The 144,179-nt window shown below is 35.8% G+C and overlaps 1 protein-coding gene and 1 long non-coding RNA gene across 2 annotated transcripts; one reads left to right on the top strand and one right to left on the bottom strand.

Moving 5' to 3' along the window:
• Positions 1–23,054: 23,054 nt before the first annotated feature.
• LOC149787256 (uncharacterized) lies at positions 23,055–27,473 on the bottom strand. Its single transcript, XR_016425273.1, has 3 exons — positions 27,335–27,473; positions 24,552–24,624; positions 23,055–23,565 (listed from the first exon to the last, which is right to left on the bottom strand). It is a non-coding gene; the product is annotated as an uncharacterized LOC149787256 (long non-coding RNA).
• Positions 27,474–46,191: 18,718 nt separating this feature from the next.
• Positions 46,192–137,430, top strand: LOC149787255 (uncharacterized). The gene is made up of 15 exons (XM_089976078.1): positions 46,192–46,198; positions 47,997–48,782; positions 51,538–51,798; positions 68,334–68,867; positions 71,334–71,440; positions 85,992–86,252; positions 86,786–86,904; positions 88,797–88,960; positions 98,819–98,946; positions 104,890–105,465; positions 109,197–109,227; positions 116,508–116,579; positions 127,471–127,730; positions 128,719–128,995; positions 133,000–137,430. The coding sequence occupies exons 1-15, from the start codon at positions 46,192–46,194 to the stop codon at positions 133,977–133,979; spliced, it is 4,563 nt and encodes a 1,520-aa protein (XP_089832204.1). The 3' UTR covers positions 133,980–137,430.
• The last annotated feature ends 6,749 nt before the right edge of the window (positions 137,431–144,179 follow it).

The raw sequence follows: 144,179 nt of genomic DNA, 5'->3' as shown, positions 1-144,179 counted from the left end.
ATCGCTGTAGGTAACAACTGTACCCAACTTTGTTCCATTGGACAAGAAAGCTGTTTTGCAGTTCACGTATCTATTTTTTGCCACTGCGTCCTTGATTACGAAATCATATTCTGCGTCATCTATAATCAGCCGTGAGCAATATCGTTTGTAGTCGTGGTTTTTTCCACCTTGTGTGAACTTACCGATTATTCTTCTACCGAGATCTTTTGCCTCGCGGTTTCGTTGGTTGAATATCTTTTTGGACCATTCGATGATATATTCCTCGTCGGCATCAATGTGTTTTCTGGATTCATCAATTATGCTATCTAGACGCTCTGGTTCTGGTAACCAGACTTCAGTCTGCGCCCGGTATGATATAATCGCGTCACTAACAATCAACGAAACTAGCATGCTACAATCAATCATAAACCGTAGCAGCGCTATTGGAAGCCATCTCTTTTCAGCCATGTGTCTACCGATCCAAATATAGCAACAGCGATGGAGTCCTGCCGCGAATTCAAATGATACTATGCGAGCGAATCCGGTTAAATCAAAATCAGGCAGTGGTCCATTAATAGCAACACGAGTCATTTCATGTCTGGGGTGTCCAAATCGTTTGAAATACTCAGCGGCGGATCCATACCCGAGAAAACTCGCTGGATAACAGGCAACCATATCAACGGAAATCATAGCGTCGCGGTTGTATTCAGTGTTCCATAGTCCACCGTGATAATATTCCAAACAACTGGATTGTACATCCGGTAGAAATTCCCTGCGCGTTGGTCTCCACGCATTTTTCCTTGCTGCAACATGAGCTACAACCGATGGAATCGTAAAACAATTTGTTAGCAGTTGTTCATCATGCTCCTCAAATTCCATGGCGGTTTTTTTCATCCTGTTGTGAAATGCTTCAGTGCGATATAATTCGCCGTTTTGTCTTACAAACTGATCAAAGGTATCCGCATCGTTTTCAGCGCTGCGAAGTAACCACACTGATACAGGGTCGTTTTTACACAAACAAGCAATAGCATCAAATAGTTTCCTCTCCGCGAGAAAACCATCCCGGGAGAATTCTTCGGGTATATACTTTACTGTTCTATCCCGTGGAAATATTGTGATCGCGGACGTCCATGCGTGTTCGTTATGATCAATAATTTTGATTGGGGCCCCATTTGATTTATACTTCGATTCGTATAATACTTCACCGGTTATCGTTGTAACGGTTATTGGAAATCTCAGCGATGTTTCTAATCTCGCTATGTCGCTGATGGTTGCTCCACGCTCTTTTACGGTTAGTTCCCACTGGTTGATTTTGCTACGTCGTAAATCAGTCAATTTGTTTCCTCGACATGCATTTGTAAAATGCTCTATTACTCGTTCTGCTACACAATTTATCCTCGTTGACTGTTTCATCGGTTTCAGTTTTCCGATATCAGGTTTCTTATTTAACGGGTATATTCCATAAACAACTGCTGTTTCAGGATACGCTCGTTCATAGTATGGTTTGTCAATTCCGGTTAACAACCCCGGCTTGGAGTCGCGGCTAACAACGACTGTTTTCATGTCGCTGAGAACTGGTTCAAATTTATCACGTATGATCCAATCACCTGATTCCACCCGGACAATAAATTTTACTCTGAAGAAATACTTTTTACCGTCAAGTTGTGATATTATCGTTGCTGCGCGGTTGTCGTTCATGGTAGCATCAACAACACCATCAATTCGAAATGTTGACCAACTATGAGATGCACCATCACGCTTGAATTCATTGATACAGTCGCGTATTTTATTCAACAGGGTTCTATCGTTTATTAACGCTTTTGGTGTGTCCTTGAGGACTCTATCGAGATTAAACCTAATATTTTTCCGGGGCTTAATTGCTGCCAATCTCTCGAACTCATCCATATAATTAAAACAAGTATTTAAATGAAAGAATATAGTATAATGAATCACTGCAAATGGTTGATGATTGGGTCGACAACCCCGTGCAATAAATCATGTAGAGGTGAATTCTGCGGGTACCATTTACAAAGCGTTCGTAATGGTTCTCTTGGCCCCCTCCCGTGCTTGGTTTGCCACGTCGGTTTAAGAGGAAAATCACAGTTATGTATTAATTGTGGCGGAAAGCGATACAGGGAACTAAAACGCTATTATGACAAGCGAATTAAAAACGCCGTCATTGACCCCACCGCCGACTTCGTCATCAAAACCCCCCAAGACTACGTTGAAAGATTTATAATTAAACCAAATAATAAATTAGACAAATAGTATTATTATACAAATGGACCAAGAGTTCAAACCTCACCCCTTGCTCGTCAATTACGAGGCATCTCGCGACGGCGTTGTTAGAAATTGTAGACTGAAGAAGCCGGTTGGTACCGTAAATAATCACGGGTATTTGATGTTTGGTGCCGGGGGAAAAATTTATCTTGTTCACAGGGTGGTATTTGAAGCATTTAACGGATTAATCGAGAATGGGCTTGTGATTGATCATATTAATAATAATAAGACTGATAATTATCTTACAAACCTGCAAGCCATCTCTCGGAGTGAAAACAATAAAAAAGGCCAAACTGGTAAGTGCTCAAAACAAGCAAGGGGTGTTAAATCGTTTGATACATCAACGCACGAAGAAAAAATATTTCAGTCGATGAATGAGGCAGGAAAATATTTCGATATTTGTAGAGCCTCAGTTCGAGATGTTGCAGAGAATATAACTAAAACAGCGATCTCAAAAAAGACGGGTCACAGAATTCGATTTTCATATATAGATACGAAGTCACCGTGACAAGGCCACCGGCGCCTATGGCGCTGACGAAGTCGCCATGACAGTGCGAACGCGTCTGTTCCGGAAGAAAACAAAGTATTCAGTGTTGTTGAACACCTCGGGATTGATACACGGGGTTCATTTTTTTTTATTTAAAAACAAGATGTTTTATAAGAATAATGAATATCGAAGACATCAATAATATATTAGCCGAGATTTCAAAATTAAAAAATCAAGGAATTGAATTATCTGATGGTCTCGACAGCGAAAAAATATTATCCGATTACGAGATTATTAACGAGCAGTCGAAACGGGGGCGTTTTACCCTGGCCCGCGAGTACTTTTTTATAAAACGATTACAACATACGATTAATGAAAACTTGTACCACAATGACGCAAATGCATTCATTGGACTATTCACTGCCGTTGAAATAATACGAAAAAAACTTGGACGTGTTTATGAACGACGCCGGGAGATTTCTAGTAAGATCAAAAACATTAGAAGGATTATAGACGAAAACTCCGGCGAGAAATTAGAAATTGCTTCGCAATTGCAATAATGGTGGGCGAATCACTTACTACTCGGCTAGCCAGAGAGCGGCTAGCAGCGCTTAAAAAGTTCATACCGTTACGAGACAGGGTCCGAGAACAACTTCAAACGCGGCAGCAACTACAAACCGATTTTACTGTTGGAAGCGAACAACTCTTTGCCCCGGTAACTAAAGCGACCAAAGATGTTACGGCGGCAACTGTACCCGTCCTCGATGCGCTTGAAAAGATAGCGGCAGAGACAAAACAAACAAAAAGGTCTTTAGAAACACTCCCTGCGAAAATAGCGGCTGCTACAACATGGAGGCCACCACCACTCGCTATAACGGAACCACAAGAACCTTATGTTACAATGGCCGACGAGGAAGAACTAGGTGCTACTGCGAAAGAACCAGAAGAAGAAATACCGGAAGAAACACCAGAAAAAGAAACACCGGAAGAAAAAAAGAAAGAGGGGAATATACCCCGTAATGTTCTTAAAAAGTCCGCAATAGATCAAATTAGAGACATCGACGACGATGAAGAATTAGTTAATTTTGTTGCTACAACATCAACTAAGAGCATTCGAGATGAGTATATCAATGAAGGTTACAAGAAAAAAATAACCTCGACGGAGAACTGGGCAAGAATAGTGTATTTAGCGAGTAAACATAGAGACGCATTACCACATCGTGGTGATCCCGATTACGATGAATTCCTCGAGAAAGTTAAGAGTAGAACACCAAAAAAAGGAAAAGGATACCCTGTTGGTAAAGAATCCTACGGCGTTACCTGTCCTGGTAGTGTTCTCAGTGATATATCACGGCTGGAAGTACTAATCGGAGGAAAACGAGCCGGAAATAACTCTCCGGAAATAATCAATGAGGCCGCTGATATTTGCAAGCGGTTATTTGCAGGCGGTATTATGGACATTAATGCATATCGAACGCTCATAGACGAACTCGTGGATGATTAAAAAAATTATAAAATTATAAAATTATAAAATTATCGTTTTTGTTAATTTTTAACCGTTTTTTGACTGTTTTTGACCGTTTTTTGACTGTTTTTGGCCATTTTTTGACTGTTTTTGGCCATTTTTTGAGGGCAAAAACCCAAGGAAATCATTTAGAGAAAATCGATGTTTTTCTGAAAAATCGAGAAAAAAACGACTATAGGCAACAAAAAACGACCAAAAATGACTAAAAATCAAGAAAAAACCAGAAAAAAACCAGATTTTTATGGAGGGCAAAAACCCAAGGAAATTTTGATAAAATTTATTCCGGTTTTTGATTCGGTGGGGGGGGGGGTAATCAATCACTGGTGATCACAATCACTAATTGGAAAACTGGTGTTTTTAATAAGGATGATCATACACTACAACCATGATAAACCAGTACTCGTCTACGTGGTAAACTCGCGATTGCCTGTTTACCGCGCGTACTATGGAGATGGTCTCGGTAGCACCATTGCGGGGTTATTTACAAGAATGGCTCCAAAAGTAGCGCCGTTAGCCAAACAATTAGGAATGAAGGCTATTGATGTTATTCGTGATAAGGGTATTAGTGCTATTGGAGATGTTGCCGGAAAGGCGCTTTCAGCCGCGCGGGACAAACTAATGTCGTTGGTGAAATCCAAGAGATTTTCAAGAAAAAAACAGATGCCATCAACGACAGTGATGCCTGCGAATGTCAGTAAAGCAATAAATGACGCCGTGGAAGAAAAACTAGAGTCGTTGGCGACGACTCAGTCGTTGGCGACGACTCCGTCGTTGGCGACTTCGCCATCCGCCGATGCGGCAACCAACGCGCTCATGAACGCGATAGCGGGAAGTGGTCTACGACGAAAAAATCGCAATTGAAAACATCAACATGATAAATAATAGAATGTTTGCGCGTACCGCTGATCCCGCGTTTGATATGGACGCCCCAGTGCGCAGGGATGATTCTGTCCGTGATTATCAATTTTATTCTTATTATGCAGCGCAACCTGACCTACGATCGCGAATTGAACTTCAGGTCCAAGATACCAGTAAATACTTTCTGCCGTGTGAAGCGTTTATCGAAATCGAGGGAGAACTCGTGACAAATGCCGCCGATAATGCACCATATGCAGATGACCATCGTGTTCGAGTTGGCTTCGTCAACAACGGTATCATGGCGTTATTTGAAAGCGCCAGATATCTTATTGACGGGCGAGAAATTGAATCAATAGAACGCGAGGTTGATGTTGCAACGACGATAATTGGGTTAGCGAGATACTCGGATGATTATACAAGATCGGCGGGCCCATCTATGATGTTTGCGAAGGATACCACTAATAACGCTGACCATCTTCAGTACATCAACGTGCTGGCGAAAAAAGATATCGCAGGTGATCAGGCTGAAGCAGCCAATCCAGACCGCAGAGCAAAACCGGACGCTGATTTCACTGTTACAAAAAGTCTTAACGATAATTACAATATGGGATTCGCAACACGAGTAGGGATGTTGCAAGGACCACGCCGACAGTTTTCATGCGCGATTCCACTCCATCACATATTTGGATTCTGCAGAAATGTTAGAAAAGTCATCTATGGGGCTAAGCATACAATTGCCCTGACGCGAAGGGGCGATGATAACAATGCAATATGGCATGCTGCTAGCGTCGCTGCCGGTAAAGTCATTTTAACTAAAATGGCATTGTGGATGCCGGTGCTGACTCCATCAGTTACCACGGAAGCACGATTGTTAGCATTTATGGAACAGGGAGGAAAATCGTTGTTGAGTTGGCTAGCGGTAACAACTGATGCTAAAGAGGATAACGTCGCCGATACGTTTACATGGCACTTGGCATCAAAACAGGGTGTTTCAGCCCCGCGTCATATATTCATAGCGCTACAGAATAGGGAACGATTGGGCAGTCAAGAACGCAGCCATATGATATTTGATCAATTAGGAGTCAGGGATGTTTCGCTGAGAATAAACGGACAACAGGAACCATCCGAGGATATACAGCTTAATTACGGCGACAACCATATCACACGTGTGTATCATCGATTGCTGTCGTATATGGGTCGTGATCAAAACGTCGACACTGGTTTGCAAATATCACAACTTGATTTTAAAAACCTGTATCCGATTTATTATTTTTCGCTGGAACATCTTGATTTAACGAGACAATCCGTCGTTGATATACACTTCCGAGCTCGTATATCCCCGGGTGGTGTTAATTATAGAGCGGTTGCTGTCATTCTCAGCGATAAATCAATGCTGCTAGAAGGTGTTGGTGGACGAATGAGAATCGTTGATGCGCCAGTGGAAAACATGTAATTGAAAGCACAAAACGCGTTTACAATAAATGTCGTATAGTGTCGTCAGTGTAGAGTTGACTGATGGTCAAGTCAAGAAATTACGATCAAAGTCGGCTAAACAATGCGGAACCACAATAACGCTGAAGCCGTCGCAGATGGCGGGTGGTAATCATAAGATATCGTTGACGGCGCGTCAAATAAAACATTTCAATGATGCGATGAAGAATAAAAAGGGCGTTCAAATAGATTTTTCAGCCGCAGCAATTAAAAACATGGAAAAGACCGGTGGGATATTTCCGCTGTTAGCTGCGATTCCGGCATTGATTGCCGCGGCCGCACCAGCAGTGGCTAAGGCGGCGGCGTTAGGAGCCGTTGGTACCGCGGCGGGGATGGCATTGAAGAAGGCAACCGGGAAAGGCTATAAAAAAAAACGATCCGTGGCCGGAAAGGGTCTAAGACTACCGGGGACCCCGTATTCATGGTACTCGGGAAAGGGTCTAAGACTACCGGGAACCGTTTATTAACTCAAGAGTCTATGACTCCAATGTCTAATTTTGATTTAATAGACGCCGCAAACGCGTTAGCGATAAAAAACTTCAGAGGTGTTTTTATGAGGGATCAATTACCGGCGGCACCAAGGAATATTGAAACCGGCATAATTAACCTCGATGGGTCCTCTGGAGCGGGAACTCATTGGGTTGCATACGCGATTGATCCGCGTGCGATCGTCTATTTTGATTCATACGGGTTAGCCCCGCCGAAAGAGTTCATGCGGTATGTCCGGGCGTGTTCAGCCCGGGCGTGTTCAGCCCGGGCTTTTTATTCCACGCTGCCAACACAGAAGTTAAGTGACCCGCCGATATGTGGCCGTGAGGTATTGAACGTACTCGCGGCGATTTCATCATCGCGGAAACCACCTCATGTGGTTGTAAACGAATACACTAGTGGGGTCGTAGAAGCTCAACGGATTTTAGAGAATAACATTTACAATAATAATGATTGATATCTGGGGGCGACCGGTTTCGGCGCTGAAAGAATCCACGAAAACGGCCGCCGCCAACATAAAAAAACTAATTGAGGATGAAATCGCTGATACGTTGAATCTAACAAGTGTTGACCCGGGCGAAATAGTTGTATTTCAAGACCGCCAGGGTAAATTGAAATCCGGTAATGTGTCACTGAATGACGTTTTAATACGACAGCGTGATGCCGCCGAGGACACTATCGCGTTATATACCAGCGACGGACGACTCAAACCGGGTGAAAATATATTGGATGTGATGGATAGGGTAACATTAGCCCGGAACGGTTTTATAAGGTTGAATGGATTGGTGATCGAACTCGACGCGCAGGTGAAAAAATCTGCCACCGAGGTGAAAAAATCTGTCACCAAGGTGAAAAAATCTGTCACCGATGTACAACTCACTACTGCTAGTTTTTTTGGGACCCCGACGGTAACCGAACCAAATCTTGCAACAATAAAAAATACTATTTCGGAGTTTACAACGCTGTCGGGTCAATTTACCTCGTTACGAAAAAATGTTAACAGGATCGATGACAACTTTGACAAATTCCTTGGTAAAAAAAATGCCAAACCGGATGAAATCACAATAACTATAAATGATATCACTGTGTATGGACAGAAAATAGAAACAATCAAAACTGATGTTGCAACGAACAAAAGGAGTGTAGACGCGCATGAACGGGAAATAGAAATAATCGGCGCTAATGTTGCAACGATCATAAATAATGTAGACTCGCATGGACGGAAAATAGAAACAATCAAAACTGATGTTACAACGATCATAAATAATATGGACGCGCATACACAGGAAATAGGAACAATCAAAACTGATATTGAAGCGAACAAAAAGGGTGTGGACGCGCATACACAGGAAATAGGAACAATCAAAACCGATATTGAAGCGAACAAAAAAAATGTAGACGCGTATTGGCGGGAAATAGGATTAATCAAAACTGATGTTGCAGCGAACAAAAAAGGTATAGACGTACATACATATGAAATAGGAACAATCAAACTTGATGTTGCAGCGAACAAAAAAAGTATGACCGAGAATACACGGGAAATAGAAACAATCAAAACTAATGTCGCAACGATCATAAATAATGTAGACGCGCATACAGGGGAAATAATAACGCTCAGAACTGATGTTGCAGCGGTCAAAACTAGTATAGACGTGTATGGAGGGGAAATAATAACGCTCAAAACTTATGTTGAAGCGAACGAAAGAGGTATGAGCGGGCATTGGAGGGAAATAGTTAAACTCGCTGCTAATAATGCAGCGATCAAAACTGATGTTACAGCGATTAAAGACGGTCTACCGAGAGTAGCAGAGCAATTCGAAAAAATAAAAATCCCTCATGAGAACATCATCAACACAGTATACACAATTCGGCATGGATCATTCGATTGGACTCCTACACAGAATACAGTAAATATTACCGCAACTGTTAAGGGTATTTATCGATTGACACTGGTTTCAATGATGCAGTTTAATATATTATCGTCGAGTTCATCCGGGTTTAACAATACAATATCAACAATTATAGACAAGAACGCAACTGAACTGTTTACAATTTATGCCGTTGATAGAAATCTAGCCGAGGCAAACATTACATGGTATGTGGAATTTGTAGCGGATCTAAGTAATTAAAAACACTAGCTCTTTTAAAATAAAAATGACCACCAAGGTAATTGAATCAGTGGTATCACCGACGTCACATCAATATCGATTCGATACCGCAAAAGAATTTTCCGCGAACTTGAAAACGCTTTCCGAACAATACCGTGCAAAAATAAAAAAATACCGTCGTAAAATAACCGCCATCGACGCGGTCGTGTACTCGGTGTCGGGTATAGTAGCTGGCGCCGGTGTTATTTTATCCACGGTGACCACGATAGCCCCGATCGCTGTTCCAATCGCTGTCTCCGCAATGACAACAGTTGCTTGAGTTGCCAACGCAATCACTAGGAAGATATCATCGTGTTTTCAGAAAAAACTCAACGAGTATACAGTAAAACATCAAATAGTATCCGACGCATACTCGAAATTATCCGGGTTGATCTCGTTATCGATTGATAATTTGTTCGTATCCGATGTTGAATTCTCCACGATGGTCCAGTTGTATAGCTCCGCGATGTCAAAAATCGAGGATTTTCAACTGGAAGCCGGAACCACCTGGTTGTTAAAATTAGACACTAAAGACAACGAATAATAATAATGTCGCTGAACCCCGAAGGGTTTTAATTACTTCAGCGGATCGCGGAGAACACCACTCCGGTACAAACAAGTATGATATCGATAACGTCAACGAAGCCAGAATTCAGTGTGAACTTCCCATCACCGGCTCCAGTGAAGGAAATAGCGCTGGCAAAATTGCGAGTATATCACAGTTGGCCTAATATTCGAGCGGACACATTTAACGGACAACAACCTAATAACTCGCTGGTTTTTGCATGGACAAGTAAACCCGATGGAACCCCAGACTGGAAGGAGGTTACAATACCAACTGGGTCATACCAAATAGAACAAATCAATAAAGAATTTCAACGCAGGATAAAATCGATCACAGGAAAGGAATCAAAAATCGCTATTACGGTTCATGAACCGACGTTATCGTCGACGATTGAAATAAGCACACCGGGGTATACGGTTGATATCTATAACAGTTCAATAAGAACCATACTAGGATGGCCTAAGAATCCACCTCATAAAATCACCGCGGACCCCCCCCCCACGAATGCGCAATCGTATCATGAGATTACCCCCGGGTATCAAGATAAATTGTCTGTTATGAAAGGCACGCCATTACTCAGTTGGTTTGCATTTCAAGACAGGAATAACATGCAATGGTATTTTCAGCATGAGGAAACCTCTGAATCATCCGTCGCGATCACAGTTAGTTTAAATGATATCATTGATATGTTTGCCGAGATTAATCGTATTTGCCAATCACAACTAGAACAGCTACGGAAAACAAAAGCACAAAAACACGTTGAGGTGTTAAATCAACTTATATCAGACATGGAATATATCAATGAACAAATCGTCGGGGTAATATCTGCTAACAGAACTGATGATAAACAAAAATTCCTAACCGAGTATAATATCACAGAAGCCGATTTACCCGATTTCAAGTTTCCAGAATACAACGTGCCAGAACTAAGAAAGTCTCTTAATGATTTTTTCGCCCCATCAACTATCCTCGGACACAATAACGGAGATGGTGGTAGGCATATTGCTCCATACAACGTAAATATTGCATCGGTGATAGCAATCAATCTAGTGTGTGATGTTATCGAAGGGAGTTACCAGGTGGATACCAAGCAATCAAATCAGGCTCAACAGGGGTATATCCTTTATTCATTTTCACCAACAGCCCCTCCCGGATTTTTAATCGTTGAGAGTCCGATTAATCCGGTCTATATGCGATGCCATGATCGGTTTTTAACGAGAATTAATTTTAGACTTACCGATCAGTCAAATAACCTAATTGATCTACAAGAGGAGGAGTTAGTGATCACTCTGTTTGTAAGATCATGAGGATCTTCATTGTAAATAACCACTTAGCAGCAGGGGGGGCGATGACATCGACGCGGTCGTCGATGTGCTTACCGGACGCTGACGACGCTGGGATCGGCGCGCAGAAGGTGTTAATTAAACCAAATGACGTTCCGGACAATTGTCGATTTGGCCCCTCGACGATGACAACGACGACGACGTCGTTTTTTTTTTACCAGGCGCTGACGACACCGGATCCGCTGAGTGCAGAAAGTACTAATTAAGCCAAATGACGTTTGGACAAAATGTCGGATTCGCCCCCTCTGCTGCTGAAGGTGTGACTTACCTCAATGGTTTACCGAACTATTGTAATAAAAAACAGGATCAGAAAAGTCACTTTGTCACACTTGAATATTCCTTAATTATTCTTTGTAAATATGTTTATTTCTTCTTTTTGTTTTCTCCACAAATATCCTACCATTGTGGTATTTGCGAGGACTTGACATTTCAGCTCAAGTCACGTTGTATAACACATTTGAGAGAACAACATTCGGAAGTCGTATATAAATGTACCAAGTGTCTGAAAATATTCAGACGGAACGACAATCCACATAATTGTAGGGCCCAAAAAGAGGATTTTTTTATCTCTTTTCACATTCAACTGGGTTAAAAAGGGAGGAAGCAGAGCTAGTAAGTTTCATGAAAAGGGCAATAGCGAAGTTGATAAAAGAAATTCACCTCTCACAAGTCCTACTTTACAACCAATATGAAAGAAAAAAAGACATTACCTATGCCTGTTTCGCAGGAAAGATTAGAAAAAGCAGTATTTCACCCTCTAGGAAATCCATATCTTCTATGTCCTCATCAAACTCTTCAAGTTCATCACTCGACAATTGGACTTCCTCGTTGGAAAATGAAAAATATTTACGGGAAATTGGAGAAAAGGTGGAATTACAAGAAAACAGCAACAACAACAGACTCAAGAATTCCTTTCGAAGATCTAGATGAACCTGATATATACCTCGAAGAACCGTTCAGGAATTTAACCAACACAACCCATAACAAAACTGGAAAAGAAAAAACGGATGAGAAAGAAAAATCATTGGGGAAGGTGGAAAATGTAAACTTGGAGAAGGAAAAAAGAGAAATGATAGAACAAAAATTAACAGATAGTAAAGAGGAAGGAACAAATAAGACACTTGGGAAGAAAGAGAATGTAAAATTGGAAAAGGGAAAAACAAGCAGAAATGGAGAAGATTTAATATAACTTAAATAAAGAAAAAGATAAGTCACTATTATGGGTAGAAATTGGAGATGTGAAGAAAGAGAATGGCAAATTAATAGAGCAAAAACCAACATTCAACAAAGAAAAAGAGAAAGGAAAAGATAAAGGAACAGAGAAGACACTGGAGACGGTATCAAATGATAAATTGGAGAGAAAAAAATTGAAAAGGAAAAAGACTTAAAATTGAATAAAGAGAAAGAGAAAGGAAAAGGAAAGTCACTAGGACAGATAGAAAATGGTAAATTAAAAAAAGAACAAGCAGAAAAAAAGGAGAAAGCAACTCAAAGAAGAGAGAAAGTGGACTTGAAAAGCAATGAAAATGAACCGAAATCCACAACATTAATGGAGAATAATTACACATGTGATCTGATAAACCTAAATGTGGGGGGATCAACATTTTTAACAGCAAGAACAACTCTGAACAAAATAGAAAATACAAGACTAGCATATATAGATGCCAGAAAGGGGGGAAAACAGAATAATATATTTTTTGATCAAGATCCAACTCATTTTAGGGTAATATTAAATTATATGAGAGATGCCCCAGATTTTCCAATGGGTCTTCTCCCAAAAGAAACCAAGGATCTACTAGAAATACTATCAGAAGCCATATTTTATAATGTTACAGCTAGTTAAAAAAGATTGGAGAATATAAGAGAATAGAATCCATATATGCCCATGAACAATTAAATATATATTTATATATATCTATTATTTTTTTTAATAGTTACAGAGTTTTATTAATACAGAATTTCTAACAAATGAAAACAATATTAGTTATATGAATAATTTTATTTTAATTACCAGTTTAATCATGCTACTAACTGCAGACTGAGATTCAACTAGGAATCAGGCGGGTTTGAATCTCATCATGGCCTTAGGCAGTCATGGTCTCTATAGGTCTGAAAACATTTTTTCTTATTAAAATTTTTTTTCATCTGAATTGTTCCAAAAGAAAGGATTGGGAGAAAAGTATTTGAAACTGATTATGAATTAATGATTGATGTGTAATGTTTCCTATGAAGTAAATACTGCTTTGAAAATGATGCCATGAAAATAGATATTGTAATGAAAATTAATCAGATACTTAGTCGGGATATTGTTTATGAAACTGATGTATGACAACAGCTGAAAACATGAAAACTGGTTCCTGTCTTGAAGTTCTCTTTGAACTGTATAGTGTGGACATTCATCAAGAATCTCTTCTTCTTGGGATTAATCCTCTAAAAGTGACATGCATAACTTCTCGGAAGGACAGCAATGGATTCATGGATTGCGTAACTTCAAGTGGAGACAAGTGATTGAAGAACTATGAACTTCTGGAATCAGTGTAACTTTACATAGAACTGTTATTTATTAAGATATAATATTGGCAGTAAGTATTACAGAATGAAAATATATATGTGTTACTGAGATTTGTCATGTTGGTAAGCATGAAATATTGTATCTATAATATAGGTAAAGCATATATTGAATGATTTCAGTATAAACAAAAACCGTGTCCCTAAAAATGTATATGAATACATTTCATATTATTACTGATACAGGTATTTAATAAAAAAATATTTTCCAAAAATTACATGTGTAGAATATACTGTAAGAGACAAGGTGCAATATATAGTTGTGTATTGTTTTTATGAACATTAATTTCCCATTTTTCCAATTTCCCATAATAAATGTAAATGCACATTGAAGATAAAGGTGCATGTCATCCAAACTAGTGAAACTTGTGCTAAATTCAAAGTTCTTTTAAGTTATGGCATTTGAAACCAATGTTTGGATATGTCATATAGAAATGAGAGAGAGAGAGAGAGAGAGAGAGAGAGAGAAATTATTGTCATGCACAAGGCACGGAATATTCAACAGCGTTTTCACATATTGTATTTTGTTTGCTCAATGTTAAGCTGTAAAATATTGTGTAATGCAATATTTAAATTAAACGCCATTAGACTTAAAACCCGATTTAACTGATATTGAAAGAAATCTCGTTATTGTTTACAAAATGAACATTTGGGTAACGTGTATTTCGGCCTTAACTTACCCTATTTGCAAAAAACTTGCTTTCTTGTGATAGCAGAATTGGGGACCAATTCTTAGAAGGTGGGGGTAGTGCTATGCCGCTACTTCATGTATCTTCGAACCAGCTGATTTTAGCCTAGAACTAATATTAGTATCCTTACTCGTATCTCGTGGACTCAATCACAACAAAATCAAGTTGAGGCTACGACATCGTAGCTAATTTTAGCCACAACACGTTGTTGTAGTCGAGCGTGGCCAGTTTGAGATGTCCCCTCGTACATAACAATGCTCGTTACCCGTTCGCGTATTTTGTACAACAATACAAGATTTTAAAATTAAATTATCTGCACGAACTTTCGAAGATGAGAATAATATATTCGGGTAGGTTTGTCATGACTGATCATATTGTCTAATACTATGTTAAATTAAAACTCGGAGTTGTGTGTATTACTGTCGTGAGATCATGTTCCATCAGCATGGTCGATTTGGATTGGCCGATCGATTGCAATACCCACCAATCCATGCTTTGTTTACCAGAATGCTTACACGTGCAAAACTTGTATATAATGAGTGTCTTTGTCCCAAGTCGGTGACAGATAGGGTTAGAAAGATAAGGCAGCAGACGGATAAAGGAAAAGGGCTCGTTGAAATCTAGAACAAAGATTAAGTCAAGAAAAATGAGAGAGGTAATTTTTGGAAAAGGAAAATTTAATGTATTGAAATTTTGAAGAACAATTTGGAACTTAGACTTTAAACTACAAGTTCCCAAAAGCAGACGAATTTTCTACAGACGAATTTCGGAACCCAAATTTTGATTCCGAAATTAAAACTTCTTGCCCACATTATATATCTTTAACACTCAGGCTTAGTTTTTAGTGACTTTGATTGGTTTTAGCTAATCGAAATATATCCATTACGGTTGTATCTACTGGTATAATTCTATAAGTAAAAGTTGAATCTGTCAACTGGTAAAAAGGGTGTAGTTCTGTTTTACAGATGAGAAATGTTGTAATAAATCTGTCCTGGAATTTTAATCTTTCTTTATTGTTGTTTTTATCTCTGTTGCTAAAGTCAGACGAACCTTTGTACCTTCAAGGTCTGAAAAAGAAAGCTAAAATCCCTGAGTAATTTTCCAGACCCATGAATTACAATACATATAGTTTACATGGTATAAAAATATTCTCTTGTAATAGTAAGTAATATAGCCTTGAGATTGCAACATCTCTTGCACATATTTTTGATTTGCTATTAGTGACTTTGATACATGTGACATTTAAAGGTCAAGACAAAATACTTAAGTATTGTATTATGTAGCTGCATATTAGTATTTTAATGTCAAGAAAGAATTCACAATGAAAAGTCAAAGAAACAAATAAATCGGCAATTATAGTTAATTGAAGACATCTTTTATACATATAAGGGAGACAAAGATACATATAATGCAGACCTAAGAAGAAGGAAGTTGCCCTAATGACTGGTATATCACAAGTAAACAATATTTAGGAGACAACTGAGCTGTACAGAGATCTCGGAAACGCTTAATTACGCGTATTCGGACGCCAATTTTTGATCTGGGATGCAGAAAATTACTGAGGCGGGATTCCTACGTACGCATGTAATAGGTGTGCGGCAAAATTCAAAGACTTGTCAGTCCTGCTTCAGCCACCTGCTTTGTGGGAAAATGTGTTGATCAATTAGCTGTGCTGATATTTACAATGACAGAATTCAGTGACTGAAAGACCCCTTGATGTACTTACATATTCCCATACATAAAAAAGAACATGATGCAATAGCTGGGCGGAAAGTTCAAAGTCTTTGACTGGTGGCCGGGTGGGGAAATGTACTCATATTTACAGTGATTGAATCCATAGTCAGAAAGACCCAGAGATGTACATGCGGTCATTTATAAAAGTACATCAAATAAACAAGGTTAGCTTTCGTTATTGTGTTCATTTCCGAATGTATCGGAATAAGTAGTGCACGTAACCTCAGAATCAAAACATGTTGAGACTTAGACAAAATGCCATTCGTAAATTTGGATAAGTATTTTGGGGTTAAGCGGCAAACTTAAGATTGTAACGAGATTCAGAAGAGTGCTAAAACTGCCAGACTTGATAGTTCGGATAGGACAGTAGCTAAATGTAAGAAAGTGTGTGATGCCTAGCTTAGTGTTTCGAATAAGTCCTTACTTTGATTGACAAAATTCAGTATCACTCTGATGGACGAACAAGAGCTATTTAAAAGGTACATCGACTGACCAAACTTTTTTAAAAAGTGCCCCTCGCCTTAGCCCGGTTAGTTCTAGTGTTGTAGCGAAACGTATTTATCAAGACTTCAGTAGCTAGGCCTAGTTTTGATATCAATTACGTTGACAAACAAACTCTTGCCCATTCACAAGCATATGCATTGTTAGCTGATTGACTATTAACCCTTTTCCGAGTAAGGTAGCAACTATCAATTTCCTGCATGATATACTTTGATGATAAAACACACAAACATGTGTTTTAAGATTAGAATCGGTGATCTGGATATATATTAACTGCCTCTTGTACACTATTTCGTCATAAAATTAGTTTGAAACTGTAAGTGAACCAGTAGGCCTAACGGGAAATAATGGCGGACTTCGCTAAGTCTGGGATATACCAGTTTATTAGATTGTCTGTTTTCGTAAATCATCAGGCAAATATCTTTAGAAAAATATACAAATCATTGAAAGCAAAGCCAATGTTGTTGTTGTTGTTCTAGAGTTTAACGCCATTTTTCAGCACAAGATAGGCCATATATGGCGGCCAGTATAACTGGTGGAGGAAGAATCCTGGAAAACCCAGGAAAGAACCACCGACCCACGAGAAGCTACTGGAAGGCTTTCCCACGTACCCACGCAAAGCCAATGTATTATTTTATTAAAGATTTAACTTTAAAATGCAAATTATGTAGGTCAGAAACGTATGGGATAATGCTATTGTGTGGAATTCGCGAGATGTGCTTTAAGATCTAAGCTGTTTTCCAACTTGACACATATTTGCGAAAATACGGGGGGAAAAACAACAAATCAAATACTGTTTAACGATTGCCTAAAATTACTACAAGGACGTAGACAAATAAATAAACCATAAATTTGCAATCCTGTCAATGGACTGTTGTAAAGAAGCTATATTAAAGTGAGTGATTACATTACGAAAACCTCTCCATCAAAAAATAGATGCACTCACATCTGTGTTGATTCTGTAGGAAAGAAGGGACTGCATCTTTTGATGCTGGGACTCCTATTTTTACCAAAATGGGAGACCGGGACTCCTAGCTTTAAAATCCTAGCGAGACCTCTGGCTGTACATTTTGTGCCAAGATATGTCCACTTCATTGGTAGCTTTAGTGTTAATTCCATGGTATATCAAGATGAGAATATGTAGGCTTTGTTCATAACATTAAAAGATGTTAATATTATTGATTATACAGATATTGTCTCTCTAACGATCATAATTTTATAATGTTTCCATCACATGAGAACAAGTGTTATATATCCCAAGTTCTCCAATAAATCAAGCCAAAATCTGTAAAATCTGTTATTTCCATGATAAAATAGATTGTTGTCTTGCAATAGTCATATAATTTTCAGATAGCAACGTATTTATCCATGTTTGGGGAATGTCATGAGTATATTTAAGCTAAAAGTGAACAAACGGGCAAGACAGTACTTAAGTAAAGTAGTATATTGTCTAATACTGGTATAATAATTTCAAAAAAGTATTCATAATGAATAAAGACATAAAAAGCAATCAATTAGCCACATTATAGTATTGAAGACAATGTGCATATTTTATATGCATAAAGGAGACAGACATGTACCATACATTATTACGGAGACCTATAAGGAAGTCACCCTAATATCTCATTAGTAAATAAAAGGGAGACATCATTTATGAGACATTTTTACTATACCTCTTGTTCAAAGATATATCTAGTTCATTACTAGCTTTAGCTTTAATTCAATGGTATATAAAGATGAAAATAAGTAGGCTTTATTTGTAACATTCAAAGTCCAAATGTTATTGATTATACAAAATTGTCCCCCAATTGATCATTATATTTATTATGTCTCCCAAAAGCAGGAACCAGTGTTATATATATATATATATATATATATATATATATATATATATATATATATATACTCCTAAATTCACAAGTTTGTGGCTGCAATAACTACTCCACACGAGTCTCGGATTCAGCCAATGTGGGTATGTGAGAAAGCTTGCCAGTAGCTTCTCGTGGGTCGGTGGTTCTTTCCGGGGTTTACCCGGGTTCTTCCTCCACCATTAATACTGGCCGCCATGTAGAGCCTATCGTGTGCTGAAAAATGGCGTTAAACCCCACAACAACAACTAATACATACTTACCAAACCACTCCGGTGGACCAGTGGTCAGAGCGACAGCCATGGATTCTGGAGGCCTCGGGTTCTAACCCCGGCCACGTCATTGCAAAGGCTTTTAAAAATGGTACTAACAGCTGCCTAGCTAGGCGTTCAGCATTAAGAGGTTAGTGCTTGGATTGGTCGGTCTGGTGTCAGGATAATGTCACTAGGTGGGACATCATGCTACATGTCTGCGGCATTCTGCCTCAGTGCTAGACATCACTATAAAATGCCACACTGCCGACATCGTAGCGATATGACTGATGTTTTTAAAGCTACGTTAAAAATCCATATCGCACACACACACACACAATCCCCCATCAAATAAACAGCCAAATAGACGAGTTGTTCAAGAGGAAATTTAAAGTATATAAGCCAAGCCGATTCTCTCTCTCTCTCTCTCTCTCTCTCTTATATCCTTGTGCTAGGTAACATCGATAACGCCATTAAAGAGAGAAATATTATACAAGTTGAACTCGCTATGTCCATCAACGGGTGTTCAGTTAAGAACAGACAATCAAAAGATATTACCTGGAATTTTTGCTCCTAACAAGTCAACCGGAAAGCAACAGATGCCAGCTTTCAAATGAAATTTGACCTTGATTAATTACTGATCCTTGAATATTGAAGTGACATTTTGTCACTAAAATTTATTTACTACTAAAGGAAAACTACACCTAAAGCGCGGGGTAAGGGGTCGTCCATTAATTATGTCAACAAAATGGGGGGAGGGGGTTTGCAGAAGTTTGAAAATTGTTGACATGGGGGAGGGGGTAATTCAAGATAAATTAACGTCAACAATGTTATTTTTTTCAATAAATTTAATAAATCAAAAAGTAGGAAATTAGTCGGTGCGTTGGTATGGCACACACTCGCTCGCCCGTCAACAACCCACCACTTTAATCCTAAACCGGTTGAGCTCTTGCCAAGGAAGTCATAGTCTTGCATCATCATATTTTGTTTTTATTCAATGTAGATTGTAGACTGTAGACAGATTAACCACATATGGTATTAATCTGAAGAAATTAATGAATCAGCCACTAAGCCCATTATAACAATTGAGGAACATTTGGCTTCCTCATGGGAAGATGATAGAAGCTAGAATATAAAGTCTCGATTTTTTGCATGAATTCAAAGTGTTATAGTCAATTTGAAATCTGTTAAACAAGTAAAAAAACGTATTATAATTTATTTGTAGACCTTTCAATTTCCATAATTCTATTTTTAGCATAAAAGCCAGCCTTATAAAATATTGTTAGTTTGTAGGGGGGTAAAAAAAATATTTGACAATTTTATTCGGGGGGGGGGATCACTGAAAGTTTTGACAGTTGTTGACAAGGGGGAAGGGGGTAAAAAATTGCCTTAAAATTGTTGACATAATTAATGGACGTCCCCTAAGCAGTTTACATGAGGACAAAAGAACGTGTGAGGCACTATTTCCACGAGGACAAAAGAACATGTCAGGACACAGGAAGGTGGGCGTAATTTTTTTCTTTTAAATGTATTGAGTCATACTGTGAAACATTCTTATCGACAGTTGTGGTGTTTATACAATACTTGAACAAGATTCCAGTTCCAATTCAAGTATACTTGGTAATAAAGACTATCGGCAGGGCCGTAGAGAGGGATCACGGGCCCTTGGGTAAGACACACCCGGGCCTCTCCTAGTTCTTCTTCATACAATTTTTTTTTATATAAAATTAAAAAGTGTTGTTCGGCCTGGCCCCCTTACAGGTCCGGGGATATATCCCCGGTTTCCCCGCCTCTTACCGGCCTTGGCTATTGATAACGCGAGTAGACTTAATGGGTAGCTGGGTGTGCTATAGTCAAATATTACGTATCGAACGTATTGGGTGTAAAGTTGTATATTATGAGCACAAAAATCTGTCAAATGTTGATGGACATTCTGTTTTATGGAACATATTTTTACATGAGCTAAAATAGTCCATTTTGATATTGTAATGTACGCACAATAGATAACGGCATGGTTACTGTATTGGATTGTAAATGTCATTTTGCTTGAAGACTAATCAATATGAAACAAGTGCCTAAATATCAGACGAGATCAGATATTGTGCTAAATAGGTGCACAAATGTAGAAATAGTGGAGTTGGAATAACAATATTAATATAATCGCTCTCATTACATCACTGTCACGGAATGGTGTAAATGTTATTCATTAAATACATGTACTCGGGTTTCGTTTATTCGCTGTACAACGATACCCGAGGGTGATTATGTATATGGTCTATTGTATTTCGAAATCGTGAGTACGATTCGTTCAATGCCGCACGTGCAAGGTGCTTTCGATACGGCAAAACGAAAGGTCTAAACGTATAAATACTTTACTGTATGTAAAGGGTCTTTACAATACTAATGGTTTTGTCAGCCAGCGGCCTGCTTAAAGGATTCGCACAACTCCAGCTGTAGGGGTAGGTAATTTTTTGGTCTTAAGTGATAACTAGTGTATGACCATATTTACCTTTGCATGTTTGTTATATAGTTTTCTTTATACAGCATAATGCGTGCATTTTTTTTTATTCTTGTTGCGACGTAGTACAGGATTTATATTGGTAATGTAAAGCTACATTTTTTTTATAGAATTTTTACTATAGTCTTATCGAGCAGGGTTAGGTTTACTATTGAACCTGTCATTTTGTAATTGCCATAATAATATAATCTTTATAACTTACCATGTATGACGTCCTTACGTTATTATGTCTGTATCAAGTTTAGTACACTGTATCGGGTATATTTTCAGCTGTCTGAGGGTAGGAATATCCGGGGTTTCCGGTGTTGTCTGAGGGTAGGAATATCCGGGGTGTCCGGTGTTGTCTGAGGGTAGAAACGTCCGTTTGTCCGGAGCGTTTAAGGTGCCGGAGTGTCTAATGTCTAGTGACTAAGGTGACCCAGCTGTAGAGCCGTCAAAGGACCAGGGTGTCCGGAGGGTCTAATATTTGGAGTGTCCGGAGGGTCTAATGTTCCGAGTGATCATAGTATTCCGAGGGTCCGGAGTCTGTAACAGTTGTGAAATTGATTCGTAGGAGCTGTGGAGCGGATAGGGTGCACGGGTAACGGAGTGTATCTCCGTACATGTATTTTATTAGCTGTAGGCTAGTTTTGGGTTCGTAAGACCCGGTGTATCATTCAGGACTGGAAAGATAGATGGTATATCCGTTCTTGAGTTTAGCAACATAATCTCGCTACCTGAGCGAATACATTTTTACTATGAGTAAAAAGCTTACATCGTTTACTATTTGAGTGAACTATATTCATCTTTCCATTATTGAATCATTTATCCTGTGTTTTTTTGTGTTACTGAACTAATTTATTCGTATTTTTTTCCATCTTTGAATCTGTGCGTTTTATGTTAAATAAATCCAATATGTGGATTATAAATACGCACACATCTTCATAATCTACTGCTCATATAAATCACCACATTAAACCATATATATGTGCCGTCAAAACGTGTTCTGTTGTCAATCCGAAATATCCCATCCGGTTATCTTGTTACAATCAACACTTCAATCATCGTCACCAAGATCGACACCGTCACTACCAACGCCAGTGAACGTCTAAATTAGCACAGTTGTAATAGTCCTCGTTAGGAAACACAACGGGGTCCATGTCTACAACGCTGGCCCACGTTAGAGGACACATTGACTCGCGTTCTACAACTCTATAATGGCCCACGTTAGCAAGCACATTGGCGTAATGACTGCAACGCTGTAATGGCCACACCAGCAAACCGATCGGGGTTATTGTCAATAATGCTGTAACGGCCCTCGTTAAGAAACACAACGGGGTCAATGTCGCCAATGCTGTAATGACTCGCGTTAGCAATGGTATCAAGGTAAATGTCGCGAACATAATGATCCACGTTAGTAAGCACAGCGGGGTGAATATCACCAATGCTGTAATGGCCCAAGTTTGTAAGGACAGCGGGGTTAAATGTCGCCAATGTTGTAATGGCCCACGTTAGTAAGCACAGATGGGTTAATGTCGACAACGCTGTGATGGATCGCGTTAGCAAGCACAGCGGGACTTGGGGCAGGTGGGTAAATTTTATGATTTTGTTTCATACAATTTTGCTGTAAGACCGTCCTGAACATCATAATTTCAAGTGGACTAATAGCTTCGACACAATGTGTCATATGAGCAATGTCAATTTATAGTACATACGATGCTGGTGGTATTTTGAAAGATGATGAAATAAATAAAGCAGATGCAGGAACTCTGGTGATTGTATTGGTGGATTTTATTTTACCTATCAGTAAGAATCTAAAGCAGCTTTGCTGGTGTCAGCAGCAAAAACGGAGAACAAAAACGTAAAAGAAAAAACTGAAACGGTGGCGTTTGTATGAATATCAAGGAGGTGTTAATAGCGACAGCAGACAGAGATTGTATAAAACATAGCATAGTTAATCTAGGAGTAAAAGCAATAAAGACATTATTAACATTAATAGTGTTTCCAATAATACTTTTTGATGACATGATAAATGCTGATTTCATTGTAGTGGGAGAGCAAAGCTATAATCGCAGCATTAGCAGTGTTAGTGGTTCGACCAGATTGGGTGTCCTGACAGTAGTTCTGATAATACTATTTGCTCAGATGCTGAGTGCCGATTGTTGTGGTACCAACAGCGGCACTAATATTTGTGGTAGCTTCAGTAGTACTTGTTACTGTTGTACTCGTGTTCGTGGCGGTGTTGGTAACATTAGTGGAAAAGGAGGATGATTTTACTTCACAGTAGCAGTATCTGGAAAGAAAGAAAGATAGATAGACAGACAGATAGATAGATGCAAATATTCGAGTTACTAAATTAAAAAAAAAACATTTATATGCAAAGGTCGAAGTTTTGTTCTCATTATTTGATACTTGCTCATTATTTCATGCTATTTTATTTTAACTGCCTTTCTTAGTTTGAGCAAAGCACGTGAGCGATACAATTCATATTTATCCAACAAATGTCCTTGAACTAATAATTCCCAACAGCATAACTTAGCCAGGTACGGAGTTCGCTATTCAGTATATAGCTTGCTTGTTGCTGCATGCTTCAGAAATGTTATGCATTGACTAGCGGGTTTGTTTATAGCGTCACAACTTTGCATGGGACGGTACCAAAAAATACATGTCGAAGTTTCAAATTCCAGATGATTCAGGAAGCTTACAGTTTGAGGGATTTATACAAATGTTGTAAGCATCATTTGTTTATATCATTATTATACTACACAAATGCGCATTCACATTATACATGTTCAAAATGGGTGTTGGCCAGTTATCAGCCCGGATAAGTCAAACTACATACAAACTGAGCCATGTTACCCGTCTTCACAATTACGGTAACTTCTATTTAGTCAATGTATTTTGCAAATAATATTCTGACTACATAACTAGGCATTCCTACTACCCGTGTTCACAATTATAGAACCTCATATCCAGTCAGTATATAACATGCTATTGGAATGGCATTACTTTCAAGTGTATTTATTATCCACTATTTACATATATACCTGTCAAGGCCAGGTTCAGACTTTAAACAGATCTATCAACTTATAATCGTTTTGGTAGAGATTGTAGTGGAGGACGGTGGTGATTATAAGAAGCTCTCTGGTGTATACATTTTTTAAAATGACATTAATTTTTAACTTTTTATTTTGGAGGCAAATATTTGGGAAACTGAAACATCTTTGAAATAATAATTTGCAACACAATCAGCCAGGTAGGGTGTAATCTGTACGTTACCTAGCTTGTTCATACATGCTTCAAAAGTTCACTGCAGTGATTGGCGTGATCGTTTAAAACGTCACAACTTTGCCTGGAAAGGTAGAAAAAGACATGATGTCGAATGGGACATGCCAGATATTTCAAGAACCTTACATTTAAGGGATTTATATAAATTTTGTAAGTATCAGTCTTTTTTGTCTGAATACTAAATTACACATATGCACATTCATCTTACCCGTGTTCACAATGGGTGTTGGGCAGTTACCTGCCAGTATCAGTCTAACTGTATACAAACTCGGTCATATTACCCGTATTCAAATTTACGCTAGCTTCTGTCTAGTCAGTGTTATTTTGAAAATATCAGTCAAGGGCCCCGAGTGGCCTAGTGGTATCAAGTGCTCACTGTTCCAGATCACTGCCATCTCACCTATGCGTGTTTTCTAGTGGGTACGTGATAAAGTTTGCCAGTAAATTTTCGTGGGGTCGGTAGTTCTTCCCGGACTTTTCCTAGGTTGTTGTTCCACCAGTAATAATTGCTGTCATGTATGGCCAATCTTGTACCGCAAACTTGAGTTAAACTCCATAACAATGCCAGTATCAGTATACAAGCTCATATTACCCGTATTCATATTTACGGTAACTTCTGTCTAGTCAATGTTATTTTGCAAATATCAGTCGGGGGACCCGATTGGACTAGTGGTCTCAAGTGCTTACTGTTCCAGATCACTGCCATCTCAACTCTGCGTGTTTTCTAGTGGATACGTGATAAGTTTGCCAGTGGATTCTAGTGGGGTCGATAGTTCTTCCCAGACTTTTCCTAGGTTCTTTGTCCACTAGTAATAATTGCCGCCATGTATGGCCTATCTTGTACCGAAAATGTCTGTTAAACCCCATAACAACAACAACAAATATCAGTCTGACTACACGGATACGCATTCATATAGCCAGTGTTCACAATTAAGGAAATATATCAACTATTAATGGAATGATATTACTTTCAGAGGTATTTGTTATCCAGTATTGACATAAATATAATGGTTGAGTTCAGACAACAATCAATAAACTTCAATCGATTTGACAGACTTGAGTGTAGGACGGTAGTGATCCTAATAAGTACTCTGGTTTATGCAACTTTGAAATGCCATTAATTTTGTAAGATTTTATATTGTGGAAACGAAAAGGAGTAACAGACCATGGATAGGAAGTTTTGCAATGTCTTCTAGATTGAAATCGCTAGAGAGTATATTAATTGGTTTTATAACATATACAAGAAATACATAAATAACTAAGCAGTAAAGACTATGATCCATTACATTCATTATGAGTGTTTAACTATAAGGTTTTCTTAAATTATAATGGTTATTGTTTTCAAATATATGAAATGAAATAAAATTCTGACGTACGAAACATTTCATTGGCAGCAGTTTGGTAAAGTTTCTAGTGAATATCGTGTACGACAGATATCATTGATATCAATGTGCTACAGTTTCTAGTCACTATAGTGTACGACACATTTCATCGGCAGTAATACGGTACAGTTTCTAGTAACTATCGTGTACGACACATTTCATCGGCAGCAATACGGTACGGTTTCTAGTGACTATCGTGTACGATACATTTCATCCAGCTGTAATACGGTAAAGTTTCCAGTGACTATCGTGTACGACACATTTCATTGGCAGTAATACGGTACAGTTTCGAGTGAATATCGTGTACGACTACTGGTGACTAGAAGCAGCTGAATATATACGACGGCTTGCTGTAATTATTCATAAAAACAATGACCCGAATATGAGAGACAATTGTGCATGAAAATGTATGTACATAGTAATCTCTTGGTAGGCTTGTCGTTCATTCAGTCTGTACAGAACGCTTATATATTTGTTCGAACATAACGTATTTGTGGGCAGAACCCTATATATTTGTGTGCAGATTTTAAAATCATCGTGGGCAGGTATGACCTTAGTAAACTTTAACAAAGGTCAAAACTGACCGTAATATCTATATAACTGACCACTAACTAAACACACAAATATGACTATATATATATATATATATATATATATATATATATATATATATATATATATATATATATATGAATGACCGCTGACTGCTGACACCGGACGTATAAAATTCCTACTATCACCAAGCATTCTCCTAAAGAATTTAGGTATAGCACTTTCCGTTGCATCTGGTATATAATTAGAATTCTCTCTCTCTCTTGATATATATATATATATATATATATGCATGCATGCATTCATACTCCTAAATGCACATGGTTGTGGCTGCAATAACTAATAAACATACCACCCACCAAATAAACAGCCAAATAGAGAAGTTATTCAAGAGGAAACTTCAGGCATTATAAGTCAAACCGACTCACTCTCTCTTTCTCTCTCTCTCTCTCTCTCTCTGGGGCCCCGAGTGGCCTAGTGGTCTAAAGCGCTCACCGTTACGGATCACTGCCATCTCACCTCTGTCTGCGTGAGTTCGAGTCTCAGGCTCGGCTAACGTGGGTGCGTGAGAAAGCCTGCCAGTAGCTTCTCGTGGGTCGGTGGTTCTTCCCGGGGTTTTCCAGGGTTCTTCCTCCACCAATTATACTGGCCGCCATATATAGCCTATCTTGTGCTGAAAAATGGCGTTAAACCATACAACAACAACTCTCTCTCTCTCTCTCTATCATCGTGCAATGTAATATCGATAACGCCGTTAAAGAGAGAAGTATTATACAGGTCGAACTCACTATGTCCATCATAAGTTTGTTCAGCTAAGAACGGACAATCAAAAGCTATTACCTGGATTTTTCGCTCCTAACAAGTCAACAGGAAAGCAGCACATGCGATCTTTCACACGAAATTTGACATTATTTACTAACTTGTCCTTGAAAATTGAAGTTACATTTTGTCACTAAAATTAATTTACTACTAACCGGAAGCAACGTCTAAAGTGCGGAGTAAGCAGGTTCTGAGGACAAAAGAACGTGTAAGGCACTATTTCCACGAGGACAATATAAATGTGAGGCACTATTTCCACAAGGACAAAAGAACGTGTGAGGCACTATTTTTCTTTTAAATATATTGAGGCATATTGAGATACAGTCTTATGGACACTTGTGGTGTTTATATATTTGAACAAGATTCCAGTTCCAATTCAAGTATACTTCGTAGTATGGGCTATTAGCAGGGACGTAGAGAGCTATCACGGACCCTGGTGTAAAAAAAAACACCCGGGCCTCTCCTAGTTCTTGTTCAAAACAAAATTTGCCTTTTATAAAATTAAAACGTTTTGCTCGGCCCGGCCCCTTTATGGGCCCGGGGATATATCCCTTGTTGCCTCCTCCCGACTTTGTCGGCCCTGGCTATTGATAATGCGAATAGACTTAATGGGTGGTTGGGTGTGACATAGTCAAATATCACTTATAGAACGTAATGAGTACAGTTATATATTATCAACACAAAAATCTGTCATTTAAATGTTCAGGAACAATCTGTTTTATGAAACATAGATTCCATGAGCTAAAATAGGCAATTTGATATTGTAATTTACGCGCAATAGATAACAGCATTTTCATAGTATTGAGGTTTTGGATTGTAGTTATGATAACGGGATTTTTACATTATTGAGATATTGGATTGTAATTATCATTTTACAGTATTGAGATATTGGATTGTAATCATCATTTTACAGTATTTGAGATATTGGATTGTAATCATCATTTTACAGTATTGAGATATTGGATTGTAATCATCATTTTACAGTATTGAGATATTGGATTGTAATCATCATTTTACAGTATTGAGATATTGGATTGTAATCATCATTTTACAGTATTGAGATATTGGATTGTAATCATCATTTTACAGTATTGAGATATTGGATTGTAATCATCATTTTACAGTATTGAGATATTGGATTGTAATCACCATTTTACAGTATTGAGATATTGGATTGTAATCATCTTTTTGCATGAAGACTATGCAAGAAGTGCCTAAATATCAGAATAGAACATATATATTGTGTTAAATAGGTACACAAATGTAGAAATAGTGGAGTTGGAATAACAATATTAATAGAATCGCTTTCATAACATCACCACCACAATCATCATCAGCAAGATCGCCGCCGTCACTACCACAGCCAGTGAACGTCTAAATTGACAACGTTGTAAGACTCCTCGTTAGGAAACACAACGGGATCAATGTCTACAACGCTGGCCCACGTTAACGTACACAGTGAGTCAATCTCAACAACGCTATAATAGCCCACGTTAGCAAACATATTGGCATAATGTGTGCAACGCTGTAATGGCCCACTGCAGCAAACCAAACGGGTCATTGTCGACAATGCTGTAATGGCCCTCGTTAAGAAACAACGGGGTCAATGTCATTAACGCTGTAATGACTCGTGTTAGCAAAGGTAACAAGGTTAATATCGCCAACGCTGTAATGGCCAACGTTAGTAAGCACAGAGGGGTCAATGTCGACAACGCTGTGGTGGATCGTGTTAGCAAGCACATCGGGACTTGAGGCTTATACTCGAGGCAGGCGGCTATATCGAATAATTTTGTTTCATACTACTTTGCTGTAAGACCGCCCTGAACGCCGTAATTTCAAGTGGACTAAGTAATATCTTAGACCCAATGTGTCATATGAGCAATATCTATTTATAATACATATGATGCTTGTCGTATTTTGAAAGAAGATGAATTAAATAAAGCAGATGCATCAATTCTGGTGATTGTAGTGGTGGATTTTATTTTATCGATCAGTAAGAATCTGCAGCAGCTTTGCTGGTGTCAACAATACGAAAAAAGAACAAAAACGTAAAAGAAAAAAAATTGAAACGGTGTCGTTTGTATGAATATCAACGAGGTGTTAATAGCGACAGCGGGCAGAGAGGATGTGTAAAACATAGCATACAGTTATTTTAGGAGTACAAGCAATAAATACATCATTGACAGTAGTAGTGATTCCAATAATATCATTTGATGAGATGATAAGTGCTGATTTCATTGTAGAGGGAGAGTCAAGCTATAATCGCAACACTAGCAGTGTTAGTGGTTCGACCAGATTGGGTGTCCTGACAGTAGTTGTGATAATACTATAAATGCTGAGTGCCGATTGTTGTGGTAGCAACAGCGGCACTAGTAGTAGTGGTAGCTGCAGTATTATGTGTTATTGTTGTAGTCATGGTCGTGGTGGTGGTGGTGACATTAGTAGAGAAGGAAAAGTAAGGAAAAAGAGGAGAATGATTTTAATTCACAGTAGCAGTATCTGGCAGACGGACAACTAGAAAGAAAGAAAGAAAGACAGAAAGGTAGATAGGTAGATAGATAGATAGGTAGGTAGGTAGATGCAAAATATTCGAGTCACTAAATTCAAATCAACAGAAAGACTTGTATGTAAAGGTCGTAGTTTTGTTCTCATAATTTGATCCTCGCTCATTATTTCATGCTATTTACCTTGAATTGCCTTTCTTAGTTTGAACAAAGCACGTGACTGAGCGATACAATTCATTTTTATCCTTCAAATGTCCTTGAACTAATATTTCCCAACAGCATAACTCAGCCAGGTACGGAGTTACCTATTCAGTACCTAGCTAGCTTGTTGCTGCATGCTTCAGAAATTGTATGCATTGACTGGCGGGTTTGTTTACAGCGTCACAACTTTGCCTGGGAAGGTAACAAAAATACATGTCGAAATGTCAACTTCCAGATATTTCAGGAAGCTTACAGTTTGAGGGATTTATACAAATTATGTAAGTATCATTTGTTTATATCATTATTATACCTCACAAATGCGCATTCACATTATACATGTTCAAAATGGGTGTTGGCCAGTTATCAGCCAGGGTAAGTCTAACTGCATACAAACTTAGCCATGTTACCCGTCTTCACAATTACGGTAACTTCTATTTAGTCAATGTATTTTGCAAATAATATTTTGACTACATAAATAGTCATTCCTAATACCCGTGTTCACAATCATGGAACCTCATATCCAGTCAGTGTATAAAATGCTATTGGAATGGCATTACTTTCGAGGGTATTTATTATCCACTATTTACATAGATACATATCATGGCTGAGTTCAGACTTTAAACAGATCTATCAGCTTATAATCGTTTTGGTAGAGATTGTAGTGGAGGACGGTGGTGATTATAAGAAGCTCCCTGGTGTATACATTTTTTAAATCACATTAATTGTTTAAGCTTTCTATTTTGGAGACAAATAATTGGGAGACTGAAACATCTTTGAAATAATAATCTGCAACACAGTCAGCCAGGTAGGGTGTAAACTGTACGTTACCTAGCTTGTTCATACATGCTTCAAACGTTCACTGCAGTGATTGGCGGGTTTGTTTAAAGCGTCACACTTTTGCCTGGGAAGGTAGAAAAAGACATGTCGCCAAATGTGACCCTTACATTTTAAGGGATTTATATAAATTTTGTAAGTATCAGTCTTCTTTGTCTGATTACTAAACTACATAAATGCACATTCATATTACTCGTCTTCACAATGACCGTGGGGCAGTTACCTGCCAGTATCATTCTAAATATATACAAAATCAGTCATATTATCCGTATTCACATTTACGGTAACCTCTGTCTAGTCAATATATTTTGCAAATATCAGTCGCATCCCCCAGTCGCCTAGTGGTCTCAAGCGCTCACTGTTTCTTCTCGTGGAGTGGATAGTTCTTCCAGGAGTTTTCCTGTGTAATATGTCCACCAGTAACATTGGCCACCATGTATGGCCTGTCTTGTACCGATAATGTCTTGTAAACCCCATAACAACAACAACAACAGCAACAGATATCAGTCTGACTACACGGATACGCATTCATAATGTCGTCTTCACAATTAAAGAAATATATCAACTGTTACTGGAATGACATTACTTTCGGAGGTATTTGTTATCCAGTATTGACATAAATATCATGGCTCAGTTCAGACAACGATGAATAAACTTCCAATCTATTTGACAAAGACTGGAGTGTAGGACGGTAATGATTCTAATAAGTGCTCTGGTATATGCAATTTTGAAATGCCATTTATTTTGAAAGTTTTGATAATGTGGAAACGAAAAGGAGTAACACAGTATGGATATGTAATTTTGTACGTTTATTCTAGTTTGAAATTGCTAGATACTATTAATTGGTATTATAATAGAAACAAGAAATACGTAAATAAATAAGCAATAAAGACTATGATCAATCATGCGTGTCTTTAACTAGAAGTTTTTCTTAAATTATACGGTTATTGTTTTCAAATATACGAACTGAATTAAAACTCTGGCGTATGACACATTTCATTCGCAGCAGTGTGGTAGAGTTTCTAGTGAATATCGTGTACGACACATTTCATTGATAGCAATGTGTACATTTTCTAGTGATTATCGTGTACGACACGTTTCGTCGGCAGTAATACGATACAGTTTCGAGTGACTATCATGTACGACTTATGGCGACTAGAAGCAGCTGAAGATATACTACGGCTTGCTGTAATTATTCATACAAATACCCCGGGTATGAGAGAAGATTGTGTATGAAAATGCACGTACATTGTAATCTCTTGGTATGTTTGTCGTTTGTATATAAATTTAGTTTTCTCTGACCGCTCTCACTCCCATCTTAGGAAACTAATTGTCCGATATTTCAGCCGATCTACACCTAGGCTGATAGATAAATAGTCGAGTGCATTGCAATAGACATGACAGAGACATCTATTGGCATTATGAGTTTCTTCCCTTAGTATGCAATGCCAACTAACCAATAGCGTGTAAAAGCTGCGGCCGCAGATGGTGTAGGCAACTGTCTTCAAAGGGATACTTTGTGGGTTTTAATATCGAACGGCTGACTAAATACCAGAAAGAAGCCATTGCATGTGTATTTGAGGAAAAGGATGTATTTGTGCAAACATGGACCAGCAGTAGAAAATCGTTTATTTATGAATCCATTCCAGTCGTGTACACACCTTGTCTTGATAAAGGAGGAATATTATTCAGATTTGAACAACTTTATTTTAACTGGATGCGGTGGCTTGTTATCGCATCCACTGAAATTCACAGATTCGAAGTAATGAAATATCTGATTGATCCGCCAAGGTGCAGATAGGCTAACATATCTGAACCTTGATTATCGAAGTAGATCTCATTCCATGTTGATCTAAAAGTTGTCAAATTACTATGGCTGACTCACCCCATAATAGCAGTAAAAACTAATGTTATCAAACACGGGATCAGAAGAACTCATGCGCCCGATAGGAAATGTCAGTGGAACCCCAACAGGGGAAGGAGATGTCAGAGGAACTCAACCTATGATAAATTGAACTCAACTGCTGATAATCTGCTCAAAATGTCCGAGATGGTATCGGATGCTGTATTCATCGCGTTCACATCAAAATGATTCTGTCTTATAGGGTGGAAGTGTACAGACTCGACTCTAATGTGTTTAGTTGTCTGTGTCCACCAGCAGGACGCCCAGTCTGGTCGCAGTTCGCTCTTCATGTGGTATGCACGAGTCCGTTATACTTGTGGTCAGAACCGTGATCGCACAATGCTATCGCCACGATTAGTTCTATACGAGGGATGCCATTATCCAATGGTGGCTTAGATGTTCTAAAGTTTTCCAGTGGCGTTTTCCTTCTACATCTACTGCCAAAGACAAATAACATGATTATATTTAAAATATTCGAGTAGAAATCGATTGCATAATGTCTGCGTGAGCATATTTAAAGCTTAACTATAATAACTGAAGCGTAAGTGGACGAACGTCTTTGTAGTCGTCTTTAGGTCGGATGTATAGATGAGTCCTGGTAGCACTATGGGTATAGGACTAAACACCATTTACAACGGACTGCAGTATATTTCTATAAAGTGACTAATTATGAAAGTTGATTGGCCGATAGATGTAGATAGATATTTCTAAATACTTATCACCAAACCAATATACTTCACTATAACCAATCCTCGATGAAACCTAATGTGTGGAGAGATTAATATGAGACGCACATTTTAGTTGATCTGCATCTACATGATACATAGAGGATTCATCAAACCCGGATGTAAAACCCGTTCTGACAGGACTTGACATGTATCTCGAAACTGTTATAATCAAACTCAAACGCCTATGAAATATATTTAATCGCGTTAAAAGTATATTCTAACTTCTTAGACGCATGTTTTAAAGAGGTATATGCAAAATATTAAAAAAATGATTGCAACTCTTTTACATTACTGGCCTTTGATTGGTGTGATTTCACATGTATGTTCATATGACTATACTTTGATTGGTGTGACTTCACATGTATGTTTCCATGACTGGCCTTTGATTGGTGTGACTTCACAGGTATGTTTACATGACTGGCTTTTGAAAGAAGAGTGTGACTGCAGCAGTATGTATTTGTGTGACCGGCTTTTAATATACAAGTGTGACTTCAAAGGCATGTGGTTACATGATCGGCCTTTGATAGACTGATGTGACTTCAATCTTGCTGGTTCATATGACCGGCCTCTTGTAGATATAGGTGTGACTTTAAAAAAGCAAGCGATTTTGAATTGAAACCGGCTATTTTAAACTCTTTTGGCTACCCAATTCATTGTCATTAAAATTTTCCAGAGTTACAAACATAAACGAAACAAAATGGAAAGTGTATTAAGTGGATTCTCAAGTGAATGCTTAATATATCTCTAATTCTTTATACCTTGATTTCAGTTCGAAATGACTCTGTAGTTAGATTAGAATTAATTACTAGGTCGACATGCGAGTGTGTCTCCTACGCACTAGTGCATATACCACCGACTTTGTATCATTCTTTTTATTCATGTTTAGTTTTGATGGCGTATGAAATGGTGCGTGCGTTTACCCGTGGACCTGGGATCGAATCTTTGAAGAGTTAAAGAGATAGTATTCTTGCAAAAATTCAAATCTGTTTAAGTGGGTATTCATATCTTACATCTATGTAACGATTCATGATGGAGATTAGTAATTCAGTGGCCTGTATGTAGATTCACATTACAGTTATATAGTGATTCATACTGGGGATTATTAATTCAGTGGTCTGTATGTAGATTCATCTTACAGTTATATAGTGATTCATTCTGGAGATTGACCGGAGCGGTAGCCTAGTGTTTTGAGCGTCCACCTCGGAAGCGGGAGGTCGTGGGTTCGAACCTCGGCCGAGTCATACTAAATACTTACAAATAAGATACTAACGGCTACCTCACTTGTTGCTCAGGGTTAAGAGGTCAGTGTTAGGACTGGTTGGCCTGGTATCAGGATAATGCGACTGGGTGGGACGTCATGCTACATGTCTGCGGCATGATGCCCTAATGCTAGACATCACTATAAACTGCCACACTGCAGACATCGTAGCGATATGACTGAAGTATTGTTAAAAGCTACGTTAAAAATCATAATCACACACGCACACACATAATGGAGATTATTAATATAGTTTGTTCCCTTTTATTGCAGCTGAGTCCTAACATTGGCATGTGTTAGGTTGACAATTCATTTCACCTAGATTCACAGTAAATTAAAACGTCACGATGGCGGCATCAAGATCACAATATGCTGCTTGCAGGTTGGTCGAAGACAGGACTATGAAACTAGAAACGAAAGGTATGTGATAGGTAAACTGAATATAACAACTTTGACACAGATATAACATGATCAACCCTAATCGTTAATCACAGAAAAGTAGCATATAGAAGTATCCTTTTAAATTCACCAGTATAATGTAAATTATATATATTAACCAGCACCTGAACGTAATTTATTCCTTTTCACACGGAACAATTGTGTCAATCTTATTATCAGGTTTGACGCAGCTTATTTCAATGTTATAAATCACTTAATTTACTATATAAATGTTCACGTTTTCTAGAATATTGTTTGATATATTTTATTCTCCTGAATGTTATATTGTAGCACATTTATCATTGACCATACGCTTATCCCATCGAAACTTGTAAACAAATACACATTATCACTTAAAACTCACATTGTTGTTTTTATGTTAAACTCGTAACAAATTTTCATCAGCTACCCCCAAATACATATTTGAATTTTGTAATGAGTCATTATTATAATATGTATATTTTTTCATTTTTTTTTTGTTGATCTTCTAAATGTGAAATGAAGATTTTTATTTAGGTCCAGTAACTGCAATGCAACATTAACATATTTCGGGAACTGCAATCTCCACGGAGCTTCAATGGACAATCCGTTAATTATCAAACTGAAAATGATTGTGCTTGGCACCTTTAAATCAAGTAAAACGTGACTGTGCTCTTGATATATAAATACAGCCACGGTTACATATGTTAGAAAATAAGTCAAGTGTACCTATCAGGTTAAGCATCGTTACGAACGTTTACCTATCAATATTAGCGAAAATATTTGATAAATAAAAAATGTTGATGAATTTAAAATACCATATGTCCAAGATATGATTTATATACAATTTATGATATAAATCCGGTAACGAGAACACATCTTCACGTTTGGTTTATCCGACATTTTCAATGTTTGATATTATACATTTAACTACATGTCATACAATCATTTTTTTCATATCTTAAAATAATATATCATGGCTTCGATTAATTGATATAATAAAAAAGTCAACTGCATTTAAACGAATAAATCTAGATTATAAATAGATTTTACCAGCATGATATTCTTTTAAGTCTCAAACTCGGAATTAAAAACAAGAAAATCTTTTATTTATTTATTTATTATTGAGACTTCGCCTATATCAAAGATTTTTTTATGGCCTCAAGTGTTGTCTTGGAAAGTGAAAGTAACTAAATGACAAGTTCAAGTATACGAGATCAGTTGTAAACTAAAAGAAAAGGTAGATAAACTGCAACTAGCAAAAGTAAATTACTAGATCAATATTCAACGAAATTTATTATATATATATATATATATGAATGACATTGAGTAGAGGTAAAAATCACGCACCCTACGGCAAAAATAAGAAATACTGATACACGTAAAATAGGACACACAACAAAACCCAAAATCAATTTTTCACACAGTTCTAATATTAAAAGGTAGATTGCATACAACTTTAAAACTTCCAGTTATTAGCAAAGTCGTGTATACCACAAATCTTGATAATTATGCGGAAAATTTGAGCATTTTATTTCTGAAATAAAAATAAAACTACATTCTCATGAAAATGAAAAAGTTGAAAAAAGGAACCCGTTTTCGGAACCAAGATCGTGAATTATAGAACATTCTGTAGCCATATAGATTAGACCGTCCTCCTCCATTTCACAAACTAACACAAGTGTACGCAAAAATGGTCTTAAGTTTGAAGCATAAGAAAATATTTCATGTTTCACAAACATATTTCTTCAGAAAATTTCGTACGTCTAAAAAACGAATGAGGATAAGCCCTTCTTTCGTGTGAAGGCTATGGGAATGAGTATGCGGATTTATTTTTAGAATAGGTAAATACTCGGCCACCTTCAATCATAATATGACTGATAGCATGTCCTTGGACATGATACTTTACTCCAACTGTCTCCGTATTACATCTGTCACTGTAGATGGCATTCCAATTATCTACACGCACTCTCCAACCCCCATTCTCGTCAATTCACGATCCGAAACTTTCTTTGTTATCTTCCCATCCTCTTGAAACATGTGTCACAAGATGAAGCCGGGTTGGGACTGGATTAGGAAGACACCAAAAGCAACTGCGTTTACAAGATGTTTATTTACAAACGCAATTTAAATATAACAAATCTGACACCTTTATAATCAAAAGATAAGGAAAATTATAAAGTTTCTAACATGGAACTATCAACAATTAACTCAACGAAGAAAACAAAACTTCACATTTTTAACGAATGGAATTTCAAAACAAACTTGAATTCATATCACTGATCAACAAAATAAAAGTGACCTACACCTCAATATAAAAAGTCTTTAAGGTATCGTTCAAATAACGATTTACAAAAGAATGTAATTATGTATCGTTCAAATAACGATTTAGAAAAGCAGTGTAAATTACTAACCTATCGTTCATAAAACGATATTGAAAAGCGGTACAAATTACGAACCTATCGATCGTAACCAGATATTGAAATAGGAATGAATGAAATGATGAAACCTATCGATCGTTCACACAACGACATTGCAATAGGAATAAACATTATAAACCTATCGATCGTTCACACAACGGCATTGCAATAGGAATGAATAATATTATAAACCTATCGATCGTTCACATAACGATATAGCAATATGTGTAATTACTCTGCTATCGATCGTTCACATAACGATACAACAATACGTGCAATTACTCGCCTATCAATAGTTCATATAACGATATAATAGTATGTGTAATTATGAACGTATCGATCTTTCATATAACAATTTAATAGGGATGAATAACATGAACCTATCGATCGTTCATATAACGACATAGCAATAGGGATGAATGACATTATGAACCTATCGATCGTTCATATAACGACATAACAATAGGAATGAATGACATGATCCTATCGATCGTTCATAAAACGACATAATAGGAATGAATGACAAATGCAATTGTGGAAATAACATGGAACACTACGACTATCTTGGCGCCCATTTGACGAGCAAGATGTTAACTCCGGTTTCACGCGCTCTAGTAAATGGTCAGAGAAGCACCCACGCATGGTCCGCTCCTCTCGGTCTGCTGAAGGATCCCTCACCTCACAGACCCGTTGGTCGCTAAGACCTGATACCTTGCACAGAAGAAAACCAGTCCCCTCTTCCGATCCAACGTCACCAAACACAGCGCATACGTCAGAGTAACCCCCACGGAGTTGTGACTCCACATCAAACGATGTACAAGGCATGGCAGGCATGTATAAAGCAGCTCTACAGCTGGCAACTCCACATCAAACGATGTACACGGCATGGCATTTAGGCAGCTAAAATGATAACTAAACCGTGTAGTACATACGACATGGTTAAGTACTTCTTCAGTCATATGTAGCGCATGCGCGCACATGAATTCATTATCCAATACATTGTTTAATGCAAACATTGTATAATTAAATACAAGTTGTCTGTTCGGTTGCAACAAATAGCTAACTCGAACCAGACCACATTAGTTATAATATAGCGTTGTATAACCTAGGTATTGACTCTCCGTAGAATTTAGAATAAATATATGTTTCCTGCTCGTTAGCTACTGCATTCAATGAATATGTTTGCAGATATGTCTTTCTGAAACATTAAGGTTCTAAAATATCTAAAGTATAAAAACAATTCTGTCATAATAAAAGAATAATAATAAAGAATTTCATTACCTCTACAGCTGGAGATTTGCTCCCGTAAAGGGGTGAGCGTCCTGACAAGACTTGGCGTAATGTGATGTTTTTCGAGAATTTGCTCTATAAGTACACTAGCTGTGACAGATGCGCAGCTAGGTACTTAGTTTCCCCGCTGCAAGCCATTTGTTCGTGCAGCATGTTCTGAGTTTCGCTCAGGATTTCGAAATAACAGCCTAAAAAAATATACCACCCTCTGGTGACGCTGTACGCGGCAACGAAACCCGAGTACATTTTTGACAACATATACATATTGATATTACTCCTACCCAATTCCGTGACAACATGATACACAGTATGATAATTCTCTCATAATCAGTGTAACAATTCCGAATACAAGAACAAAGGAACGACGGACAGACGGAAACGAAGACACTTTATCCCAATTGTTTGAGCATTAAATAACCTACTTGTATTGCTGTGCGTAAAAACACCAAATCAAACTAAACTAAATATCTGGCCAAACGTGCAGATGGTTTTGAAAACATTAAGTTCACTGACCTTTAATTTGCTACACAATATCATTTTCTGGTGGCAAACACATATGATTAAAATGAAGACGAAAGAGAAATGGAACATTGCTTTTCGCACAATTATGTTTGTATATTTTTGAAACAATGGTGCACAAATCATGTATTTTATCATAAAACATCCCTGAAAAACAGTAAAACTGCATAACACAGACAGCGTCAATTAGCCGTTGAAAGCCCCCACCCCTACCCCTCAAACATAAAGAAAACACAGGAAGGATAAGATTAACAACAACAACGTTACAGAAATAATAGAAATAACGATCATCGTACATGACCATATTAACAACGATAACGATAATAAAAATTTGGTGGCAATGATGTAGGTACTGTTATTCTTGTGACGATTATTTTGATAAATAATTTGACAATGATGACAATGACGAGGATGATCGTAACATTTCTTAAAAACGTTCCTCCTCAGTTATTTCAATACCCAACTCGTAAATCTAAAGTTCCAGTTTTTTGTTCTTGTTATAGTTTCGAATCCAGTCTATGAATAAACAGTTAGTGTACGTCACACTTGACAACCCCTTGACCTGGCCTTCAGTTCCATCGAGCATACTTATTACGGTACAGCAGTACTATGAATTATGCAATAAAATGACGCTGGAGAAAATCACACCGTTTGAAAAATGCAGCACAATTAGTATAGATTGCATATGGTGCCTACTGTGGTTTTGATGCAGAATGGTAAGATTTTTCAAAATTCTTTGGTTCATTCAGCGAGTAATTATTTTCTCGCGGCGATGGAACACATGTCTATGTTAAACGGTTGAAGGCCATACGTCAGTATATCCTGATGACGTCACAATGAACAGCACCTGAGCCGACAGGTAGACTGGACCCCTGTCGTACTTTAACAACTGGTAGGAGCATTGATCAGCCTTGACCTTTCCTAAAACATGGTCACGAACACTGTATCTAATGTAAACAAAATGGACGATGCGTGGATGATCCGCAATTTCTATGCCCTGATGCAAACGAAATAAAAATATTGGAGAAAATAATATGTGAACTTTAGATCCAATACTGCATCGTTTTCTGTTTTAACTGTTTTACTAAGGAATATGTTAAATATTGGCGGGAAGCTCTGGAACACAGCAACTGCATTCGGGATGTTACTAAAAAAAAAACGGTTCTGTTATATTTATCTATTGACAATAGCTTGTTTATACGGTTAAAGTGCTATATTTAACCTATTTTTTATTGCAGGACATAAAATGTTTTACGTAACAGTAATTTTCCTTTGTTTTATATATCTACCACGTCCCTTACGCATTCTGTAAACAATGAATATACGTGTTGATTTTTCCGGAGGGATGATGTTAACAATTATTTGGACAGAAGCAAATTATACTGTAAATTATATTGCTTTGATACATTTCATTTGCAAAATGATATGGGAGTGAAATAGTCAGTCTTACTGTTGCTAGGTTTAAATGTGCCCTGTAGGCCTATATCTAAATTATTGTTCTAATATATTGGAATACGATTCGACAGTGAAAATACAGTCTAATACACACACAAAAAAAATCCTTGAAAAATATTTGTTTGGCTCCTGGAAGCCATTGGCACAGATAAAATTTTCTTTCAGTTTCATATATTAAGTTTCAGTATAATTAATTTGAGTGACAAATATGTGAAAACAGATATTAATAAAAATACCAGCAATTGTGCAAACGATGTTGTTGTGTGGCCTATTCTAAACATGATGATATGTGTTCCACTAGATGTATCCATTCATCAAGTTTCCTCAATATCCAAAGTTCAGCGATCTAAAATGAACAGTTTTAACTGTGCAAGTTATTAAAAGTAATTTGTATGAATTATTGTGATGCTGATTTCAATTTGAAGACTTAAACATTTAATTTCATACCTAAATAGAAAAATTATCTGTAAAATAAAGCAACAAGAAAAAAATGGAAATGTAAAATAATCAAAAATTTAGAAAAGGAAGTCCACATGATTAACTTGCTTTTATAGATGTCTCCATCTTTAAACAATGGCCTACCTTAATGAGATGCAGCTATCACCAACATATAGACAAGCATGCCCACACCAAAATTGCAGACCCTATTGATGCTGCAGTTATATTAATAATGAAGGGGGAAGCATGTTACAATGTAACAGCACTCTGTTCAAACCTTGCACAGTCACAGGGGCACAATAAGTCACTGCAAACTTCCGCTTAGGAGTCTTAGTCATAGACCCTAGTGATGGTACAGTTGTATTTCCTGGGAAGGTGGAGTCATAGTCACAGACCCTAGTGCTGGTACTGTTGTATTTCCTGGGAAGGTGGAGTCATAGTCATAGACCCTAGTGATTGTACAGTTGTATTCCCCGTGGAGTCATATACCCTAATGATGGTACATTTTTATTTCCTGGGAAGGTGGAGTCATATTAATAGACCCTAGTGCTGGTACAGTTGTATTTCCTGGGAAGGTGGAGTCATAGTAATATACCCTAGTGATGGTACAGTTGTATACCCTGTGGAGTCATTGACCCTAGTGTTGGTACAGTTGTATTTCCTGGGAAGATGGAGTCATAGTCATAGACCCTAGTGATTGTACAGTTGTATTTCCTGGGAATATGGAGTAACAGTCTTAGACCCTAGTGATGGTACAGTTTTACTGCCTGAGAAGGCTGCATCCTAGACTCTAGTGATGTTACAACTATTTACCCCTAGAGGGTGGCGTGCATTACAATGAATCAGCACTCAGTTCAAATGTAATATAATAGGCTTATAAAACAACAAGGACAAGACATTAAATACACCACAGTATATGGTCCACCTAACCAAAAGATTTACTGTATAATGTCGACAGGATTTGCAACTTTGTATCATTGATTATGTAAACACTGCAGACAAATGCCAAGGAAAGTGCATACATACCATTGCAATGAACCGTATTCTTGCAGAATACTTGGTGTAAGATCAGTTTCAAGGTTTTCATCCAACTCAAAACTTTTTTCTCTCCTACCCCAGGTTACTGCATAGTTTTTCTGTTATGCATTAGAGCAGAGGGTGGGGTGGGGGGTGTAACAGAAAACAGAAAAATGAAATTGTGTACCATATTAAACTTAGAAAACGGGATTATTAACCCTTTTTATCATTGTTTTCATACATCAATAATGATTAATGTGTGGAAATTCATCGTTGATCTAGATTTAATAGGACACTGTTTTACTTACGCGAGAAAGTTTACATATGCGTGTTATTGCACCAGGGGCGGTTCACAATTTGATATACTAATAGTATTGGTATATGAATTTGCTTAAAACCAACACTTTAAATTACATATTATTTATAAAATAAAGATTGTTAAATGACCCAAATCATGGGATGTTTTAGAATACATTCATCTAACACAGCAATGATTTTATAGCCTTACGATTTGGTGAAATTGAAGCAAGTTGTTTTGGAACCAAAAAAAATATATTTCCATGCAAGCCACACAATAATGTCATTCTGCTTTATTGGTACTTAATACATGGAAAGGAAACATTTACCAAGGTGAAGTTAAGGGAATGTTATCAATAGTGTAGCGAACATATGCTGATTTTGCAGCCAAAAGGGAAACATTTTTGTTCCTAGAAAGTAAAATATGTGAAATTTGGTACGATAACATAAAATCTATTGAATTAATCCACCTATGTATACCAGTATATATACCTTGTCTGCATCAAGTAATTGGTTTTAAATGGAGCCAACAGTTATTATCAAAAAAGTCAAATTAAATATTTTACTAAATGCGTACAAATTTGAATGGCATGGAAACCTATTCAGGTCATTCATATATTATAGCAAAATATGCTTATACATGTTATTTGTCTGACATAAGCGATTGCTGATTAACTATGTAAGCACGTTTTCTTGAAATAAACTTCATTAAAAGTTTTAAATAGGTGTGCAAATTAAATGACAAGAAAAGAGTCACCTGAACTTAAACAGATATTAATGCCTACTGAATATATCTAAAATATCTGATATTGCCTGGTTTGATTAAATTTATTTTTTGTTTTTGTTTCTTATTTTTTGTTAATAGATTGCTTACATGTAAATGGAAAACAAGGTTTTGGTATTACAAAAATGTCCAATAATATTTTTATAAAAATGAAATGAATTGCTACAATGAGTTCAATTTCTAATCAGTTTATTTGTATGTTATAAATATGCCTACTAAATTTCATTTTTCTGCTTCAAATGATTTTGACTTAATCTTCATTTCAAAGTTGTGTGCAACAATTCAAAGTCTCAACAGTTTGCAAATGGGTAAAAGATGAAAATTCACCAACAGGGTATACAAGTCTAATCAGGTTATTTCATTTAAGGTTAATATGCCCATCAAATGCCATTTGACAACCAGAAATGATTTTTATTAATGTTGCTTATAATGCTTTTCCAAACATATAAAAAAGAAAAAATGTATGCAAATAATTTAAAAATAAGGTCAGTTACTGGAAGCAAATCAGGTTTTTGAACCCACTCTTAATATATAAATATCCAGTCTGGTTTTTGTCTGACTTAATGTTTGTTTTAAAAAGCATGCTTACAAGTTATAGCCAGAATCACAACTGGAAAGCCCCAAACCAATTTGACTTTTCCTTGGGTAGAGACCTAAATTATGAGTGCAATTTATGTAATGCTTAGTACATATTATATTGAAACATATATAGTTCAATCATACAATTAATTACTGTTGATGCTTTTGTGGCATTAGTAACTACTGTGTATTGCTAGAGATAAACACCAGATTGAGTCATTGCGAATTATGTATGTCAACAGAATGAAATGTCTTCCAAATACCCGCAATGAGAACAGTGGTTACGGAAAAATGATGGAGTAAAACAACTTCCTTGAAAATAGCTACATTAATTAATGTTCTTTGTTTCTTCATAGAAAGGGTTTAGTTGGGCCAAATTCCTCTGAGGTTCCTGTTATTAGTTAAAGTAAAAAATGCATACCCCACCAATAAAATGCCTACAACAAAGATGGTTCTCTCAGCTTACCTTTATTTTCTTAATGGTAATGGTAAATATGACTGCAATTAATATATATGATAAAAATATTATTGTGTGAAATATTTTTTATTGTTTGATTAGGTAATAAAATATTTAGTAACATTAAAGTTCTCTAACAGACCATATGGTCTCCACAAGTGTTAATTGGTAACCTGATTTGTACTAATAAGACTTCTGTACTACTGGGTTTATTTCAAGTTAAAATATCATTTAATTTTAAGGTGAAGACAAATTTATCATCAAAAAAGTACATATACAGTTTTTCCATTCCTCCATGTCAATGTATCAGTATTGGAAAAGTTATCTAACTTCATCACTGCTGATAACAAGCATGTTACATATTTACTGGAATGGAAGGGTGATGATGGTAAGTGATAGTATGTTAAATAGACTTCTTCAATTGGATTGGGAAAAGAGGGGAAAACATTTTATCAACTGTCCAAGAATAATACCAAAAAACTTGCATCAAAGTATTATGTACCAATGATTTGATTAGAATTGGCAATGGAATTTGTATTTAAAACATAGTATCTGACACTAAGGTATTTTTAGAACAGTTTGGAGTGGAGATTGGAGAGGAGATATTCCTTAGAGGGTACTCTTCTTTGCTACAATGTGTGGAAATTCAGTCTCAAACAGTATATAAAATATACAGACTATTAACTTCTCTTTCATGCGATGTTGTGGTTTGAAAGGCATTTTTCAGTACAAGATAGACAATATGTGTTGGCCATTATAACTAGTGCAGGAAGAACTTGGGTAAACTCTGGTAAAACCCACTAACCAACCAAAAGCTACTGGCACGATTTCTCACATACCCACATTAGTCGAGTCAGAGATTCATACCTAAATGGACAGAGATAAGATGGCAGTGATCGGTAATGGAGAGCTATGTAGGTAACTCAGCCACCTGGGGTCATCCCAATGGTCTCCCTTGGTTAAGATTGATACAATTTGCACATGAACTTAAATAAATATGAAAATACTGTTAAGTGATTTCATTTGGGGAAGACTGAAAATTTCTTTGGAATAAAACTTAACGAAGTCAAAGTACAATAATGGTAAGGGTTGTAAAAAGGCACGGGCACTTGATTCCGGGGTAAACTAATGTGTACACTCACCAATTAACTGTTAATTGGTGAGTGTACACATTAGTTTACCCCCGGAATCAAATGCCTGTGTCAAAAAGCACCAATTAGCCACAGGGACTCCAGTTATTATTAGAATACAGTACGTGGTTTTAAGATATTCTCGTAGCTGTGCTCGCCCAAGTCGCTAAAATGTTAAAGGCATTTAATACATGCAAAAACGTCTAAAGGGTATATGAATCTAACCCGTCTTTTTAGTAAGCAAATTTGAAATCGTTGACAACATTCACATGCGCTGCTGCACACTTTATGCTCTTAGTGCAACATAAGCATTCTATACATGAATGTGCAGTTTTATAATTTATAATATAAATGATGAACAATCGAAATCAATTTTTCTATTGAGATGGTATGAACAAACCTGTGCTCGAAGTGTGCTACTAAAGACGATCACCATTTCTGAAAAAGCGTCGATAACTACTGATCATCTGGGAGCGAGGCTAAACCGCCAAATAGTCGGGTTCTTGGTTATGAACCTTTGATGCAATATGATCCAGAGGTTCCAATGACCGTATGTTGTGTATTAATGCGCCGTAAGACGCCCAGTGTTAATGAAGCGCGAGCTACGAGGAACGCGTAGCTGGATTTTGTAGCAGACGACAGGAATCATGGAGAGTACAGAAGTTTACAATGCAAACAGGACTTTTCTTTGAAGTAGTCAGGGTAGTATATACATGTAAAGCTGAACATCATTGGCAAATATTGGAGGATGATATATCCTACATATTTATCGATTATTTTATTTTTATTTTACAAACTATTGTTTTAAATTCCACGGGTAATATTAGGGCTGCGTATTACCGTCAGTAAAAGAAAATATATGGGCTACACCCATTTCCATTATATTAATTTTTAGAAGGAAACGAGTGTTTTCAGTATTTTACTTTCGAAAGAAAAAGTTCACGGGTTTTAAATAATTTTTTTTACGGATAATTAGTTCATCATTCACCTGACATTCTATCCTTCATGTAATTTTTCCCTGGTTCTTTGAAATAGTTTCAATTTACTGTCATACCTTGTGCATAATTTTGTTTGATGATTTGATTTTATTTGGTAATTTTACCTAACAACAATCAACAGCTTGAATTTTGTATATGTTAAACATCTATCATAATCTTAGCTTGTTCCAGTTTTGACAGAAAGCCTGAAAATTGAACCTAATAATGTGTAGGTCTCGATCCTGTGGATAAGAACTGACCTATATGCAAACATTAATTGTGTTTGTCTTTACATGTGTCTTTTATAACCAGCAAGTAACGTTATGCCATTTATATGTGGTTATGAGGTGGGAAATATCTAGAGCTAAGTCTACTGGTGTAAGGGCTATTTCGGTTGCATATTTTAATTTTAATTTTCATGCATTCTGTATGTATATTGTGTGGATCTCAATGGTTTCCAATATGTCATGAAGTCTCTTTATAAGTAGAGATTGACCATAGTTGTAAATGCCGGTTGTACGTGTAAACTTGTCTTTTCGTGCCGAATAAGTGTGTATTATGCGCATAGGGTGGGTTTCTCAATAGTTTCTATGATATGGCCCAGGGGATGATTTTTTTAGGGTGGGGATAGACCCCGGGCTATCACATCATGATGTCTCGCATTGATACTTGGGTCATAAATCACATATGTCAACTTCTCATCCGTTACTTGAAATTTATGTAAATTCACTGCCACCTATTTATCTCTCCTTTACTTTGACCGATGTTATTTTTAAGTTTATTTTATAATCAAGATAATTGTCATATAATATTTACATCTTACTGAAGTAGCAGATATCTTACTCTATTACCGTTTATTTACTACTGTCTTTCTTTCTCAAATAAGCCATTAGGTTTGAGCATCAGATATAAATATTTGCCTGTTGCGAGTGAATAGCGGATATATTTCATCTCGTGGATGAAAAACTTGTTATTTTTTAGATTCGCCGCTGGTGAAAGTACAGAGTTTTTCACACACCATTTGAAAGATATCCGTTATTCACTCGTTTGAAGCAAATATTATCTATCTATTGACTGAAAGTGAGAAGAAAAAAAACCACGTATTTCACTCTACTCAGTAGTGACTTATTAAAGTTATTAACTGAAAAAATCAATTAAGTGTATTCCTTGCAGATACGAACATTTCGGCATTATTATTATTATTATTAGTACTAGTAGTAGTTGTTGTTGTCATTTTTGTTGTTTTAGTTGCAAAACAATATGAAATAGCAACTATGATAATAACAATAATAATACAAATAATACGACTATTACGATAATTGTGGTGGTGGCTAAATTTATGACAGTTGACTACTGTTTTAGGTCAGAAATGAGTGTATAGATATTTACACGTTTATATTGCATTGTTTACTATAAGTATATATGTCTGTATTTTGTGTATTCCGTTTCCTTACGTCTGAAATTTTTAACCACAGGTGGCAGTGAACCCGTCTTCTACAATGGCGTTGTGGTGACAGAAGACATGTTGCTGGTCATAGACTACAATGCGTGGAATCTCCATCTTTACAGACTTCTTGACGGCAAACTGTTTACATCACACGAACTGGAGTCCCGTCCCATGGGTGTCTGTCTTATTAGCAAGACGGAAGTTGCTGTGTGTCTGATAGACAGTACGATTGTAATCATGTCATTGAAATCTATACATGACGTAAAACGGGTCAAAACATTAAATGTAAGGACAGGAATTCGTAGATGTCATTCAGTGGCAAAATTGAATTCAGACAAACTCGTTGTCAGCGGTTGGAATTGGGACGACTTCATGTTGTACTGGTGTGTTGTAAACCTTACAGATGGACGTGTAGACTCAACTCACAAGGTCTGTCAAGGGGACTTTGGTAGTCACTTGGCCGTAAAAGACAACACTGTCTACATCTCGTGTTGGACTTTTGACTACACTACTACTACTGATGGTGTGTATGCATATGATATTTTTAATCAACACACACCAAAGTTTCTGTATCAACATGATGGATTTATACCGTACTCAATAATGGTTGATAGGAGGAATTTCATTTACGTGTGTGACAGGAACTCTAACATCATTCATCAGCTGACAGACAGCGGTCAACTAGTGACCATACACACAGTGTCATCAAGGCCCTATGGAATATTCTATAATGACCAGCATGGAGTTATGTACAACACAAGCAGGTACAGTAATGTGATAACAGTGTACAGACTGGAGTATTCACATCAACCAGGTATGATTGATTTATTTCAAATTAAATCAAATTTTACATAACACGAAAACTAAAACTACATACTTTATTTTTTTTTTAAAGTCATGAAGGATTTCAATTCACATTTGAAAACAATAATATGAATTATATATGTTACACATATAACTTTATTATAAGATAAATATGTTTTAAAGATGTAAAATAAATTAAAAATGAAATAAATTAATTTTTATTGTCATGATTCCAACATAAGTCAGTCGTGATGTTTAGGAATCTTTATTGATTTTAACTATAAATAAAATATTATTCGTTCATTTAAAATTTAATACTAATATACATGTACTCAATTACATTAAGTCCTGATTATTAATGATATGCACCTTGTTTGTCATCACAAAATTTTCATGTAAACATTTTAAATATATACTGGTTGTGTTAATGGCGGCTGGCTAGTACAGTCGTAACTCTGTCATTCTAGAGTAATAAACTTTTCTCCCAGAAGGTGGCGCTTTCATTGATATCTCCTGGCACGCGACCTTGAATCAGGTTTAGACCGGGGCACCATTTAGTGTTATAACGTTCAAAATTCCCACGTATTCTGATCTAGTTTTTTTTTTTAAATTTTTATTTTTTATGTAGCATTCGTGTTTATGGAGCGATTCTATACTGATCTTATAAAGATATTTATCAACTAGAAAAAAAATGTTTAATCGCAATGGAAATTTATGTTTAATCAAATTCTTCAATTTTATAGCGATATGTAGAGTATAACAGGGGAGCAGTCTAATGTTTGCTCTACCATATTTGGATGTTTTACAATACATTATTCAATGCGCGCCATATTTACTAGGATGTGTTTACATTTCCAAAGGATGCAATGACTTTATATGGCACACTGAAAAGACAAGGCTGTAAATGTATGTACTTTTTAATTGGGCGAATATGGTTGATAATTCAAATAGAAAATGTCATATGATGAATATATACGCTACATGTTCATGTCTCGGCACTAAAATTCGGCAATAGTGTTATTAAGAAGACTGGTCTGGCTCCATACCATTATGTATCATGCCCCATCACCGGTCTTCAGAAGTATTTACATGGCATAGTTATCAACAAAATGATGATTGTTTTATCTCCTGAAACCTTAGAAACCATGTTACCTTCTGCATTTTTGTTTTAATTTGTGAAAAAAGAAACTCGTTAATGGCATGAAAAAAAATAAGTTACTTTAGATGTACTTAATGCACAAACATTTGAAATGTGTAATTATGAATTTTACCATAATATTATGCATCTGTTTTTATTCAGCAAGCATTATTTTGGATTATTTAGCTTGTACTTTAACAAATAAAGTATTTTATTTAAGATTTCATTTTTATGATTTAGAGAATTTTCTTACTGTGATTTGAGTTTCATACACTATTTTGGTTATGCTTGTTATAACAGCTGGTATATTGTATGTTGAATACATCAGTCCGACAGTCCTTTGTCCCATAAATCAAACCGCCAAATCTGTACTGGTACTGATGGATGTGTTGTGGATTCATTCAGTTTATCAATATAGGTGTGTGATCATGCACTTGTGATGTAATGTATATAAAAATAGCCTTTTTCCTTTAAGGACAATGATAAGAGCCCCAGTGGAACTTGGGCACTAATATCAGTAACAAACACCACATGGGCTTGTATAGTTGCATATAATTTACCCATAAATTATACATGCACTATATACAGTACTACTATAATAGTATAGTACATGTATGATTTATAGGTAAACTTTAAGCAACGATACAAGTTCCTATGGTACCTAAACATAAATCATTTGATAAACGTTTAATATAAATGTAACGGTTTATCAGTTGGGAATACAGAGTTCAGAAATAGCTGGGGAGTATCCACATTTTTTGACTTTCATTTAACAGTTGAATTCTCAAAAATGTAGTTTTTTTCTATCGCATGATACAACTAGGCCTATTTCAGTAATGCAGTCTTCTTAACTCTGTGCTTAAGAAAAAAATGTAAAGTTTCTAATTAGTGTGAATGGATAGAATATTTTATGAGTTGCTAAGTTGCTTTAGCTCAGTGTTACAGCTCAAGTTTTTTTTTTTGTACTGATCTAAATGACATTGATATGAGGCCGTATTCTAGTGACTTTTTGATTAGCCAATCAGATTACTGCTATTACTTATATTGAAGTGAAAATAAAACTAAATGTCTGGCAGACCAGGAACCTTTGTTGGTGCCTCTCAGGTTACTAATAACATATAAATGGACCTGGAATACCAAAGTTGACAGAAACAGGAACCTTTAGGTTGGGCTATGCAGTTTTGTAACTTGTTTTGGATTTAATTTTTCAAGAAAAAAATAACCATTGCTGTTGAAAACCAGACACTAGGTATATGTAGGAATTATTAAAATAAATTTAAATTCTCTTTATTTTTTGGTGTATGAGTGTGATGGGTATAATTTGTTTTTGACAAGATAAGATATGTCTTGCTTTAGATGTGTCCTTTCAAACAACTGCTAGCTCTGCTTTGCCATTTTTATTTCCCGAACTTCAGAGATAACACGGAAATAAAAAGATCATAGCTTTGTTTTTAAAACAGTTTTTATAATCTTATTTTTCATTGTACTTTTAGAAGCTGGTACTGCCTACTCAGGTAAAAATCAATTCTCCTATTTTAAAATAACTTAAGTTTGTGAATTTTGGACTAACTGAAGCTACTGCTGCAATGTTGGAACTATTTATGTAACTTATCAATTATTTGCACAGGTATTCCAGTAGAAATTTTAAACATGGATGACAGATCCATCCAAGTTTTTGAAGAGGCTCTAAAAGATGGAAGGGAGGCAGTATACAGCATACGAATTATGGTTGTCGGACACAGTGGTGTAGGCAAGACCACCCTGGTCAAGCGACTTCTTGGGGAGGAAGTAAACATTTCTGACAGATGTAGTACAGAGGGCATAGATGTCTATGTCAACTGCTGTGATGTTTCTTTATCGACCGGGGAATGGACAAGACGAACACAAGGTATATGCATATACACAATCATAAAAGATCCTATGTTATGTATTTATACGTAGGCTATGAAGTGAAATTTAGCATGTTATACTGTTGTCTGTCCATTCTAGTGTCAAAGTTATGTGTTGTGTGATTTTACATCATGCTAACTCATGTATAGGAAGTTGTTTGTGCACAAGTTACATATTTGCTTTTAAGTACAATTGCCTTACAGTATAACACTGCATTGTTTCATACTTTTAAGGATTATACATGTTAGAAAATCTTGAGAGTGTATGACTGTGCTTATATTAGCAGCATCAGAGTAAATGCCTTTCACAAAAGCTACAAGCCATGTTTGATTATGTTTGATGCCTTCCTGATTCAATTTATTAATTTATAAATATACCAGCTGGCTGCTCAGCCATGATTATTATCTAGATGTGTAAAAAAAGCTTGCTTAAGTACTCTGAAACTATCTCTACAAGTATAAAAATGGATTAGGCATAGTATATTTCCAAGTTTTATTTTTGTGCCTTGTAATTCAATCGGAAAGGACATAAGATGAGAAAAAGAGCATAAATTATAAAATAAAGCTTGAAAATGAAAACGTTATTAAATAACTCAGTTTAATATTAAATAAGTAAATGCTGGGGCACAAATCACATGGTTCATACCAGTCCTTACAAATTGGAAGTATGCTTACTTTTTATTAAATCATAGTAAGACCAGAAGAAGTGCTTACTTTGGAAAAAAGGACAACTCATCAAAAAGTCCATAGTTTTTATTTCTCTAATTTTTTCATCATTAAGATCAGCTTTATCATGACAGTTACTTTGATATATTTGTGTATCTCATGATGAACAAAGAACTCATTGGAAGCAGGAAATATAAGTCAGTATACCAAACAGTGTACCTCAAAAGAATCCGTAGACCCTTTCAGAATAGAGGTAATAAATCGACCAAGTTTTGATGATGTTTGGATCTTACATTCAAGACATGTTTCATTACAAATTTCTTACCCTGGACCTGTATTTTGATAAAATGGCTTGTGCCATGAAGTCAGGATTTGTTTACAGAAATTACGTGGGAGGTGAATCTGTCCATTGTTTGTTGGAGTATATTGTTCATAACGTAAACTTGCTACAAGGAGATGGTGAAGTCAGTGTTGCATCATGACCTGATTGACTCTCTCTACATAAATTTCTATTTGTTATACAGAAATGGAATGCTGATTTTCTTGAGGGTTAGTTGGTATCCATTGACCCTTTATTTTTCTAGGGCCTGTGTGGGCAACCTATTTTTCAATGTAGCCACAGGTATGGTAAATGAGAAGTGAAAATTAGCCACACCATGCAAGAACTGAGCCAACCTTTCTTGTCCAACTTGCCACTTGGCAACAGGGTTTGCCCACACTGGCTCAAAGGGTCAGTTGTAAGTTTTGAAGAGAAGTCATTTCTACATACAGGCCCAAGTACTATGAAAGTAATTAACATCAATTAGTCATTATAATTTTTTAATGATTTAATTCTTTTTACGATATTTAACTAAATTGTAATGTATCACTTTATCATTGAAAATGTTATAGTCTTGAAAACAGTGAATATGTAATAAATGCATATAAATATCAGAAGGTTTATAACTATTGCAAATAAACCAAGTTTGTTAAGTAGTTAATTTTCTGATAGGATATTCCATTGAACCGTCAACCCCAAGATTGATTGGCTTTTTCTTTATTCCTAGTGCAAGCCATTCACAAGAAGTTGGCCAGCTCTGTTAGACAAAATTACAATTTACTGAGGAAACCATTTTTCTTCCTTTAGTCAGTGACTTTTACTTTGGACAGTGTTAGTGATGTAGAACTAATGTTTATTTTTTATTGTACAAAAAACATTTTAAAAATTGTTTCAGTCAGTAAATGTTGGAAAAGTCCACTTATTATGTGGAAACTGTTTGATTTTCAGTGGCCCTGACATTAGCTTTTGAGCCCAAAAATGAGCCCAAAAATGATTTCTTTCCAATCACAAGTACTAGCCATCCACACAGTGTTGGTACTGTATATTGTAGAGAACTTGAGTTACTAGCAGAAACCAGCTTTCTTCCATCATATGACAGAAACCAACTTTCTTCTGTCATATGACAGAAACCAGCTTTCTTCCGTCATATGACAGAAACCAACTTTCTTCTGTCATATGACAGAAACCAGCTTTCTTCCATCATATGACAGAAACCAACTTTCTTCCATCCATCATATGACAAAAACCAACTTTCTTCCGTCATATGACGGTGACTTTTTATAACCATAAATCAATATAATTCTGATATTCACCTTTGACTGCATTGTATGTTTGTAACACACTTATCTGATGTTTGTTTGTATTTTATCTTTTAGTGTGCTTTTTCCTTTGATGTACATAAATGTATAGGCTGCTTTCATCGTGTATGCACCTTTTGGCTTTTAATCACCCTCTGTTGCATGCTAGCCTGCTTTGTAACATAGCTATATGGTGAGTGGTATCTGTACTAACACCATATAAGCCATTAACCAGGCAACTTTATCTACAGAAAGACCTGGGGGTTCAGGTTAGAAGAATTGCACTGAATGGTTTTTGTGTGAACATCAGTATTTTTGTTTTATGATTGTTAGCTTACTTAAACACCAAGAAATATATTTCTTCCTGAATAGATTTTATTAAACACAATTTAGATATTAAATCTTTAGTCCAATCTAGACTCTCCCTCCCCATCTAAGGTTTGGAGCTACCACAACTTTTGAAGTATCCTTATACACAATTAACACTAGATTCTTCATCTTGGGAATGTGATGAATAAAGGGCATTCATTCAAACGTGAAAATACCCCTCATCCATTACATTGCAAGGAATGCTGGTATGAGGGATCCATCATTTTCTTTGCCAGCAAAGCTGTTAGAGTAAATTTAGCATACTTCAAAGTGATCCACTTTTTACTTAGTTATCTATCAGTGTCTGACACCTCTTAAAGTACTCATCATTTTCTTCATCTTGTAAATAGTACAAAGGCATAGGGTTCTTATTTAGTAAGTTTTTTCACAGCAATGACAAAGGTTTTCAAACTATCACAACAATTATTTTGGTTGTCGAGAGATACATTTCGGGTAAAAATATGAATATACAGTTTTTGTCTTTCTCAAGTTATATAAGTTCTGATTCCACTCTTTTCAAATACCTCATATGGGATTTAAATATCAAGTCATTTGAAATTTTTTAGTCATTCACTGCTTGTCCCATCTGAACCAAATAACTAATGTCCAAGCTTGGTTATATTAATACTACATCAGAATATGACCACATGGATGAGTATGTTTCCTTTCTAATGACTAACAGAAAACTCTGGATTTCATTACAACCACAATATAAATTACTCATGCATTAATATAGACATCAATAAATATGCAGAGCATAACCTTAAAGGCCTTTACTTAATACGATGGCCTGAGTGTTATCATAGTTTATGTAATGGTGTTTCTTTGTCATACCGAGCTGGCCTGAACATATAGATGTACTAGGCAGTTGCCTGGAGATCCAGGTATAAGTGGTGCTAAATTAAATGGAAGTGATTTTTATTTCTTGGAGTGATATGTTGGTTGCCAAAAAACCCTCGGGCCATCCCTGAGGTCACAATTAATAATAGCACCATATTATTAATCATTTATGTTAAAAAATTAACACCCTTACATGGGTTGAGTTAGGACTGTCATAGGTTGGGTCAGGACTATGTCAAAGGCCCTAATTCTGCCTGGCCTTAACACTGACAATGTTTGCACTTGTGTATTGTTGTTGGCAAGGGGGGTGTGAGTATGTGTTTGTGATTTGGGTTTTTAACATAGCTGTAACAATTTTCTAGTCATATTGCTACAATATTGGCAGTGTGGCAGTTCATAGTGCTGTCTAGCACTGGGGCATCATTGCTGCAGACATGTAGCATGTCCCATCCAGTCACATTATCCTGACACCAGACCAGCTATCCTAACACTAACCTGTTAATGCTGAATGCCAACAGATGCAACTGCTATTACCAATTTTTAATTAGTCTTTGGTATGACTCGGGGGTGGGTGTTTTTTTTTTGTTCGAACCCAAGAACGTCTGCATGTGAGGCAGATACTCTGATCGCCACTGGAACGGTCAGTAGGGTAGTGTCCAGTATTGTCAAGTTCTGCCAGTGGTCACCCTGCTTAGACCATGTAACTCAGTTCTTACAGAAAGTGAAATAACAATCTTTAGTTTGCTCCAGGTTTTACAAGAATTAGAATTTATGTACCGTATATCCTCACATATAAGCCGAATAATTTAGGAATCCATAAAGGGTTGGAAGAAGGGGGGGGTCGGCTTCTCCACAGGCCAATGTCTAATCTTGACAGTTTTTAGATCTTTTTGTTGACTACTATAATGGCTGTAAATCTTGGTACAAGAAACAAGTTTTTCCATTTCCGTAGACATAGGTATGTGAAAAAGTAACTTTCGGTGACCTGACAATTATTAAACTGTTATAAAGTACTATGATTGATTTTATTATTATTTTGCCTGTGCATATTTTCTGATTTCTCCAACATGATGTTAAATAAAGGTAAATATAGATTTCATTATTCGCTGGCTGGTTGAGTTTACCAGGGAGACCATGCTGAACTATAATGCACAGTACTTACACAGTGCAAAGTGTGCATAGCATCACTTAAATCCTTACTTATTCCCAAACATATTAGATGCAGATTTTGCTTTATTCATTGTTTCAATCAAATTGAATTCTTCCAGATAACATTTCAGGTAGTCCTTAATAGCTGTTTCATTTATGTTGGATCACATGCTCATGAGTTACACATTTTTAATGATATAAGCGATCCTACAAATTGAGTTAATATTTTTAAAAAGGTATGCACGCTTAATTGTACAAGGCATATAACCAACATAATTTACATGATCACAAAGAGTTGTAATAATAAAGGCTAAACTTCTCATATAGATCATCTAAGATCAACATAAATCAATTTTAGTTTTGTGTTTTAGCTGAACATAACTTTCCACACAACGGAAAGCTTGATGTTTCAGCATCTCCTATGTTGATAGTCAGCAAATTTGTCTTTCGTTTTGTGACAGCAGTACAGATCATTTAATCATTACAAACCCTGAAACTGGCTTGTGATAAGAGGAAATTTTGACAAGTAACTACACCATTACATTGATGTGTAATTGCCTTCTATTCCATAATATTAGCACGATTACCGTATTTTTTGTAAAACAGGGTGTAAGGCATACCAATGAATTTTTCAAAAGCCAAGTATAGAGACTGAATACAAAAAATAGAGATTGGGACCTAAAACCTGGAGGTTTTCGGGGGGGGGGGGGGTATTTTTACAGCCTTGTTTTCACTAAATATTAATCAATCATCATAGTCCAATATGCCTGAAATTTGCAAAAAGACTCACTGTTTCTCCCTATGACATGACCTATTTTCCACCAGGACGTGTCCTGTTTTTATATTCTGGTCATCTGTGGTCAAACTGCACACTAGCTAAAGATTAGTCTTAAATAAACAAGCAAGAAAGCCAGTGCGACTGATTAAAAGTTAATCCTTATCCATGCAACTATTTTGCGAAAACGATTGGCCCTCTGCTGTAATTCAAAGAAACCATGTTCTACACTGTTGTGTGTTACACAAGCAACATCAATTTATTGGCAAATAAAGGAATCCCAATTTTGTTGAGCTAGAGGTACCAAAAATACCCAGCCTTATGGTACAGTACATGTGGCAGCTATTTACCCTTCTTTGTATATCTGACCTTATTCCCATATTGTCAACTCGTAAAGCATTTAGTATTGTTTATCATACAACATGTATTCTGAATTAGTTTTTTGAGGAGACATTTCCTGCATGGTATGTATTTTCATTCCTTTTTTTAATTTAACGATGGTAATTAAGATTGGTATACAAGGTATTAAGATGCCAGGTGTTCACTCATGTTTGGTTTCTTTCGTGGAAATGGCGCTATAGCATAAGGAGTTAAGCATTCATAGTGATAATTCTTGGGATTGAAATTAATTTTGGACGATTCTATTGTTGTTTTATTTTTCTGTTCTTGTTTACTTTTTTATTTTTGTATTATTGAAGAGGTAAAAAAATCATTAATTTACATGAATAATGTTTAAACTTAACATTCTTTTTAGTGAAGAAGCAAATTCTTTATAGTAAATTAATTATTTCATCACAACAATAATTCACAGGTTTAGATGAAATAAAAATTGAAGACATAATGTAATGACCGGGAGTTCTCTGCAAAAAATCAGAAGATTTTATGAAATCGGTAGGTAGACGTGGAGTGACCCCAAAAATTGGGAGCCCCCCCCCCCCCACCCCCCGCATGAAAATTGATAGTTATGGTGTAAGGTCACTTACATCAAAGCAAACTACAACTTAGCTTTTACAGGGTTAGGTATTTACAATTTCAAAGAAAAGTAAAAATGTAATTACTGGTGCACTGATATAAAATAACCGATGCATTCAACAATAATCGAGTCAAATGGGAGAGGTAGTTTTACAGCAACTTATGATGGCTAAACTTTTGTCATTGTTCAATCAAATTACACACATATCTAATGTAGGTAGAAACAATAAGAAAACAAAGTTAAATAAATTACTTTTCAAATAAGTTTATCCCATTTCTTTCTAATAATCATGCACGCCAACCTCAAGGTAAGTATACATATAATATTTTTTAATTACAAGTTTGCCTAAATAAACGCATTTAGAACTTATCTTGTGCATCTTAAGATGTCTTAGAGTTGTAGGTCGGCTTATACATGGGTCATCCACGTTTCAGTCTTTGTACCTGTTCAGTTTCGGGGTCGGCTTATATGCGAAGGGGCTTAGACCAGAGTATATACAGTGATTTTGAAGAAAGAAAAACATAAACTTCCCTAAATAAGTAGTGTCTATTTGTATGGTGACTATGTACTCAATTTTTCTAAATACTATGTGCATGAGTGCTGTGTACCCACTGTAGAAATGACTATCCTCACAGCAACCAAAAACTACATTATGAGCTTGAAATACTATGAACCTTCATTAAATCATCAAATGAATATGGACTCATTACATATGAAATGAAGAGTATCGTTTGATACATGTTCCTGGGGAAAGGAATCAGAGACACATCCCCCAGGTGTTTATGCACTCAAGGAGTGCTGTTAATTGAGCTGTCAGACAGCGAAACATAATGTTTCATGCTACCTGATTGATAGGCTGTCATAAGTGGGAGTAGACCCAGCACGCTCTCATTCTGTTTTTTTTTTTTATGGGGGTGGTAAGGTAGTGACTGTCATCTTTGTGTGTGTAGTAAGTAAGGGAGAGATTGGTAGGAGTAGGGGGTGAGAAAGTATTTTTAAAAAAATGTATTGTTGAGTGGGGTATATTTGTTCAATGATTTAGAAAGACGGACACCTTTGTTGAGTGTTCAGGTCCCATGAGATGTATCAAAGGCGCCCCTCTTTTAGTTTAAGCTTTATATGGTTCATAATGGATTAGAGGCAGGGAATTTTATTGAGCTATTATTTTATTTTTAGTTTTTTTAAAAAAAACTTTTAAGTAGTTAAGGGGTGCAGTATGTCTGCCCCGGTTGTGGATCCAAGATAGTTCACTGGCGACAATCATGTCCTAGCGACATGAATGTCCTTGCCCCTCACCTTAGAAGGGCACGCTGTTCCCCCTGCAATACCTTCCATATTTTTTTTTTTTTAAGTGGAGTTGTGTACTGTTAACATTAGGTTCTATTTATGATTGGCTTACTCCCTGGCAGGGTTGGTTGCGGTGGATTATGTTTTCTTTTAGCCAAGTTGTGTATGGGAAGTTTAGGATATTTCGGAATGTTATATTTATGTTTGGGTTATTATTACCTAGAAAATCTGGGTAGGTGTGAGGGGATCCATTTTTTTCTCTCAGCTTTTTAGAATATAGCTCTTGCCAGCTGGTATTTGGTGCAATTATTGAATACATGTTGCAGCTCTTCAATGGTCTTGCAATGGTAGCAGTTAATGTTGGCAGGTTCGTATACCAAAACTTCCTGCTAGTTTAGTTTTGCCTTTCATGATATAGTTAATGATCTTTTGGTCGAAGCTGTTTACTTTAAGTGGTTTGATGGACCTGTTAACTTCTTTTAAGGCGGAGTTTAGTTTTCTACCTTTGGAGGTGGAATTCCAGTGATTCTGCCATTTTTTGGTAAATGTCGGTTTTTGTAAAGCTTTAGGCTTGTGTAATACTATATTTAAGTGTGGCAGGATTTGGGTCTCCTAGTTTGCTTTTGGTGACTTTATCAGCTAGCTCATTACCAGGGATCCCTATAAACGATGGTATCCACATGAATTCAACAAACTGATTCCATGTGGACAATTCTTTAAGCATATAGCAAGTCCTAGCAAGGAACCATGCTCTTGATTGTGGGATTTAATTGATTTTATTACACTATGGGAGTCACTGATAATTACTGCTTTTTGAATGTTATTATCTTTAATCAATTTTACTGATTCAATAATTGCCCATAATTCTGTAGTGAAAGTAGATCAGTAGCCTGGTAGTCTGGTTCTCATTTGGATGTTGTATTCTGGAATAACTACTGCAGCTGCCAATTTTAACGAAACCAGGCTAGGGTCAAACTTGGAGACCTAGCGACTTGCATGCCTTTGTCCCTCACCTTACGAGGGCACACTGCTCCCCCCTGCAATACCTTCCATGTTTTTTTTTTTTTAAAGTAGAGTTGGATACAGTACATTAGGTTTTATTTATGATCGGCTTACTCCCTGGCAGGGTTGATTGGAGTAGATTATATTTTCTCTTTTAGCCCAGTTGTGTCTAGGAAGTTTAGGATGTTTCGGAATGTTATATTTATGTTTGTGTTATTATTACCTAGAATTTCTGGGTAGATATGAAGGGATCCAATTTATTTTTGAGCTTTTTGGAATTTTGCTCCTGCCAGCTGGTATTTGGTACAATTATTGAATACATGTTGCAGGTCTTCGATGGTCTTGCAATGGTAGCAGTTAATGTTAGCAGGTTTGGGTCCTAAGTTTTTACCAAAACTTTCTGCTTGTTTAGTTTTGCCTGTCACGATATGGTTAATGATAGTTCGGTCCAAGTTGTTTACTTTAGGTGGTTTGATGGACCTGTTAACGTATTTTAAGGTCAAGTATAGTTTTCGAACTTTGGGGTTGGAATTCCAGTGGTTCTGCCATTTTTGGTAAATATCGGTTTTTGTAGAGCTTTAGGCTTTTGTGATACTATATTTAAGTGTGGCAGGATTTAGGTCTCCTAGTTTGCTTTTGGCGACTATCAGCTAGCTCATTACCAGGGAACCCTATAAACGATGATATCCACAAGAATTCAACTAACTGATTCTCTGTGGACAATTCTTTAAGCATATAGTACGTCCTAGCAAGGAACCACTCTCTTGATGTAGTGTTGTGGAATTTAATTGATTTTATTACACTATGGGAGTCACTGATAATTTATGCTTTTTGGATGTTGTTGTCTTTAATCCATTTTACTGATAAAATAATTTCCCATAATTCTGTAGTGAAAGTAGAGCAGTGGTCTGGTAGCCTGGTTCCCATTTGGATGTTGTATTCTGGGATAACTACTGCAGCTGCCATTCTGGGTGGTTCAGTTGTTTTGGAACCATCAGTGTATATCTTAACGAAACCAGGATAGGTGTCAAATATGTCAATTGCAGTGATGGTTTTTAGTTTATCCTCTTGTTCCCACAATCGGTGGCTTTGGTGTTAATCCTTGCCTTAGAGTTTATCCAAGGGGCTTGGTTCAGTGTATTCGTCCTGTTGGTCTAGTATTGGCAGTTTTTCCCCCCGAGTTCTAAAATTTGCTTACCACCTGGTACATTTTGAAATAGTTTATGACTAAAAGTTGTGTTACATTGCGAATGGCAATAATTGTTAGATGCCCAGTCAGCATGATTAGCAAGTTAAATTGAGTATCTGAGGAGCATTTCTTGTCTTCTCAACTTTATTGGCAGTTCTCCACTGAGGACTTGGAGTTTGTCCAATGTGGTTGAGGGTAGTGTGCCAGTGCAGACAATACTTTTCTTTGGATAGCATCCAGTTTGTTCAGGAGTGGTTGTTTTGCTGAATTATAAACTTGACATTCATAATCTAGTTTCGGTCTTATAAGAGCTCTGTAGATGTCAGAATTGTTTCTTGGTTGGATCCCCACGTGGTCCCTTTAATATTGCTTAGGAGATTTACGCTTTTACTGCAATTTTGGATTAGTTGTTCGACCTGATGTTTCCAGGTTAGTTGGTTATCAAAGTACATGCCTAGGAACTTTACAACTGTAACATATTTGATAACTTGGTTTTGTATATAAAGGTTAGGGTAAGCTAGTTTGTTATTATGTTCAGGGGTGAAAATAACTGCAACAGTGTTTTCATGAGAGATCTTGAAACCCCATTTATCCGCCCATCTCCCTATGTTATCTAAGCTTTGCTGGATTTCCACGATAACTTGGTTGTTAGCGGGCTTTCCTTCCCTCCAGATGCTGCTGTCATCAGCGAATTGTGAGATCTTAACCTTTTTGGTTGCTAGATTACGGTCGATGTCGTTGATCATGATATTGAATAGCGTAGGGCTGAGTATGCTCCCTTGTGGGGTGCCATTTTCGAGGGGGAATTCCTTCGAGGTAGTGTTCCCTACTCTGATGATTATTCTACAACCTGTTAGGAAATTTTCAATCCAGTTAAAAATGCGTCCAATAATTCCGAAGTGGTTGAGTTTTGCAATCAATCCTTTTGTCCAAGCAAGGTCAAAAGCTTTTTCTAGGTCAAGGATGATGGCTATAAGGTTACAGTCTCATTTTCTTTTGGAGCTGAATGCTAGTTTAATATCTGCATTTGTCTTAATAGTGAATCTGTGGTGGAATGCTTGTTATGAAAGCCACATTGGTTTTCTGATAGCAGGTTGATCCTTTCAAGATGGTGCTTTAATCTATTGGCTTAGATAATTTCCATTAGTTTACAGCTGTTATTAGTGAGGAAGATGGGACGATAAGAGTTTATATTATTAGGGTCTTTGCTGGGTTTAGGGATCGGTATGACAATGGCATATTTCCAGCTATTGGCCAATTATCAGCTATTCCAAATTAGGTTAAGTAGATTTAGAATGGTTACTGTTATATTGTTGGGGAGGTTTTTATATAATATGATATATCCAATTTCATCTTTTCCGGGTGATATCACTTTTTTTTACCCTAATGCTATATCCTATTCATACAAGGTAATTTCATTAAATAAATCTGAGACCTTGGTTCCTAGGTCTAGGTGATTAAAGGTATTTTCTGTTTTTCCTGGTGTTATTGGAAGTTTCTGGAGTGGTTGGTACTACTGCTCATGTCAGAGAACTGACTAGCAAGCATGTTAGCCATTTCTTTGTTTTTAGGTGTTAGGTTAGTTGTTTTCCCCCGGATAGTTTTTGTCGTGTCCCATACTTGTATAGGGTTTGTTTTTAAGTTTAATTTGGAGCAAAATAAATTTGCAAAGTTTTCTCTTTAGCCAGTTTTATGGTCTGTTTTAGTTTTTGTCCTTATCTTTGTATTGGATGAGACCAAGGTAGTTTCATGTGTGCTTCTACTTGTTGAGGGGACCACTCTGGTCTCCTAGTGGTTAGAACGTCCATCTCGGAAGCGGGAGATCGTGGTTTCAAACCCCAGCCTAGTCATACCAAAGACTTATAAAAATGGTACTAACAGCTGCCTCTCTAGGTGCTCAGCATTAAGAGGTTATTGTTAGGAGTGGTCGGCCTAATTTCAGGATAATGTGACTGGGTGGGACATCATGCTGCATGTCTGCAGCATGTTGCCCCAGTGCTAGACATCACTATAAACTGCAACACTGCAGACATCATAGTGAGACTTTTATCCTGATGTCTTTTTTTGCATTTTCATTCCAACAGGGTACTGATTGTCTGGTTAAGATATTTGCTGTTTTAGGTATACTTAATATGGCTGCATTGTGTATGGTGTTAATTACATTATCATGGAATATAGTTATATCTGTACTTTCTAATTCTTTGGTATTAATAATGGCAGGATGTTTCTAAAGTTATCTCAGTCAGCTTTATCATATCTCTATTTGGGTTGGACTTCAAAGGGGTTGTGTTGAACTGACATCTGGAGGGAGATGATAATAGGGAAGTGGTCACTTCTTAATGTATTTTCTTGATCAACCCACCAATTAGTAATTTGGATTAGTTTGGGTGTGCATATGGTTAGATCAATTGCTGAGAAGGAGCCATCCTCAAGATTGAGTGTTTTTTTTGATCCATCATTGAGGATGATTATGTTGGATTCAGCAATCAACGCTTCAATCAACTTGCCCCTATCCCTCCTACTTTCTTCCCATAGTTCATTGTGTGCATTGAAGTCGCCACAGATGATTAAGTTGTCTGTTAAATTTGTGGAGATTTGATGGTAATTATTTAAGTTAATTGAGATTTCATTGCCTTCTTGGTCATATATGTTTACTATTTGAATATTATTGGATCCAATGTTGACTAGGACAGTTTGCATTTCAAAGGTCTTGTTGGTATCAATTGGCAATGGAATTGTTCAAGTTTCTGAGTAGGGTAGGGTATCAATGAGAAAAATTGCAAGTTCACCTCCCTTTTTCCCATTAGTGAGACTTTTAAGTATGCCTGGGGAATACCCTGGGATCTTAGGTAGCTATTTTCGATTATCTGGTAAGTGAGTTTTTTGGAGGCAGATTATATCTGGTTTATTGATTGTATGATTTTATGTATTGTTTTTCGGGAAGGTTTTAGTTAATCCACGATAATTTTATTGCCGAATTGTTAGCTTTTTTTTATTGTGCTATCAATTGTATTTATTGGTAGTTGTAGTTTTAATGGTAGACTGGGGAGTGATTGAGTGTGTTGCTTGAAAGTATTTTGTTACAGTTTAATTTTGGTGTACAACTATGGTGTCTATTGTTGAGGGTTTATAGCTGTTTGGTTTGATTATCTCTTTAAATAGTTCTAGCTGCATTGGCCAGGTAATTATTTTTGGAATACCTTTGCAGGGTTGGTGGTGTTTTCAGTTTGATTTTCATTTTTAGTTCCTGTGTTAACTCTGGTTGCGTGTTTGATTTGAATATAGTTTTGGGATTATTGTTGGGGGGGTGGGGGCTTTTAATTGTCTTGGTTGGATTTGGGTTACACGGTGTTTTGCCTGAATCTGATTTGTCGGGTATTGGATTGGTGTTTTTAATAATTTTTTGGGCTGCTAAATATAGGACAATTGTTTGGTGTTTATGAGTTCTACGATTTGCTTTTCCTTGATGGCATAAGGGCATTCAGATACTCTAGGGTGGTGTGGTTCCAAGCAATTAGGGCATTTAATAATTCATATGTTGTGTTGCATGTTCCTCTATGTTGCCCCAACCCCCTCCACCACAACGATCAGATCTTGGTTTGAGGGCAAACTGTCCCCACTGTTACAATTGGTGCAGAACCTGGATTTGTTAATTAAAGGTTACAGTCTGTGGCGCACCCCATTGGGGCCTATCTTAACCAGGGTTGAGAGTGGGTCTGTTGATTCAATTACTGCTTTTGATGCTGGCTGCCCTTTTTGATTCCTGATTCTGTAGGCTTTTTCTACTTTAGTTCCATTCTTGTTGAATTTTTTGAGAAATGTTTGTCCTTTTTATAGCCTTTAAGTGTTCGTACTGCTTTGAAATTTGTTGTCTGAGATGGTTTGGTGGACTCATTATTAGTGTTAGGTTCAGTTGGTGGTTTTGTTTGGGCGGAGTTTTGGCTTACAAGTTTGGGGTTTTTTTGTATTTTTTAATGTCTACTTTATTTTTGATGTGGCCTATGCCTTCTAGTTGTAGGAATTTTTCCACCTGGCTGAGTGTGCTGCATAGGACGATCAAATAATCAGTTTTTGGTCTTATCAGTCTGAATTGCCCATGGTGACTCTCAACAGGGTTCATAAGATAATGTTGGAGCTTAGATGAATTAGTTGTCTGTCCCTGCTATATATGTATAAGGTGTGTTCAAGTGAGTGGAATTAGGGTTTTGCTTCATGATTATTGTGTTGGGAGTTATTTGCGCTTGTGCTTTGGTTCCCATCTTGGATTGGGGTGGTTGGAGTTTTAGATTTCATGGGAAGCTTTCCATTTACTGTGTAGGTGATGATTTTTTTAAATTGGGGCTGTCTTTGTTGGAGAGGTAGTCTGATTTGGTAGATTTTTCCTTACTGAGTTGGGTATTAGCTCTACTCCCTGATGTGATCCCTGAGGGGCCAGGAATTTAACTGTTATGAATTATTTTTGTTTTTTGTTGGGGACATCTTTTTTAATAGTATTAGTTAGATTTGTTGTGTTGAGAAGGAGGCAGTAATTTGGTGATTTGTGTTGGTTGGATATGTCTCATTTTGATTGGCTGCTGAGTTGTTTGCTCTATCTTGACTTGGTTGCTGTTGAGGTGGAGTAATGCTAGCTTTTGGTTCTTTGGCATCCAGTTGGTAGTTTCGATTGGGGTATTTTGAGCAATTTGTACACTGGTTAGTGGAACACAGGTACTTGATTCTGGTGTAAACTAATGTGTACAATCACCATATAACCAGAATCAAGTGCATGTGTAGTGGAGTTGTATTGGTGTTTATGTTTTGGTCTAATTGGGGGTGGGGGTGGTCATGTTTACCATATAGAGTATAGTATCATCTAATTCCTTGTATTTGTACATCTTCTTACAAAAACCTGCCACTCGGTCTTTTTATATCGCTTGACACAGTCGTGCAATTTCTTGAGAATGAGCGCAACAACTCGGGATTCCGAATTATAGCGTTATTCCAAGTTGGAGCCCAACATAGGATCTGTGTGAATAGCCTAGGCTGAATAAATATTTTCTGGTGCTTAAAAAAAATTCAGACAAAAAGATTGTATTTAAAATATTAGCAAAACATCCAAGCTTTGTTCGGAAATATGATAGATAAAATAATAATAATAATAATAATAAACATAAGATAAACACGTTACAATCTAATATGAAGCCTCGGAGATTAATCACGACAAGCAGCCAACCATTTCATACTATTCTCTCCATGAAAGGCCCGAAATCTATTTTCATTTCCCAAGTGTACGTTTAGATAATTTCCACAAAGATTTTACATCGAAATACTATGCTTACTGAAATTGCTAAAAAAAAAAATGACAGTTCGGAACACTTATTAAGTCGCGAACGTTACCGAAGAAGACCGCATGACAAGGAAGTGAAAATGTGCTCGGAGCTAGAGAATAAACTAAGAGAAATTCACAAATTAAACGCAATGCTATAGCAAAACTGCGAGAAAAGATAATTTAACCATCATCGTTGGGTATCGTGTGGATTGAAATGGTTAAGTAGAAATTGATACTTGATCAAATCAAACATGTTAAAGGCAACGGACACTTTACCCCCTGTTTTCGATAACCGTCGAAATTTGTAGACTGTGTCAGCTGAAGGTAAAATTTGAAATAAATAAGATCATAAAAAAGGAGAATCTTAATTTTGAATCCTATGAGAAATTCCTTATGAATGGTTTTATCAAGTAAGATCGAGACTAGGTTTGACCTTTCTAATGTGTTTGTGTGTGTGTTTACACGTCAGGCACTCTTTCTTGGTCTATATACAGGCATAATCACACTGTGGTGAACTATGTACATATGTGAAGGAAGGCTCACATCAATCAGATATGGTCCAATATTAAAAAGCATTTTACACTACCATGGTGACCTGTAATGATCAATATTTTTAAACTAGGCGAACAATAATTTGATATGGTCCGAAACATTTTCCTCCTGACTATGTGAATGATTACATGAAGATTATATACTAAATATACCCCATAATTATGCATGAAACATTTATTATTTCTGTAAAGCAGTATTATTTTATACAATCAGGAAGTCTGAGTAAAGCAAACTTATTTTATTTCAGATCAAATAATTTTTAATTATGACAGAGGTATTTTTATTTATATTAAACACTGAATTATTGTTGACTATGGCTGCACCAACTTCGGAGAATTTAGGCATTCAGAGGTTAAAGTCAACAGGCTGAACCTAATAATTGATTTTGTTTTTCTTTATAAAATTTATTCTTGCTCACACTATTTACATAGGGACAACAGTGAGCAGCAATAACAGCTTAATGACTCAAGAAAAACAAGAGATAAATCATCAAAACTATTTCATTGATTAGGTGGAGAAATACATTTGTTTTTAACCGTTACGTATTACATATTAATAAAGAAATCCTTGATTTAAAATAAAATAAAAGATTTATGTTTTGTTTTGACTTCAGTTTTATTTACTGTTGCCTGCAAGTCTTCACCATAGCTAAATCCAAAACAAATTTTACCAGTTCACAGAGTATTTGCAGTTTGTTTGTGGATGGGATGTTATTGTGCCCAATTTACTGTTTCAGTGTCAGTGATAGTTTCGTTGCTTGATGCAGCTTAAAATTCAGCTGTATTTGGCTATTTCTTGTGTTTTCAGATTCTGAACAGGATCATCAATTACAACGCCTTGCCAGAGTCCTGAATGAGCAGCAATCAATAAAGGACAATGCCACTCATGACAAACAGGTGATAATTTCTCCTCAAGGAAAGACAACTCGTAAGAGCCATGAAGTGGCTCACATTACTGTTGAAAGCGATGTATCAGGAGTACTAGACATCCATTCTCATCAGCATGATTCTGGCCAGGAGCTTTTATCAACTGATAGTCAGCAAGAAGAAACCCACCCAGATTTAGATCAGAGGGAGCCCATTCAGTCAGACTCAAACATGATAGCCATGCTAAAATTGTTGCAGGAAAATGTGTATAAATTAAAACAAGGTACAGAAAAAACTTCACTACTGACAATTTGGGACTTTGCAGGCCAGTATGCCTTTTACACTACACACCAGACATTCCTGACAAGACGAGCCATTTACCTCTTGGTTTCAGATGTGAGCAAAGAGCTTGCTGATTTTGTAGCTGATGAGTGTTACTTTGATAGTGATGGAATAATGAAGTGCAAAGTTCATGGTGAGTCCTGCTACTACTCTACCAGATTTAAATAATAAACTCCTATGTTCTTAGTTATTCTGTACAATAATGCAAAGTCAGCACAGTTTTATTCCCCAAGAGGAAATAAAAGACAATAGAAAAGTAAAGAAAAACTTGTCAATCCAGACTTAGTTGAACCTCGGCATGGCAGTTACTTTGGCATCCATGTGCTATCAATTTTATTCTGTGAAGCTTGTTTTCATCTTCTTTGCATTTGGAATGTAACTTCATTTTGCACTTATCTTTATCTAGATAACTAATGTAGATTCTACACAGCTAGTTATAATTGGACTTTTGGAAAAAATTATGGAGACGTATTAGATTTGTTCCTATCCAGGAAAAGCCATGAAATTCTGAAAATACTGATAAACATCTGGAGGGGATGAATGGTAGTCCTGGACAATTTCAGCCAACACTTGATGACAGAAAAAAACCCACATAATTGGGTCCTAATTGGATATGTTGTTTGGGGTTTAATACTATTGTTCAGTGCATGAGATATATATGGTGGCCATTATAAATGGTGGCAGAAGAACCCAGGAAAGTCTGATTAAGAAACACTGACCCATGGGAAGGCGGTTATAATTTAAGGAATTTTTACTGGAATTTTCGGGGTTGTAGGACTCCTCATTCAGTTCAAATACAGTGTGGATCATTTGGGTGATAGCCCTAAATATATTTGTACAGTCAATTCATGTGCTCAGGTAATTTGAACAGTAAAGTAGTGGATACATCTTAGTCCAACTCCATATCAGTGTCCTTTCCTATGTGGAAGATAAGAAGATCTTTGTAATATTGGAGGAAGATAATAAATCTAATCTCCCTGTGTTCCCTACTAGTATGTAAAGTTAATGAAAATGTATTGCAAAAAGTCCTTTCTATTATAAATGTGTAGTTGTCATTAGGAACATGTTGTTATGAATTATTATCAATAGTAATCCTTAATAACCCCAACTCATCTTTGTTGTGATTGTTACTGTTGGTCCATGCTAAATGTACATAAATCTGCAAGTTTTCAATGCAGAATCCCACCTTCTAGATGGCTTTGTTTTGACTATGAATTAAATATACCTGTCCATAATCAGATTACATGTATATTAAAAGTAAGTGTTTGGATATCAACCAGTCACATGCAGGGCTCATGAAAACAACTCCTCCTACTCATGGTCCTGTACTAAGGAAATTTTACTACTTATCCCTGAATCAAGTTGATGCAAATTGGAATGTTGAGAAGGTATGTGAATTTTCAACCTTTAGCAAGCTATGAAGCACGGTTTAACAGCTAACATAGATAAATTATGCCAATTTGTGCATCAAGAACAGGTCACAAAGAAAGCCATTTCATTTGACACGGGGATCTTGCAATCTTGTCACTAAAATCGGTTCATATCTGTAAAATAATGTGTTCAGAGTGATGACTGTATGTGAATCCCTCTTCTGTTATCAAGCTTATGTTGGGTGCCAGTATTTATTTTAGTTCAGTAAAGGGATAAAATGACATGGACAAATATCTATTTAGCCTCACTCGCCTCAGTGAATGCATTATCAACCAGAATGCATCCAGAAAAACACCAATAAGTTTTGTTTCGAATGTTGTGTAGACCATGTGTAAGTCTGTTTGGCTCACTCATTTTTACATTACAATATTTAAAATTATTGCAAGGTATCCTATGAAATATATTTTTTGAATATTTGAAGGGGTTATGTTTAAATATTGGGTCCATCACCCTCTGCATCTTGATTTTGGGGTTAAAGGTCAAGGTCATTGATTCAGCGAAGACGTCTGTCTCCTCAAAATGACTCAAGTTGTCCAGAATCTACGGTTATCAAGTTGTGGATAGCTTGCAAGAAGGATAAGAATATGTTTGATTAATATTGAGATTAAAAGGTTATGGTCAGTGTAATTGAAAGATAAAAAATGGTTTCCACACAATGACTTGAGTTTCCACCATATGCTGCATCAATTTTTAATCCAAGTGCTTAAAGAAAACCTAGTCAAGAAAATAATGGTTTCCTAACAATAATTTGATTTCTTTGTGATTTCATTTACCATGTCATGTAGATGGTTTATATTTAGATTGGGATGAACCCATATTCATCTGAGGTCAATAGGTCAAAGGTCAAAGTCATTGAGACTGAAAGAATAAAAGTGTTATTTTACACAATGCCATAAACTTGACATCACATCCTTCAAACAATAGCTGTAGATTTTTTTCATTTGGGGTAAAGTAATAACATAGACCAAACTCATTGAATGTCTTACACTTTGGGTAAGGTAAAGGTTAAGTGAAATTGGGGTCTAAAGATCAAAGGTCAAGGCCACTGTTACTGAAAGAAGAGAATGGATTTTGCACTAAAATGTATTTATTTATAGTGACAGTTATTGACTTACAGTGGGTGCATAATGTGCCAATGACATTACTCTTGTTTATGATTTATTTTCAGAACTGATTGAGGTTTGGCTAAACTTTGTACATTCCTGTGCACTATCATCAGAAGCCAGCATCCCTCCAGTGATTTTGGTGGGAACACATGTGGATAAAGTTTCACAGGTACAAATTATGGCCATTAACATCAGATGTGTTATATCTTCTCTTGTCTGCCTGCTTAGCTCTATTGCTTATAGACCAGAAGAGTTTATGGTATGGCCTGTTTTCCATTGTCTGTCTGTCCATTTGCATACATTTTTTGTTAACATCACTGATATAAAACTGCTTGGAGAATTTCTATGAAATTTTACACATGGATTTATCTCATGATCTTAAATGGTGCCTGTTGGACATAAATAAGATCATAATGGGGTTTTTACTAAACAATTTCTTATCATGTTGGTTCTACATAAAAATAGTGCCAATCTCATTGCCAGTATGGCTGCAACAGCTATCAGCTTGAAAATTTTATTGTCACCAATCTCAGTGGAAAGTCTTGATCAGCATGGAATATTGACCAGAACTGGTCCATATGGAAATGGTGTCATTCCGAGAGCTAATATTGCTGCCATGGTGGCGATCTTAAAGATCTTCACTATTCCTCCAGAATGGATGGTATGTTGACATAGGGTTTTCATTACAAGATTTTTCATTGTGTCTAGTCGGTTCTAATTAAACTGGTGCCAATCTGATATCCATTTTGGCCTTTATGAGAGCTATCTTTAGAATATTGTTATCTCTACTCCCCTTGAACAAACAGTCATATTGACATGTGGATGTCACTAGAAGAACATTTTGTATTCTGTTTGGTTTTAGTTCCATTATAAAATGTGACTCCATTGCTGTAACCACTCTGCCTAAATGGAAAGTCTCTTCTCAATATGATATTTTCACTAGAAGACTTGGTAGGACATAAATAAGGAAGATATTGATCTGAAATCCAATATGGCCATAATTGTGGCCATCATAAAAATATTATCACTACTCCGTTTGTATGTTGTAACGAGATAACCTGGTGGGATTTCGGATTTACAACAGAAAACTTTTGATGGTGATACAAATACAATGTTTAATAACGTATGACTTGAATGTACAATTATGATTTATATGTGCGTGTATATAATCCAAATATTGGATCAATTAACATAAAATGCACGGACATAATAATGAAAATGCGAATAAATGGCTTTACACAGTACAAGCACAAAGCGTGAATGATTCATGTTTCCACAACAAAAAAATGATGTGTTTTACTCAGATAGTAAAGAAATGTACTATGTTACTCATATAGTAAAATGTACTAACTCAGATAGTGAAATTATGTTAACAAAAAGGGACAGCTATACAAATTATCTTTACAGTCCCAAAAACACAATGGGTTTTCTAGGTGGGTCAACCAAGTGGTCAGCACCCACCAATCTCTGTCAGCCATTCAACATTTTATCTCTAACCTTTTGTTCAAATCTACCACGTATTTGTAAGTGGTCTTAACTTCTTTGTTCACGACCTCCTCTGACCACAGTTCACTTAGAATATGCATAGGACCACGATCTGTCCTACCATACAATTGTTCAAACAGGGAGAAGCCTAAGCATTCATGAGAAACCTCAAGATATGCAAACAGAATTGCGTTCAGGTACCTCTCTCAATCCTTAGGTCTCCCCTCACATATTCGTTGCAACGTTTTCTTCAAAGTCCTGTTGAATTTCTCTATCAGCCTATTGCACATATGGTGGTAGGGTGTTGTACGCAACTTTTAAGGGACAACAACCTACTAATTTATGCCATGAGATCGGAGGTGAATTGTGCTTAACAGTCAGTAAGAATCTTTTCGGGCACTCCAAAAATGCTGCATGCACCACTGGCTTGTACACTGCTTCCCGCATATCCTGCTGTGAAATATCAAGTTTTCCATCTACCGGCCATCTGCCTTCAATGGCCAACATGACTCTCTGGACTGGTCCCTTCCGCTTAGGACTAGATTTTTCAGGTTCCCTGTTTTTTTTTTTGTCCCTGACCTGATTCCCACCCTTGCAGTCTCGCGAGATTATGTTCTGTGAAACTTTCTAGCTTCAGCGAATAAATCCATCTGTGTGACCATGTCAGATATATTCGTGAAGGACTTTTCCCTCAAGAATAAATATAACTCCTTGCCACAAGTGTTGTCAAGAGCTGGTCCCAAAACAAGAAATCGATAAGACTCTCAAATGTTGTAATTACTTTATGACATTCCACCCATTGCATGTCCTACTGACGACTTGGGTGAAAGTTTCGCCTCTCTCGGGTTTGCTATACTTAAACTTCTTGCAAATCCCTTGCTGAGTTACCTCATATTTCTTCAGAAATGAGTCTTTCTGTGCAAGGTAATTCATCAAATCAACCACAGGTAAGCGCAAATACACATCTAATACTTCACCCTTCAACAATACGCTAAGATGAAGAGAATAATTGTCTGTTTTCTATTTTTGTAGCGGGGCATACTGGGGCCCCTAGTGGCCCAATGGTATAAAGCACTTTCCATTACGGATCACTGCCATCTCACCTCTGTCAGCGTAAGTTCAAGTCTCAGATTCAGCTAATGTGGGTATGTGAGAAAGCATGCCAGCAGCTTCTTGTGGTTGGTGGTTCTTTCTAGGGTTTCCACGGGTTCTTCCTCCACCATTAATACTGGCCGCCATGAATAGCCTATCATGTGCTGAAAAATGGCGTTAAACCCTACAACAACAAAAATAACAACCGTGGCGTACCTTTTGAACCTGTTTAGATAACTATCCATGTTATCTTTAAAGCCTTCAAATGGGGGCAATTTTGGACCTCTCAGTTTAAAATCACGTTCCCTCTCCCTTTTAGCTTGCAATAGCTCATAATTTCTTTGAAACCCTCAGCACAGGGAGGGCGAACAGTCTCTAATTGAATCCCAAAAATTTCTTCGAATAAAAGCTTCCACAAAAAAATTGTTGGGAAAAGTCTTTATTTACCAAAATAGAAGCTTCCTTTTATGATTAAATATATTAAGTAACATTAAGACAGCACCTAGAACGACCTGGAGATGGCTCCTCCCTGCTGCTAATAGTTAAAATATTTTGTCAAGACCGATCTGTAATTTTTTTATCATCATAAATTAAAATTATTAGTATATTAATATTCATGGACATCAGAGAAGCATATACTACCAGATTAGCACGAGAGCGACTAGAAGCGATAAAGAAATATATTCCCATGAGAGAATCTGTCATATTCCCATGAGAGAATCTGTCAAACAAAAAATACGAGCAGTTGAAGATGCAAAACGGGTTTACAGAGTCAGCTGAGTTGTTATTTAAACCTATCACTACCACCACTGAACGAGTTCTATTAGGAGATATTAAAGATCCTGAAGAAAGAAAAGTAGGTATCTTTCCAGTATTAAAACAAATTGCAGAACAAACTCGACCTCAACCCCAAGTTTAACCTGTACCTCAAGCTAAGCTCAACCTGAACCTGAACCTAAGGATACTTATGACAAAGAATTTAGTCAGTATGGTTTGGCCAGGAGGAACCAATTTCCGCTTAATACTCCTGAAGATTTTGAGGAATTTGGCAATTTTGCTTATGAAACCTTTACAGATAGACAAAGATATTTAAATCCTGATGTTTCTATTACTAGTCGTAAAAAATGGGCTGATTGAATGTATAAAGCAAGGCTAGGCATTATTTGGATAACCGATAAAAAAACTGGCAATTATCCTCATTTTGTTAGAGGATATGATAGAGAAAACAAGAAAGAGAAATTGCAGAAGAAATTGAGGAGAAACCTCAACAGCAACCTTTTCCACAAAGACCACCATTACCATATGAAATGTTTACCAAAGAAACTCTTAATACCTTTAATAATCGAAGTAAGTTAATTGATATTGCCATTCATGGTTATAATCAAAAAGAAACATATCTAAAACCTGAATTTATTAATGATGTTGGCAAAGGTGATTGGATTCCTGCAGTATATTTTGCTTCTAGAAGATTAACTATTAATCTTAAAGATCCAAGATATAAAAAATTTCTTACTAAAATATTCGAGGCGAGAGAGAGGAACCTCCTCAACCACTAACTCTACCTTTGCAAATACAACAATCAGAAATGCCCGAAGTACCCGGAATAATGTTTAAGGAAACAGCTCTTAAAACCCTTAAAGATCAAAGGAAATTAATTCATATTGCTGCATTTGATTATAATCAAAAAGGAAAGTATTTAAAACCGAAATATGCTGATGATGTTACAGAAGATAATTGGATTCCTACATTATATTTTACTCATAAAAAAATGAGGATTAATTTAACAGATCCAGGTGATGTATCCTTTCGAAATTATATACATTAAGTTAGAAAAAATCCTGAAATACTAGAAGAATTAGACAAAGAATCTCCAGAAGAAGAATCTCCCGGTGCTACCGGTAGTGGTTTTGGAAATAATTATATTTGCCCCGACAATGTCGTTAATGATGTATCATGATTAGAGGTTCTTATTGGAGGAAAACGAGCTGGAAATAATTCATCAGAAGCAATCAACCAGGCAAATGATATCTGTCAAAGATTATTTCGCGGCGGCATCATGGATGTTAATGTTTATAGAAATCTTATTGATGAAATTATCGTCGAGTACAGCTACTAGTTGTTGAATAAATAATTAAATAAATAAAATGATCGTGCACAAACATCATCTTAAGCCAGTGCGTGTTTGAGTAGTAAATGCGCAGTTACCCATGTACAGAGTTACCTACAGAGACGGACTTGGCAATGTTGTTAAAGGTTTTATCACAAGAATAGCTCCTAAAGCCAGACCTATCGCAAAACAAATGTCAATGAAAGCAATGGATTTTGTTCGCTATAAAACCATCGCTGCTGTTGGTGATATTGCCAGTAAAGCATTTAGCACCGTCAAGGACAGAATATTAAATTTAATACGCAGAAAAAAAACAACCTGTTGCTCCAGTCAAATTGCCAAGCACATCAGTGATGCCTAACGATGTTAGTAAGTTAATAAATGACGATGCAAATCAAAAATTAACATCGTTGATGAATCAAGGAACCAAACTAATAAATACAAGTATGATATCAGGAAGTGGTCTTCGTTTTAGAAGATAATCTTTATAATAAATTGTTTGCGAGTACATCTAACACTGCTTTTGACATGGACGAACCAATAAGCAAAGATGAGTCTGTGTGGGATTATCAGTATTATTCATATGACGTGAAAACACCAAATCAAACTGGACAAATTAAACTTCAGGTTCATGATGAAAGTTGAGTTTTGTCAATAATGGTATTATGGCATTATTCAAGAGTGCCATATACATGGTTGATGGAAAAGAGTGAATTCACGATAATGTTGATGTTGCCACAACAATTATAGGCTTAGCAAGGTATTCAGATGATTATACCAGATCAACTGGGCCAAGTATGATGTTTGCCAATGATAATCATGATTACGCTGATCATGAACAATTTCTTGAAGTACAATTAGCTCAAAATGCCGGGGCTGCTGAAGTACCAGGAACGATAACTCAGCCAGGTGCTGCATTTTCATCATTGCAAAGTGTCAATACTGATTTTAATCTAGGATTTTCTACACGTAAATATATGTTAAAAGGTAATCGTAGAAATTTTTCATGTGCAATTCCGTTATCTCATATATTTGGATTCTGTAGAGGTTTTAAAAAGGTAATTTTGGAGCTAAGCACACAGTTCTTTATCGAAAGGGTGATAGCAATGATGCTATCTGGAGAAAAGATGTTTCTGCTGTTGTTAATGGTACGGTAATATTATCTAAACTTTCACTGTGGATGCCAGTGATGACTCCGTCACTTATTGAAGAAAGTAAATTACTTTCCTTTATGAATCAATGCGGTAAATCATTTATGTCGTGGTTGACAACGGGCACAGATAGTACTAATTCCGCCGTGAATAATATTTTTACTTGGCATATATCATCACAGCAAGGTGTTTCTGCACCAAGACATATCTTTATTGCTCTTCAAAGAAGCGATAGATAATTATGATGCCAGTGAAGTATCATTACGAGAAAATGGGCATCAGGAACCATCTGAGGAGATATTGCTAGATTTTGATGGTAATTCGGTGGCGCGTGCATATCATAGGTTGTTAAGTTTTATGGGGCGAGATCAAAACGTTGATACTGGTTTACAAATATCAAAATTAGATTTCACAGGTTTGTATCCGATTTATTATTTTTCACTAGAACATCTCGATTTAGTGAAACAATCCATGGTTGATATGCATTTTAAAGCTAAAATACACAATCCGGGTGCTGCTAATTTTAAAGCAGTTGCTGTCATATTTAGGGATAGAACTATGATTCTTGAAGGTATTGGTGGACGAATGAGTCATTGATGCTCCAGTGGATAAATGTGAGATTAATTTAAATCAATCGTTTTTATTATAATGCCGTATGATCATGTTAGTGTGACCTTGACTCCGGGTCAAGTGAAAAAACTCCAATCAAATACAACAAAAATTTGTGGAGCAAAATTAACATTAAAACACATTCAAATTGCCAGCGGTGGTCCAAATAAACTGTCGCTAACTAAAACTCAAGATAAACATTTTACTAAAGCTAAATCAGCAAATACTGGGATTCAAATTGATCTTTCCCCAAGCGCCATCAAGGATATGATTAAAGTAGGTGGTTTCTTCCCACTTCTTGCTGGTTTATTACCAGCATTAATCGCAAAAGCAGCCGCTATTACCCCAATTATAGGAAAGGCGGCTGCGTTAGGTGCTGCTGGATATGCTGGTAGTAAAGTAGCAGAAAAAATAACAGGTGGAAAATATGGTAAAAAAAAGGGACGTGGCCTGAGATTGCCAGGAACACCACCATATTGGTATGGAAAAGGCCTTCGACTACCAGGAACACCGCTGCAGTGGTACCCAACCCAAAGGTACGTTAAATATTTCCCCAATGTCAAAAAGCTAAAACTAAAATTCTTTATAAGTGTATTTATGCGAGATCAGCTAACAACACAACCGAATCACAGTGAAACAGGAATTATAAATCTCGATGACAGTATTGGTCTTGGCACACACTGGGTTTCTTACGTGATAAATCCATGTGAAATTATTTACTTTGACTCGTACGGGTTAGCACTGCCACGAGAATTTTTAAATTATGCAAGACAATCAAATGCTCCAATTTGGTATTCCACGTTACCAACACAAACATTAACTGATCCGCCAATATGTGGCCGTGAAGCAATTAATGTCGTCGATAAATTAACAAAATCATCTAAACCATATCATAATGTCGTTCAAGAGTACACTTCTGATAAATTAAATCAATCATTTACAAATAATGGTTGACATTTATGAAAGAACTATATTATCGCGAACGTTTAAAAAAAAACGTCGACGTTGATCTATCGAAGTATGCAACAATAGAAGACGTTAATAATCTTTTAGCAATATCAGGAATAGATCCTGACAAGGTTATTATTTTTCAAGATCAACATGGAAAATTAAAAACGAGTAATATCAAATTAAACAATATCAATCGACGGACCGAGTATAACACTCACGTAGGTGATTTTAATTCCCTTCCAGAATCTATCAAAGTAACCAATGAAAATACCAGGAAAGTTAATGAAAATGTGACTGAGGCTGTTAGACACATCAATGAAGCTATCAAAATAATCAATGAATCAGCCACGGAAACCAATATAAGAACCGACGACACTATAAAAATGATGAAACCGCCGCTAAAACAACTGCAAGTATCAATGAAATTAAGAAAAAACTCGCCGACATCGAGGTTAGTATAAATATATTTAAAGGAACTGAGTTATTAATTCCTGGAATTATCGCAGAAACTAGCTTTATTAAGATTCCACCAACAATAACCTCATCGCAGGTCAATAATATGATATTTATCACGTCAACGGGATCATCAACGTGGACACCAGAAAATGATGCTCTCAAATACACCGCATCAGTTACTGGCGTATACAGATTATATGTTTTTCCTCTGTTAGATTCAGAATAATTACTAAAGAATATGACTGGACATATCCCAGTGACAGATTTCTTGGATTTTTGACTGTTTTATTAAATAAAAATTTCGAAGAAACATTTACAATAGAAACTGACAAAACAACAAAACTGACATCATTTTTGTGGTGCATGGAATTTATCGCTGAAACACCTCAATTATTTACTAGGTAAAATAAAATGAGTGACGCGTCTGAGTACAGGTATAATCAAGCACGTGAGTGGCAGACGTCGCTGCAAAATTTCATAGATACGTACACGACAAAGTTAACAAAATATCAACGACAACTAGTTATCATTGACATAATTGTTTATTCAGTATCAGCCGCCGTTGCTGGAGCCGGAATAATATTATCCACGGTAACAATGATGGCACCAATAGCTGTGACTATTTATATCTCCGCCGCAACAACGATCGCAGGCGTCCTTAATATGGTTGCAAAAATGTGTGTTCATGCATGAACGAGAAATTATCCGAGGATGTGGTTAAATTATACATGGCAACGGTCGCATATGCAAAATTATCTTCGCTGTTATCGGAGAGTCTCAGTGACGGAAATATATCTGATTTTGAGTTCTCGCTGATGATAAAAATTTATAATCAAGCCGATATTAAAGCTACAAATATTAATAATGTCGGAATTACTTCAGCAGATCACGATAAACACAATCCCGCGCAGAACCACGATGATCTCGGCAAGTTCGACTAATCCAGAATTTAACATTAATTTTCCGGTAGCAATTTCCGTTGACGAGATCGCACTGGCACAATTGCGAGTATATTACAGCTGGCCCAACATCAGATCTAAATCATTTAGCAATTTATTATCTAATAATTCGTTTGTTTTTGCTAATAAAAATAAACCAGACGGCACCCCTGATTGGACCGTTGTTGGAATACCAACAGGTAGCTCAAATCGAAGAAATTAATGATGAATTAACACATAGAATAAAAAATATAACCGGAGAAGAATCTAAAATAAAAATATCTGCCCAGGAACCGACATCATCGTCGATAACTGAGATAGAATCACCTAACTACGCTGTTGATATTGATGCGAGTTCAATAAGAACTGTCCTAGGATGGCCTGAGATTCAACCACCAGTGCCACCTACGCCGCCAGAATCTAAAAAATCTGATTATATCGAAATTTTGAATCAAGTTATGATACTGAACTAAAGTACGTACAAAATTTGAGTTGTATAAGCTATTCAAAGGTTATACTATACCTAGCGAATTAAAAAAATCTATCAATGATATCATTGATGAATTATTTCCAGAATTACTATCCGCGTGGAGAAGATCATTACCACCACCAGCTATACTTAGACACAATAATGGTCAATATGGGCATGGACGGCATATTTCGCCAGAAATTGTAAATATAACAAACGTCGTCGCAGTTAATCTTAGTTGTGACGTTGAAAACAGCTACAGCGCTGACGTGTCAGTATCAGATCAAGTTCGGCAGGGATTTATTCTTTATTCATTTTCACCAAAAGATATTCCTCCTGGATTTTTAATTGTACAAAAACCAATTTATCTGGTTTATCTGCGATGTCATAATAGTTTGTTATCGAGAATTAATTTCAGATTAACGGATCAGTCTGGAAATTTACTTGATTTAAGGTCCGAAACACTAAGTATTAATTTACTGGTTAGATCTTAAAATCTTTCTGCATAAAAAAAAACAAAACAAAATAGATAAAAGATGGTAAATATTGACAAAAATATAAAAAAAAATTAATTTTCATAATTTTGAGTGGGTATTTGGTAGTCAAAATCAGGTAATTTGTACAATTTTGTAATTCTGATAGGTACTCAAAATCATAAATTTGTTCTATTTTGTAATTTTGAGTGGGTATTTGGTACTCAAAATCAAGTAATTTGTACGATTTTACAGAATAATTTATTTTTACATAATATTTATTTTACTGAAATATTTATTTTTTACATAATATTTATTTTACTGAAATATTTATTTTATTGAATTTAATTAATTTTGGTAGTTAAAATCATAAATTTGTTCGATTTTGTAATTCTGATAGGGTATTTGGTACTCTAAATCATAAATTTGTTCGATTTTGTAATTCTGATATGGTATTTGGTACTCAAAATCATGCAAATTGCACAATTTACCTGAAATTTCAGTTTAAAAAAAACTATATAAAAAAATTCATTAAAAAAGCAAATAAATTCAGTAAATAACAAATAATTTCAGTAAATAACAAATAAATTTACTTTTCATCATTTACTATTACTAAAAAAAAGTAAATGAAGAAAATTCCATTTCTTTGGTTATATTTCCATTTAAGTACCTAAAGCTTGTGTAAATTCGTCTTTGACAACAGTTGTAATTTGCCATCTCAAACGACATGTAGTTAGGTACCATACATGTAAGTATGAAGATTAATTATTTTTTTAACTATATACACCACATCTCCCCCCCTTTCCCCTTTATTCCTTAGGATTAACTCCTAAGGCATATAGCACTTTTACTATTTAATATATTTATTCTGTATACAATTTTTAGTTCCAATTTTACTTGCTATATTATTTCATTGCTCCTTTATTTAAGTTAATGATTGTAATTCTTGTTTACGTATATGGTAAAATGCAAGTTTCTTCATTGGAATGGAGTTACCATTTTACTTGTGGAGAAAACTGGACATCGTTTTAAATAATCAGTCTTGGGGTTGAAACTAACTCCTGACACTTTTATTCTTGAGGGTATTTTTTGGTTTAATGTTGTTTTTAGGAGCATTTTTAAAAATAAATTTACCCATAAAATGTTTCAATCTACTATTATATGTACTGAAAAATAATTTGTAGTGTGATAATATAAATAATAAAGATTCTGAAAAAAATCATATTATTAATGATGAGCACATGCTTTTCATTTTCCTGTGTACCCTTTTAAATATGAAGGACTCCTGAGTTTATCACAAAGAGTGTCAGATATAAGTGGGGGGACTCCTGATTTCCTTGAGTGAAGAGTCCAGGACTCCTCATATATATATATATATATATATATATATATATATATATATATATATATATATATATATATATACAGGGATCATGCTTCCAGCTTAAATGGGCAACTGTCACCTAAAAAATGTATGATTTGCCATCATCTGTTAGGAAAGCAAAACCAATATTGCCCTTGTTTTTTCAGAGGTACCGGTACATTAAGTGACCGTACCTTTCAGATACTCCCTCATCTTAGCCAGGTTTCATCCTGTGTTATATTATAGCTCAAGGCAAGTTGTAGGCTTCATGCCATCAGATAGCTGGTGTTGATATCAATTGTGCCAATAAACAAACTCTTTGCACATTCACATGTGTAACCGTTTCCTGAGTAAGTTAGAAACTATCACTGCCCGATTTCTGCAAGGGTTTCTTTCTTAATCCTCTCTTCTCTCTCCACCGTCACTGTGATGTGTGGAGTTTACAAAAATCTTGTAAACTCTACCGCATATTGCGGTAACTTTGACTATGGTTTAATTAAAAATGAATTAAACATTTAATCTCTTTCTCATCAACATGTGTTTCTCGTCATTATTATATGTAGTGTCATTTATTTATCTGTTGTAAACTAGTTAAGTTTTCCTAATAGGTAGATATGGAATGATGAATAACTGATATACTTACAATATCATGCTCAGATCTTGAAAGCAATAACAATTACTGCAGACTATAGTGAACAAGCTGATAAACCCACATAAACTGAGAAGAATAACTGAGAACTATAATGAACAAGCTGGTAAACAGGAAAAAACCTAAGTCAGATATATTCGCTATAGTGTACATTCATTAAACCACAACATTACTTTTCTTATCTTTACCAAACTGAAATTACGAGCTCCGAAACATGTGATTTTCTTGAATTTTTACTGCTGAGACAAGTCTGTGCTCATGTAACAACTGGTGAAAAGAGCTACTTGTACCATGCTTGCGACTCTGTGATACATCCCTTCATTAATTACAGAACAGATGCAAAAGTAAGTTTTTACTTACCATTAACTCAATTCAGCTTTAGGAATCCTGTTCCATGGAAGAATTAGACATCGTCTTCTTCACTGCACATACATCATATACAAGTGACTCTGTTTTCAAAATAAGTAAACTATGATGTACACACGTCAATGCCGAAATATGATTGACTCAAAAGGTTATACTTACTGTCATATGAGCTCAGACTTGTCTCAGCAGTAAAAATTCACAAAAATTGCTCATTTCGGAGCCTGTAACTTCAGTTTGGTACAACGCAGAAAAGGCAATGATGGTTTGATGAATAGAATAGGTATATTTGCCATAGTGTACATTCATTAAGCCATCACATTACTTTTCTTATCTTTACCAAACTGAAATTACGAGCTCTGAAACATGCGATTTTCTTGAATTTTTTACTGATGAGACAAGTCCGAGCTCATGTGAAAACGGGTGAAAAAGAGCTACATGTACCATGTTTGCGACTCTGTGATACATCCCTTCATTAATTAACAGTGGTAGATGCAGAAGTAAGTTTCTACTTACCATTAACTCAATTCAGTTTTAGGAATTCTTATTCCATGGAAGAATTAGACATTGTCTTTTTCACTGCACATACATCATATACAAGAAACTCTATTTTAAAAATAAGTAAACTATGCTGCACACACATCAATGCCTAAATATGATTGGCTCAAAAGGTTATACTGTACTTACATTCATGTGAGCTCGGACTTGTCTCAGCACTAAAAGGTCACAAAAATTACTCATTTCGGAGCCTTTAACTTCAGTTTGGTGCAACACAGAAAAGTCAATGATGATTTGATACATATAACAATATCTCAGGAGTAAAACAAGCCATATAGTATGGTCATGTGCCTTTTAATATAAAAATGGTGGATGGTGCATTTGTCTCAATGCTTCCTGAGAATTTATCTGAAACGATATCACGAAGATGAATTCAGTTTTAGATTCAGCACTCAAGTTTTGCCCCAAAAAACCAGTCCATTTTTATTAATTCTAAAATTAAGAAAAATTAATCCTCTGTTGCTATCATTAGGTCCATAAGCTTGTCACATGGTTAGGTCTGGACATTTTTATTTTTTTGGTCTGGAAAAGGTCTGAATCTTTATCAAACTTTGTGCCAGGAACCCTGTAATTAAGTACCCATTAAATTTCCCATGGCAGATATTGGGTTGAGATGGTTAATCAATGAACTGATTCATCTGCCAGTCAATCTGTCCATTTTTTTTCTTCAGTTTCTGTTTAAATGAAACAAGGATTGAACTTATGGCTCCACTTTCATAGAACATTCAATTTCAGCTTTAACAGGTGCTAGTATTTTCAGATATACTATTTATGTCTGCAGGTACCAGAAGAAAGTGTGTGATATGGCTTTTGACTCTTAGTTTTCTTAGAGCCCAGCATCCTTAATGCTATATACTACTCCTAAACACTTAAGAGGAACTTCAGTCTTGTGATTTGGTTCATCTAAACTTACGATAGCCCCTTTTGGCCATTCATTATGTTCAAAAGGGTAGCCATATTGAAAATCGTTTTACTGATAATCCTACTCATTTGGGCAAATTGTCATGAATGTGGCAGGAACATTCATGCCAGGCAAAATAAGTATGATGTCACTTAGCCATTTCAGTTTTAGATTCAACACTCAAGTTATGCCTCCCAAAAAACAGTCCATTTTTATTGATTCCAAAATTCTGAAAAAATTATTCCTTTGTTGCTATAATTAGGTCAATAAACTTGTCACATGGTTAGGTCTGCACATTGTTATTTTTTGGTCTGGAAAAGGTCTGAATCTTTATCAAACTTTGTGACAGGAACCCTGTAATTAGTAAACAAAATTTCCCCTTGGCAGATATTGAGTGGAGACGCTTAATCATTGAACTAGTTCATCTGCCAGTCAATCTGTCCATTTTTTGAGGAACATTCATCCCAGGTAAAATAAGTCTGATGTCACCTAGCCATTTAATGTTGCCAATGTGGTGGCCATCATGGCATCTTCTCAGACTTCTAGTAAAGACTCATAGTGAAATACTGTCACTTAAAAAGGATAATAATTCTTTATTTTAGCTGGTACCTCAGCATGTAACTAATTTCGCTGAGAACTACAGCATGCTTTTAACTGTAAAGATCAAATACATCATAGGATTTACTTATGTATGCATATAAAAACAGCATGAACAGTAATTATAGTATACATACATACATACATACATACATACATACTGTTTGTAATAACATTGAAAATGGTCTGCCATTGGTCACAAAACGACGAGTTAATTGCATGGTTAGAATGAGGTGCAAATTGGATGAGTAAACTTGATTTAGACTTGTGCTCTGTAATTGAACTATGTTCCTTAAGGTCAGTAAAGTAAACCTTTCCTCAAGAATGTGTACACAACAGTGTCCAAAAACACGTTTTGCAGCATAAGCAAGGGGAGTACTATGAGAAATTGAAAAGTTGTTCCCCCTTTATTGTTCAGAATAAAATCAGATGTTTCCAGCCCTTGAATATGTATAAATTATGATGAATAAGCATGGACAGTCTATAAATATTGCTATCATTGATAAAATAGGTGACATTGCCATTACTTACATTTTACGAATCTACTTTTATTTCTAGAGTGGCCATCATGAGGTACGTGAAATCTGTGAGAGATACTTCAGAGCCATCCGCTCTTGTCTAATAGACAAACCTAGCAGGTTTCACTTGGTTGATGAAGATTTTGCCATTGACAACACTGTTGTGGACATAAAAATAGAGGATTTGAAGAGGAAAATTATAGAGGTGGCATCACAGCAGCCATATTGGGGAGAGAAGATACCTGCACGGTGGATCCCTCTGGAACAAGAGCTGATGAGGTTGAGAGCAGCTGGAGTGAAGGTACAAATTTACAAATATGATTAAAAATTTGACACATCTTTATGTATTGGATTTAGAGGAATAACTCGTATTCAGTAATATGTGATAGATTCACAAGCTATGGAGACCAACACTTTATCCAAAATAAGTTTACATCGGTTCTTAACATAATGAAATTTAATGACATTTTTCATTTATTTTATGCCACAATCTCAACATCTTGTCTTGTATATCACACCTGGCATTAAAGTTCAAAATTATGTAGGGAATACATATATTTTTTATAGGTTTTATAGTGTTTAATTGATATATATATATATATATATATATATATATATATATATATATATATATATATATATATTAATTTTTACTTTGTTTTGTTAGACTAATGTCTAATATGATAATTGAACTTAATCACTTTCTTCCATAATGTAGATTTGGCAGGATTTGCTTGTAGTCTGTCATAATTATATCACTGTGGCTTAGTTTGCATATAATTATGCCATTATGACTTTATGAAACTTAATCATAACCTTCCTTTGTGTCTACAGGTGATTCCTCTCAGCCAGTTGAAAGACTTGAACCAGACAGGAGGTATTCCAATATCTATAGATGAACTCGATTTGTTTCTTCGATTTCATCATGATATTGGGACAGTCCTTTACTTCAGGTGAGGTTGTGTGTTGTTTCCTCTCTGAGCAAATAAAAGCATTTTCTTACCCGAGTCAAAGAGAGGTAACTAAGTCAGAATGGAGATGACTTGTATTTAAGGGGGCAGGGGCCAGTTTTTATGTACAAATTGAATGCCGCCATCAGTGATCTAGTATTAAAAAAAATCATAAAAATCAAATACACAAGTGAAGTCAAAAAGGTCTATATTTTTAGATCCCTATATTCAAACAAAGCATAAGAATAGTATCCACTTGACAAAAAAAGTCAATGGCAGTTCATAGCAGAATAAGTTTATGCACCCCAACCCCAAGTTTCTACCTGCAATTTTCATGTCCGGAGGTCATTTTTGACACCGTGTGATGCTCACAGTGCAAACACAAGCCCATTTTCTAGATGACAGTTCTGCAAAACAGTGTGTACTAAACAGGTTTGTACAACTGAAAACAGTTGTCATCCAAGCCACCTAGGTCACAAACATATGCATATCTTTAAATAGTAAACAAATATAGCTGAAAAAGTCACACCATAGCCTTAAGACCATGGGGCCAATTTACAAAACTGGACCCTGCCACCTAAATTTATGCGGACATCACACATTAGCATATCTGTTATGAGAGAAGGGCAGGATAAACGTGATTACTAGTTTTCTTGATAATTTAAGACTGGTATGTTTCCTTCTGCTTTGCCTTCATTTAAACAGAACCTAAATTGGGTATGTTATTTAGATCAATTAATTCAAAAGGTAATCCATCTCAGTATTTTATGTCATGTGCATGGGATTGCCTCATACGTTTGGCAGTTTATCTCGGCTGGTTTTATTGTCAGAGCTGATTTTATTTCTTTCAACACTTTTTGACAAATTGTTTTAATCAGTTAAAATTTTAAACTGCATGTATTACAAAAAATAATGTATTTGACAAGACAGATTTACAATTTTATATGAGCTATAATTTTACTATAATGCGTAAAATTCCAACTTTGTAATTTTAGATAGAATCTGTGAAAATTCAATATGATCTGCTTACTGTTGTCATAGTTACTTGTGCTTGTTGGAGTTGTGGGTTTATAAGTATGGTGACTTTCATTGCAGGCAGGTGAGCTGTTTATGGGGATTGGGCTCAGCTTTGAAATGATTCACAATAGTCTTAGTTTGGTTTTGATTAAATTTGTATTAACCTTTTTACTTTATTACTTTTCTTTATATTGTTTTTGAACCATTTTATTTTGATTACACTTTTAGTATCTTTCATACTTTATAAACATTTTGTATAAAGTTTAGAAATACACTAGAAATGAACAATCTTGATGGGTATGCATGTTGTTTGTATGCATTAAGGTTCATACTTTGCTGGAAGAGGTACACTAGAAAGGAAAGGGTCTTGATGGGTATACATGTTGTTTGTATACATAAAGTTTCATACTTTCATGGAAGAGGTACACTAGAAAGGAAAGGGTCTTGATGGGTATGCATGTTGTTTGTATACATAAAGTTTCATACTTTCATGGAAGAGGTACACTAGAAAGGAAAGGGTCTCGATGGGTATGCATGTTGTTTTTATACATTAAGTTTCATACTTTCCTGGAAGAAGTACACTAGATATAAAAGGATCCTGAAAGGTTCTAATTATTGTGCACCATATAAAAGTGGTAACTGTAACCTTTATTTGATACTTTGTGTTGAGTACTGTAGATTGCAAGATGTATTTTAGTCTGTATGTGATTTTCTATCAGACTTCTTTGCCAAGTTACTTCCTTCCTGCGTGTAAGTAAGGTCAGATTGTTTAATGATTTCATAATTATGATTCAATGTTTTCATTTAATCTGAAACAAAAGCAAGAGTTGATAGATTAGAACTTGTGTATCAAATAGTCTTTTGTGTACCATCCACAGCATCGACATATTGAAAGAGAACATTGTGTTGGACCCACAATGGATGATTGATGCCCTCAAGTCTCTCATCACTGCTGAGATGTTTGTCCTGAGAAGTATCCCAGCTGTTGCTGACAAATGGGTTGAGTTTAAGAAGAAAGGAAAACTGTCTCTCGAACTCATTGGTATGTTAGTTCTTATTTTCAAAAATATTTTGAAAATATTAATGGCTCTTTGCATTTCAGGTTAATTAAACTAAATAACAAATCAGATAGGTTCTTAGATATGAAGAAAAGTTATATAAATTGACACACCTGGAGACCAGTGATGCATCATAACTCCTGCAAATTAGTGTTAAATTCACACATATAAAAATGTACTCTGCAAAATATAAAATGTTCATTTAACTGTTAACCATTAAAGTAGTTGCAACACAAGTTACACCACTGGTAGGGATCTCGTAACACTTGTTATGACATTTTTATTCAGGCAAGGTCTAGTTGTTCCTAAATTAAAATGGTGCCCATATTGGATGGTCCTGTTGATCACCATTCCAACAGTCATGAAATCATTTTATTGATATTGTTCCACAACAGATAATCATATTAACATGGACTATTTACTAAATTATTTATAATGATATCTAGTTGGTCTAGGATGAAAATGGCACCACTCTGTATCCATGAGGCTGCCATAATGCCAATCCTGAAAATATTCTTATTAGGGGTTGTCCATAAAGGATGTTTGCAGATAATACCTGTTTTCCTACACCACCCACTTTATCCGCTTTTGTCCGCATGTGGCTTACCCCCCTCCCCTGGCTGCAGACGTCCGCATCTAGCATTATACACTGATCTATGGTCTGGCAGTGTAATAGCTGGTGCTCTCAAAATATAACGCTCACTGTTCTCATCACAACATATAGTTCAAAACAAAGAAAAAATTAAACAGAATGTTCTTTCTTTAAAAGGTCTTTATTTAGAACATACAACTAAAGTCGTCATCTCACAGAAACCTAAATTCTGTAGACTGTCATCCAGGAAATATATAACTATAGTTAGAGCAACGCTGACCACAACATGATTCACTGTTACACATCACAATCTGCAAACAATACTGCAACTGTTGAATGTGATGACTTGACCACTCATCTAACAGTGGAATGATGTCCAGTTTTCCTGCATCACATGATACAAAAGATGCTACCACATCAAATTCGTCAGTAACCGTTGAGCTCCAGATTTCTACCAACACTTCACCGGCCTTCTGGACATTGGCATTTTCCAACTGTACATCACATGTCTTGCCATTGCTGTCCAAATGAGATCCATAATGACTGTGAGTCAGAATCAATCCTGATAGATTTTTGACAGAGGAGCCATACATCATTCGACGGTGTTGTAGGCAGAGTGCCCTAGTGCATAGCACACAACGAAAATTACATCCAGGTTGTTATAATGGAAGTGTTGATAGCCTGCGGCTAGCGTTTTTGGAAATCTGTGGTTCTCATCCGGACTGCCATCTGATGTTATGACCACAGTTGGCTTCACTGATCCATTAATACACATAACAGGCTGAAAAGCAGGAAGTTGTTTGAGTTCTTCAAAATCAGCAGCGTGTGTCATTGCTGTGCTACTGTCATGCTTCCCACCACGAATGAAGGTAGAAGTTGGCCTTGAATGCTATACAGCCCCTGGTTTTATAACACATGCAGCATAGACTAATGGGATCAGTTTGTGGCATTCAGCAATAACCCAGTTGTGATCTGGCAGCTGCACATGATACTCAGTGTGCATCAGAATGGGCACCTGCCTATTTGCTTCCGGTAATCCTTGTGGGACACGTGCCTTGTCGTTTTGGCTCAAAAAAAACCCCACAGTGTTCTCCCATAGCGACAGCCATATCTTTCAAGTATCAGATTGCAGCTGCTGAAAAATGAGCATCCACGTGATTGCAGATTTCACTGTTTGCTGCCTTAAGCAGTTTGACAGGCACCATGGTCATATGACGCTTACCTTCAGTCGTCATCGAATTACATGGAAGTATACGTAGATATGTTCCTGCTTGACTGATGATGAAACCATATTGGACGAGAGATTCATGCAAGTCATCCAGAAATTTTCAGCTACTAAGCTTCTCATATTGTCGTCATGGATCAGCAGCTGCTCCACATGATACAATGTCCACGATTGTCTTTAGCAACTGTGGTTGGTCTTCTTCTGAGCAGGGCCTTCCTACTTTCTGCTGACAGAACTTTTTGAGTCGTTGGCCATTAACTGGATGTTTTTCGACAACTTCAGTAGCTTTATCTTGAAGTCAAGCATGGAGTTCTGTTTGCATGCTTGTTCAGCTGCCAGACGTTTGAACTTTTTCTCCTACTGCACCTTTTTGCGGCCGGGTTCATCAGACTTTGTTTTCATATCAGCTGTCCACAGTCTAGTGTTTTTTTTTACCTGTTTCACTCGACATGCTACTGCTGTCATTTGCATCTCGGCATCCATCTCTCCTGCTGTTACATCAGCAGAAGATGCATCTTCCACCTCTAACTGAATGTCACTATTTATTATCACCACAGTTGACGGAAATTCTTGAGATGACGTGATTAGCGTCCAAGTAATTGAATCTGATGGTTGGCTTAGATTTGCCTTAGGTCAGCCAGCGCGGGCCCACATGCTCATCAGACGACATTTTCTTTCTGCTGCTCTCGCATGCCAAACTTGAAACAAGTTTTTGACTTATTCTTCATTTGTTTACAATTGATCCACTGCTCCTGTGCATGTTTATGTGCCAGATCTGCCTTCAGATCAGGGTGTGCAGCAATTAAAGCATCTTTAAAGTCGTTATACAGTTTATAATGCGCATCCATTATAAGCATCGGTACTATACAGAATATTCTTATGTTACATGTTTAGGCTCTAACAAACAGTACCACAGAAAGAGTGAAAACAACTAACTTTGTAAAATTTAACAAATAATTTATTTTCCTGAAAAAGTCTGTAAAAATGAAAAAAATAATAACTTAGGTTTCAAGAATCAAATCCAAGAATAATCCATGAATTAAATTGCAAAAGTCCTAGTAATAAAATGATCTAATAGTTTCAAGTTCGAATCCCGACGAAGAATCCAGGATGGTTGATGATGATGTATGCTGAAGTCTGTACTTTTTGAAAATACAAAAAAAGACACTCTGTTGTTGGAAGTCTGAATAAAACTTCATTAAATGTCTTTGTTCAAGAATCCTGTTTGAGCACACAAATGTTTCCAGGAAAAAGAATTAATCCTTTTGAAGTCCAAAATGATCTGAAAAAATTATAACTCAAAAGTATGGCAACAACAAAAGAACACAACTTGATACCAAGTGTAAAAGCCCGAAAACTGAGATCTCTCTGTCTCTAAAACAAAGGTTATATCGTATTCTAAGACGCAGTTTCGAAATTCCCCAAATTGCAAAATCAAAGGGGGGTCACGTGATTGTGTTTACATGTATAAAAAAAATCACGTACACAGAATATGCCTTTGATTAGACCAATGACTTTACTCCGAGAATACAATTTTAGAAAATTGTTTACTTCTTAAACCACGTAGTCCCATCATGACCATGACAACAACCAATCATTTTAAAATAAAAACAGAACTTATTCACGTGGCTGCTACTAATCTTGAAACAAGGTCAGAATCCAGATCAACACCTGGTGTTTATGAAAGAATAATTAAGGTCAACCAATTTTCTGGAAAAAATGTCATCTCCATTGAATAAATTTACATTATAATATCATATAATAGAATTAAAAAATTTAAAACTGAAAAACAGTCGAATTAAAATAAATATGAATTGAATCAGTTATACGTAGCAGTATTCTTAAATAATATCTTGTATTAGCTGGAAAATATAGATATTAAAAACTCCATAAATCAGTACGTTGCATTTGTCACTAAATAATACATGTGTGCGTAGCAGCTGTGTAGTGGTGGCTACTGCAGCCAGCTGCCTGCTTCAGGGCCAACCCATTCATACATAACTCACCATGTCGACCAATTCTGAGCATTGGGTAATTTTGCGCAACGATGTCATTGCTGTAAACATTGGATCATGTGTTATTTTGGTTCAAAAATCCATTTTGTATCAAGAAAGAACGATCGTACTTTAATAAAGGACAGTGATATTCATAAAGTGTACAATAATATCCCACATTTAGACTCAAAATGCATGTGAAGATGTCATTTCTAAATGTCAACATGTAGACCCACTCCATGACCTTCTTGAACTTGTAACCCAGAAAATCCAATTTACTATGCATCTTTTAGAATCATACAAACACATGCATTATTTAAAAGATGGAAATGTAAACCTTAAAAATTCTGCATCTTAATCCAAGTTTCCCATTTTGCAAGAAATTGTCCCACATGTACAAAATCGTCTGCTACCCAATGTATCAACCTGCCACATGAACGAAATTCTGTTTCTAAATTCTTTAGTAATTTTTCCCCATAAACAAGATGTTGTAAGCACATTACATCCTAGTCATTGTTGTTTCTCTTCCACATATTAGCTTATTTTTTATTAAATGTTGAACTTTACTAATTTTTTTACAGGATTGGTTTAGTTTGCTTAATAGCTCTTGCCATTTATTGGCATTGTTACGTTGAATTTTGTAAAACTAGCTCCAAACCTGACCTAGTTACTCGACTAAAGTGCTGAAAGAAACAGTCCAAAGTAATATATTCCATTTCTATAGCCAGATAGATAAACATAACATCTTTTCAAAGCTGTGCGCAGAATAGGTCGACCATTCGTGAGTTATAAAACATGGTGGTGGTATCTGGTGTGTCCAAAATTAATATGAACAAATATTCTGGTGACAATTGCCTCTTCTCAAATGGTAGGCATTGCAATATTTTATTTTCGTCAATCACTCAAATTCTATATACATTTTTCTTCAATATTGGAGGTGGAAACCTCAAGTGCGCAGAAATGCCTGACAGCATTGTAGTCTGTAGCATGAATCGTACAAAATGAAATTAGCAAATTTATACTTAGTGATCACCCATTAAGGACGTCAGCAAAACATACTGGAATACACGCAGTAGGCCAAAAGCAGTTGTTCAACACAGACTATTATTACAAAAAATACTAGCTTTCAGACGTCCACAATGTCCTTTACATCTCATCCCCGCTTGTCCGCACTTGTCCGCATTTGAACAAACCCCCTCTCCCCCCATCTTTGTGGATGCCCTATGTGGACAACCCCTTACTACTTCAAAAAGGATAAAAGTATGGACATGGCCTTCCAACTAAATGACTGGTTATGATGTCTAGTTGGTTTTAAATGGAAATGATCCTTGTGATATCCAATATGGCTCTGACATTCAATATGGCTACCAAGGCAGTCGTGTGGAAAATCTTGTTATTGCTACTGACTGCAAATAGATGATCATGTTGACATGAAATAATTGAAGAAAGAATTTGTATGTTATCTAGTTGGTACCTCTCAGGCACTACAATGTGGCTGCCTTGTGTTGATATATCAGCATGCTTTTCACTAAAAGACTTCATTTAATGTCACATAATGCAACATTCCATGTTCAATATGGCCACCATGGTAGCAGGCTTGAGCATCTTGACATGGTGGTTTTCTTGAAAAAATTCTTGTGATGTTAGATTGGTTTTAAATGGCAAATGTGGCTCTTCAGAAATTCAATATAGATGCCCCATCTTGAAAATTGTTCTACATCCTTTGGAACAGATGGTCATATCTAAACATACATCTGACCATTTTGGAGTAATCGTTATGCTTTTTGCTGGACTGTATATGGATTGTGCATTTTTGGTATATCTTATGTGTTTAGGCTCGAATAATCAGTGAAACAAGAAAGAGTGAAAACAACAAGCTTTGAAAAATATAACTGTTTCCAGAATAAAATCCAAAAATAATGCAAGAATAATCCATAAAAATGTTTTGAAGTCATAATATTGAAATGTTCAAATGATTCCAAGTTCGAGTCCCGACAAAGATTCCACGATGGAAGGCGATGATGTATGCTGTAGCCTGTACCGTGTTGAAGTCTACAGTTCCTTGTACAAACAGTAATTTATCCTCTGGTTTTGGAAATCCAAATAACATTTTCCAAGAATTGTCCTTGTTCAAGAATTCTGTATGAATACAATAATATTTCCAGAGAAACGGATTAATCTAGACTTTTAGATTCCAAGTAATCTGAAGAAGGATTAACATATAACTCAAAAACTCAAAAATTTCAATACTTCATTACTGGTCACAACAGAAGAAAACAACTTGACATCAAGTGTTTAAAAGCCTGGACTCTCAGATCTCTCTCTCTAAACATCACTATTAATACTCAGTATTTCGCAATTTTGGAAATGCCTAATTGCAAAATAGGGGACGACACATATCATGTTTACATGTAAAAGTTGTTTACTTGACCCCCAATCAAGGCCAGGAACTATTTCAAAAATAGAAACAAGTGTTTCTATTACCAGGTATTTATGGAAACTTTCAGGTCAAACTGAATTTTCTGGAAGATATAAAATTCCTAGTAAGCAATATTACATTACATTGACATGTAAAGAAAAATAAAAAGATCCCAAAACCAACAAACAATCAAGTCAAATCAAACACAAATTAAATTATATATAAATTAAATCAAATGTAAGTAACAGTACATTAAAAAATAAAATAAAAATAAAGCAATGAAAAGTTGATTTTATCCTTTTTATAATCATCACTTTAATTTCACTGTTATAAATTTGAGGATTTTCTTAAAAAGGTGACTGCTGCATAGAAATAGTATAAGAGTACTTTCCTTATTGACTATTTATAGCAACTAACCCATTTTTAAGAAAACAGACGGGTTTCTTCCAATGTGAACATTATCTTATAGATTCATAATATTGAAAACCCAGTTAGTAAGTGTATCAGTCTATACTTTTAAAGAAAATGGTGCCAGATGTTAAGTGAAATGCTTTACAGTGTGCGTTGTGGATGATATATGGCAGAAAATGTTATTGCACATGATCTTTTGAAACTTCAAAACATGTCAGATCAGATGTGATCATTGCAATCAGTTACACATTGTCTTGTAGACTAGTTAAACTGAGTGCTAAATATACGTAATTTTTCAGTATATTTTGTGTTGTATTCTGGTTCTAATCCATGTGGATTTTTCCCTTTGTTACATGAATTTTGTCCAGCTGCAGAACCAGGTTAGTATTTAAAATGTAATGTTTATAGATCACACTTTTTACGCCCAAATTACGCTTTTCGCCATCTATAATAGCAATAATTACACTTATACTTGGGGGTAATGTTTGTCCAAATGGTTTTGTATGTTCACTAAAAACATATCCATTTGATTGTAAATTAAAATGATGCTTTTCAGACATCTAACATGACCATCAAATACTTGTATAGGTACTTATCTTAAACAGATGACCTTAGACACATGGAATTTTCACCAAAATACTTCACATGAACTCTGGATGGTGCTTTATATTAAATGATAATGATCTGAAATATAATATGGTAGGTATGGTGATCATCTTGAAAATAGTATAAATTGTCCCCTTGAAGGGATATTCATATTGACACATAATAGTATAAATTGTCCCCTTGAAGGGATATTCATATCGACACATAATAGTATCAATTGTCCCCTTGAAGGGATATTCATATCGACACATAATAGTATCAATTGTCCCCTTGAAGGGATATTCATATTGACACATAATATATCAATTGTCCCCTTGAAGGGATATTCATATTGACACATAATAGTATCAATTGTCCCCTTGAAGGGATATTCATATTGACACATAATATATCAATTGTCCCCTTGAAGGGATATTCATATTGACACATTGATTTCACTAAGACACTTCTTGTAGATACCCTAATTTGTAAATCTTGTAAAATCTACTTTTCTCCAGAATGTACTACCAAATTTTACTTACTTAAAAATGTGCTTTTTACATAAATAGTTTTTTTTGTATTAAAATAATTTTACTACAGCTTCTTCAACAGCATTCATGATATACATTCTAAAATCTATCTAAGGCTGCTTCTCCTGAATGGACAGATATCAGCATCAAGTTTTCATAAATGGCTAAAGCAATATTTAATTCATTCTGGACAGATGATGATAACAGTGGCCATCTTAAAAGTCTTTTCACTACTCCTCTTGCATGATTGGTGAAATAGCATTAAAACACTTCTTGCTCCATTTAATTGACTCTGAATAAATTGGTACATATTTGAATACTAACATAGTTATATTTTTGTGAAGGAGTTTTGAGAACCAGACCTAATTAGCATTGATGTTAAGCCAGTCATTATTGCTTGCATTGTTGTGCATCATTGGACTTCTCAACACAGTGACCTTTACACATGTACATGAGAATTCTGACAAGAATTAGTATTTAGATGCATTCTAATGAAAAGTCAACAGTCAGCACTCTGAACATGATTTTAATGTCAACAGTCTTGCACTTTTGGCAGTACTGGCTTGTAAGCATAATAACATAAACAAGTACAAATGGATTTGTATCTGTTAACCCAGTGTTTGGATATATATGAAGAATACCATGAATTTTACGATTTTAATATTTATTTTCAAACATGTAAAAATATTAAATCATACAAAAATGTAATTTCCGGTCACGAGTAACTTCCTTTAAATCATGTGAAAAATGCAATGTTCATGTTAGAACTTTAATTAAAGAATACTTAAAACATGTGTTTGAATAGACACAATCATAACATTACACGTCTGTGATTAGTTTTGTGGATTGACTTCAGGTGTTGTCAACAGGCACCAGTAAAAACAGCTGACACTTCACAACTCTTGATTACTCAGTGGTATACCCAAAGAGTTGTTGTAGACAGTTCAAATTTTCAGTAAAGTGGATTAACATGTGTAATTAAAGTTTTAACTGTTTATCCAGTTAATTTTTATTTGACCAATACACGTAAACTGGGTTGTCATTTATTAGCAATAAAGTGGTCAGCAACTCTGAAGTGTGACCTTAACAAGTTTTAGAATTCTCACGTTTATCAGTTACAGATTTCACCTTGAAATGTATATTTTTGACTTCACTGGTTCATCTTTGATTTTGTACCAAGAGTATCATTGTATATTTAGGGTAATCATCACCATGTCTGGTTTTAGTGCCAAGATAGCTTCAAGATATTTATTTAAAATATGGATTATCTCTCCCAAGTCCATAATACATTTTGCTGTAAAAGAGAATCTCTCATTTATGAAACAATATCAATATTTGAACTAGCCTGAATAGGCAGTTTGCATCTATACATTATTATAGTTTGGGACAAGATTTTAGATACATTTTTAGTGATGATTGATATTTTGTCAGACTTGATTCAGTTGATTTTGTTAATATATTAAGCAAACTGATTAAATAACAAGATATAATACAGTTCATGAATTTACCTAGAAACTTAAGGATCATAATTATGTATTGATTCATACTTGTCACTGACAACTGTAGATGTACTAGGTAGAAACACTGACATAATTAAACAAACAAAACAAAAATGCAACCAGAATTATTGTAAACAAAAACAGTGCATCATTATTATGAAAGTGCTCTTTCTTGATGGTGTGAATTGATTCACTGTCATTATATTATTTGTTACACAAAATATTCTTGAAAATTGAGAATTAGTACCTGATTTATCTGGACAGAGAAAACATTAATGATTAATTTTCATTTATTTATTAATTATCTGGATAATGAAAAATTTTAATATTAATGTCTAGATATTTAAGTTAATGCATGATATTATACACAAGACTGGACCTAACCTAAAAATATTTAAGATGGTTTCATGACCATGAGATTAGAAATGTAGATATTGGATTATGTTGCATTCCTGGAAATTCTTTTCAACCAGTATTATATTTGTTCCTTTGATGGATTTTTGCTTTCCTTGATACATATCTTTGATGACACATCTATGTGCAAACTTTATACAAATATGTAACAACTATTTTCGTTTTGTGTCAAGATGCTGTCTGGACAAAAGAAAAACACCCAGACCTCCATGACAACAAGAAACACATACTGTTACTAATGGAGCAGTTGAACATAATTGCTAAGCTGAGAACATACAGCGAGGAGGCGTCTAAAATCAAGGTTAGTTCATTTTAAAATATAAATCTACATACAAATTAATGAGTACACATCTGAATTTAACCATTGGTTAAGGTGGGCATAAATGAAAATGATGAGGTATGGTTACCATGGTGGTCAACTAGACGAATGTGTCACTACTTGTCCAATGGAAAGCCATATCGATAATTGTCCCTTTCCATGTTGTATGTGGATAAGTAGAACCAACTGGCACACTGCTTCTGGCGCTTATGCTTACAATTTGCTTTCCAGTATGTTTCATTCATTAATGTCATGTTGAATGTTTCATGTCATGTTTGAGGACATTTCTAAAGTCTGTTGCTTTTTAAAGCTCAAAGTCCATCGGGATAAATTAATCATTGTGTTCACATATTCATTGAAATTTTATTGTGTTATATGTGGATTCCTCTTTTTCTGCTTACATTACTCTTTTTGTCTACTGGGATTACACTTTTTCCTCACCAGGGGTTGGCATGTATTCAGATTAAAAGCACAGTACTCATCAGGTACTATTAATGCAATTCACTCTTAATAAAGGTTGTCAGGTTTTGTACACTTTTATGAAAATCTGGATAATAATTTAAGTAGAATCAAGCTATATATGATGCACTTAGAAAAGGAACAAAGTCAAGACAAAAATACCAAGTTATAATTATTACGTGTTGCAAGTACTACATCATGAGTGTCTCGAGTCCATGCTTTTATTTTTCTAAACGCTCATTAATGTGAATATTTTAATGAGGGAAATGGAATTCCCATTCTACTCTCGGTACACAAGTTCTATGATTGATGAAACAAAATCATAAAATCTTTTGATATTATTGCTGTTGTTAACACATTTAATTGATGCATGTCATGTGAAAATAACAATAAATAATTGATATCTTTTTAACTTTAATCAATGCTAATTTGGAAAACCTTCTGTTTTAGGCAACTGTATAATAAAAACACAGCTCTAACAAAGTGTGCAATAAGCCACACATATCTAGCAAAGTGTAATAAACTACACAGCTCTAACGAAATGTGCAGTAAACTGCACAGCACTAACAAAGTGTGCAATAAACTACACTGCTCTAAAAGGTGTGCGATATACTATACAGCTCTAACAAAGTGTGCAATAAACTACACGGCTCTAAGAAAGTGTGCAGTAAACTACACTGCTCTACCAAAGTGTGTAATAAACTAAGCAGCTCTTACAAAGTATGCAATAAAATAAACAGCTCTAACAAAGTGTGCAATGATTATGAGGAGATTTTTAATTGATATTTTTTTTAATTGACATTTTCTCTGGAAATGTGGTACGGGTTGCTATTACTTGTGCAGTAATACGCAACATGGAAAGCTTGTTGTGTAATAACATGTGACTGATGAATGAACCACTCTGATTGTTAAGTGCAGGACTTTTCCTTGTTTTCAGTGTTTGATTCAACTGGGGCTGGTTGGAGGTGTTTGATAAAGTTTGAAGAATGCATATCTGGAATAAAACATTCTGGTTGTTGATGTATTTGCAGGTGGCTCTTGCAAGAGTTTGGATTTTCTGTAGCCAGTAATGTGTATTGTCTGTGTGTCTGGATAAGTGCACATTATCAGAGTTGGAAACACCTTAATTTGCTTTTTCTGTGAATTTTACTTTGTTATATATCTGTTGATGTTTAATTTTATAACAACTCCGTCAGGCACAACAGAAACAGCAAAGGGTTCTTCTTTTTAAGAGTAGTTCCTAGTGCGCGGATACCATGTGAGACTGAGTTAACCAGACTGAGACAAGAAAAGTAAGGTTAGCAAAACGGCTTGATCTTGTGTGTCACATGGGTGAAAAAAGCTTGGTAAGAACTATGGACCTATGTGACGCCAATGGTAAGATTTCTCACATACCCACATTGGCTGGGTATTCTTAGTTGCAGGAATGTATCTATGAATCAGACCAGTAACTAGTCTTAAGTGATGTACCAGGCTACAATTGGGGAAGCATTGGATTCCATACTTAGTATTTCAAGACTGGGTCCCTCACTGTAATATCATTGACAATTTCAATCTGTGTTAATTTTACAATACTTGTTTAAGCATCAGCGAAGAGTCTGTCTCAGTTGATTATAATTCAAGCTCTCATGGATACTCTGCTTGAGGTACATATATCTAAAGAAAATGACATGCTGTTATTGATAATCTGCTTGAGCCACATATATCTAAAGAAAATGACATGCTAATATTGATAATTATGCTTGAAATACATATATCTAAAGAAAATGACACGCTAATATTGATAATTATGCTTGAGATACATATATCTAAAGAAAATGACACGCTAATATTAATAATTATGCTTGAGGTACATATATCTAAACAAAATGACATGCTGATATTGATAATTATGCTTGAGATACATATATCTAAAGAAAATGACACGCTAATATTGATAATTATGCTTGAGATACATATATCTAAAGAAAATGACACGCTAATATTAATAATTATGCTTGAGGTACATATATCTAAACAAAATGACATGCTGATATTGATAATTATGCTTGAGATACATATATCTAAAGAAAATGACATGCTGTGATTGATAATCTGCTTGAGGCACATATATCTAAACAAAATGACATGCTGTTATTGATAATCTGCTTGAGCCACATATATCTAAACAAAATGACATGCTGTCATTGATAAGCTGCTTGAGGCATATTTATACCAAGAAAATGACATGCTGTTTTTGTTGATAACCCTTTTTAATCACATTTATCAAGAAAATCATTCTTTTATTAGCTACCTTCCTGAGTCACATTATCACAAGAAAATTACATGATTTTATTGGTAACTAGCTTTAGGCACATTTATCTCAAGATATTACAAGTAGCACATATTTGTGATTGTTCAGAAAGTTTGCATCTACTCGAATCAAGATGTGCATAATTTGCATACTGAGTCATCTAGTACAGAATAATTTTATTTCTCAAAGTTAACATTAATGTTTATGAAAATATGTTTGGACTGATCTGTGTTATGTTCATGATTTAGATCAGATGGTTTCATTCATCATTCTAAACTGCACATGGGGAACTTGGATTGCAGTGACCAAGTTTTATCACATTCTGAAATACTTTGCATTGTTAATTCTCCAGCCCAAGAAATGTTGGTCATAAGGATTACTTTTCTCAGACTATTGCCATGTGATTCTTGGCATCCGTCCATCTATGAGAGACGATGGCGTAGCTCCAAAGTACGCTTTTGCTTATCCTTCTTTCTAGCTCTCTTTTCAGCTTGTTTTATTCTTCTCTCTTCCTCTGCATTTTGAACTCCCTGCCTGACAGCTAGATGCCAGCTGGAATGGTTGGTTGCACAACTCTCCCAGTCATTGACATTGGTGTTTGCCGTTTTCATATCCTTCTTGCAAACATCTTTGTAGCGCAGATGTGGTCATCCAGTTGGTCATGCACCTTCTGCTAACTCCCCATATAACAGGTCCTTGGGAATGCGACCTGGGTCCATTCTCTTGACATGGCCAAGCCAGCGAAGGCACCATTTGCTGAGAATGGAGAACATGCTGTTCATGTTGGTGCGTTCTAGAACCTCTGTGTTGGGTACTTTGTCCTGCCACTGGATGTGCAGAATGTGCCGCAGACATCTCAAGTGGAAGCTGTTGAGTTTCCTCTCATGTCTTGCATAGGTGGTCCATGTTTCGCTGCTGTAGAGAAGTGAGCTGAGCATGCAGGCTTGGTAGACACACAGTTTGGTCTTCTCTTTGAGGTTGGGGTTGTTCCAGACCCTCTGGTTAAGTCTGGCCATCGCTGCGCTGCCTTGGCAATCCTGCCGCTCACCTCAGAATCAATGGAGAGTGAGCTGGAGATGTTAGACCCGAGGTATGTGAAGTTCTCGACAACTTCCAAATTGTACCCATCTATGGTGACAGAGGGAGGGGAGTCTGTGTCCTGTGCCATGATATTTGTTTTCTTCAAACTGATGGTCAGTCCAAATTCCTTACATGCATGGGAGAGGCGGCATACCAGCTGCTCAAGTCCATCTTCCGTGTGTGATGTCAAGGCTGCATCATCGGCAAAGAGCAATTCATGGATGAGTACCTCTGTGACTTTAGTCTTAGCACGGAGACAAGCGATGTTGAACAGCTTGCCATCAGCCCTGGTATGGATGTACACTCCCTCGCTGCAGTCCTTGAATGCATACTGGAGAAGCATGGAGAAGAAGATGGCAAAGAGCGTTGGCGCAAGGACACAGCCTTGTTTGACTCCGCTGCTGACTGGGAATGCTTCAGATGTTGCACCATTGAAGCACACTGTGCTGTGCATGTTCTCGTGGAACGACATAATGACAGCAAGAAGACGTGGGGGGCAGCCGATCTTCTGCAGGAGTCTGAAGAGTCCACTCCAACTAACTAGGTCAAACGCCTTCGTCAGTTCTATGAAGGCAATGTAGAGGGGCATCTGCTGCTTGCGACACTTCTTCTGAATCTGATGTAGTGAGAAGATCATGTCTACAGTTGACCTGCCGGCTCGAAATTCACACTGGGATTCTGGGTAGACGCGGGATACTAGGATCTGCAAGCGCGCCAAGGCAACAGGGGCGAAAGCCTTTCCGACAATGCTGAGGAGGGAGATGCAGTCGCTACGGTCTCCTTTGTTTATGTACAAAGTGACAATGTTGGCGTCAGGCATGTCCTGTGGGATGTATCCCTGTTCCCAGCAAAGGCAGAGGAGTGTGTGTAGGAGCTGGAGCAGTGCTGGTTTTCGGCTCTTGAGGACTTAAGGCAGAATGCCGTCGCTTCCAGGAGCCTTCCCACAGGCAAGGCAATCGATGGCTTTCCCAAGTTCTTCCAGGGTGGGCTGTGTGTCTAGCTCCTCCATGACAGACAGGTCTTGAATGGTGTCCAGGGCAGCTCCAGTGACCTTGTTTTGGGTTGCATACAGCTCAAGATAATACTCATCCCATCGCTGCAGTTGTTTCCCCTGGTCTGTGATGACTTCGCTCGTCTTGGACTTGAGGGGGGTGGTCTTGTAGCTGGGGGGGCCTGTCGCCTTTTTGATACCCTCATACATTCCTCTTGTATCCCCGGTGTCAGCAGCTGTCTGTATACTGTTGCAAAGGTTCAGCCAGTAGGTGTTGGCACTGCGGCGGGTGGTCTTCTGGGCATTGTTCCTTGCAATCCTGAGGGCTTATAGTGTTCTGGGGCTAGCTGCAGCCTTGATTGCCAGGAGGGCTTTCCTCTTTACCTCAGTCATGGGCTCCATCTCCTCCCAATTTGCCTCATACAAGTCAAAATTCTTTCGCTCCCTCTTCCCGTAAGCTGTGATGGCTGAATTGTACACAGAGTCACGGATATGGGACCACTTGGAGTCAATGGTGTCATCAGGTGTCACTTTGGTGAGGGCTTCCTTCAGTTTGCTGATGAACTGCTGTTTTCTCTGGGTTGCTTGCACAGCAGGTGTTGATGCATGCCTAGGTTCATCCAAGGGCATCCCCTGCCAAGAGAATGTGTAATTGGCTTCCCTGATGGTGCTGCTGTCAGCCAGTCAGGTCTCCTGGAGGCAGGCAATGTCGATGTTCAGTCGGGACAGTTCTCTGTCAATGACGGCAGTCTTCCGTGCATCATCGATCTGTTGTCGGTCAGCGGTCAATCCAGGACACATGGTCCTGATGTTCCAGGCTGCAAAGTGAAGAGTTGGAGTCTTTTTATTTCTTCTTCTAGTCTTTCCTGGTGCAGAGATTATCATGTTAGAAATACCAGTATACAGTCATGATTGTTGTCTCACAAATGTAGCATTTACTTTGTTACACTGATAATACAATTACATAATTTATAATTGCCTTTGTTAAAATGTAAATTGATTACTTATTTATGTTTCTTCATATGGGGCTTATTATTATGAAAAATGAAACATTTATCTCTCTGACAATATTCACATTAAAATGAATCCTTTTACTTTTTAGGAAGAGAATTGCTTTCTTGCTCCATGTATGCTCCATCAGAAAACTCCCAGAGAGGTCACCTGCCCATTAGCACACCCTCAGATGGAAAGCTCCTCAGTCCTATGTTTTCTCTTCGTGGGAAAATATTTGCCATCTCCCATTTTCCATAGACTTCTTGCTGCCTGTGTTGCATGCTGGCCAATAGCCACAAAGAAGAAAGAGGAGACACTAGAGAATCTGATCTTCTGTGGGTGTGGTGTTTTTCAGCTGGACCATTATCACAAACTGACCCTTCACTTTAGGGACTACGTCATATTTATGAGAGTAACAAGAATGGGCATCAAAGACAGAACTCCATGTTCCAAGGTGTGCATTGGGGTCAGAAAGTTTGTCACTGCCACTCTCATCAAGATCATTGGTTATCTGGGCCAGAATCTGAAGTTTGAGTACTTTATACAGTGTCCTGAATACAGTGGAGAAAGTATCAACAGCCTGATTCCTGTGTCCCTGCTCAAAGAGAATCCAGAAGTATGCTGTGAACTCCACGACAATATGATCGAGTCATGCAAACTGTTGAAATTTTGGTTTGAGGATATGGTGAGTACAAGTGTGAAGTCCTTTAGAGATCTACTCAATGCAGAAGTATAAAAATGTAATATTTGAAAATAGATATATGTTGAAATAGATATTAGACATGTAGGATAGATGTGTTTTGCCATACCACATTGCAGATGATAAGAATATGAATTAGACAAAGAGAGTTTACATCTGCTTAAAGAGAAACATATACCCTTGTAAAATCCAACCTTTTACAGACATTAATCACCTTCATAGCTGGATATCATTATAGATTTTTAAAAATTGGAGAAAAAGCAACATTAAACTCATCATATTTCCATATTTTAAACAGTTAACATGAAGTATTAACTAAAGACTTCTTGTGATATCCTGGCTGGTGAGATAATGGAACTGGTTATGATTTGACTTGTGTTAACACAGTGAGCTTACAAAAGCTTGTTGTCACTAATCTTGAATGGATAGCTGCATTGACTCATACTTGCCTTAATCCCATACCAAAATATGTCGGGTTTTTTATACTCAAAAAGTGTTCTGTGGTCCCATGAGGTGCCAGTGACCAAAATAATGTCATCCAGCTGACAATAAAGCCATTATTATTTAAGCCTTCAGAAAATGAATGGAAATTCAAATCTAAAAGTATTTTTTCCATCTCGTTTAAATATTTAATACACATGCAAATATGAATAGTTGGTATAGTTAATATTGTCAGTCATCACCACCATACACATACACCTATGTGCAAATGCTCATATGATCACAACCACATTATATAAAAACATAGACTTGGAGGTCTTGCTAGGATTTTAAAACTAGGAGTGCAGGACTCCTACTTTGGAAAAAACAGGAATCCCACCAGCAGAAGTTGCTTTTCCTTCCCAGAAGCATATTGGGCATACCTGATGTGGCTAAATTACCAGATGAGTAGAACCAGTGGTTGCCATTGAGTTTAATTTTCTAACTTCTTTACACCAGTGACATATAACTCTTGTTTGCCCATTAAAGTGAGAGTGAATTATGTCAGGCCAAGGAAAATTCTTGCTCCATGCACAAAGCTAAGCATCACACGTAGTGTTCTGTGTGAAATATCAGTTCAAGCAACTTCTAGTATTCTGACAACATGTACATCTGGGGGTCTTCCAGCCACTGAATTTTCTCATTTTAAATATAATCACAGATAAAATGATCATTTGATCAACACATTTTCAACCTCGGCAGATGGTTGAAGCAGGACTGGCAAGCCCTTGAATTTGCTGTCCGGCAAATGTATGTGTACGGAGAACTCCTGTATAAGTGATTTTCTGAGTCCCATGTAAAAGAAATTGCATCCAAATACACATGATTAAGCATTTCCAAGACCTCTGCCGTTTCTTTAAATACATTACCCAATACTTTAGGAGAACTACTACTACCTCCAGCCTTCCCAGGCTAAAAACATTTAGCTAAAGGTCGGGCAGAGTGATGTACCCTTGGTACAGGGATTGGCACCAAACCACATGAATATATCAATCATCTGTCTCTCATCAAGCGGGACATTGCAAACGTCCACTACCATGTTTTTGGGGGTTTATTCATATAAACAGACTTTTGCTTAATTTTTGGAGACTTTATGAGTGGTTATTATTGTGATCATAATGTGTGGATTCATTCATTGACTTAGAGTTGATTTTTCCCCTTATCCAAGTAAATGTCATGTGATCTGACTTACGGATATGAGTTCCTGAAAAGTCAAGGTGACTTAATTCCTGATTGGTTAGTGTAAAGCATGTGACATTGTTTACAGCTTCGTGCCATTCTAGGATGAATATGTATTGTCCATTTGTGTGGCATGTTTAAAATTTAAGCATACCTAGTATTAATATCAGTCTTTGAAAACATTTAGATGTGTTTGCTTGAGGGATTCATTTCTTTAAATCAATCATTTATTGGAATTACAAAGTGCTCAGACCACTTGGAATTACGGTTATTTTAGAATTAATTTAATTCATTTAAAGACATTTTAGGATTATATCACTGTGATGCATCAGTACATTTATTGGTACATCAGTACAGTAGTGCACATCATTTCTAAAACCACTGGAACTCATTTGGAAAACTCAGTACTTTTTGACTTGATATAACATTTTAGGACTATTCAGGATTTCATTCATCTTCATGGTTTTTGCTCTTATTTTCACTTAGTTTGTGACCATAGGGTTATGACAATGTGTACTCAGACAGGTAGTTCAGAAAATAGTTTTGTTTTCCCAGACAAAGATGTCTATGGAAATAAATTAGTGGTTTCATCCCCATAACTATCAATGCCTTGTATTCCACAACAATAAGTATTACATAATAAATCAGAATATAGTCCACATAAATAAGTATTACATAATAAATCAGAATATAGTCCACATAAATAAGCATTACATAGTAAATCAGATCACAGTCCACATAAATAAGCATTACATAATAAATCAGAATACAGTCCACACAAATAAGCATTACATAATAAATCAGAATATAGTCCACATAAATAGGTATTACATAATAAATCAAAACATAGTCCACATAAATAAGTATTACATAATAAATCAAAATATAGTCCACACAAATAAGTATTACATAATAAATCAAAATATAGTCCACACAAATAAGTATTACATAATAAATCAGAATATAATCCACATAAATAAGCATTACATTATAAATCAAAATATAGTCCACACAAATAAGCATTACATGATAAATCAAAATATAGTCCACATAAATAAGTATTACATAATAAATCAGAATATAATCCACATAAATAAGTATTACATAATAAATCAAAATATAGTCCACACAAATAAGCATTACATAATATATCAGAATACAGTCTACACAAATAAGTATTACATAATAAATCAGAATACAGTCCACATAAATAAGTATTACATAATAAATCAAAATATAGTCCACATAAATAAGGATTACATAATAAATCAAAATATAGTCTGCATAAATAAGTATTACATAATAAATCAAAATATAGTCCACATAAATAAGTATTACATAATAAATCAAAATATAGTCCACACAAATAAGCATTACATAATAAATCAGAATACAGTCCACATAAATAAGTATTACATAATAAATCAGAATATAGTCCACATAAATAGGTATTACATAATAAATCAGAATACAGTCCACATAAATAAGCATTACATAATAAATCAGAATATAGTCCACATAAATAAGTATTACATAATAAATCAAAATATAGTCCACACAAATAAGCATTATATAATATATCAAAATACAGTCCACATAAATAAGTATTATATAATAAATCAAAGTATAGTCCACATAAATAAGTATTACATAATAAATCAAAATATTGTCCACACAAATAAGCATTACATAATAAATCAGAATATAGTCCACATAAATAAGTATTACATAATAAATCAGAATACAGTCCACATAAATAAGCATTACATAATAAATCAGAATATAGTCCACATAAATAAGTATTACATAATAAATCAAAATATAGTCCACACAAATAAGCATTACATAATAAATCAGAATACAGTCCACATAAATAAGCATTACTTCATAAATCAGAATACAGTCCACAGAAAAAAGCATCACATACAAAGCATAGAATTTACAAAATTAAGCATCATATACTAAATTAACATATAGTCCATTGGCAACAAATATGAAAGATGCATCTATTCTTTATACTAGTTAAATTTTTCTCATGATACACTTCTGTGTTGCAGGGGAATCCAGGAGGAAACAGAGGAAATACTGGTAAGCAAGAGAAAGTGTAAGATGTTTCAGTCTCCTTAGCAGAAGTCTTGCTATTTATTTTAGAGTCTCATGAATGGATAAGGCAGTATTCTTTAGGCAGGTCTTCTTGTCCCAGGAATAGATAAATTAATTTTCATTTGGTAGGTCTTCAATATATATATATATATATATATATATACAGATATATATAATTCTTGGTGGTTTTGAAAGAGAGCATTCTCCATACCTTGCACATTAGATAGACAATTAAGACGATGCAGTGTAGATCAGAAAATTGAAAGAGAGCTCTAAATTTATGGATGTTAAAGCATTAAGCCTAAGTGTCCTTAAGAAATGTTTTTGCTTTTGTCAAAGAAGAAAAATTCTGAAAGCACAGAAGGAACAATGACTTTTAGGGGTTACTAGGGAATAATATTTTTTCATTGTAGCATTTTTCTCTCTTATTAAATATTTCTTGTGATAGCCGTATTAAATAAATAAAATGGAATTTATCATTAGAAATTAATGTTTCCTCCAATGATTATTTCCTTGCCTTCTGATAGTTTAAATGTAACTCACTTTTGTTATGATTCACACCAGTAATGACCATTTATAAATGTTTCCAATAGGGTAATTATCAGAGCTATGTTTCCCAGATTTATTTTGTGTCATGTTATATTGTTCCTTCCATACTGCATAATCTGCATGATAAAAATGTGCCTGGGAGATAGTTAGGCTCAAAGTCATTTAGAACCCTAGAGGTAATATTTCTGATACAATTTATATCAGACTTGGAATTACAGTTTGTAGCATTGAAATTCTTGACACAGTTTGCTCATCCTTAATACAAAGCATCCTGGCAGGAAGACCTTCAACCTTCAAACAGTATGGCATCTATTAAAATTAAGAAGACCATTAAAGGTCACCTGCCACCTATATTGTACAAACGTCTGATATTATTATAGTTATAAACAAAATGCATTGGTTATGTATGCACACCATAAAAATGTTTAATTAGACTTAAAACCCTGCTTTATAAAATGAAAAAATTATTCGGCAATCTCCGTAAACAATCGGTAGTTTCCGCGTGCCAAAACCGGATATGACGTACATTTATTCCTTCTATTCAACCTCGCCATTCAAGTGCTTAATTTCCCCACATAAATGTCTATGTGATATAGCGTACGATCGTGCTTTTGTACAGAAAATATGGTGCACTGTGTTGCATTCGGATGTAACCAAAAGAGTGATGATGGAAAAAAGAGTTCTTTCTTCTTCCGAAAAACCATGTTTACCAGACAAAAGTGTATTTAATCTGTGGGAACGAATAGGGGAGACATGGGAAAGTTGTATCATTTATGCCGGATTATAGTGAATTTGGCCCAAACACGATTCTACCCAACTCAAAATACAATTCGGCCAAACTTAACAATAGTTTGTATGTTCTTTTTCTCCAACAAAAAAGTAGATGCTATGTAAGATAGGTTTTAGGGGGAACAAAATAAATTTAAACAAGCTATTTTGATTTTCTTTGAAAGAAACTAAACATGCTTTGTAACGTACATATTTATGAGATAAAACACAAACTGACATATATTGCTTGTTCTAATTAAAATAGTTACATACATTTTTATGCTAAAAAATATATGCATCTGCACAACGACATTCACAGTTTAAGTCTTCCTGTCAAATTATCAATAATCATTTATAAAACAAAATTACTTAACAGATAATATTCTACAAATTACGTATAAATTTTGCTAAGGGTAGTGTACATGAGATATTATAACAAATATACTTAATTTTAGGCTTCACGTTGTAACACAGCTACATACAATACATACTAGATTACACATGAGAGAGAGAGAGAGAGAGAGAGAGAGAGAATAATGATGAGCATTTTGTCAGTATTTAGTTGCTGCAAAATGAAGCTCTTACCAGTTAATTTTATGTTTGTTTTTATTTTTTAAGTTGTCTTAGTGTTTGCGCGCGTAAATTGAAAGCTTGTCATTACTGGTCAATATTGTCAATCATGTTTGCTCCATTATTCAGTACAAATTAGAAAGGAAATAAGTTTGCGTATAATGTGTGCCCCTCCCCCCAACTCACGGTACAAAATAAATTTATAAACATACACTTGTTTGAAAATAAAATTTAACTTGCACTGTTATCATATATTCCTTCTTTTTTCATCATGCAAAAATTATTTTAAAAATATATATATCTTGGAACTTCGTATATGTAGCGGATGCTGGCTTGCGTATACATCCTTAGTGTATCACTTATGTCAGATAACAAAATCGCAAATGACACGAAAGTATTGCTTGAAAGCACCTGCCATTTACGCATTATAAGTTACTTATTGCAAACTGCCCCAGATTGTATTGTATCCAGGTTAACTATAAGTCGGTATCTCGCAAATAAAAAAATCATTATTTTAAATTACATTCACTGTGAGTGCAAATAATAATCTTTTTGCTAGCATGTGTTACAAAATTATTATTAAAGGAAGTTATTATTGTGTATACTATTTGCCCTGCAAACATCAATTATGATTACATGTGGCAAACAAATAGAAGCCCGGGTGATAACCATAACTAGCAGGGAGCAACTAATTCATTGTTTAAACTTACCGACAGGATATCACATACACAGGTTATTTTATTACAATGCAAATCAACCCCGGAATCTTGACTTGAGTATCTTTTTAGCGTGCCAATTTTTTCTTCTTAAGTTGGCCGACAAAAGGAAGTCGAGTTTGGTTCCTTTGGATTCTTTAATTGTGCCGATTTCTTTCATCATTTTTTACACAAAGTCTGCCGATGCAGGGAAGCCAGCATTGAGTATTTTTACCTGTATTAATATGAATCTTGAAAATAAATTGAAACAATGGAACAGTTTTGAAAGCGACAAAATCTAGTGCTTCATGCACGCATACTGATATAAGGCTGAAAAGTAAATTAGTTTTCATTAGTTTCATCTAAATATTCCCTATCCATAGTTTATAGTGTTTTATTTTTCGACAACAAGAAGCATGTACTTCGTCTTGTAGGGATAAATGTACGTCATTTCCGGTTGCGTCCTCTATAGGTGGGAAATCGTAACTAAGGGGAAGTAACAGTGTTGTATACTTCTATTTCGAGTAATTAAATTATTATTTCTTCTTTACACTTGATAATTTTTTGTTCTTTTTGTGCGAGTGTAACTATTTTTAATCATGTAACGCAAATCTGATATAAATAGGAAAATGTTGGAGTATGGCCGGTGACCTTTAAGTAAGATTTTATCAAAAAAACTGCCAAATATAATTGGACATTCTAAATATAACTCGAGAGATCAAGGAAAAGAGGGCTTTCTTGTGTGAACAGCTTAAAAATTAAACCACATGACTGAAAACGGGGCCCCTGAGTGGTCTAAAGCGCTGATCGTTATGGATCACTGCCATGTCACCTCTGTTTGCGTGGGTTCGAGTCTCGGGTTCGGCCGGTGTGGGTATGTGAGAAAGCTTGCCAGTAGCTTCTTGTGGGTCGGTGGTTTTTTCCAGGGTTTTCCTCGTTCTTCCTCAACCATTAATACTGGCCTCCATGTATTGCCTATCTAGTGCTGAAAAATGGCGTTAAACCCCGCAACAACAACATGACTGAAAACAAAACCCCAAAAACTTCAATCAGTTGATTCACAATTATTTCTCAAGAGAATTTTACAAATTTGGCAAAAGACCCTTGTGTAAAAGGCTTGACTTCTGTGCTCGTGATGTCTATCCACCATACAATATGACCACATTTAATTCAGTAGAAAGACATGTAAATGACGTGAAGAACTGAACAACATAATTACACTAAATCTCACGGAAAGCACCCCAACATTAAGGGCTTTCACATTCCTAGAAATGATAACAAGTCACTGTTGCTAAACATAGAAGTAAAAGCTTAAAAGGATTTGTTCTCAGAAATTGTTCTACAGAAATTGACTACGTTTGTCAGAAAGTAATCTAGTATCAACAGCTTTATGCATAAATTACTTATACAGAGCTGTCAAATATGGCCATCATTATTAAAATTGAACTACCCTTCAAAAAGCTTCTCAGAAACACCCAACACAATTTGACCAAAGTTTAATAAACATTATATCATAAAGGGCGTTTTAAGTTTATGTTATTAAACTTAGAGACTAACTTTAAAACAGTTATTGGTATAACAATTGCAATCAGCAAATGAAATTTCATTAGAAAACCTGCTACTGACAGAATTTTGTGACCAACCGAACCCCAGCCGAGTCATACCAAAGACTTACAAAATTGGTACTAACCACATCCTTGCTTATCGCTCAGCATTAAGAGGTTAGTGTTAGGACTGGTCAGCCTGGTGTCAGGTTTGACTTGAGATTGCTCCACACTGAAATTGATTAACAGCAGTTAATGATTTTTCTTAGGTATCAAAGTTTTGCCATCTCTTTACTAATTGTCCTTTGTCGCCTTTTTGCAGGATAATATTTGCTTTACCATTTACCCATCCTTCTGTCCATCTCTTTTGTGTACTGCCAGTACCTTTGAGGCTATTTAAGATCTACATATAAAAGTTGTCAAACTTGTACATCATCATTAGAAATGTTGTGACGTATCTCATTGAGATTTCAGTCCTGAAGGTTGTCTTTTATGACTCTGTATTTTAAGTTTTCCATTACACTTTCCAGTCATTTTAGATTCCATTACTTGTTCCAGTCTTTATAGATTTCCAGTCATTTGAGAGTCAGGAATGAAATTAACTTTGCTTATACATCATTAAAGTAATATGTTGATCAGCACAACTGGAGTTCTGTCTTCAAGGTCAATGTCTTTGCTTAATAACTGAAGTTTGATGAAATTTGACATATATCATCATTACATGATGCACTGTGTGCTATATTTTCAGTCTTTGCTTAATAACTAAAGTTTGATGACATTTGACATATATCATCATTACATGATGCACTGTGTGCTATATTTTCAGTCTTTGCTTAATAACTGAAGTTGGATGACATTTGACATATATCATCATTACATGATGCACTGTGTGCTATATTTTCAGTCTTTGCTTAATAACTGAAGTTGGATGACATTTGACATATATCATCATTACATGATGCACTGTGTGCTACATTTTCAGTCTTTGCTTAATAACTGAAGTTGGATGATATTTGACATATATCATCATTACATGATGCACTGTGTGCTACATTTTCAGTCTTTGCTTAATAACTGAAGTTGGATGAAATCTGACATATATCATCATTACATGATGCATTGTATGCTATATTTTCAGTCTTTGCTTAATAACTGAAGTTGGATGAAATTTGACATATATCATCATTACATGATGCACTGTGTGCTATATTTTCAGTCTTTGCTTAATAACTGAAGTTGGATGAAATTTGACATATATCATCATTACATGATGCACTGTGTGCTATATTTTCAGTCTTTGCTTAATAACTGAAGTTGGATGAAATTTGACATATATCATCATTGCATGATGCATTGTGTGCTACATTTTCAGTCTTTGCTTAATAACTGAAGTTGGATGACATTTGACATATATCATCATTACATGATGCACTGTGTGCTATATTTTCATTCTTTGCTTAATAACTGAAGTTGGATGAAATTTGACATATATCATCATTACATGATGCATTGTATGCTATATTTACAGTCTTTGCTTAATAACTGAAGTTGGATGAAATTTGACATATATCATCATTACATGATGCACTGTGTGCTATATTTTCAGTCTTTGCTTAATAACTGAAGTTGGATGACATTTGACATATATCATCATTACATGATGCACTGTGTGCTATACTTTCAGTCTTTGCTTAATAACTGAAGTTGGATAAAATTTGACATATATCATCATTACATGATGCACTGTGTGCTATATTTTCATTCTTTGCTTAATAACTGAAGTTGGATGACATTTGACATATATCATCATTACATGATGCATTGTGTGCTATATTTTCAGTCTTTGCTTAATAACTGAAGTTGGATAAAATTTGACATATCATTACATGATGCATTGTGTGCTATATTTTCAGTCTTTGCTTAATAACTGAAGTTGGATCTAATTTGACATATCATTACATGATGCATTGTATGCTATATTTACAGTCTTTGCTTAATAACTGAAGTTGGATGAAATTTGCCATATCATTACATGATGCATTGTATGCTATATTTTCAGTCTTTGCTTAATAACTGAAGTTGGATAAAATTTGACATATCATTACATGATGCATTGTGTGCTATATTTTCAGTCTTTGCTTAATAACTGAAGTTGGATAAAATTTGACATATCATTACATGATGCATTGTATGCTATATTTACAGTCTTTGCTTAATAACTGAAATTGGATGAAATTTGACATATATCATCATTACATGATGCATTGTGTGCTATATTTTCAGTCTTTGCTTAATAACTGAAGTTGGATGAAATTTGACATATATCATCATTACATGATGCATTGTGTGCTATATTTTCAGTCTTTGCTTAAAGGGCAAGACTAATTCATATAAGTTTCCTATCACACTTTCCATTCCAGTCAATACATTTAAACCTGTTAGAGATTATGTAGTTAAGCTTTGTATATTTCTACGTTGTCATTTACTGTTGTACCCTACATTAGTGTCCTATCTTTATGGTGATTTTAGTAATTTGGTTTCCATCACCCTTTTATTTCCATTCTATAGTGTCAAACACCCTCCTTCAGCTTTAGTGAAGACACTTAGTATATTTATGTATTATTGTTCAAACATGACTTGTGTACCTTATTGGGGGTTTCATATTCATCACCTTGGTGAAGTGTCAATATTTTAAGTTTTCCATCAAATGTCCTTTCCACTCTTTAATGTCTGAGTAGTAACTCTATCACAAGAGCCGAAGCCAAGTTCACCACTGTATACTTTTGATGACCTCATCACAGTAGACATTTTCCAAAATATCTCTAAATTTGTTTGTTAAATCTTCAATGTAAGTTGCACTTTTAAGCTCAGTAGATAGCTGAGTAGCTTGTTGTAATGTGAGATCGCTTCGTGTATAAGGTATATGTTTCTTTAAGTTATAGCTGACTAGCTTGTTTTATGGATAGATATACCTCTTTGGATCTAGTAATACAGCACATTCATCAATAGTTGACTAGCTTGTTGTATGGATAGATATATATCTTTCTTTAAGACATCACTCTATTCAGGTAATAGACGACTAGCTTGTTGTATCGATAGATAAATATATTTGTCTGTAAGACACCATGTTCTTATTCAGCAAACACAGATATCCAAGACCAGATCCTGCCTCAAGTCCAAGACGTGATAGCTAGAACAATGAATATTCCAGGCAAACTTTATCAGTCAACAAGTATCAATTGTGTTCATCTGTATGAATTAAATACTGTACTGATCATTTAATAGTTAGCATATATGGCTTTATGGTTCTATATCCGTATATGGTCATGTGCTGCCCATCACGTATCTGACATTATGGTACAGTCCAGTGTCCATGGTCTTATTTCTGTCAGACTGAAACAAAACTGAGAATACCCACCTGCCATCTACAAATTAACATAAGGTCACAAACTCACAAAGTTTGAATTCTGCCCTTCCTTGGCAATTCCATGCTGATAATTGTATGCCATCACTATGTTCAGCCTCTGATGTATCAATGTAAAGGAGATATTCTCATCTTGTTCCTCCTGTATGAATTAAATACTGTTTAATAATCAATTTTATGTGAGGTTTCTATGTTGCTTCATTTTTTTGTCTTATTTTTCTTTTATTAAATTTGACGGCTACACTTTTGGTTTGTCCCACTGGGAAGTATGTTAAATATTATTATGGTGTTGGTTACTGTATGTTCAAACTTACCACTGATGGACCTTATAAAGATGAAAAGACCATCACGGTGATATGTGTATCCATAATATATCAAATCATAGGCTGTGTATCATGAATCATATCAATACTTACTTTTGTATCATTTCACCAATAGTAAATAGATCAAGTTCATTAAGCTGTTGGCTAACTTTAATTATGGTCATGATGTGCAGGTGTTTTTGAGTTGGTCTTTTGCTGGATATAAAGATATTAAATCACTTTTGAGACTGTTGATAATTTACTGTTGATCAGATTTGTTAAATAGTCCTTCATTTTAACAGTATTTGTTGAGGATGATTGTGACTGAAATTCACATTATTTGATTTGCTGTGATGGCATATGATTGGCTGAGCTTGTTAACAATATATCAAGCTTCTGATTGACATGATGGCATATGATTGCCTAAGCTTGTTAACAATGAATAAAGCATCGGGTTGGTTGAGCTTGTCAGCATATAGCACCTGTATATCTGATTATGTTTTAATTAAGTTCATGATAATGTGCATTGTACGCCACTAAGAGCAATTTATAAAAAGTACACAGTAAAATATGCCAAGTCAATATGAGTCAGAGTTGGGAGATAGTGGCCTAGATTGTGTTTTTACAATACATGAGCCTGCTTAGTGAAATGGTCAAATCTTAATGTTTTCTAAGCAAAGTGATTGATATCAAGCCCACTTGTGAATGTTGCTTTTAAGACAGTTCACGTTCCTACCACATTTTTCCATTCCTGTATAGCCTCGTGTTGTTTTCACACAACTACATTAGGTTTGTTTATTCTTTACCAACGTGGGTCTGGAAGTATATTACGGCATAACATATGTTACCGAGTGCTAAAGTCCTGATTTCCATAAAGTGTTTACTAGATCAGAGTTTCAGGTCATTGTTTTTATTTGAAAAAAAATTGGCTGTTCATACAGTTCAGATTTAATCCTTTACTGTTACTCTGTTCAGTGATTACTTTAAACCTATACCAAGTCTGAGACTGATTTATTGTACACCATATAAAGTGCACTCCACATTGGAAGTAAAATAATCACATTTTGCAACTAAATGTTCAGAATGCAGATTGAAACTTCTCAACTGTGCGCCATAAACATCATAATGTGAGACTTGAAAATGACATTTGCACTTTCTAATGTTACACGAGTTCACCATTTGTCACATACCAGATAGCCAGAACATGCAGTTTAATTCATAATCCTTTTATAATTTCATGACTGCTGGTTCCTACATTAAGTTGCCACCTGTGTAGCTGACATACTATAAAAGACATGTGTTATAAATTACTATTAATATAAAATCTATCAGTAGAATAACAGTATAGATCCTTTATATGTCAAGCTACAGACTTTGAATTTATAAGTCAATATGATTCCTGTCTTTATGTAAAAATATTGCTCAGCATGTGTCAGATAGTAAATCTTGAAGTAAATTTGAGTCCTGTCAGTATGTAAAGACATGGTTTAGTATGCTACAAACCATGAATCTAAAAATCAGTCTCATTCCAGTCAGTGTATAAAGACATGGTTTAGCATACTACAGACCATGAATCTAAAAATCAGTCTCATTCCAGTCAGTATATAAAGACATGGTTTAGCATGCTGCAAACCATGAATCTAAAAATAAGTTTTATTCCAGTCAATGTATAAAGACATGGTTTAGCATGCTACAAACCATGAATCTAAAAATAAGTTTTATTCCAGTCAGTGTATAAAGACATGGTTTAGCATGCTACAAACCATGAATCTTAAAGTCAGTTTCATTCCAGTCAATGTATAAAGACATGGCTTAGCATTCTATAAACCATGAATCTAAAAATCAGTCTCATTCCAGTCAGTGTATAAAGACATGGTTTAGCAAGCTACAAACCATGAATCTAAAAATCAGTTTCATTCCAGTCAATGTATAAAGACATGGTTTAGCATGCTACAAACCATGAATCTAAAAATCAGTCTCATTCCAGTCAGTGTATAAAGACATGGTTTAGCATGCTACAAACCATGAATCTAAAAATAAGTTTCATTCCAGTCAATGTATAAAGACATGGTTTAGCATGCTACAAACCATGAATCTAAAAATCAGTTTCATTCCAGTCAGTGTATAAAGACATGGTTTAGCATGCTACAAACCATGAATCTTAAAGTCAGTTTCATTCCAGTCAATGTATGAAGACATGGCTTAGCATTCTATAAACCATGAATCTAAAAATCAGTCTCATTCCAGTCAGTGTATAAAGACATGGTTTAGCAAGCTACAAACCATGAATCTAAAAATCAGTTTCATTCCAGTCAATGTATAAAGACATGGTTTAGCATGCTACAAACCATGAATCTAAAAATCAGTTTCATTCCAGTCAATGTATAAACACATGGTTTAGCATGCTACAAACCATGAATCTAAAAATCAGTCTCATTCCAGTCAGTGTATAAAGACATGGTTTAGCATGCTACAAACCATGAATCTAAAAATAAGTTTCGTTCCAGTCAATGTATTAAGACATGGTTTAGCAAGCTTTAAATAGTAATTTATTAAGTCAGTTTGAGTCCAGGTAATATGTAGTCATACACTCAGCTATCTTCAGGTAATATGTAAAGTCATATGCTCAGCCATCTTCAGGTAATATGTAAAGTCATACACTCAGCCATCTTCAGGTAATATGTAAAGTCATATGCTCAGCCATCTTCAGGTAATATGTAAAGTCATACATTCAGCCATCTTCAGGTAATGTGTAAAGTCATACACTCAGCCATCTTCAGGTAATATGTAAAGTCATACACTCAGCCATCTTCAGGTAATCTGTAAAGTCATATGCTCAGCCATCTTCAGGTAATATGTAAAGTCATACACTCAGCCATCTTCAGGTAATATGTAGTCATATGCTCAGCCATCTTCAGGTAATATGTAAAGTCATACACTCAGCCATCTTCAGGTAATATGTAAAGTCATATGCTCAGCCATCTTCAGGTAATATGTAAAGTCATACACTCAGCCATCTTCAGGTAATATGTAAAGTCATATGCTCAGCCATCTTCAGGTAATATGTAAAGTCATACACTCAGCCATCTTCAGGTAATGTGTAAAGTCATACACTCAGCCATCTTCAGGTAATATGTAAAGTCATACACTCAGCCATCTTCAGGTAATCTGTAAAGTCATATGCTCAGCCATCTTCAGGTAATGTGTAAAGTCATACACTCAGCCATCTTCAGATAATATGTAAAGTCATACACTCAGCCATCTTCAGGTAATATGTAAAGTCATATGCTCAGCCATCTTCAGGTAATGTGTAAAGTCATACACTCAGCCATCTTCAGGTAATATGTAAAGTCATACACTCAGCCATCTTCAGGTAATGTGTAAAGTCATACACTCAGCCATCTTCAGGTAATATGTAAAGTCATACACTCAGCCATCTTCAGGTAATATGTAAAGTCATACACTCAGCCATCTTCAGGTAATATGTAAAGTCATATGCTCAGCCATCTTCAGGTAATGTGTAAAGTCATACACTCAGCCATCTTCAGGTAATATGTAAAGTCATACACTCAGCCATCTTCAGGTAATATGTAAAGTCATACACTCAGCCATCTTCAGGTAATATGTAAAGTCATACACTCAGCCATCTTCAGGTAATCTGTAAAGTCATACGCTCAGCCATCTTCAGGTAATATGTAAAGTCATACACTCAGCCATCTTCAGGTAATATGTAAAGTCATACACTCAGCCATCTTCAGGTAATGTGTAAAGTCATACACTCAGCCATCTTCAGGTAATGTGTAAAGTCATACACTCAGCCATCTTCAGGTAATATGTAAAGTCATATGCTCAACCATCTTCAGGTAATGTGTATAGTCATACACTCAGCCATCTTCAGGTAATATGTAAAGTCATACACTCAGCCATCTTCAGGTAATATGTAAAGTCATACACTCAGCCATCTTCAGGTAATATGTAAAGTCATACACTCAGCCATCTTCAGGTAATATGTAAAGTCATATGCTCAACCATCTTCAGGTAATGTGTATAGTCATACACTCAGCCATCTTCAGGTAATATGTAAAGTCATACACTCAGCCATCTTCAGGTAATATGTAAAGTCATACACTCAGCCATCTTCAGGTAATATGTAAAGTAATATGCTCAGCCATCTTCAGGTAATGTGTAAAGTCATACACTCAGCCATCTTCAGGTAATATGTAAAGTCATACACTCAGCCATCATCAGGTAATATGTAAAGTCATACACTCAGCAATCTTCAGGTAATATGTAAAGTCATACGCTCAGCCATCTTCAGGTAATATATAAAGTCATATGCTCAGCCATCTTCAGGTAATGTGTAAAGTCATACGCTCAGCCATCTTCAGGTAATATGTAAAGTCATACACTCAGCCATCTTCAGGTAATGTGTAAAGTCATACACTCAGCCATCTTCAGGTAATATGTAAAGTCACACACTCAGCCATCTTCAGGTAATATGTAGTCACACACTCAGCCATCTTCAGGTAATATGTAAAGTCATACACTCAGCCATCTTCAGGTAATCTGTAAAGTCATACACTCAGCCATCTTCAGGTAATGTGTAAAGTCATACACTCAGCCATCTTCAGGTAATATGTATAGTCATATGCTCAGCCATCTTCAGGTAATGTGTAAAGTCATACACTCAGCCATCTTCAGGTAATATGTAAAGTCATACACTCAGCCATCTTCAGGTAATATGTAAAGTCATACACTCAGCCATCTTCAGGTAATATGTAAAGTCATACACTCAGCCATCTTCAGGTAATATGTAAAGTCATATGCTCAGCCATCTTCAGGTAATGTGTAAAGTCATACACTCAGCCATCTTCAGGTAATATGTAAAGTCATACACTCAGCCATCTTCAGGTAATATGTAAAGTCATATGCTCAGCCATCTTCAGGTAATGTGTAGAGTCATACACTCAGCCATCTTCAGGTAACATGTAAAGTCATATGCTCAGCCATCTTCAGGTAATGTGTAAAGTCATACACTCAGCCATCTTCAGGTAATATGTAAAGTCATACACTCAGCCATCTTCAGGTAATATGTAAAGTCATACACTCAGCCATCTTCAGGTAATATGTAAAGTCATATGCTCAGCCATCTTCAGGTAATGTGTAAAGTCATACACTCAGCCATCTTCAGGTAATATGTAAAGTCATACACTCAGCCATCTTCAGGTAATATGTAAAGTCATACACTCAGTCATCTTCAGGTAATATGTAAAGTCATATGCTCAGCCATCTTCAGGTAATGTGTAAAGTCATACACTCAGCCATCTTCAGGTAATATGTAAAGTCATACACTCAGCCATCTTCAGGTAATGTGTAAAGTCATACACTCAGCCATCTTCAGGTAATATGTAAAGTCACACACTCAGCCATCTTCAGGTAATATGTAGTCACACTCTCAGCCATCTTCAGGTAATATGTAAAGTCATATGCTCAGCCATCTTCAGGTAATATGTAAAGTCATACACTCAGCCATCTTCAGGTAATATATAAAGTCATATGCTCAGCCATCTTCAGGTAATATGTAAAGTCATACACTCAGCCATCTTCAGGTAATATGTAAAGTCATACACTCAGCCATCTTCAGGTAATATGTAAAGTCATACACTCAGCCATCTTCAGGTAATCTGTAAAGTCATATGCTCAGCCATCTTCAGGTAATATGTAAAGTCATACACTCAGCCATCTTCAGGTAATATGTAGTCATATGCTCAGCCATCTTCAGGTAATATGTAAAGTCATACACTCAGCCATCTTCAGGTAATATGTAAAGTCATATGCTCAGCCATCTTCAGGTAATATGTAAAGTCATACACTCAGCCATCTTCAGGTAATATGTAAAGTCATATGCTCAGCCATCTTCAGGTAATATGTAAAGTCATACACTCAGCCATCTTCAGGTAATGTGTAAAGTCATACACTCAGCCATGTTCAGGTAATATGTAAAGTCATACACTCAGCCATCTTCAGGTAATCTATAAAGTCATATGCTCAGCCATCTTCAGGTAATGTGTAAAGTCATACACTCAGCCATCTTCAGGTAATATGTAAAGTCATACACTCAGCCATCTTCAGGTAATATGTAAAGTCATACACTCAGCCATCTTCAGGTAATATGTAAAGTCATACACTCAGCCATCTTCAGGTAATATGTAAAGTCATGCGCTCAGCCATCTTCAGGTAATGTGTAAAGTCATACGCTCAGCCATCTTCAGGTAATATGTAAAGTCATACACTCAGCCATCTTCAGGTAATGTGTAAAGTCATACACTCAGCCATCTTCAGGTAATGTGTAAAGTCATACACTCAGCCATCTTCAGGTAATGTGTAAAGTCATACACTCAGCCATCTTCAGGTAATGTGTAAAGTCATACACTCAGCCATCTTCAGGTAATATGTAAAGTCATATGCTCAACCATCTTCAGGTAATGTGTAAAGTCATACTCTCAGCCATCTTCAGGTAATATGTAAAGTCATACACTCAGCCATCTTCAGGTAATATGTAAAGTCATACACTCAGCCATCTTCAGGTAATATGTAAAGTCATACACTCAGCCATCTTCAGGTAATGTGTAAAGTCATACACTCAGCCATCTTCAGGTAATATGTAAAGTCACACACTCAGCCATCTTCAGGTAATATGTAGTCACACACTCAGCCATCTTCAGGTAATATGTAAAGTCATACACTCAGCCATCTTCAGGTAATATGTAAAGTCATACACTCAGCCATCTTCAGGTAATGTGTAAAGTCATACACTCAGCCATCTTCAGGTAATATGTATAGTCATATGCTCAGCCATCTTCAGGTAATGTGTAAAGTCATACACTCAGCCATCTTCAGGTAATATGTAAAGTCATACACTCAGCCATCTTCAGGTAATATGTAAAGTCATACACTCAGCCATCTTCAGGTAATATGTAAAGTCATACACTCAGCCATCTTCCGGTAATATGTAAAGTCATATGCTCAGCCATCTTCAGGTAATGTGTAAAGTCATACACTCAGCCATCTTCAGGTAATATGTAAAGTCATACACTCAGCCATCTTCAGGTAATATGTAAAGTCATATGCTCAGCCATCTTCAGGTAATGTGTAGAGTCATACACTCAGCCATCTTCAGGTAACATGTAAAGTCATATTCTCAGCCATCTTCAGGTAATGTGTAAAGTCATACACTCAGCCATCTTCAGGTAATATGTAAAGTCATACACTCAGCCATCTTCAGGTAATATGTAAAGTCATACACTCAGCCATCTTCAGGTAATATGTAAAGTCATATGCTCAGCCATCTTCAGGTAATGTGTAAAGTCATACACTCAGCCATCTTCAGGTAATATGTAAAGTCATACACTCAGCCATCTTCAGGTAATATGTAAAGTCATACACTCAGTCATCTTCAGGTAATATGTAAAGTCATATGCTCAGCCATCTTCAGGTAATGTGTAAAGTCATACACTCAGCCATCTTCAGGTAATATGTAAAGTCATACACTCAGCCATCTTCAGGTAATGTGTAAAGTCATACACTCAGCCATCTTCAGGTAATATGTAAAGTCACACACTCAGCCATCTTCAGGTAATATGTAGTCACACTCTCAGCCATCTTCAGGTAATATGTAAAGTCATACGCTCAGCCATCTTCAGGTAATATGTAAAGTCATACACTCAGCCATCTTCAGGTAATATGTAAAGTCATACACTCAGCCATCTTCAGGTAATATGTAAAGTCATATGCTCAACCATCTTCAGGTAATGTGTAAAGTCATACACTCAGCCATCTTCAGGTAATATGTAAAGTCATACACTCAGCCATCTTCAGGTAATATGTAAAGTCATATGCTCAACCATCTTCAGGTAATGTGTAAAGTCATACACTCAGCCATCTTCAGGTAATATGTAAAGTCATACACTCAGCCATCTTCAGGTAATATGTAAAGTCATATGCTCAGCCATCTTCAGGTAATGTGTAAAGTCATACACTCAGCCATCTTCAGGTAATATGTAAAGTCATACACTCAGCCATCTTCATGTAATATGTAAAGTCATACACTCAGCCATCTTCAGGTAATATGTAAAGTCATATGCTCAGCCATCTTCAGGTAATGTGTAAAGTCATACACTCAGCCATCTTCAGGTAATATGTAAAGTCATACACTCAGCCATCTTCAGGTAATATGTAAAGTCATATGCTCAACCATCTTCAGGTAATGTGTAAAGTCATACACTCAGCCATCTTCAGGTAATATGTAAAGTCATACACTCAGCCATCTTCAGGTAATATGTAAAGTCATATGCTCAGCCATCTTCAGGTAATCTGTAAAGTCATACACTCAGCCATCTTCAGGTAATATGTAAAGTCATATGCTCAGCCATGTTCATGTAATATGTAAAGTCATACACTCAGCCATCTTCAGGTAATATGTAAAGTCATATGCTCAGCCATCTTCAGGTAATGTGTAAAGTCATACACTCAGCCATCTTCAGGTAATATGTAAAGTCATACACTAAGCCATCTTCAGGTAATGTGTAAAGTCATACACTCAGCCATCTTCAGGTAATATGTAAAGTCATACACTCAGCCATCTTCAGGTAATATGTAAAGTCATATGCTCAACCATCTTCAGGTAATGTGTAAAGTCATACACTCAGCCATCTTCAGGTAATATGTAAAGTCATACACTCAGCCATCTTCAGGTAATATGTAAAGTCATATGCTCAGCCATCTTCAGGTAATGTGTAAAGTCATACACTCAGCCATCTTCAGGTAATATGTAAAGTCATACACTCAGCCATCTTCATGTAATATGTAAAGTCATACACTCAGCCATCTTCAGGTAATATGTAAAGTCATATGCTCAGCCATCTTCAGGTAATGTGTAAAGTCATACACTCAGCCATCTTCAGGTAATATGTAAAGTCATACACTCAGCCATCTTCAGGTAATATGTAAAGTCACACACTCAGCCATCTTCAGGTAATATGTAGTCACACACTCAGCCATCTTCAGGTAATATGTAAAGTCATACACTCAGCCATCTTCAGGTAATATGTAAAGTCATACACTCAGCCATCTTCAGGTAATGTGTAAAGTCATACACTCAGCCATCTTCAGGTAATATGTATAGTCATATGCTCAACCATCTTCAGGTAATGTGTAAAGTCATACACTCAGCCATCTTCAGGTAATATGTAAAGTCATACACTCAGCCATCTTCAGGTAATGTGTAAAGTCATACACTCAGCCATCTTCGGGTAATATGTAAAGTCACACACTCAGCCATCTTCAGGTAATATGTAGTCACACACTCAGCCATCTTCAGGTAATATGTAAAGTCATACACTCAGCCATCTTCAGGTAATATGTAAAGTCATACACTCAGCCATCTTCAAGTAATATGTAAAGTCATACACTCAGCCATCTTCAGGTGATATGTATAGTCATACACTCAGCCATCTTCAGGTAATGTGTAAAGTCATACACTCAGCCATCTTCAGGTGATATGTAAAGTCATACACTCAGCCATCTTCAGGTAATATGTAAAGTCATACACTCAGCCATCTTCAGGTAATATGTAAAGTCATACACTCAGCCATCTTCAGGTAATATGTAAAGTCATACACTCAGCCATCTTCAGGTGATATGTAAAGTCATACACTCAGCCATCTTCAGGTAATGTGTATAGTCATACACTCAGCCACCTTCAGGTAATATGTAAAGTCATACACTCAGCCATCTTCAGGTAATGTGTAAAGTCATACACTCAGCCATCTTCAGGTAATATGTAAAGTCATACACTCAGCCATCTTCAGGTAATATTTAACGTCATACGTTCAGCAAGCTTCAGAGAGTTAATTTTAGTGTATAGCCTGAGGTATAAGCCGAAAATTACTGTTGACATTTATGGTAAACAAATATGAACCTTACTGAAATAACCTTGTGCCTTTTCTGTAATAAATGTGATTTTGCCTTAAAAATACTGCATTTGTCAACATCTGTCTTGAAGTCTGCAGTCATTTGTATATATTATTTGTACAAGGCAGTAATCAAAGTATTACACCTCAATGACCTAAATTTGCAATGATCACTAAACTTTTCAACTTATTGCTACTAGTGGATACAACAGTATGATAGGTATTTGGAGTGATGAAATAGCAGAATGCATTTTTGAATTTTAACTACAGGACCTCGAGCTTCTGTCTGATCAAGAGCAAGTGAGCATGCATATGTAAAATTCTGTTTGCAGGAGTGCCTTCTTCAGATCTTAAATTGTAGTGCCAGATTTTAATGTGTAAGCTTACATGAAATTTTGTTTACAGGAGTGCCTTGTTCTGACCCTAAATTGTTGTGCCAGATTCTAAAGAAATCACAGCAAGCTGCTTCTTCCAGCCAAGCTACACTAGAAGAAAACTGTCTATCAGTGGGGCTGAAACTTCATGATAAAACTCCTGCAAATGGGAACTGCTTTTTTGAGGCTGTCTCCAGTCAGCTTCAACGATTAAATTGTGACGTACAAATGTCCCCACAACAGCTACGCCAGGAGGTAGTTGCCTTCATGAGGTCTAATAGAGTACTGCATGTAAGTAAAATTGTATGCTGTCCCGCGATGGGGAATTTTAAGAACTTTTTTACCTTTCCTGAGAAACACATTAAAGACTTGATGAACAGAAGTTGTAAGCAATATGGGGAATCTTGAAAAAGGCACTTCTTTTCTGGTTGTATTACCTCACAGAAATGTATCCATTCTCAGCAATCAAGGAACATGTACACCCACAAGTTTCTGTCATAGGAATCCAGAATGACTGTGTACAGATGAGAATTAATTACGTGGTCAAAATGTGGGTGTGACTGCTATGCACAGATGCATGTACCATTGACTCTATCACTTCATTTTTGGTGGTGTTGTGCATGATCAAGATTGTATAGAGGCATGTGCTTACAGGAAAGGTGATGGATGTCATTTACCTGCAGACCTGGGTCTTAATGTGTGCGTATATAAAGAGTGGGATGTATACATGCACACACTTTGAAAATATTTATGTATGTTAAGTACCTGACTAATAAACAATGTTTGTTCTTAAAGTATAAGAGGAGTAAACATTAAAGGAAATTCAGTTATATTAGTCGTATGGTTTGTTAATGATCCATTGTGAAAAGATACTGAGTTATCAAGAAGCTCGTTTGGTCAGGCAGGTACTTTATCCTAGTGAAATATATCACTCCATACAAGATCTGCATGTGAGTTTGGACTTTTCTTATGTGAGTTTGTAATTTACTGAGCAGTGAACTTTCAGCAATCATATCCGAGGTAACACACCATGCAATCAATGACCATGACAATCTTTTCATAGTAGTTTGCTATAACGTACATGATGAAATAAATATTGAAACATTACTGACTTTATGACAGAATTATGTTTGCATTTTATGTACATTGATCACTGAGAACACAAACTAATGAGAGATGGTGTAATAAAACATCATCATCCTTGTCTTATTATGATGAATTTAATATCAATTTTTATCAACTAACCCAGTACTTAAGTGAATGTTTCTTTCATACTCAGACATCTGAAGGCACCATAAACTTGGATGGTTTCATCTACAATGAAACATATGATGACTACTGTACTCGAATGGCAATGGATGGAGAATGGGCCGACCATGTGGTGGTGGTTGCAATGGCTAGGAAACTACAAATGGATATTTTCATTGTAATGAGCTCACCATCCTCTGGCCCTGATGAGAACATTGTGTGGGTTGTTGGACAGACAGGTTTTCAGGGGATGCCCCTTCTCCTAGGGCACATCTGGGAGTCGCATTATCTATCATTACAACCCATAGGTAAGATTCAAAGTAACTTGAATGTATATTTAGTTATGTTTAAATCCTTTTGTTGAAGAGTAGAGTAGTTAATCTGGTAATTTCATATTTGGTTTGAATAATAATGATTGTATTGTCACACTCCTTTGAAGTACAACTAAAGACATATTGAAACAAGACCACCAAATCTGTCAACAGCAAGTTGTCTCACAGGGCATGCAGTCTGCGATAGAGATGATATATCATACTGTACTCAAGAATGCAGTCTGTCATAGAGATCGTGTATCATACTGTTCTCGAAATATGCAGTCTGTTGTAGAAATGATACGTCATACTGTAGTCAAGAATGCTGTGTGTCATAGTGATTGTGTATCATAGAGTACTTGAGACATGCATTATATCATAGAGAGCAAATGAAGAAAGATCACCTAAATCTACCAACAGAAAGGGGTCTCGCAAAACATGCAGTCTGTCATAGAGATCATATAACATACTGTACACAAAACATACAGTCTGTCATAGAGATCATATATTGTACTCAAAACATGCAGTCTGTCATTGAGATCGTATATCACACTGTACATAGCGTAGATGACCCATCTATGAAAGAACAAAATTGAGTAACATTTTAAATGAACAAGGTGCATCAGTAAATAGTCTGATATCAACTGCCACCAGCTATAATATTTGTATATCAAATATTTAGCCGCAACAAGAGCATTTAACCAGAGTATCATGCATGGTGGTCAGATAAAGAACACCTAAAGAAAAACCCTTTACTTCTCCCTGATACTAAGAAAGGATTGCAGAAAACGAACTAACTAAATGGAAAACCAACTTAATCTACCAAACCAATTGGAGTGGATACGGTATTTTGACTTAACATCCATAATTACAAAAGACTCTAATCTAACTTTTTTTAAGTATAAATTACTGTGTAGAGTTCTTGCAACAAAACACTTCTGGAAACAATTGGGAATAGCAAATAATAGTGATTGTTCTTTTTGTATGAAACATTAATTCAGTTTTTGGGGGGTGCAACGGCTTTTGAATGATTTAACAGGGTTCAAAGCCAGTCTCAAAAATAGGAAAAGGCCTAAAATTTAACCGTTAGCCTAAAACAAACATACATTAGCCTAAACATTTAAACTTGCTTCATGTTAACTTTAAAAAGACTTGCAAATCAGCAAGGGATTGTTTTTTAAGTATCTTATGGTTGTTATCTTAGAGTTTTGTTACACGAATATAATGTACAATTTGAAGCAAGAAGCAGTATTTGGAATAGTAAGGTTGCTAATGTTAAATGATAGCTTCCAGCATAGAGGATGCTTATGTTTTAGTACTGCTGTTGACAATGCGAGTCAGACACATTTCCAAAACACGCCTTTGTGCATTGGCAGCTTCATTTAGAGCCATATTATATGTGCTTTTCCTTCTTCAAGTTTTTCTTCTATTGTTGTACATTTGATCATTTTAGTAATTTATGGGTGGGTAGGGTGACCTTAAAAATTGCCTTAATGCCATTAAGAAACATCAAATTATACTTAAATTGTGTGCCTTGCTGCTGCTATGAACCCAGGATTTAAGCCAGTGGATTTGAAATAAGACTAATTTCCTGTATACCATTTCTCTTAAAGGAATAATTGTAGCTATGTTAGAGTCAGACAAGGCAATTAATTTTATATTACTCATATCTAAAAGATACATATATTTATATATTTTGTGCCAGGAAAGAAAACTTGTGTTTCTGTATGTTGTGTGTATATGTGTGTGTGTGTATATATATGTGTGTGTGTGTGTGTGTGTGTGTGTGTGTGTGTTTAGCTGACTGAAACCTTTAAAATGAAGACAATATATATTGTACATTCAAATGCATAAGAATATCATAGGAATCACTGTGTGAATAAGCATCAAACAATGAAACTAAGCATCATAACATTGATTTTAGCAAAGGCCAATAGGTATATAACCTGGTATTTGGATCATGACTGGTTCGTGTATAGAATCAAGATAAAGATATATAATGTATGTGGACCATGGATGATCAGTGTATAGAGTCAAGGTAGAGATATGTCCAATATGTGGTCCATGGTATACAGTCAAGGTAGACATATGTGCAACAAGTGGACCATGGTTGGTCAATGTGCATAAAATCAAGGTAGACATGTGCAACATGTGGACTATGGTTGGTCAATGGGTATAAATCTCAAGGTAGACATATATGCAACATGTGGACCATGGTATACAATCAAGGTAGTCATATATGCAACATGTGGACCATGGTTGGTCAATGTGCACAATATCAAAATAGAGATATATGTAGTATATTGACCATGGTTAGTGTGTATAAAATCAGGATATAAATATATAAATAAATATTCAGTGCGTATAAAATCAAGATAAATATAATATGTGGTATATGCAGATTGATAATTGTGAAATAGCTTTCTTAAAGTTTATTTGTTATGTCTGTACCGATTTTTATAAGATTTGGTAAGTAGGCTTATGCCATGCAGATATCTGTCGCCGATATAACCATATTTGAAAATTAGATTATAAATAACTCTTGTCTTATATTATCAAAATATTCATTGCCAGAGATGGTGCTAGTGCATGCAGTTGCGTGAATTGTGCATGATTTGTATGAATTCATGCACTTGGAGACCAGTGATGCACGTTAACTCCCACAAATAAATTTAAATTAGCACATTTATATACTTTTGTATACAGCCATTCACTCCTAAAGTACTTGTCACAACATAAGTCAAGTCAGTATAAGTATCATAGAATTTGTCACATTGTGTCTTTTTTCAAAACTGTTTGATCGGCACATTGGGCCCAAAAACAAGCCTAATGTTGTTATTTGAAACTTGCCTCAAGAAAGTTTTACAAGTGTGTTTAATATCAGCTACCCGAATAATAAAAAATGGCTTATTCCTAGCATAGTTCGTCTTCAGATCCTATTTAATAAAAGTGAAGGAGGCAGTGTATTTTTAAAGTTTGCAAATAGATCAGGTAATTAGAGCACGGAAAGTGGTAGTAGAGATATCAGTGAATTTGAATCTGGAAATGGTGTTAAGTGTGAGTGCAGTGTACAAAGTGGATGGACAAAAACAGGCGGCATGCTGATCACCCACTATTTCAGCAATATTTAAAAAATAAATGTAGGAAAGGTAAAACAACAAGCCAAGTTGAAATACAGAAAATTAACAGTAGAGTGGAATTTTAATTTCTTTCCTCAAGCAGTTTAACCCTGCAGCGTCTTGTACTACAAACCAATATAGCCCTTGAATAAGTGTTAATATAAATTTAATAAACAGGTCTCTAATGATATATATTTGATCAAAATACCTCTCTATGAGTAAGCAAACTATGATGTTAATTGACTTAAATCATGAACATGTTAGATCATTTTTTTATGAGCAAAAACTGGGCATATTAAATGATAAACCAGCATCTTACTGGCTGTGCAAACCCTGTGCATATTTGCATGTTCATGCTGCATCTAATTTGCTGAGCTTCAGCCACTAATAATAAGATATTCCGGCAGCTGATTGATCAGACTTGTTACAACTTTGATTTCCTATAAAACTGTACATGCCGGATTATAGCATCAAAGTTATGTATGAGTATGCTGATCAGCTAGAGATTTCATACTGATGACCTCAACAAAATTGTATCAGACTTCTGTAAAATAGTTGAAACTGACATGATGAAATGTTTAGCAAATGGTAGACTTTAAAGCTAATAGCAGATTCATCGAAGGTATATTTCGATATTAAAATACTATATAGGACAGATAAGTGATATAAGATCAACTTGGGCCTCATGTCTGCATAGACTAATAGACTTTAAAGACTATTACAGTAGCACACACACAAATAGATAGATTTCATAGATATTTCTTTTATTAAGGTAAAACTTGAAAATTTGATTTGGTATTTACATCTCTCTTGTATTAAAATAGTTTCATACCTGGAAAACAGTTTAAATATAATATCAGAATATATTTTTTTCTATTTCAGCCCCTGTAGTTCTTCTGCCAAACATATCAAGCCATTTTACACCAACCCAAACGGATGTTCCCACTCCAGCCAAAACATTATATGTCATGCAAGCCACAGCATCTGCCTCCACATCATCCACATCTGTTGGTCTCATTCAAGCCCCAACAACCAATGCCTCACCATCCACAACATTTGGATCAACATCATCCACAACATCGTCTGCTTCCATACCATCCACAACAACTGGATCCACACCATGCCCATCATCCACTTCCACAACAACTAATGTCATGCAAGCCTACACTTCCACAAGAACTAATGTCATGCAAGGCCCAGCGTCTGGTTCCTCAACGAATGTCTTGCAACCCCCATCAGTTGATGATACTGACAGGTTCATGCACATTGCATGTCTATTGGTAAATGTTGGATCCAGGGTCCTTAGACGCCTCTTGATTCATCATACAGTCACAGCAACCTGCACTCTGGACCAGTATCTTGCCAACAACAAGATAGCTATTGACAAGCTAAAGAAGAGGAAAATACTAAATAAATCTCAAATGGACATCTTGTTCCCACCGGGTGGAAATACCAACCTAGCTGAATATGATATTACACTTTTATCTGCCTTATTTACAAACATTGTACCTAATATAAGTCAGCAGCAACTGAACATGATACAGTTCTTGAGAGATGAAAGAAATTTAATATTTGCTCATGCAAAATCAGTTACAGTGGATTCAAGTGATTACCAGACATTTTGGAATGATATCTGCACAACACTGGTGGCTCTGAGTAAGCAGTGTGGAGACCCAGATTTTGAAAATGAAATATTAAGAGAGATTCAAGGCATTCAGATTTCAACAGTTCAAGGTACATCTTTCCTTGATACACTACAAACATTTCCCGGAAGGGTTGAAACTCTTGAAATACTTGTACAGACTTTGATTTCAAGCCAATCTCAAGCATCAAAGAAAGAATCTGATGACAGTGACTCATAAATATCTTCATAGAGTATCAAAGCGGACTCTGTATGGAAAAGCTACAGATGTTGTCATGGCATTAGGAGGATCAATCAGTATGCAAAACCTACAGAATGTGTCATGGAAATATGAGATAGAGTACACATACGTGATTGCACGACATATGTTCCATCAATGTGGCAGTCATATAATAAACCAATCAACCAGATTAATCTGAGGATTTTGCAATATCTGATTGCATTGTGATTAGTTGTAACTAACATAAATAAGTTATCATACCATGCCGTGATTAAGACTTCAGATTTAACTCTGAGCCCCAGGATTTTGAGTCCAGATATGACGTGATTATGACGTCAAACCTATTTGTCAACCCCCTTAACTGAAGGATTTTGCAGAAACATGATCTCAAACATCATAAGTTGTAAATAATGTAAATATATCTTTGTACATTCTTCTAGTATCTCTTAGGATCATTAGTTCAGGTTATAATTGCGATGTTAAACATAATATTCAGCCCCTGGAATCTGAGTTCAGATATGTCATGGTGATGACTACAGACGTGATTGTGAACCTCTGGATTACGAGTTCAGATATGTCATGATGACGACTACAGACGTGATTGTGAACCTCTGGATTACGAGTTCAGATATGTCATGATGACGACTACAGACGTGATTGTGAACCTGTGGATATGACTTCATATATGTCATGATGACAACTACAGACATGATTGTGAACTTCTGGATTACGAGTTCAGATATGTCATGATGACGACTACAGACGTGATTGTGAACCTCTGGATTCTGAGTTCAGATATGCCATGATGACGACTACAGACGTGATTGTGAACCTCTGGATTACGAATTCAGATATGTCATGATGACAACTACAGACATGATTGTGAACCTCTGGATTATGAGTTCAGATATGTCATGATGATGACTACAGACATGATTGTGAACCTCTGGATTCTGAGTTCAGATATATCATGATGAGCCATGATGATGACTACAGACGTGATTGTAAACCTCTGGATTATGAGTTATAACTTTAAACCTAGTATTCAGTCCTTGGATAGATTTAATGATAATCACATTTAGCATATGGCTGTTTAATATGCTGATATGTTTACCATTCAAAGTGTTCAGTGGTGTTTTGTTTTATTCCTGAATAGACCATTAATTTGTCATTTCACTCTGCTAGGATTGAATCGAAAGAAATTTTATCACATTCAAAAAGCATGATATCAAATGATTATCTTTTATCAAAATCATAGCCTTATAATCTCAGCATGGGTGATGCACTTGAAACCACAGTACATAAACATGAATCTTCTAACCTAATGTAAAGGATATGATTGGTTAAATTGACTAATCAGATGACTCCATTCTAGGGACAAATCCATTAAGGTTTGAAACACTGTCATAAGTATTTCAACTGATCAAAAACATTACAAGACTATGAAATGATAGCATTTGTGACAGATTTGGGATTCATAGAAACAAATAGCTTTTTCACATTTTTGTTCTTAGCTTTAATATTTTATTAACCTGAGTAGCCATGCAAATAAGAAAGTTGTAGATTGATACTTGATAAACACCAGTTTGTATTGAGCGTTATTAATGGTTACATTCCTGCCCCTGTGATATCATTCATATTGTATTTGCTTTGTAATACCAGTAAATCATTTATGGTGCAAAGAGAACAGTTAGTGTTCTCTATGAACTGTCAAGTACTTTTCTGATTTTATCTTTTATTTGATTAAATTGAGTGGTCATCTGGCCATGCAGGAAAGACAGTTTTTGAATTGATGTTTGAAAAATAACTGCTTGTAATGAGAATTAATAAGTATTGTATATTGCTCCTGTGCATGATACCTGCTGTGTGTGTGTGTGTTTATGTGAATATGTGTGTGTTTAACATAGCTTTAACTATTGTTTGGTCATATTGCTATGATGTCTGCAGTGTGGCAGTCTGTATTGGTTTCTAGCACTTGCAGTCATGTAGCATCATGTCCCACTGTCACATTATCTTTACACCAGCCCGGCCAGTCCTAATTCTAATCTCTTAATGCTGAGCGCCAAGCGAGGGAGCTGCTAGTACCATTTTTACAAGTCTTCGGTATAACTCGGCTGGAGTTTTAACCCGCGACCTTCCACATCCATGGTGGGCAGTCTAACCACTAAGCTACTGGAGTGGTCGATACTAGCAGTTATTTGTTCTTTTATTAGATATACTGGTAAGTGATTGTTTTTGTGTTGTTGGATATGCATCAATATTCTAAATATTTGAGTAATAAGAAGCATATGTTTTTTAATATAAATATGGTTGGCAAATGGAAAAAGGATGGCTTTTTCAGTTTGGAATTACATTTTAACTGAGTCTAGAAGAGTATCTGTTCATGAATGTTTCAGAGCTTTATTCAATGCAGAATAACTCATTTATACATTTTAGTTCACTAAACCATAAGGCCAGTTGAAATTATATCATGTCCCTGAATCAGTCATTGATCCATCAGTAATTGCTTGTTCCATTCTGGTAGCTATATTTTTGGTTGAATTTAAATAAAACTTAGAGTAATCAACGTATTCACCAAGATCTTGGATGAGTTTGATAAAGAGCAAATACACTCATAACTGAGGTCATTTAGAATCTTATTGCCTGAGTTTGTTACCATGCTGTGGACAACTTTCTGGATCGATTTTGTTCCAACATGGGATATAAGTCTATCACACAGACTTGATATGAAGCAAGTTCCACATAAACCAGTGGGACAATCTCGCATCCTATTTATTGAGCTTAGTTGTACTCTGTATGCACTAATTTTATCTATGGACAGGTTTTACTGTTATGTTCTTACGCTGCTCTTTGATTACATTATGTTGGCCAGGTGAGTGATGTCAGGCTAACTTGGTCCTCTTGTTTCTGTCCATTTAGTTCAGTTATGACTCCTTAATTATTTCCAATTTACAATGTATTTACATATAGTAGTTCCTTTTACAGTAGGAAATGTACTTTTTGTAAGATGTAAGTAATTTTCAAGTTTGCATTGTTAACCATCCATATTTATATAAGAACCATCCATTTAATATGGAGAATGGGTCGTGTTTCTGATTTTCTTATTTAAACTATTTTGAAGCATTTTTTTAAAAATAAAAATCCAGGACCAGACTCCCTCCTCTCAATATTAAATGGCAGATATTGCAGTTATATTTGAAGTTAGAGAAAGTATTTAGATTAAGACACGTTTAAAATAGCTGACAGAAATTTGCATAGATCTGTAATATGTACATTTAATGTGCAATCTTATATCTATAGCTCATAGGCCAGAATAGCTTAAGGTATAGTTGTCCGTCACAACTAATTGTACAGTCTGTTTATCTCTATTGGATATGGTTGTCCAATTTAAATGTTGTACAGTCTTTTACCTCTATTGCTTATGATATAGTTGTCCATTACAATTATTGTAGAGTCTTTTTACCTCTATTGCTTATTATATGGTTGTCCATTACAATTATTGTACAGTCTTTTTCCTCTATTGCTTATGATATGGTTGTCCATTACAATTATTGCACAGTCTTTTACCTATGTTGCTTATGACATGATTGTCCGTTACAGTTATTGTAGTATTTTACCTCAATTGCTTATTATATGGTTGTCCATTACAATTATTGTACTGTCTTTTACCTCTAATGCTTATGACATGATTGTCCATTACAATTACTGTAGTCTTTTACCTCTATTGCTTATGATATGGTTGTCCATTACAATTATTGTACACAGGGTTCACACAATACCGGGAAATCAAGAAAAAGTCGGAAGAAATGACCTTTTTTTCCCGACCGTGAAAAGTCCATGAATTTTGCAAATAATGATGAAAGTCAGGAGAAAAAAACAGGAATTTTCCCCTACAAAGTGACACCCGAAACAATTATGTAATTGAGTCCTAACTGAACTGATTGTAAGTTTAATTTATCGATTTCTAGCCAGAATATTAGGAGGTTGCAGTGTGGATCATTTGGGTGCTTGCCATAAATATATTTGTTCAGACAATCCAAACGCTCAGTGGATTAGATTCATCTAGTAGACTCTATGTTTCATAGACAGCTCAATATCCATATTTATTTTATTATGGAAGGTATGAAAACCAGTCTAGCATCACAGAGGCCAGCATGGTGGCGTTAAAGCAGAGCCCCTTAGCGGATGGGCTAGCAAACTTAAACTTTGTTAAGTCAAGTTACACCTGCATGAAATCGATATGAAATTATTTATTTCCTCAGAAATTGTGAGAGTATTAAAATTGCTATGTCTTTAATATGCAGAAAGACTGAAACTAATGTGTTGATGAAATTTGAGCTGCTACTAGCAATTTCGAGAGCATGTCACATGAGCACACAGAAACTCACAACCGTTATTTTCAAATAATGTAGAAAAAAATTAAATGAAAGCTGGATGCTGGTTTTAATAAAAAATACAAAAACGAAAGAGCGCAATATTTATTCCGAGACCAGCTTTGGAGTTTTGTTGTATCGCGTGATTACCACATTGACGTGCTCTCTCATGTTGGGAGCATAAGAAGCAGGTAACCAGACTACTCTGCTTGATGAATCAGACTGGCCAAGTTTCGTGTAGTTGTTCTCAAACTAAATATGTTGAGAATTATATTTTCTTTCTGGTTTTTACAAAAGGTATCAGACTTTCATTTAATATAATTGAAATTTTGTACAACAACTTTAAAAAGGAGTTTGTTGTTGATATCACATGACTATTGGACTTCCGATGTCATTGTTTGAGATTTGTGAAGTAATGTGACTATTAACGCAAATGGCGAGTACCATGTCAGGTTTCATATATGCTGAGTTTCGTCTAGTCTGTCAGCGGGATAAAGACATAACGATTATAATACTTGCCATTTTTGAGAAAATAAATAATTTTCCTATTGATTTCATGCAGGTACAAGTCGATATAAGCTAGTTTAAATTTTGGTAGGCCCACTGATAAGCTATCTTACAGTGATGGCAGATTCAAAATGTGTTATGTAACTGCTCTGAACCCACACTCCATCCAAATTGTCCAAATCTGAAAAATGGGGTTGGAATATTTGGCGGAAACCTGGATTAGAAAACATTCGAATCTCTGAGCTGAACTTTGCTGTGAAACTATTACACAGTGACATGTAGTTTGAAGCATTGGTTTAAGATCTTAAATGGAACACAGAAGAAATGGGAAATTGTCATCTCTTTTATTATATAGTTAAGAAACGATAATAGCCCAATGTATGAATACAGGTTTGGGGACTGGTTTATTCGACTACAAGAAGAGAAGTTGATTTTACAGAAAATCCAGTCCTTGTTTATACAAGAATATATAATTTTGAAGGTCTTTTGTCAAAATTTAAATCAACCCTTTTGTAAACCATCAGTCTTTAAATGATGGAATTTTCACCCAAATTATGTTGAGGAGTTTAGGATGGTTGAAAAATCTTGTTTGAGGTATTATTGGCAAACATAATTTCAAGGATAAACATTTTTCATTACAAGAGAATATTCTAAAACTTTGCATGAATTGGGTTTTTTTTCATACTGTGATAAGAAATGTTTACTTTTCGTAACATGCACATATATTGCTCTAGAATTCTTTGGAATTAAAGGTTTGAAAGAAAACAAAATAATTTATGCTCATTACATTGTTTCCATGTAGCAACATAATGCAGGTCAGCAAATTAAAGTTAGAATTTATATTCTGTACATTGAAATGGTTTTAAACGCCAATTTATGGGAATATAGTCAAATTTGTTTAGTGTGACTCATTTTGTGGTTTTGTACATGATCTTCTTTTCTGACATATATGTTTTGGAGAGTCTTGAAAGAGAAACATCTTCAGATTTGGAAAATGCATGTTTTACAATCCAAAATGTCTTTAATTCTATTCAGTAATGGTCATATGTTAACCTTCAAAAAAATTAATTTCGTCCTGGAAAAAACTGGAAATGACCTGTAAATTTATATTTAGAAAAGCGTGGGAACCATGTGTACAGTATTGTATATCTGTTGCTCATCGCCAGAAGAGCTTACGGTATGGTTGTCCATTACATTATTGTATTGTCTATGATCTCTGTTGATTTATAGCCTAGATGTTTGGGTTTATTCTAAATGAAAATGGCCTAATCTGACATCCACTAAATTTGCCATCTTGAAACTGTTTTAATCAATTCTCTATAGAAATGGAAGATTATATATACTTAGAGTTGTATTAAGAAGACTTATGTTATTTGGTTGGCCATAAAGGAAATCAGTGCCCATCTTCCTCTCGAGTTGAACACCATGACAGCCAACTTGAACATTTTGTAATCACTGCTCATAAATTGATGGCCATACCATCATGGGTTTTTCACCAAAAGACATATTGTATTCAGCTGGTCCTAAACAAAAATGGTAACACACTTACATCCTACATGTTATTATTTATTATATGGGAAAAATGAAGCATGATATCAATAGAAATTGATGATGTGTAGCATGAATTGTTCAAGTGATTATGTATCTGTCAGGGGTGACAGGATGGGGGTCAATCGGGGATATGTCCCCGGGGCCCGGACCTGAAATACGGGTTGGGCCGAACAACACTTTTTGATTTTATAAACGAACAATTTTGTTTGAACAAAACCAGGAGAGGCACAGGTGTTTCTTGCCCTAGGGTTTGTAATTGTTCTCTATGGCCCAGCTCCCTGAACATTTATTATTAATATGAAAAGTTGTAAAGCTGTGGATATTTTTCTAAAATATATATTACTGTAATACATATGGCACGTGATTTCTGATAGTGCTAAAATAGACGAGTCTAATGATTACATTATCATACTCACCATAAGACATGGAGCATATGATCTTATGACCAGTGTTCTGACTATAGAATTATACTATAATGTCATGTAGGTATGGTAATTAGAATACAGTTTCATGTATTATAATGTGATTTAGTTATGGTAATTGGAATATAGCTTTTATGAAAATGTCTTGCAATTTTTTATTTTATTTTGTTCATAACATATTACCTCGGGGCCCCGAGTGACTGAGTAATCTAAAGCGCCCTCCGTTATGGATAACTGCTGTCTTACCTCTGTCTGCGTGTGGTTCTAGTCTTGGAATCAGCCAGCGTGGGTTGTGAGAAAGCTTGCCAGTAGCTTCTCGTGGGTCAGTGGTTCTTTCCGGGCTTTTCCTGGGTTCTTCCTGCACCATTAATACTGGCCGCCATGTATAGCCTATCGTGTGCTGAAAAATAGTATTAAAACCTACAACAACAACAAAAATATATTACCTCTCTTGACAAATGACATGTGCTTTGCTCATATAATTGACTTTTATCATAAAAAATGTGCAGGTGTATAAAACGTATGGACAGTGGTCAATAGGTTAACATTTGGCACTTGGTCTGCAGTTTCTATTGGTCAGCAAAACACGGACATGAGCAGACTGATCAACATTTTAATATAAATCTGTAATTTAGGGTTCAAATTGCAGTGTGCAGGGAAAACCTTCAGAAGGATAATTGACAACTCATTTAAAATGCACTAAATAATGTCAGAAGTTGTACAGATCAATACCAGTGTACCTATAGAAAATATTTTAGAAATAAACACAGTTAAGAAAGTTGAAAATATCAAGTCCACAAGAGACAAAAATATGTAGCCATTTTATTTTATATGGCTTAAACAGTATAAGTCATCTACATATAAAGTATAAATGAGCCTAGCAAATTGGTTTGTACTTAATTGTAATAAGAAAATGTTAACAAAAAATTGTATAGAAATTAAACTGTTACTTCAGTGGTCTGAAAATATATTCAAGGTATCTTCATTTGACCATGATATAGTGTTAAAAATGTTATGCCTCCAAGTTATTAGCATTTGGACTTCTGTAGTAAAATGAGTTCAGGACAGTCATCTCAACATACACCATCAAAATAATATGCTCCCATTTTCTACTAAATTTGGGGCATAATAATGCTATTGGTAAAAATTATACACCACAAATTTTAGGCATATAAAACCTTTTGAGTAAAAGCCAAGATTTGTTCCAGTTGTACTGAAAGCTTAAGTTGAATTAGTTATGGACTGACACCAATTTCTGGATCCACACCTTAGGTAGCTGACTGGTCAAAGGCGCTCGCTTTTACAGATCACTGGCATTTAACATCTGTCTGCATAAGTTTGAGGTCTCAAGCTTGGCCAGCCTTCCAGTGGGTAAGTGGTTCTCCTTGGGATTTGCATGGTTCTTCATCCACTAGATATACTGGCTGCCATGTATAACCTATTATGTGCTGAAATATGGCATTAAGCCCACAACAACATAACATATTTCTGAATTGATTTCCTACAGTTGAATTACTTGTGGATTAATGCGGATTTCTGGATAGATTTTCTACGAGTGAATTACTTTCTGAACTGATACAGATTTCTGAAAAGACTTCTTACAATTGAATTACTTGTTGATTGATGCAGATTTCTGAAAAGACTTCTTACAATTGAATTACTTGTGGACAAATATAAATTTCTGTACATATCTCTTACAGTTTAATTACATGTGGACTAAAACAGATTGTGAACAGACTTCTTACATTTGAATTACTTGTGGACTAATAGATTCTAAAGAGATTAAACAGTTGAATATTATGTGGACAAACAAATTTCTAAAGAGAATATTTTTTTCAGTTGAATTACTTGGTTTTAAGTGCAGATTTCTGAACAGACTTAATGCACCTGAAAATTAGTTGTGGACCAATACTCATATCTGAAAAGACTTGTTTGAGCTCAGTTACTTGTGGATCGATGCAGATGTCTGTAATGACATTTTACACTGAATGAATCGCTTGTAGACGAATAGAGTATTAATAAAGATTTTTTTTTTTACAGTAGATGAAACATCACTATGTTGATTCAGAGAAAGAACTTGGTGTGAGGACAATAGAGGTTAATCTTAGCCATGTTGATGATAGTTTAAAACTAGCCTTCATATGGAAAAGTCAAATTGGCAATGTGGGAGATTCCAATAAGACATAAATTACTATGCGTGTGATCACACCATGAAGGCTGAAAAACAGATTTACTGTTCTATCAGCTTGCAACCAATAACTTCCATCTAAAATGCAATGGTATACATTTGAATCATAATAACCGACTTTACAGTGAAATTAATGTTAAGTGTTCTATATATATTCGTTCAACCTAGTGATTATATTTCTGCTTGTAAAATCTGTTCAGGACAACAATCCTCCATACTTTATAATGAATGTAGAAATTATTTCTGGCTAAAAATATTATTGGACTAATTTGACAACTGCTTTCCAAAATTCTAAATCAATGTAATCCTTATTATTGGCCCCAAACACGATAATAACAGCTCTCCCCAATTGTTAATCAGTGTAGACATTGTCACATGCTCATAGCAGCATTGGACAAAACTTAAGAGGATTTAAACTTGAATATTCATTATTTACAAGTCATGTTGAAGTTAAATATCACCATGGTGACAGGAACTGTGGTGGCTCCGTGTACAGCACACCCTTTTCAAAACTGAAAGTGTCCAGATTGGAATCCCATCATTGGATTAGCCAAGGTTGGTTAGAGTTTCTTTTTGCATTCCAACATACCTAAATTGCTTCAGCACTAGACTATATACTTGTGTAATTAAGGATTATCGAAAGTGATCCAACTTAAAGAACGGGGAGGATTGCAATAAAAATGTTTGGGCACATCAAAATGTCTGTGAGTCCAAAATAAAACTGGCAGTTCCAAATTAAACATAGTAGGTCAAAATAAAACTGATTTTATATCTGACATCCAGTATTGCAATATTGAAAATGTTATCTGTATTCCTGTTTAATGGATGCTTGTGTCAACATGAGATTTTTTGGAAAATTTCTCAGAATGGTGTCTGTCTTACAACTAATCTTGACTCCAAGATAGTCAACTTGAAACTATTGGCATCACTACCTTTTCTGAATAGATGGTCATATCAACATGTGATTTTCATTAATATTCTTATGATGGCTAATTCAAACTAAATTCAAATGGCATTTATCTGACACCCAATATGGCAACAATGATACTCATCTGAAAAGTCATGTCATTGCTACAGTTGCTGAATTGACGGTTATATTGACAAGAGTTTTCACTTTGAAAAAAAAAAGCTTGTTATCTCTAGTTATCCATAAACGAAA

The sequence above is a fragment of the Sinohyriopsis cumingii genome, chromosome 12, assembly GCF_028554795.1.
Source record: "Sinohyriopsis cumingii isolate HCF-2022 chromosome 12, ASM2855479v2, whole genome shotgun sequence".
NCBI lineage: Eukaryota > Metazoa > Mollusca > Bivalvia > Unionida > Unionidae > Sinohyriopsis > Sinohyriopsis cumingii.
Note: the sequence above shows the minus strand (reverse complement) of the source record. Positions and strands in the feature narration are given on the sequence as shown.

Coding starts and splice junctions, on each gene's coding strand:
- LOC149787255 (XM_089976078.1), top strand. Junction 71,441..85,991: donor ATGTGGATAAAGTTTCACAG/GTACAAATTATG, acceptor TTTTATTTCTAG/AGTGGCCATCATGAGGTACG. Junction 128,996..132,999: donor TCTATCATTACAACCCATAG/GTAAGATTCAAA, acceptor TTTCTATTTCAG/CCCCTGTAGTTCTTCTGCCA.